Consider the following 114,497-nt stretch of genomic DNA (forward strand, 5'->3'; position numbering starts at 1 on the left):
TGGCAAACCTGATGCAGTGAGAACTCTCTCTTCAGGTGGAAATCCCAATATTTGTAGTACTCAAGGTGGGATATGATAAATGCTTGGATTAGGATAGTAGCAATTTGGATGGAGAGGAAAAGGTGGAATTTAGTGATGTTGTGACGGTAGAGCCAACAGGACTTGGCGACAGGTTGAATATGTGGGTTGAATGAATAAAAAAAATCAATCAATCATTTGTTGAGAGCTTTCTATGTGCCAGAGCACTGTACTAAGCGCTTGGGAGAGTACAGCACAACAGAATTAGCAGACACGTTCTCAGCCATTAATGAGCTTTCAGTCTAGTGGGGGAGATAGGCATTACTATGAATAAATAAGTAATTTATAATAGGATTATGCCAAGGTTATAGGCTTGTGAGAAAGGGAAGATAGTGGTGTTTTCTATGTGATGAGAAAGACAGGGAGGACAGGGTTTAACTGGGAAGATGGATTATTTTCTGGATGTGTTTAGTTTGCGGATCTAATTTAGTTGTCTTGCGTCCAGTTGTTGAACTCCACTCATAAGGAACAGCCAACAGAAGCTAATCTTTTGTCCAGTAGGACACCATTATCCCTGGTACTTGCAGTGGCCCTGACTATTGGACTTGGGTAATTATTCCCATTATTTTATTTTATATAGCATAATTGAGTTAGGGTTTTTTGAACAAACCAGGTAACTATATGTCAAGTAATGTATGCGGAATAATGAGGAAAATATAGAAATATAAAAAGAATCTGGTAGAACAATCAGTCTAGAACAATGAGACTAAAGTTTTTTATGGTATTTAAGCATGTCTGAGGTGTCACACTGTTCTAAAGGCTGGGGTACATACAAATTAAATAATAATAATAATGGTATTTGTTAAGTGCTTAATATGTGCAAAGCACTGTTTTATGCGCTGGGGTGGTTATAAGGTGATCAGGTTGTTCCACTGGGGGCTCAGAGTCTTCATCCCCATTTTATAGATGAGGTAACTGAGGCCCAGAGAAGTTAAGTGACTTGCCCAAAGTCACACAGCAGACAATTGGTGGAGCCGGGATTTGAACCCATGACCTCTGACTCCAAAGCCCGGGCTCTTTCCACTGAGCCACGCTGCTTCTCTAATCCAAGACTCCCTGTCCCAGATGGGGCTCATAGTCTAAGTAGGAAGGAAAACAGATACTGAATCTCCAGTTGAGGAAACTGGGGCTCAGAGAAGTTACATGATTGACCTAAGGTTGCACAGCAGAAAAGTGGAGGAGCTGGGATTAGAATTTAGCTCCTCTCACTCCAGACGTGTGCTTTATCCAGTAGGCCACACTGCTTCCCTACAGAAGTCCTACAGGTAGCTTTGGGGACTTGATAATTTGTACTCCATTTGAGTTTTCTTGGTAATGAATCAAATTTATTGAGCACTTACTGGTTGCAGAGCACTGTGCTAAGTGCTGTGGAGAGTAGACTATAACAGAGTTAGTAGACACGTTCCCGGCCGACAGTGTGACTTGATGGATAGAGCACGGGCCTGGGAATCAGAAGGTCATGGATTCTAATCCCAGCTCCACCACTTGCCTGCTGTGTGACCTTGGGCAAGTCACTTCATTTCTTTGTGCCTCAGTTCCCTCATCTGTAAAACGGAGATTAAGACTGGGAGCCCCGTGTGGGGCATGGACTCTGTCCAACCTGATTACCATGTTTGTACCCCAGTGCTAGTATAATTCCAGGCACTTAGTAAGCGCTTAACAAATGCCATTTAAAAAAAAAGTAGTAGAGGTCAACACTTCCAAGTGTGTGTCTGCTTGGAGAGTGTTGTGAGATGGTGTGGTACAGGAAGATGCTCTGGAGGAAGATCTGTTTAAACCAGATTGGGTAAAGCTGTGGTGTGGGGGGAATCTTCCGCTGTCAGTAGAGGATGGACTAGGATGTCCTAATGGGTCTTTTTGTGTCAGATTTCAGTGATGAATAGGGAAGAATCCATAAAGCAAAACCCACTCGCTGTCGCTTTGATTCTCACTGAGGACCAGGAGAGCAGCTAACCTTCTTGAAGGTTATTTGAAAAATCTCTGAAGTATAGGAGAAGGAGGTGGTCTGGAGCTGGTCCTCTCCTCCCTCTCAATCACCCGCGCATAGAAGCTATCAGGATGACTTTGCTTGGTTAGGGGAAAGAAGAAAGACAACTTGGTCTCTGGTTAGAAAGCTGTTCTCTTGCCCAGCCTCTACCAACTTCCCATTCTGATCCGCAGAGCCCAGACATCGGGTCTGCAGTTAGAGATCACTGTACGTGCTGGTAAATAATGCCTGGTGGTTTGAACTCTCATTTCCATGCCAAGTTTAAAGTGGGCAGATGGCTTTACACGGCAAGGGTGGTTTTAACTTCAAGCTAGTGGAGGGTGGAAGACCCCAAGAAAATGATGCTGTCCTGAGAAGTGCCTAATTATAGCAGTGCCTCCTGGGGAAACAGCAAGGACAATGTCCGCTTCAGAGAGGGACAGCAGGAGGAAAAGAGGTGGGAGAGAGGAGAGGAGGATGGAAAGCCACCTCGGAGCTGGACTTAGGTGGCAAGACATCATTTTTTGGTTTGTTTGATTTTTGTGGTATTTGTTAAACACTTACACTGTTTTAAGCACTGGGGTAGTTACAAGGTTATCAGGTTGGGCAGGGTCCCTGTCCCACATGGGGTTCACAGTCTTTAGTCCCCATCTTACAATGAGGTAACTGAGGCACAGAGAAGTGAAGTGACTTGCCCACAGTCATGCAGCAGACAAGAGGCAGTGCAGGGATTAGAACCCAGGTCCTTCTGAATCCCAGGCCCACGCTCTATCCACTAGGCCACGCTGCTTCTGTTTACGAAGTCATTCAAATTTCCACCGTCTCTGAAAATCAGTCTGAATGAAACTGATGTTTTAAAGTAAGGGGTATGTCTGGGTCAAGGTAGCCAATTGGCAACTCTAGCTCTGGGCAACAGCAAACAGCCAATTTGTCTTCTCTGGCCACATGCCATGTTCTTGCTCAGGGAGCCCCTCATGTTGCTGGCTGGTGTGGATGACAGCTGCCATCCCTGTGACCATTCCTACATCCTCAGGCACAGCTCCCCTGAACAAATGTTTGGCTTTTTTGATGCGAGGAAACAGCAGAAGCATTTCAGGGCAGAGTGTGGGGATGACCATCATTTTCTTCCTCCAAGCTGTTCTCTTCTACTTTTTCATAAAGGATCCACCCCTTGAGGCAGTTAGCTGGGACCAGATAGATTGCAAGCTCACTGAGGGAAGGGCCGTGTTCTTATCTTCTGGTGTTATTTCCCAAGTGCTTAGCAGTCAGCCAATCAGTCGTATTTATTGAGCACTTACTGTGTGCAGAACACTGTATTAAGCATTTGGGAGAGTACAATATAACAATATGACAGAGTTGGCAGACATATTTCCTGCCCACAACGAGCTTACAGTCTAAAGGGAACAGTGTTCTGCTGTCAGTAAGCACTCATTAAATATCACCGTGGATTAAATTGACTCCATTTCTTTAATTTTTATTTTTTGGTATAATGTTGTGTTACGTACCTCTTGCTCCAAAGCCTGGGTTGGGTCAGAAATTAAAAGTAGTCCAGTCATGATAGAAGTGAAGGCACTAGATTGGTACAGGGCGTGAAGGGCGCTCCATATAGTTTTGGGGGATCAGGCTTTTTTTGCAGGAGAGGAACCGGGACCTGAGGAGTGAAGGATGTAGATCTGGCCAACTTTGAGAAGGGGGACAACAAGAGAAGCACTATCGGTAAAACTCTTGGTGGACGGGATCGACACAAGATTGTGAAATATCTTGCCCATACACCTCTATAAATCATCATCATTGGTTTTTTTTGAGCACTTTCCATTTGCCCTAAGCACTTGGAAGAGGACAGTGCAACAGATTTTTAGGCGCATTCCCTACCCAGAATGAGCTGACAAGTCTAGATGCTACTACTGGGACGAATTACCCTATGAACCCGTTGTTGGGTAGGGACCATCTCTATATGTTGCCAACTTGTACTTCCCAAGCGCTTAGTACAGTGCTCTGCACACAGTAAGTGCTCAGTAAATACGATTGAATTAATTACCCTGGACTAAAGACAAGATAATGCAAAGAGTGAGGATCGGCCTTCCCATCCCACTGGCAGTGAGGTAGTAAGTGATCAGAGTTGGCTCTTGATAGATTATCATCCCTGCCTCCGTGTATTGACATCTAACCTTACTCCCTGGGTCTTCCCTGAAGAATCGTCACTGTAATTTTCCAGGCCTTGACTATCTAGGCACCGGAGTTCCTCAGGAACATATTGAATCGGCTTTTCTGGAGGAAATCTTGTCTTGACTCTCAAGCTAGTAGGGTTGGATGTTGGGATGTGCTTAGTCAAAACCCCGGCTCGTTCAGATTGAGATCCTCACGTAGAGGCCCTCTGAGAAGTCGGGAGCCACTTTTTAGACTTCAGGGGTGTGTGTGGAGACAGCTCTCCAATGCTGACTTCAGGGGGTGTGGACACAGCTCCCCAGTGCTGACAACCTACACACACACACATACAAACACACCAACACACCTACAGCCACCGGTTTGTATGAGGTGCCATCAGCTTGCCAAGAATCCCTGGAACTCTAAGTCTTCTAGACTGTGAGCCCGTTGTTGGGTAGGGACCACCTCTGTATGTTGCCGATTTGTACTTCCCAAGCACTTAGTACAGCGCTCTGCACACAGTAAGCGCTCAATAAATACGATTGAATGAATGAATCACGGCGTTTGACCTCCCTTCCCTGCTTGCCAGCGCCCGGAGAGAGGGCGAAGTGTGTGACTTGGGCCTGCCGTGGCTGTCAGCCTCCTTAATAAGGAAAAGTGAACCGCCTCACCCCACCTAATACTGCTCCAGTCTGTTTTGTCTGAATCTGATGCAGCTCTTGGGACCTGTGGTCGTCATGACAACATAGACACATCTCTGGAAGCAGCCTTGCTCAGAGCAGACCAAACACACCTTTGCAAGCCTTGGAGACCCAAATAAAATAACACTTGAAAACGCTGGCATGGTCATCAGGATTACTTGATCCAAAAAGCTGGGGTAGCGTCCATTTTCCTTCCGTTTTGGTCGCAGGCACCCGAAGGAGAGCGGCCTGAGAGGGCGACTGCTTTGTCTCCTGCAAATTCAGCAAGGGGTTAATGAAGCTTTGGAGCTGGCGGTGGAATTAACTGGATTAAATCTCTGCCTGTCCATTAAGCCAATATATTTGAGTATAATGCTATTTAATTCTGCTGCAGGAACAGTGCAATAAATCAAAGTTTACGAATGTCTTCAGCAAACCCTTGATGGATGAAACAGTGTAATTTCAGAGGTGCATGGAAAAATCTCAAATAAGATCATCTCCCCTGTGATTAATATAGCTGTCTGTATTGGCATTTACTCCAGAAGGTACCAATTCAAATATGTTTAACATCACATACCTTTCATGGCATCTTTCGACACCTGAACTAGGCAGAAGGTATTCCGGCCTTCCTGCCAAGCTCTACGATGGGTCTGTGTCCTTACCTACAGAATTACACATTAATGCTCTAGTCAGTCATAACCTTGTGCCATACGATATGTATAGAGCTGTCCTTCAGCCTCAAAGATGTTGCTAAGGGCATCGTCCTGATGTGGCTGATAAGATCAACATGTGATTACCTCTACTGCCAACCTACCCCTGATAACTTGATCTCATCTATCTCACCACCGACCCCTCAACCACATCCTGCCTCTGACCTGGAATTCCTTTCCTCTTCCTATCAGACAGACGACCACTCTTCCCACCTTCAAAGCCTTATTAAAATCACACCTCCTCCAAGAGGCCTTCTCTGGCTAAGCCCTCATTTCTTTCTAGACTGCGAGCCTGTTGTTGGGTAGGAACCGTCTCTATATGTCGCCAACTTGTAATTCCCAAGCGCTTAGTACTGCTCTGCACACAGTAAGCGCTCAATAAATACGATTGAATGAATGAATGAATTTCCTCTTCTCCCACTCCGTTCTATGTCACCCTTGCACTTGGATTTTTGTACCCTTTATTCACCCCTTCCTCAATCCCACAGCACTTATGTGCGTATGTATAATTTACTTATATCAATGTCTTAAATGTCTGTCTCCCGCTCTAGACTGTAAACTCGTTAGGGGCAGGGAATGTGTCTACCAACTCTGTTTTGTTGCACTCTCCCAAGCACTAAGTAGAGTGCTTTGTGCACTGTAAATGCTCAATAAATGCTTTTGGTTTGTTTATGGTATTAAGCACTTACTACGTGCCAGGCACTGTTTCTAAGTGCTGGGGTGGATGCAAAATAATCAGGTTGGACCCAGTCCGTGTCTAACTTGGGGCTCACAGTCTTAATCCTCATTTTACAGAAGAGGTAACTGAGGCTCAGAGAGTGAAGTGACTTGCCTAAGGTCACACAGCAGACAAGTGGTAGAACTGGGCTTAGAGCCCAGGTCTTTCTGACTCCTTCCTCTTCCTCTCCTTCCTTCCTGACTTCCCCTACTTCCTCTCTCCCTCCTCCCCATCCCCCCTCCTTACCTCCTTCCCCTCCCCACAGCACCTGTATATATGTATATATGTTTGTACGTATTTATTACTCTATTTGTACATATTTATTCTATTTTATTTTGTTAGTATGTTTTGTTTTGTTCTCTGTCTCCCCCTTCTAGACTGTGAGCCCACTGTTGGGTAGGGACCGTCTCTATATGTTGCCAACTTGGACTTCCCAAGTGCTTAGTACAGTGCTCTGCACACAGTAAGCGCTCAATAAATATGATTGAATGAATGAATGAATGACACCCAGGCTCTAGCCAGTAGGCCACGCTGCTTCTCTTGATTTAGCATCCCTTCCACATCATGTATATGTATATGTTGCCAACTTGTACTTCCCAAGCGCCTAGTACAGTGCTCTGCACACAGTAAGCACTCAATAAATACGATTGATTGATTGATCATGTGGCGATTGCCTCTTGCTGCCCCATTGTGGGTTTAACCCACAGTGCCTGGCACAGTTTCCATTTCCCACTTGGTATCAAGATCTTTTTTCAGAGCCTCTTCACTAATTCTCATTCCCATTCTCTAAAACCCACTACCGATTGTTGATGCGGTGCTAATCTGTCTCCCGGTATTTCCCAGCACCATCACCGTACAATTTGGTACCTTGAAAAAGGCCGAATTCTGACAGTTAATTGGAAATACTAGAATCACTAAATTCAAGATTCTTTATTCCTTTCGGTCAATCACTTTATTAAGCACTTACTGGCTGCAGAGCACTAGACTAAGTGCTTATTCCCAGCCTGCTGTACTTGTTTACAGAACTTGGATGGCAGGATTCCTACAACCTTCTTAATTTATTGTTGCCTCAGTTTCTTCACTTAACACGTACAACGTTATTTATTCTCCCTCACCCACGTTGAGGAAGATCATTAAAAACTAAGACTAAATATTTTAATGTTTACTGTGTGTACAGCACTGTACTAAGCACTTGGGAGAGTACAATACATTAGAATTGGTAGACATGATCCCTGCCCACAAGGAGTTTACAGACTAAGGGGAACACAGAGAGTAAAATAAATTACAAATAGGGGAAATAGGAGAAAATAAGGATTTGGACATAAGTGCTGTGGTGCTGGGAGTGGGGTGAATACCAAGTGCATGACAGATCTGGGGCTTTTACATTAATCACAATTTGGCCATGAACACACAGTAGGAATCTGGACGAATCATTCACTTGAATGAGCCTCAGTTTTCCCAGCTGCATAATGGAGCTGGGACTGCATACCTGAGCTGGGGAGAATTGGAAAAAATGCTTACCAATCTTAAAAGACAAAAAGACACACCCTATCAACCCTCATTAGTGTCAGCAAGGAAAAGGTACGGAGTCAAAGATTTTGGTGTCAAGCCCATCTTAAAAAAAAAATTGACTTTGTACTTAGCCTGAAGATTCACGAGGTGAGATTGGTAAATAACACTTTAGAATGATAGCATGACCATCCCAGTTGCTTGCCTCAAAAGACGGTAACAATCTCTAATGCCTCCCCTTTCCATTTCTGTTAAAGAAGATGAAAGTAGGGCTGCTAGCATGAGTGGGTGTCAGCTTTCTCTTTTTTATCTACCTGAATGCCTTGAAATTATGGCAATCAGCACTTTAAAAATAGCAAAGCAGATTATCTGCACGAGTAGGTGAGTGAAGGATTTAACCTTCCTTGTTATTTGTGCTCCTTATACTTTGAGATAGCTAGATGTGTGTGTGTGCTTGTGTGTTTCAATTTCACATTTTGGGTGATTCTCCTTTGGATTGTTTCACTCCCCCACCTTCAAAGTCTTCCTAAAGGCACATCTCCTCTGAGAGGCCTTCCCTGACTAAGCCCTCATTTCCTCTTCTCCGACTCCCTTCTGCAACATCCTCGCACTTGGATTTGCTCCCTTTTTTTACCCTTCCCTCTGCCCCACAACGCTTATGTACATATCTTTGCACATAGTAAGCGCTTAATAAATGCCATTATAAAAAAAAATCCATAATTTGTTTATTTATATTAATATTAGAGAAGCAGCGTGGCTTAGTGGAAAGAGCATGAGCTTGGGAGTCAGAGGTCATGGGTTCTAATTCTGACTCTGCCACTTGTCTGCTGTGTGACCTTGGGCAAGTCACTTAACTTCTCTGGGCCTCAATTAGCTCATCTGTAAAATGGAGATTAAGACTGTGAGCCCCACCTGGGACAATCTGATCACCTTGTATCTAGAACAGCACTTGGCACTTAGTAAATTCTTAACAGATGCTATTATTATCATTATTAATATCTGTCTCCCCCTCTAGGCTGAAGGCTGATGGTGGGCAGGGAATGTTTCTACCATTTTTGTAATATTGTACTCTCCCAATAATAATAATGGCATTTATTGAACACTTACTATGTGCAAAGCACTGTTCTAAGTGCTGGGGGGGTTACAAGGTGATCAGGTTGTCCCACCGGGGGCTCACAGTCTTCATCCTCATTTTTCAGATGAGGTAACTGAGGCACAGAGAAGCAAAGTGACTTGCCCAAAGTCACACAGCTGACAATTGGCAGAGCCGGGATTTGAACCCCTGACCTCTGACTCCAGAGCCCGTGCTCTTTCCACTGAGCCCCGCTGCTTCCCCAAGTGCTTAGTATGGTGCTCTGCACACAGTAAAACCTCAATAAATACCGATTGATTGATTTAACTACCTAGTGGTCTCATCCAAGTTCCCCGGGAAGTTTCAAGGTGGCATTCTGTTTAGTGTTGCTGTCTGCTCGTTTCTATTTTTGCCTGAATAGTCCGGCCAAACTTCCTCGGGACTGGTGTTCACCAGAAGCAGGATCAGGAAAACAGCATTTTCTAGGAAAATAGGGAGAGAAGGGGAGGTCTTGGGAGGAAAATGGAGCTGTCCTAACCCAAAAGGAAGGGGCTAAGATAATTTAGATGAGGATTACAATAATTGGTGATGCATTGTGTGAATATATATTCCACATACACATACATGCGTGTTCATAAGTCCTCATTCAAGTTTAAATTTTAATGATATTTGACTTACATAGGATAAAAAAGAAATTTTAAATGGCACCTAAAAGCATAATTCAATATAGATTTATTCCCCCTCTGCTGTTATTGACTTCCGTTCAGCTAACCATATCACGCAATTAACCTTCTCGGCTCCCATCACTTTATTCTTGTCAGGGATCTGCAAAGAATTATGGCATTTAAAAATATATGTCTTCTAAGTGATTCAACTAAGGCTGCAAAAGCTTTATTAATTCTATGCTCCTAAATAGCGTTTAAAGGTATCAAAAATGATTAAAGTTTCCAGCTAACATTGCTGATGCTTTAGCCTAATTCTTTCCCCTGCATGGGTGAGAGAGAAATTGCCTCTTGTGAAATAGTTCCCTTTCCCCTTTTCCACACCTACTCAATATCCCACAGACATCAGTTCAGCTGCTTTCTGCCCGCTGTCTCGGACTCTGTTCAGGTATATTCCCTGCCTGGACCTTAACAACACAAAATGGGAGAGAGTTGAAAGCCATCACTTGTCTGCATAAAATGGCCTATTCAGGCTAATCAATGAATAGTATATACTGAACACCCACTGTGGACAGCATGGTATACTAAGTGCTTGAAAGCACAGTAGTACAGGTAATAGCAGTTAAGTGCTTACCGTGTGGAGAATGTAATAAAATTAGAAGAACCCCCTGGCCCCAAGAGGTTTACAGTCTAAACCTCTTGTTTAGAGAGCCATGAACAGAGGTGTTAGTGAGATTATAGCTTGTTGTACAGCAAAGGGTTGTGCAGCCCCTGAAACACTCAATCAATCTAATCAGTAGTATTTATTGAGCACTTATTATGTGTAGAGCATTGTACTAAGCCCTGGGGAGAATAATAATAATAATAATAATAGTATTTGTTAAGTGCTTACAATGTGCCAAGCACTATTCTAAGTGCCAGAGGAGATACAAGGTAATCAGGTTGTCCCACATGGGGCTCACAGTATTAATCCACATTTTATAAATGAGGTCACGGAGGCCCAGAGTATAATAATAATAATAATAATGATAATAATAATGTTGGCATTTTTTAAGCGCTTACTATGTGCCAAGCACTGTTCTAAGCACCGGAGGAGATACAAGGTCATCAGGTTGCCCCACGTGGGGCTCACAGTCTTAATCCCCATTTTACAGATGAGGTCATTGAGGCCCAGAGAAGTGAAGTGACTTGTCCAAAGTCACACAGCAGACAAGTGGCGGAGCCAGGATTAGAACCCACAACCTCTGACTCCCAAGCCCATGCTCTTTCCACTGAGCCACGCTGCTTTTTCATTCATTCATTCATTCATTCAATCGTATTTATTGAGCACTTACTGTGTGCAGAGCAATGTACTAAGGGCTTGGGAAGTACAAGTTGGCAACATATAGAGACGGTTCCTACCCAACAGTGGGCTCACAGTCTAGAAGGGGTAGAGGAGAACAAAACAAAACCTATTAACAAAATAAAATAAATAGAGTAAACATGCTTTTCAGTACAACAAAGTACAACAGAGTTGGGAGACATGTTTCCTGCCCACAGTGACTTTCTGCAGGGCTTTTCTAGCAGTCATTGGTCCTCCGCTGAACTGTACATCATCATCAATCGTATATCAGTGAAGTAACAGCTTCCCCAGGGTAACACACACAACAGCTCTGGGTGCCGTGGTCGGCTCTCACGGCTTTCTTTATTCATTCATTCATTAATTCATTCAATCGTATTTATTGAGCGCTTACTGTGTGCACAGCACTGTACTAAGCGCTTGGGAAGTCCAAGTTGGCAACATATAGAGACGGTCCCTACCCAACAGCGGGCTCACAGTCTAGAAGGGGGAGACAGACAACAAAACAAAACGTATCAACAAAATAAAATAAATAGAATAAATATGTACAAGTAAAATAAATAAATAAATAGAGTAATTAATATGTACAAACATATATATATATATTTATACAGGTGCTGTGGGGAGGGGAAGGAGGTAAGGTGGGGGAGATGGGGAGGGGGATGAGGGGGAGAGGAAGGAGGGGGCTCAGTCTGGGAAGGTCTCCTGGAGGAGCTGAGCTCTCAGTAGGGCTGAGACAACTTAGACGTACAACTTCCACGTGAATCCAATCTGCAGCCTTTCAAGGGTGTGGCTGAAATTGAATCCCTCCCATCCCTCTTTAGGCAGGAGGAATTGGTTTATTTTCCCTCATCTGACAGCATGCAACAGCCTTGCAGATTGCTTTCCCAAATCAATGGGACTGCAGAAATCCTACTTAGGTTGTGACTTCTGGGTCAACTCTGCCCAGGTTGATCCACGCCTGTCTCCGTCTTGGCCGTCTGCATTTCCATCTATTATCCCTAGGTACAGAAGCACAAGTGTCTGGCTTTCAATCTGGCGGATTATAGGACTCTGGCATTTGAGTTTACGCCATTCGACTCCCAAAGCCATGGCCAGCTAAGCCCTTTCTTTATGTTGTGTTGTGTTGCGTGTGTGTGTGTTTGTGTGACAGATTACACAAGACAGGGACTTGAGAGCTGTCCTGATGGCAGATCTAAAGAGCGATCCTGGGGAAAACCAGTTTATTCATCCTTTTGAAATGGACCACATCGCTTTGAAGGGACATAGAATCCGCCTGGCAACAGGAGTATCTAGGGCCACCCTGCCTGGAGTTCTAAGCTCCACTGATACTGTAGCACTTACAGTGAATTTGCAGCAGTTTGGCAGAAGAAGAAACAAGGGGTTTATTTAAAAGGAAAAGTCCGGTGATTAGTTGTCGTGCCACAGAGAGCTAAATCCAGTAGCTATAAATCTAGCTTTCAGAAGTACTCAGGAGCTCCAGTTAATGAATAACAATTACCACACGTATACTGATTTACCATTTTTTATTAGTTAATCTTGGCAGAAAGGCCTGAGAGAGGAGACCGTTTCATCACATTACAAACAAAGAAGTGGATGCAGAACCAATCAATCAATTAATGGTACTTATTGGGCACTTACTGTGTGCAGAGCACTGGACTAAACCCTTGGGTGAGCACAATATAACAGAGTTGGTAGAGGTGATACCTGCCCACAGGAGTTTACAGTCTACAAGAAACTGTATAGCACAAGAAACTATATAGCCCTCAGGTCATTGTTGACTGAGAATAGATCTTGAAATTCTGTTGTGCCTTCCAAAGCCCTTGATACAGTGCACTGCATTTAATAGGTGCTCAATAATAGTAATTATATAAACCATAATCCTAGGTTCCCCTTCTACCTAGTTCAGTGCACGTGATATGTTTGTGTCTCCTAGTCATTGGATCCAGTTTTCTTGCTCTGCATCTAAAGAAACAGCTGAGGAACAAGGGAAGAGAAGCAGAGTAAGCTAGTGGAATAAGCATGGACCTGAAATGACATAGGTTCTAATCCTGGCTCCGCCACTTGTCTGCTGTGTGACCTTAGGAATGTCACAACTTCTCTGTGCCTCAGTGTCCTCATCCATTAAATGGGATTAAGGCTGCGAGCCCTATGGTGGGACAGGAACCGTGTCCAACCTGATTATCCTTGTATCTAACCCAGTGCTTAATAGAGTGGCAGGCACAAAATAAGTGCTTAACCATTTTTTTAAAAAAAGGGGAGGGGCAATGGAGAATGTACATTGTTTTTCACCAGAATATCCCATCTGTCATGCAGTGGTATGTATTGTGTGCCTTCTGAATACTAAGTAGGGTACAGCAGAAGTAAGATATGAGTTGCCTGCCCTTACGTAGCTTACATTCTAATGGGGGAGAAACACAGACAAGAAAAGTGTTTATAGAAATGGGAGCACAAGGAAGAACAATAAAACAGGTAGTAGCATAAATGTCAAGATGGAGTAGCTGAATAAAGAATGTACTAAAAATAAACATAGGAAACTATCCACTGGGCTTGCCTTGTCATAGACCTTTTATAAGGTGGGGCATATGGTTCAAACCTTTTGAATCATCCTCCTCTAGACTGTAAACTGAATGTGGGCAGGGAATGTGTCTAACACAGCCATTGTAATATGCTCTGTACACAATAAGTACTCAGGGAATACCATCATTGATCAGCCATCACTGAGCATCTATTATGCAGCACACTAGGTATTCAGATGAACACAGTAAGAGTAGTTCTGATCCCTGCCCTGATGGTACTTACAATCTAGGAAACCCTCTTCAATAAGGTTCCAAGAGTAAAATGATTTTTTTGACTTTTTCTTCCCATCCTATGCCTATTAAAACTCAGCCTTCTACCTCCAAGAAGCCTGCCTCTATTTAGTTCAAGTAAAATATCCTTTTACACAGAACCCCTGCCCCTGCAATTTTTTCTCTTTAAGCCCATGTAGTCGTAGTAGTTCAAAAAATCATTCAGTGGTATTTGCTGAATGCTTACTCTGTCCAGATTATTGGACTAAGCTCTTGGGAGAGTACAATAGGGTAAATAGACACTTCCTTCAAGGAGCTTACAGTCTAGTGGGGGAGACATTCATTCATTCAATCATATTTATTGAGCACTTACTGTGTGCAGAGCACTGTACTAAGTGCCTGGGAAGTACAAGTCGGGAACTAATAGAGACGGTCCCTACTCAACAACGGGCTCACAGTCTAGAAGGGGGAAATTTGCCTCATATAATCGATCTCTGATGACCTTGAAGACCAGCGGGAGGGAAATAAAAGCTGGAGGTTATTTGCGTGAAGCAAGTTGCTCCTTTTTCACCTCAAATATTCTCTTTTCTGGCCTTGGTGTCAATCAATCGATCATATTTATTGAGCATGTACTGTGTGTGGAGCACTGTACCAAGCTCTTGAGAGAGTATAATATGACAGAGTTGGTAGACACATTAATGTTGGTAGACATTAGATCTTAGCACAGTGCTCTGCAGAAAGTAAGTGCTCGGTAAGTACGATTGATTAAATTACAGGTAAGAGGAAGCAATCAAGGATGTAGATTTGGACAAAATTACATTAGTGGGTAGAGTGAATACCTAGTGCTTAGGGGGTGTAGACTTAAGTGCGTAGGCAATGCAGTAGGGAGGGGATACAGGGTGGCGAGAGGAGAGATTAATCAGGGAAGCCTTCCTGGAAGAGACATGATTTTAGTAGGGTTTTGAATCTGGAGAAGGAACTGGACTTCCAGATGTGAAGGGTGAGAGAGTTCCAAGACCGGGAGCAGGGGAAGAGAAAGGTTTTAAGAGAGGGGAAAGGGGTTGATGGCGAGAAAGATGAGGCACGTGAAAACCAAAGCAAAACAAGCACTTGGACTGAACTAAACCTCAACAATAGCTAAGGACGAAATTGGAGATGGAGGTCCATCTCCTTGCCGAGGACCATTATAGGCCTATAGGGCAGGCCGAAGCCCGTCACGTGGTCGGCGGGTCCTTTAGCTCACTGGGGCTATTTGGTAGACATCAATCAATCCATCATCAAAAGCCTAGGTAACCCCACTGGGCCGGCTTCTTCAACGGTCTGAATTTTAATCACACCTTTTTATTCAACTTCAGGGGCCCATGAGAAATATCTCTGCACAATTTATGACTCTTCAGAGTTTGATGATTCTGGTACCAGATTTTTTATGTTCTTTGCTCATCTTCCTTTAGGAGATAGATTCTCACCACAGGAGCTTGGTGAGCCCTAGAATGCATTTATCAGACCCCTCTGTGTGACACATGTTCTAATATCTGCACCAAATCAGTTGTTCTATTTGCACAAACTAAATATAAACTGCAGTGTCTGGGGGAAGTAGGAGGGCTTGGAAAGAGTTGTTCTTTTTCCAGCATGGCTTATTTATCTTCTTTCCCCCGCCCCTTCCTCATCTTCTTCTGGAGGGAAGATTTCTAATAGGACTAATAAATAAAGACTGTAAATACTGCAGCTACTGAAATCTGGTTATGCCAAGACTGCAATATGGTATCTGGTTGGTAGATGAACCAATTATCAGAGTGCCATCTTTTCATATCTGCCCGGGGTGGCTGCCAGAGGGGACATGAGTCAGAGTTGTGTGTTTCAGAGGGTGGCTTAGCCTTACAAAAGGAAAAACTGGAGCAGAAATGGATCTTGATCATCTCCGGAGGCCAAGGTGCAGGGCCCTGCAGTCTGTCTGTAGTCCTTTTCCCTTTTTTCCCTTCCAAATTTTAATGTGTGAAGGTTTTAAAGCTGCCAAAGAATGAATGGGTCAATCTAGTTTTCTCTCTCTGAACTGATCAGTCAGCAGAAGGCAAGCAAGGGCTCAAGAGAAACAGATGAGTCTCTTTCTCTGATTCATTAAAATACAATCAGCCACAGCAGGTGGTACCCCCAAACCATGTGATTTGTTGGATCCTTTAAGGTACCAGGCTTGGGTTTGGTTAGAAAATGTAAATGGAGCAGGAAGGAGAGTGAATGGGTGGGTGAGCTTATACCTGTGCTGTTTACTAGACGGAATCTTAGAGTGTTTGCTGAATCAATCATTCATTTATTCAGTAGTTATTGAGTGCTTACCGTGTGCAGAGCATTGTACTAAGTGCTTGGGAGAATAGACAATAAACACATTCCCTGCCCATAAGGAGCTTTTAATCAATTATATTTATTGAGTGTTTACTATGTGTAGAGCAGTGTACTAAGTAAGCCCTTGGGAGAGAGTCTATCAACTCTGTTACATTGTCCTCTCCCAAGCACTTAGTACAGTGTTCTGCACACGGTAAGTGCTCAAAAACACCACTGATTGATTGTTTGTGAGAAAGGGGATGCCAGACTGGTTTGGGGGAAACTCCATGTGGAGAGGAGCATTGTGGTCTACTAGAAAGAGCCCAGGCCTGGGACTCAAAGGAGCTGAGTTCTAATCCCAGTTCTGCTGCTTGTGTTCTGCATGACCTTGGGCAAATCACTTCACTTCTCTATGCCCGTTTCCTCATCTGTAAAATGGGGGTTCAGTATCTGTTCTCTCTCTTATTTAGACGGTGGGACAGGGACTGTGTACAGTGCTTGACAATAATAAGCACTGTATTGTCATTATTACTGTCATTACTAGAACAGTGCACAGTGCTTTGCACATAAGCGCTTAATAAATGCCATTATTATTATTATTATTACCATCTTATTGCTCTGCATATTATTACCAGTACAGTTCTCGGCACACAATAAGCGGTCAATAAATGCCATTGACTGACTAATTATTATTATTATTATCATTATTATGCCAGTTGGCCCAGGCTGGCATTGGGTTTTACTCCGCTCCCAGCTGCTTGCATTGAGAGGAGCTTCAGAGAGGAGGGCAAACGAGAGATGATTAGGAGCAGTTGCCTTTCCAAGGACAATTCTCCAGGGGCGTGGAGACACAACAGCTGACCGATGGCAGCAGTACATTGATTGGGCTGTTGCTTTTTAAAGATGATTTGTTCTCTTTAGCGCCCATTGTGTTTTATTGAGATAATATTGATTGCCGTGAGTGGTTTCTCTCCCCCCCGCCCCCCCAGCTTTCATTTAATGCACGCCTCCCTCCTGTGACTAATAACCCAATCGTTACAGAAGGACTCTTCATTCAGCCTCAAATAGTCTGGAGCCCCCAACTAGGGAAATTAGCTGATAAAATCTTTGTCCCTAGACGGAGGCTCGAAGATGGCCCCGGTTTTCTCCCGAATTTGAAGTTTCCCCCTCCTCTCCTCTGCGTTTGGGAAGCAATATGATCTAGATATCCTCTCAGTAAGTCTCAGAGGGAAAGAGGAAGGGCATCGGTGTTATTCCTCCCCACCGGGGAAATAGAAGATTGAGAGAAGAGGCGATTCCAAGATCCAGGTCAAGCTTTGAGTCAGCGGTGTACCCAAGGCCCAGGACAACAATGCTTATCATCATCATCAATCGTATTTATTGAGCACTTACTGTGTGCAGAGCACTGTACTAAGCGCTTGGGAAGAACAAGTTGGCAACATATAGAGACAGTCCCTACCCAACAGTGGGCTCACAGTCTAAAAGGGGGAGACAGAACAAAACCAAACATATTAACAAAAGAAAATAGAATAGAATAGATATGTACAAGTAAAATAAATAAGTAAATAAATAGAGTAACAAATATGTACAAACATATATACATAAATACAGGTGCTGTGGGGAAGGGAAGGAGGTAAGATGGGGGGATGGAGAGGGGGACGAGGGGGAGAGGAAGGAAGGGGCTTATCTCAGTGCGAGGTTCCCACCAGCTCCAACTTCTATCTGGCTCCTCGGAAGGCAATGAAATTAGCTTTGGTTGCAGTTGGAAGGTACCCACAAGATGTCATTCATTTATTCAATCGTATTTATTGAGCGCTTACTGTGTGCAGAACACTATATTAAGCTCTTGGGAAGTACAAATCGGCAACATATAGAGACGGTCCCTACTCAACAATGGACTCACAGTCTAGAAGGGGGAGACAGACAACAAAACAAAACAGGTAGACAGGTGTCAATACCATCAGAATAGGAAGGCAATGAAATTAGCTTTGGTTGCAGTTGGAAGGTACCCACAAGATGTCATTCATTCATTCAATCGTATTTATTGAGCGCTTACTGTATGCAGAACACTGTACTAAGCGCTTGGGAAGTACAAATCGGCAGCATATAGAGACGGTCCCTACCCAACAGTGGACTCACAGTCTAGAAGGGGGAGACAGACAACAAAACAAAACAAGTAGACAGGTGTCAATACCACCAGAATAGAGTTATAGTTATATACACATCATTAATAAAATAAATATAGTAAATATGTACAAATAGAGTAATAAATATGTACGGGAAGAGCTTTCCTCCTGGGAGTTGATCCACTGGTGTGGGACTTTCAAGGAATGTGGTATTGTCTTCACCTTTTGAGAATCTGGAAGGACAAGACGGATAATAATAATAATTATAATAATGGTATTTGTTAAGCGCTTACTATGTGCCAAGCACTGTGCTAAGCGCTAGGGTAGATACAAGGTAATGAGGTTGTCCCACATGGGGCTCACAGTCTTCACTCCCCCATTTTCCAGATGAGGTCACTGAGGCCCAGAGAAGTTACGTGACTTGCCCAAGGTCACGTAGCAGACAGGTGGCGGAGTCGGGATTAGAACCCATGACCCTCTGACCCCCAGACCCGGGCTGTATCTACTAGGCCACTCTGCATCCTCATGTGTGTCATGGGGTAGCTCGCCTGAGCTGGCCTCCACTGCCTCTTAATATAGCATTTATTAAGCACTTATGTCTTCTCCTTTTCATATTATTTCCTTTCTATTACATTTCGCGCTTTACTAGTTTATGTACCATTTATCTCCACTATTTGTCGCCATTTCCTTTAGTGAAACTATTTTGAAATGCTTGATTGGCCTATTGACAAGGACCCAGGTGTCCTTGAATTCTTCTTTAACTCCTTTACTTTTTGGCATTTGACATAATATTAATAATGGTATTTAAGTGCTCACTATGTGCAAAGCACCGTTCTAAGCAGTGGGGAGGTTACAAGGTGATCAGGGTGTCCCCCGGAGGGCTCACAGTCTTCATCCCCATAATAATAATAATAATGACATTTATTAAGCGCTTACTATGTGCAAAGCACTGTTCTAAGCCTGGGGAAGTTACAAGGTGATCAGGTTGTCCCACGGGGGCTCCCAGTCTTCATCCCCATTTTACAGATGAGGTCACTGAGGCCCAGAGAAGTGAAGTGACTTGCCCGAAGTCACACAGCTGGCAGGTGGTGGAGCCGGGATTTGAACCCATGACCTCTGACTCCAAAGCCCGGGCTCTTTCCACTAGCCACGCTGCTTATCTTGGTGGCATAGGCTGGCTCTGCCACAGCAGCACGTCCTGCTGCCCGCCTTTTGCCCCATGGCTGAAGTGCACATCGAAACGATCCGAGCAAGGATCGAGCTGAGCAGCTCGGGTGGCTGCTGGTGATCCGTCCATCCCCGGCACTAATAAGGCGTCCACAAGCCCGGCTAAACCTCCTCGGGCTGGCTGAGCGATGGGGCCGTCACAAAGCTGGGAGAGGAAAATAACAACCCCAGATAATGTCCCTCAGGAGCCAGGCACCGAACCCCGCCTGAGGTGGTGTGAGGGAACTGATCAGCCAATGTGGCTACAGCACAAAAATAATAATAATAATAATGGCATTTGTTAAGCGCTTACTATGTGCGAAGCACTGTTCTGAGCACTGGTGGGGGGGGATACAAGGTGATCAGGTTGTCCCACGTAGGGCTCACAGCTTGAATCCCCATTTTACAGATGAGGTAACTGAGGCCCAGAGAAGTTAAGTGACTTGCCCAAAGTCACACAGCTGACAAGTAACCGTACCTCGTTCTCGCCTGTCCCGCCATCGACCCCGGCCCACGTCATCCCCCGGGCCTGGAATGCCCTCCCTCTGCCCATCCGCCAAGCTAGCTCTCTTCCTCCCTTCAAGGCCCTACTGAGAGCTCACCTCCTCCAGGAGGCCTTCCCACACTGAGCCCCTTCCTTCCTCTCCCCCTCGTCCCCCTCTCCATGCCCCCATCTTACCTCCTTCCCTTCCCCACAGCACCTGTATATATGTATATACTTTTGTACATATTTATTACTCTATTTTACTTGTACATATCTATTCTATTTATTTTATTTTGTTAAGTATGTTTGGTTTTGTTCTCTGTCTCCCCCTTTTAGACTGTGAGCCCACTGTTGGGTAGGGACTGTCTCTATATGTTGCCAATTTGTACTTCCCAAGCGCTTAGTACAGTGCTCTGCACACAGTAAGCGCTCAATAAATACGATTGATGATGATGATGACAAGTGATGGAGTAGGGATTAGAACCCATGACCTCTGGCTCCCAAGCCCGTGCTCTCTTTCCACTGAGCCACGCTGCTTCTCTTTGTACTTTAGTGCCCATCTCTCCGACTTGATCGTTAGCTCCTTGAGGGCAGGGATCCTCTCAACTGATTCTTTGGTAGTCTGGTAGTTTGGTTAAGAGAAGCAGCATGGCTCAGGGGAAAGAGCCCGGGCTTTGGAGTCAGAGGTCATGGGTTCAAATCCCGGCTCCACCAATTGTCAGCTGTGTGACTCTGGGCAAGTCACTTCACTTCTCTGTGCCTCAGTTACCTCATCTGTAAAATGGGGATGAAGACTGTGAGCCCACCGTGGGACAACCTGATCACCTTGTAACCTCCCCAGTGCTTAGAACAGTGCTTTGCACATTGTAAGCGCTTAATAAATGCCATTATTATTATTCTTTGGTAGTCTGCAATAGAGGGAGATGAATAAATACCATTAACTGATTGATTGATGGCAGGTGGAGGTTATGTGGCAAAGTCAGAGAATCAAGAGCAGTCTCCAGGCAGGGGCTTGGCAGTCAGAAGGACCTGGGTTCTAATTCGGGCTCTGCCACGTCTGATGTGTGACCTCGGGCAAGTCATTTCAAGAGAAGCAGTGTGGCTCAATGATAAGAGCCCGGGCTTTGGAGTCAGAGGTCATGGGTTCGAATCCCAGCTCTGCCAGCTGTCAGCTGTGTGACTTTGGGCAAGTCACTTCACTTCTCTGGGCCTCAGTTCCCTCATCTGTAAAATGGGGGTTAAGACTGTGAGCCCCCTGTGGGACAACCTGATCACCTTGTAACCTCCCCAGCGCATAGAACAGTGCTTTGCTCATAGTAAGCTCTTAATAAATGCTATTATTATTATTATTATTATTATTATTATTATTATTATTATTATTTCTCTGGGCCTCAGTTACCTCAACCTGTGTTGAACGGGGCTGGTTGGTTCACCGCCTCACCGAGTCGGATCCTTTTTCAGGGGTCTCTCTAGGGAAGAAAATGGATTTTCAAAACCGAAGACAGCTCCAAAATATACTACATTGGGAGGAGGAGGGAATCAAAAACAAATTAAAAAAAAATAATCTTACATTGCTGGTACAGTGGGAGCCTGGTGCCCCCTCGTGGCCAACCAGTGAATGGCATCGCCCTAGCTGACTTCATCCACCCGAATTGCACTTTCCGAGCGCTCAGTACAGTGCTCTGCACACAGTAAGCGCTCAATAAATACGACTGAATGAATGAATGACCCCACCCCCAGCATTAGAATTTATCGGAGACTCCCAGGGACCAAAGCAGGGCCAGGCTTCAAGTTTAAAGGAATTTTCCCCAGATATTCCTCGTGCATCTCTCCGCTCATAAACATGGAGTTTCCAAACCCCCTCTAGTCATTAATCAATCAATCCATCAATCAGTCGTATTTATTGAGGGCTTACTGCATGCAGAGCACTGTACTAAGCGCGTGGGAAGTCCAAGTTGGCAACATCTAGAGACAGTCCCTACCCAACAGTGGGCTCACAGTCTCAAAGGGGGAGACAGACAACAAAACCAAACATACTAACAAAAAATAGAATAGGTATGTACAAGTAAAATAAATAAATAAATAAATAGAGTAATAAATATGCACAAACATATATACATATATACAGGTGTATAACAATTAGATGCATTGTTGCCTGGAAACTCCTGCTTGAGAAGCAGTGTGGCTTAGTGGAGAGAGCACAGGGCTGGGAGCCAGAGGACTGGATTATAATCCCTGCTGCTCCACTTGTGTCTGCTGGGTGACCTTGGGGAAGTCACTGAACATCTCGGGCCCTCACTTACCTCATCTGTAAAATGGGGATTGAAGCTGTGAGTCTCATGTGGACATCATCATCATCATCATCATCAATCGTATTTATTGAGTGCTTACTATGTGCAGGGCACTGTACTAAGCGCTTGGGAAGTACAAATTGGCAACATATAGAGACAGTCCCTACCCAACAGTGGGCTCACAGTCTAAAAGGGGGAGACAGAGAACAAAACCAAACATACTAACAAAATAAAATAAATAGGATAGATATGTACAAGTAAAATAAATAAATAAATAAATAAATAGAGTAATAAATGTGTACAACCATATATACATATATACAGGTGCTGTGGGGAAGGGAAGGAGGTAAAATGGGGGGGATGGAGAGGGGGACGAGGGGGAGAGGAAGGAAGGGGCTCAGTCTGGGAAGGCCTCCTGGAGGAGGTGAGCTCTCAGCAGGGCCTTGAAGGGAGGAAGAGAGCTAGCTTGGCGGATGGGCAGAGGGAGGGCATTCCAGGCCCGGGGGATGACGTGGGCCGGGGGTCGATGGCGGGACAGGCGAGAACGAGGTACGGTGAGGAGATCAGCGGCGGAGGAGCGGAGGGTGCTGGCTGGGCTGGAGAAGGACAGAAGGGAGGTGAGGTAGGAGGGGGCGAGGTGATGGACAGCCTTGAAGCCCAGGGTGAGGAGTTTCTGCCTGATGCGCAGATTGATTGGTAGCCATTGGAGGTTTTTGAGGAGGGGAGTAATATGCCCAGAGCGTTTCTGGACAAAGATAATCCGGGTAGCAGCATGAAGTATGGACATGCACACTGTGTCTAACCTGATTATTTTGTCTCTTCCCCAGCACTTAATACAGTCTCTGGCACATAGTAAGCGCTTAATACATTAAAAAATACCTGCTTTATTAGTTGATACAGCTCCTCCTCACTGCCTAGTTGATACTTTCAGGGCCCCTCTGATCCGTGAGTTGGAATCAGGCCTACTCTCACATGCAAAGAGGCCAACAAGACAGGTTCGGTCATTCATTCAATCGTATTAATTGAGCGCTCACTGTGTGAAGAGCACTGTACTATGCGCTTGGAAAGTACAATTGACAATAGAGACAGTCCCTGCCGACACACAGTAAGCGCTCAATAAATATGATTGAATGAATGAATGAACCCCCTCCCCGGGTTCTGACAGGTTTCCTGGATGGACTCAGAGGTGGGCTAGTGGTATGTGGCATCAGAAATCCAATCTTGCACAAGTCCTGCAAATATTAGATAAGGGTTTAGCCTCGTCCCAGGTGAATTCAGTCCCCAAATGGACATTTTTTCTGAAAAATTATCTTCAAGTAATATACTTGACCCTTGCAGGCATGCCCTTAACTTTCCAGCATCCTTTATATTCTGCCTCCTTTTCACATCTTTCATGTTTCTGAAATACTTTTTCAACCATACTCCAGACTTTGGACACATCACTTCCCTTTAAGTTTCTTCTGGCTCCATGGAGAGCCCAGAGATGTCCTTAAGTATTTACTATTTACCATTTACTTTTTAAGTATTCCCTCTAGACTATAAGCTCACTGCGGGGAGGGAACATGTCCATCATCTCGGTTATATTATACTCTCCCAAGTACTTAGTACAGTGCTCTGCACATAGTAAGTGCTCAAGAAATACAATTGATTTACTTACATCCTGAGCAACTTCTAGCTGGATGAATTTACAACCACCAGTCACCTTTGGGAGGGATGATGATGATGGAGTCTCCCACACAGGTTTGGGATGGAGAAACTGCAGAGGAGTTGATGTTAGTGCTAGTGGCTTGCCTGGCACCTCCCACACTTCTTATCCCTGAGAGTCATGGTCCAGCTGATGTGTGAAATGCATAGAGAGAATAAGTTAAGCAGGGGAGCAGTATAATGCAAAGTGCCTGTGCAGCCTTGCCCCATGATTTGGGGGTTTTTTTAATGGTATTTATTAAACACTTACTTTGTGCCAGGCACTCTGCTAAGTGCTGGCTTAGATACAAGGTAATAGCGTTGGACACTGCCCCTGTGCCACATAGGGCTCACAGTCTTAATCCCCATTTTATAGATGAGGTAACTGAGGCACAGAGGATTTAAATGACTTGCCCAAGGTCACATAGCACACAAGGGGCAGAGCTGGGATTAGTACCCATGCCCTCTGATTCCCAGGCCCGAGCTGTTAGCTTGCTGCAGGGAGAACAAGTTGAGGAAGAGAAGTTGCCTTTTTCTTTTATGGTATATGTTAAGTGCTTACTATTGGCCAGACACTGTACTGAGCACTGTGGTAGATACAAGATAATCACATTGGACACAGTCCTGTCCCACATGGAGCTCACACACAGTCTTAATCCTCATTTTTCGGATGAGGTGGTTGAGGTACAGAGAAGTGAAGTGACTTGCCCAAAGTGACATAGCAGACAAGCAGCAGAGCCTGGACTAGAGCCTTGGTCCTCTGATTCCCAGGCCTGGGTTCTTTCCACTGGGCCACGCAGCTTCTTCTGATCCCCAGAGCAGTTCTTTCCCCTGGACCAACCACAGGGCTCCTTGGGGAATGGTGGATTTAATAATGATAATAATAATAATAATAATAATAATAATAATAATAGCATTTATTAATCAATCAATCATATTTATTGAGCGCTTACTATGTGCAGAGCACTGTACTAAGCGCTTGGGAAGTACAAATTGGCAACATATAGAGACAGTTCCTACCCAACAGTGGGCTCACAGTCTAGAAGCGCTTACTAAGCGCTTACTAAGCGCTTACTTATTAAGCGCTATGTGCAAAGCACTGTTCTAAGTGCTGGGGAGGTTACAAGGTGATCAGGCTGTCTCACGGGGGGCTCACAGTCTTAATCCCCATTTTACAGATGAGGGAACTGAGGCCCAGAGAAGTGAGGTGACTTGCCTAAAGTCACACAGCTGACACGTGGCGGAGCGAGGATTTGAACCCATGACCTCTGACTCCAAAGCCCTTGGTCTTTCCACTGAGCCACGCTGCTTCTCTGGATTTAAGACAGCTCCGCCCCCACCCCCATTCCCCACCAGTGGAAGTATGGCACAGTAGGGCCACTTTGGGGTTCCCGAAAGCTCACCCCCAAAAGCTGCCACTCCAGGCCACGTCCTCGTCATCATTACTGTAAGTCTTTCTTTGCGTTTTTGGTTTTGAGGCCAGAAGCTTGGTTCAGGCTGTTTTCCACCGAAAGGATCGCCGTGGGGCTGATATTTATTGACTGGAGTATTAATTAGCCGACATTACCTGGGCTCCGGCAGCCCCCGCTCGGCTACACGTCTGTTTCAAGGTAACTTCTTACACCAGCACGTCCACCGCTCTCGCCTAGAGCGCGGAGAGCTGTGGCGGAATACAAAATCAGCCGGAAAGTCGTGAGGGGCCGGGAGAGGTGAGGCAGAAAGCATCCCTGCTGAATGCTAATTCCACACAGGGGGCTTTCACCTCTGGAACTGAAAGCAGAGGAGGTGGTGAGATGAAATGCAAGTAGGCAGTACGGGAGTGATTGGGTTCTAACCTAACCAGAAGCTGGCTGGAGGGCTCTGGGCCGCTCTGCTACCCTCCCCGACAAGGCATCTTCCATCGGTGACAGAAACAGAAGATTGCATCGTCCCTGGGGACATCTCTCCCTGGTCCGGCTTTTCTCCCTACCACGCCTCAGTTACCCCACCTACCCTTTCCCCATCTCAGGTGCCCTCTCCTTGTCTCGAGAAGCCTCAAGAGCCCCCAAACTCTGCTCTTCTAGCCACTGTACCCTATGCCTTTAGTTTAGTTTTTGTATTTATCTGTTTTGGTTTTGTGTTCTTTTAGTTTTTCCTCGTGCACCTGCTGCCAGTCCCTTTTCCCCTTTTATTATTACTACCACTAATAAGAACAATAATAGTAATATAAAAATGGTATTTGTTAAGCGCTTACTATGTGTCAAGCAGTGTTCTAAGTGCTGGGGTAGATACGAAGCAATCAGGTTGGACACAGTCCCTGTCCCACATGGGGTTTACCCCTTTTACAGATAATAATAATAATAATGGCATTTATGAAGCGCTTACTATGTGCAAAGCACTGTTCTAAGCGCTGGGGAGGTTACAAGGTGATCAGGTTGTCCCACATGGGGCTCACAGTCTTCATCCCCATTTTACAGATGAGGTAACTGAGGCACAGAGAAGTGTAGTGACTTGCCCGAGATGGGAAAAGCTTGACGGCCAGGGAGCTGTCTAATTCTTATTCAGGGCTTAGTGTAGTACTCTGCGCTATCATCATCATCAATCGTATTTATTGAGTGCTTACTGTGTGCAGAGCACTGTACTAAGCACTTGGGAAGTACAAGTTGGCAACATATAGAGACAGTCCCTACCCAACAGTGGGCTCACAGTCTAAAAGGGGGAGACAGAGAACAAAACCAAACATACTAACAAAATAAAATAAATAGAATAGATATGTATAAGTAAAATAGAGTAATAAATATGTACAAACATATATACAGGTGCTGTGGGGAAGGGAAGGAGGTAAGACGGGGGGATGGAGAGGGGGAAGAGTTGGATGCAGTCCCTGTCCCACATGGGGTTTACCCATTTTACAGATGAGGTAACTGAGGCACAGAGAAGTGTAGTGACTTGCCCGAGATGGGAAAAGCTTGACGGCCAGGGAGCTGTCTAATTCTTATTCAGGGCTTAGTGTAGTACTCTGCGCTATTAGAATTACTAGTACTTCTAATTACTAGGTGGACAAGATCTGACCGGACAAATACATTTCCACTCACTACCCCATCGGGCTGCTTCTTGGAGGTTCATCAACTTCTTCCCATTTCTGAAGTGCCATTATTTAATGACATTGTTAATTACCCAGTACACTGAAGTGAAATGCGCCTCCGGAGAGGAGTTTCTCTGCCTTAACGGGGTCTGACTTAAGTCTGGGAGCTGGGAGCCACAGGGAAAGGATCATTATGAACCCTGGGTAGCTAGTGTCTTTGTGTGTTCTGTTTCTTCTGTAGCCTCAGGCATGCAAGGAGACCCTTAGGGAAGCCTCATAGCCAGGCCGGAGGCCAAAGCTCTGCCCGTGGGCCAGCCCAGAGCACAGAAGGAGTCGCCTAGTTTGTAGCCAGTGTGCCCCGGCCCCTGGCTTAGGAAAAATCCCCACTGGACCTGGAAGTATTGGGGAAATCTTGTAAGACATGGCTGTTCCATGATGCGAACAGTCTCATCCCCAGCCTCCCTCGGCTTCATACGGAGAGAATCCAGAGAACTCTAACCTCATAATAATTATGGTAGTTTAGTAAGTGCTTCAGCGTGACCTAGTAGAAAGAACAAGACCCTTGGGCCTCAACTTTCTCGTCTGTATAATGGGGATGCAATCCTTGTTCTCCCTCCCCACCTTAGATTGGGCATTTCACGTGGGACAGAGACTGTGTCCGATGTAATTATTTTGTATCTGCCCCAGTACTTAGTAGAGTACTTGGCACATAGTAAGCACTGAACTTCAGAAGCTGTATGGCCTAAAACTTGGCTTAGTGGACAGAGCAAGGGCTAGAGAGTCAGAGGTTGTAGGTTCTAATCCCAGCTCCGCCTCTTGTCAGCTGTGTGACTTTGGGCAAGTCACTTAACTTCTCTGGGCCTCAGTTACCTCATCTGTAAAATGGGGATTAATCAATCAATCGTATTTATTGAGCACTTACTGCGTGCAGAGCACTGTACTAAGCTCTTGGGAAGTACGAGTTGGCAACATATAAAGACAGTCCCTACCCAACAGCGGGCTCACAGTCTAGAAGGGGGAGACAGACAACAAAACCAAACATCTTAACAAAATGAAATGAATAGAATAGATAAGTACAAGTAAAATAAATAAATAAATAAATAGAGGAATAAATACGTACAAACATATATACATCCTCAATAGCTTCTCGATTTTCACCACACAACTCCAGTAAGCGCTCAATAAATCCAACCAAATGAATGCGGGGTCCTGCCGTGGCCCGGTGGCCTTCCGGGATTAAGACTGTGAGCCCTGTGTGGGACAACCTGATTACTTTGTATCTACCCCAGCGCTTAGAACAGTGCTCGGCACGTAGTAAGCATTTAACAGGTATTATTATTATTATGACCTGGGTTCCAATCCTGAATCCTCCACCTGCCTGCTTGTGTGGTATTTGTTCCAGGCACTGTGCTGAGAACTGGGGTGGATACAAGCTAATCAGGTTGGACCCAATCCCTTTCCCACATGGGGCTCACAGTCTTAATCCTCATTTTACAGATGAGGTAACTGAGGCCCAGAGAAATTAAGTGACTTGCCCAAGATCACCCTGCAGACAGGTGGCAGAGGAGGGATTAAAACCCAAACCCTTCTGACTCCCGGGCTTTTATCTATCAACAAGGGCATGCTGCTTCTCTTGGATTCATGAATGAGAGGTTGATGATCAATGGTATGTTTGAGCACTTACTGTGCGCAGAGCCTTGTACTAAACACTTGATGATGAGTTATTTCAATCAATCAATCAATCAATCGTATTTATTGAGCGCATACTATGTGCAGAGCACTGTACTAAGCGCTTGGGAAGTACAAATTGGCAACACATAGAGACAGTCCCTACCCAACAGTGGGCTCACAGTCTGAAAGGGGGAGACAGAGAACAGAACCAAACATACCAACAAAATAAAATAAATTAAATAAAATAAATAAATAATAAATTATTTGAGGAGACCCCTCACATTGCTCCTCAGTGGGTGTCACTGTTCATAATCATGGTATTCATGGAGTGCTTAGTATGTGTCAAACACACACTGAGGCACAGAGAAGTTGCTGTGACTTGCCCACGGTCACAGAGCAGGAAGAAGAATCTAGCACCCCACGCTCTTTCATTACACCACGCTGCTTCCCACTACTGTTAATACTACTGTTGTCATTCAGTAGTACAACTGGTGCTCTTGGCAACGTGCAACAACCAGTTGTGTAGGGGACCCTAGGCAGCCAGGAGAGGGCAGACAACAACCGTGTGTTCTAGCCACAATCCAACACAACATAGGGAAGCTAACAACCCTGTGCCCTCTACCTCCCCTCTGTTCACTCCCTGCCCTCCCTTCTCCTTTAATTCTGTACGGCTCGTTACCCATCCCATTTTCTCTTCCTGCAGCCGTTCACAGTCAGTGAAGGAGTAAACCATAATCACAAGACCTGTTCAGGCGAGAGTCTTCCATTCTCTCTTGGAGGGGATTAACATATAATAATAATGTTGGCATTTAAGCGCTTACTCTGTGCCAAGCACTGTTCTAAGCGCTGGACGAGGGGGGACAAGGTAATCAGGTTGTCCCATATGGGGGTCACAGCGTGGCTCAGTGGAAAGAGCACGGGATTTGGAGTCAGAGGTCATGGGTTCAAATTCCAGCTCTGCCAACTGTCAGCTTTGGGCAAGTCACTTAACTTCTCTGGGCCTCAGTTACCTCATCTGTAAAATGGGGATTAAAACTGTGAGCCCCCCTTGGGACAACCTTATCACCTTGTAACCTCCCCAGCGCTTAGAACAGTGCTTTGCACATAGTAAGCACTTAATAAATGCCATTATTATATTATTATTACCATAACATTGTTCCTACAAGAAAAATGGTTCTGATTGACAGTATTTCAATTTGATACAGTTTTCAGAAACAAAGTGCATCTTAAGTCCAAGGATTTCCTAGATAAAAGAGCATTGTACATCACCGATCAAGAAGATGAGGGGCTTAACAAATACCATCATTATTGTTATTATTATTATTAATCCTCATTTTCCAGATGAGGGAACTGAGGCACAGAGAAGTTAAGTGACTTGACCAAAGTCACACAGTTGACAAGTGATGGAGCCAGGATTAGAACCCATGACCTGACTCCAAGCCCGTGCTCTTTCCACTGAGCCATGTTGCTTCTCATTAGCAAAGCATCCAAGCCCCCGCAGATGGCCGGTAGTGCTGGAACCCTTGGTACCTTCACCCTCCCAGCTATGAATGCAATAATTTCTGATTTCCCAGAGTCCTTCGGCCTGACAAACAGCAACTCTGGTGGATAGGATGTGCAGGAGGTACTTTTCCACTTATACTGGCCATCACGGTCATTTGTCTTTTAAGTATCCATGGCAACTCACCTCTGAGGCAGATAAATGCAAAGGGGCTTGAAAGCCCAGTACCCCGAGGACTCGTGTTAGATAATGATCTGAGTCTGATTTTTTAAGTGGTCAAGCAATATTCAATTTGAAAAACAAACTTCTGAAGTGGATCCCAATAGACAAGTGGTCTGATTTTTCTCTTTTTTTTAAATGATATTCATTAAGTGCTTACTATATGCCTTCCCCTCCCCACAGCACCTGTATATATGTTTGTACATATTTATTACTCTATTTTATTTGTACATATTAATTCTATTTATCTTGTTAATATGTTGTGTTTTGTTGTCTGTCTGCCCCTTCTAGACTGTGAGCCCGCTGTTGGGTAGGGACCGTCTCTATATGTTGCCAACTTATACTTCCCAAGTGCTTAGTACAGTGCTCTGCACACAGTAAGCGCTCAATAAATACGATTGAATGAATGATTTGACTACCGTTCCTGAAGATAACCAAAGTGCTGGTTCATGTTGCCAGCTTGTACTTCCTAAGTGCTTAGTACAGTGCTCTGCACACAGTAAGCGCTCAATAAATACGATTGAACGAATGAATATGCCAGGCACTGTTCTAGGGGCTGGGATAGAGTCAAGTTAAATAGGTGGAACACAGTCAACCTCCATTTCAGAGATGATGTACACGAGGCACAGAGAAGCAGGATGATTTGTCCAAGCTCACACAGAAGGCAAGTGGTGGAAATGGGATTAGAACCCAGATCTTCTGACTCCAAGGCCTGTGTTCTTTCTCCTAGGCTGTGCTACGGATTCTGTGGTTCTCAGCACTATCTGCTGCTCCTGCCCTTTAGCAAGGATTTGCAGACATCAAGGCTTCCTGAAGCACTTCCTGCCTTCAGCCTCAAATGCAAGCGCCTCACTCAAGGCTGAAAACTCGAGTAAACTCCCCTCCCATCAACTTCCCCCGGAGGGTAAACACTTCATCAGAGAAAGGTACTGTTTCCTGTTTCTTTAGAAACAAACAGCCATTCAGGACTGAGGCTTTAGAACTGTTTTTTTTTCTCCTGGGAATTGAAGGGGGAGGCTGCCGTCACTTTTTCAAACTCACAGGCCCATTCTAAATTAGCAGAATAAGCTGTTTCATTTGCATAAATTACAAACAGGTCTATTTGTAAAGTGTCTAGATGAGTAAGGGTTAGGATTCCTGCCTTGCAGTTAACAGCTCCATCATGCTACAACTTCCTAACTGGAAAATGAAGGAGCCCAAGAATTAACATTATAAGCATGTTATTTCTTAGACCTACCCATGATCCTATTTAAAAAAGAATCCAGACTCTATTATATAATCCCATAATTTATCTGTCTGCATTCTAATCCCAAAATCCATCCTCTCTGAACAGTGGGTGATCACCTAATTTCTAAGAGCCATAATAATAATAATTCAGTAATTCCTCATTACTACAGCGGAAGCCAGACACATACAACTTAGGCTCAAAATTGCCAAGTATTGTTGGGGGGGGCGGGGGGGAGATGACTTCTGATTGATTGGCTCTTGCCACACCTGCAAAACCTACTTTTAACTTGCAAAACTTAATTTCAATCAATCGTATTTATTGAGTGCTGGGTGCAGAGCACTGTGCTAAGTGCTTGGGAGAGTACAACTCATTCATTCAATCGTATTTATTGAGCACTTACTGTGTGCAGTGCACTGTACTAAGTGGTAGGGAGAGTACAATTCATTCATTCAATCATTTATTGAGTGCTTACTGTGTGCAGAGCATTGTACTAAGTGCTTGGGAGAGTACAATTCATTCAATCATATTTATTGAGCGCTTACTGTGTGCAGAGCACTGTACTAAGCACTTGGAAAGTACAATTCGGCAACAGATAGAGACAACCCCTACCCAACAACGGGTTGGTAGACACAGTCCCTACTGTGAGCCCGCTGTTGGGTAGAGACCGTCCCTATATGTTGCCAACTTGTACTTCCCAAGCGCTTAGTACAGTGCTCTGCACACAGTAAGCGCTCAATAAATACGATTGAATGAATGATTTGACTACCGTTCCTGAAGATAACCAAAGTGCTGGTTGAAAGGCTGTGGGAGCGGCGGGGGATGGAGGGTTCATAGGAGAAAGGCCAGAAGGAAGAAGAGGAGACTTCTTGGAGTGGTTTGGTTAATTAGCAGCATGGCCTAAAGAAAGAGCACGGGCCTGGGAGTAAGAAAGACCTGGGTTCTAATTCTGACTCCACCCCTTGTCTGTTGTGTGACCTTGGGCAAGTCACTTCATGTCTCTGTGCTCAGTTTCTTCATCTGTAAAAGGGGGATTAAGATTGTGAGCCCTTCGCAGGACAGGGACTGTGTCCAACCTGATATCTTGTATCTACTCCAATGCTTCGAACAGTGCCTAGCACCTAATGTTTAAGAAATTCCATAATTATGTTGTTATAATATTGCTGTATAACATTGTTGTATAACAAGGGTTATTACCATTGTTGAGGTCCCAGTTGAAACCACAAGTAACGCCAGCAAAGCCACATGAATAGTTTTTATTGGAAGCACAAACTTTAACTCTACAAACTGAGGCGGGATTGGAAAGCGTTAACGAAGAGGCAGAAATTGAAGCTTTAAAAAGGACAAACCCCCCCCCTCCCCCAAAACAACCAAAAACCAAACCAATAACAGGGAGGCTTAATTCTAGCTCATCAGCACTCCCTCTTCCTCCTGTAGCAGACCCCTCTTGGGTGGAAGGCACAGCAAGGAGTTGGCAATTAATCTAGGGCTGGCCCGGCAACTGCAGGGCTCCAAGGTTCTGGGACCGTTGGTCTTCCTCAAATTTGGCAGTGAAGACTACGTCTATCATCATTATCATCCCATGTAGACAGGAACACCAAGAACTGCCCCTGGAGCCTGGCCCCCAGCTTCAGTATTCAGCGTGGAAAGGATAATCTTTGAGAGAAGCAGCACTGTGAAAAGAGAGAGAGAGGGATAGTTTCATCTTGGAAAAAAAATGGAACACTTCACATTTAAAAATTTCACACTCTAGAGGTGTTCTAGATGAAGGCTCGAAGGCTTCTGGAGGTGAACGACCATAAGCCGGGTGGCTGCAGCCCTTACTGCAGTTTGGCTTGGTCAAAAGAGCACTGAGTCAGAGGACCTGGGTTCTACTTCTGGCTCTGCCACATACCTGCTCTATGACCTTGGACAAGTCACGCAACTTCTCTGTGCCTCAGTTCCCTCATCTGTAAAATGGGGATTCAATACATGTTCGCCCTCCTGCATAGATTATGGCGCTCCATGTGGGACCTGATGATCTTGTATCTACCCCAGCACTTAGTACAGTGCTTGGCACATAGTAAGTGCTTAAAAAATACTATTATCATCATCATCAGTAGTAGTATTTTTAGAGTTTGACAGGCTTTTAGACTGTGAGCCCACTGTTGGGTAGGGACTGTCTCTGTATGTTGTCAACTTGTACTTCCCAAGCACTTAGTACAGTGCTCTGCACACTAAGCGCTCAATAAATACGATTGATTGATAGTATTACTGGCAGAGCAGCTGGTGAGGTCCCTGAACAGCCTTATGATAACTGCTCAAGTTATCCTAGCAGTCCACCGGTATTTACCAAATACCCTCAGTTAAACAAGCAATAGTATTTACTAAGCGCAGCACTATACTAAATGCTTGGGAGAGTAAAATATAACAGAGTTGGTAGACACATTCCCTGTCCACAAGGAGCCTCCGTCTAGAGGGGGGAGAATACCATAATGCCAGAGCTACAAGTTAAATAGATGCACAAACTCCAAGGACCTTAAAAAAAATAAGGGAGACTGAGGCAAATAATCACATCATCACAGAGGTTTGTACGGGTGATTTGAATGCCCTTCAAAAATATTGTAAGTGCTCTGAGCACACTAAGGAGTTGACACAAGAAGCTAGAACAAGTATTTCTATTCCTAGGAAGCTAGCAGGTGGCAGGCTGGTTATTCCCAACCTTGACCCTCCCTCCTCCTCCTCTTCCTGTGCTCTGATGGTGGTTCTGTCAGTCAGCATCTCTTCCGTGTTCTGAAGCCCAAAGAATCAGGCCCTAACTCTTCCATCTCTTCCCCACTGCCTTCTCTTTTTCCTTTCCATTCTTTTGCCCCTGCTCTAATGGCACAGTAAGTAGTGGAAAGTGCACAGGCCAGGGATTCGGTAGACTTGGGTTCTCATGCCAGCTCCCTGACCTTGGGCAAATCACTTCACTTCTCTGTGCCTCAGTTTCCTCATTTGCAAAATGCAGATTCAAAACCTGTTCTCCCTCCTACTTGGACTGTGAGCCCCATGTGACCCCAGAGAAGCAGCGTGGCTCAGTGGAAAGAGCCCGGGCTTTGGAGTCAGAGGTCATGGGTTCAAATCCCCAGCTGTGTGACTTTGGGCAAGTCACTTCACTTTTCTGGGCCTCAGTTACCTCATCTGTCAAATGGGGATTAAGCCTGTGAGCCCCACGTGGGACAACCTGATCACCCTGTAAACTCCCCAGTGCTTAGAACAATGCTTTGCACATAGTAAGCACTTAATAAATGCCATCATTATTATTATTATGTAGGAGCTGGTTAACTTGTCCAGTACTTAGCCTATAATAAGCATTTAACAAATGCCACAATTATTATTATCTCCTGAGGCCACCACAGCATTTAGTGTTACTTACACTCCCCCAACCCATGTGTTTCCACTATATTATTTTGGATAGAGTGCAATGAAGGGGGAACATTCTAACAATACACATCTGAAAGGAATTGTATGCTAGAAGAAATGGTTTTTCAAGGGGTACACATTATAGCACAGGTTTTTAGCATCACACTTGTCCTGTAGACTGTAAGCAATTTTTGGCCATGAATCACATCTACCAACTCTTTATATTGTACTTTCTCAAGCACACAGTACAGTGCTCTGCACACAGTACTGTGCTCTGCCCATAGTGAGTGCTCAATAAATACTACTGATTGTCAAGATAATAATAATAATGGCATTTGTTAAGCGCTTACTATGTGCAGAGCACTGTTCTAAGCGCTGGGGGTGGATACAAGGTGATCAAGTTGTCCCACATTGGGCTCATAGTCTTAATCCCCATTTTACAGATGAGGTAACTGAAGCTCAGAGAAGTTAAGTGACTTGCCCAAGGTCACACAGCAGACATGTGGCGGAGCCGGGATGTTGCCCTCCCCTCTTACACCCTGTGATAGACAACTTGACTGTATATAAAGCTTTCCCCCCTTCACTTTGCTCTGGGAATACACTTAATGCAGTATTAAGCTTTGACCAAAAGGACACGACTAAGATGGAAGGTCAAAGGTCAATCAATCAATCGTATTTATTGAGCGCTTACTATGTGCAGAGCACTGTACTAAGCGCTTGGGAAGTACAAATTGGCATCACATAGAGACAGTCCCTGCCCAACAGTGGGCTCACAGTCTAAAAGGGGGAGACAGAGAACAGAACCAAACATACCAACAAAATAAAATAAGTAGGATAGAAATGTACAAGTAAAATAAATAAATAAATAGAGTAATAAATATGTACAACCATATATACATATATACAGGTGCTGTGGGGAAGGGAAGGAGGTAAGATGGGGGGATGGAGAGGGGGACGAAGGGGAGAGGAAAGAAGGGGCTCAGTCTGGGAAGGCCTCCTGGAGGAGGTGAGCTCTCAGCAGGGCCTTGAAGGGAGGAAGAGAGCTAGCTTGGCGGATGGGCAGAGGGAGGGCATTCCAGGTCCGGGGGATGACGTGGGCCGGGGGTCAATGGCGGGACAGGCGAGAGCGAGGTACAGTGAGGAGATTAGTGGTGGAGGAGCGGAGGGTGCGGGCTGGGCAGTAGAAGGAGAGAAGGGAGGTGAGGTAGGAGGGGGCGAGGTGATGGAGAGCCTTGAAGCCCAGGGTGAGGAGTTTCTGCCTGATGCGCAGATTGATCGGTAGCCATTGGAGGTTTTTGAGGAGGGGAGTAATATGTCCAGAGCGTTTCTGGACAAAGATAATCCGGGCAGCAGCATGAAGTATGGATTGAAGTGGAGAGAGACACGAGGATGGGAGATCAGAGAGAAGGCTAGTGCAGTAGTCCAGACGGGATAGGATGAGAGCTTGAATTAGCAGGGTAGCGGTTTGGATGGAGAGGAAAGGGCGGATCTTGGCAAAGGTAAACTTCAAGGGGCAGCCGAAGGTCTTCCACTAGGAGAAAGGGATAAAATGGGTGAAGGAAGAGGGAGGGAAGAGAGGAGGATGTGAAAGGAACACCCAGAACAGACAGTTCTCAGAGAGGAAGTAGGCTGGAGCCAATTTTAGAAGACCCAAACCATATCCCATTTAAATAAGGGTGAAAGAGGAAGGAGGGGAGGGTAGTTAAGACTTGTTTTCGGAACCAGCTGCCATTAGGTGCTAAAGGGATCTCGAAGTTTAAGAGCTGGGTTAAAACCAACGTGTGGCTTCAGCCTCGTGGAACAGTAGTTCCACAGCCAGACTGGAGCCCAGATGACACACTGAGACCCTGCTTTCCCCTGGAACCTCAGGGCCCACATCAGATTTGCACTCTGACATGACAGAGCCTTCACCGCCAAGCAACGGCAAAGGAGGCAATAAGTTTAGTGTGAGAGACACCTACCTTTCCAGGCGACAGAACCTCCAGTTTCTATTGAAGCTCAGGATCATTCCCATCTCTTCCTTACTCAATTCAAAGTCAAAGACCTGGAAAGAAGAAAACAAGGAGCTTAGTAATCAGAATGGGAGACATTTCTAAGGCAAGCCACGGCCCTCTCAGTAACGGCTTCACACACTGAAAGGCAGTAATAATAATATGTTAAGCGCTTACTACGTCCCAGGCACTGTACTAAGCGCTGGGGTGGATCCAAGCAAATTGGGTTGGACATAGTCCCTATCCCACACGGGCTCACAGTCTCAATCCCCATTTTACAAATGAGGTAACTGAGGCCCAGAGACGTGAAGTGACTTGCCCAAGGTCACACAGCAGACATGTGGCGGAGCTGGGATTAGAACCCACGACCTTCTGACTCCCAAGCCCACGCTCTATCCATTATGCCATGCTGCTGCTCTACGTCCACTGGGCTCTTTCATCATCAATCATCAATCGTATTTATTGAGCGCTTACTATGTGCAGAGCACTGTACTAAGCGCTTGGGAAGTACAAATTGGCAACACAATGTAATGCAATTTCGATGTTCACCTTGGGAAGATTGTGGCACAACCCTCAGTCGGGTTCACGTGAACTGGGATCTGTGAGATTAAGGATAAACACGGTCCCTGCCATCAAGAAAGTCATGATCTAAATGACTCTTGGAAAAGGCCAGTCTTTCAAAAGTAGTTTCCCCACGATGGGGCTTACTGAAAGCTAAACTAGTTTACTCTACGACAAGTCAGATGACAATCTACAAGGTAAGTGTGGGTAATCTGTTTCAGCCTTTCAGTCAGTCAATTGTATTTATTTTAGAGAAGCAGAGTGGCTCAGTGGAAAGAGCACAGGCTTTGGAGTCAGAGGTCGTGGGTTCAAATTCCGGCTCCACCACATATCTGCTGTGTGACCTTGGGCTTAGCTTAACTTCTCGGAGCCAGTTACCTCATCTGTAAAATGGGGATGATGACTGTGAGCCCCACGCGGGACAAGCTGATCACCTTGTATCCCCCCAGCATTTAGAATGGTGCTTTGCATATAGTAAGCACTTAACAAATGCCATTATTATTATTATTTATTGAGCACTTATGGAATGCACAGCACTGTTCTAAGCACTTGGGAGAGTACAATATAACAACAGATGCATTCCCTGCCCATAATCAGCTTACAGTCTAGAGGGGGAGACAGACGTTAGAACAGTGCTTTGCACATAGAAAGCGCTTAACAAATGCCATCATTATTATTATTAATATGAATAAAACTATGGATATGTACCTAAGTGCTGTGAGGCTGGAAGTGGGGAATGAATAAAAGGTAGCAAGTCATGGCAATACAGAAGGGAGTGGAAGAAAAGGGAAAGAGGGTTTAGTCAGGAAAGGCCTCTTGGAGGAGATGTGCCTTCAGTAAGGCTCTGAAGGTGGGGAGGGTGATCATCTGTTGGATATGAAAAGGGAGGGTGTCCAGGCCAGAGGCAGAATGTGGGGGAGCGGGCAGCGGCCTCAGAGACAAAATCAAAGTACTGTGAGAGTCTGGCATTAGAGGAGTGAAAGTATGGGCTGGATTGAGGTAGGAGTGTAGCAAGGTGAGGTAGAAAAGGGGCAAGGCTAAAGAGTCTTTTGTCTTTGGCAATGCAGAACACAGATCTAACACCCCACCTGGAAAGATTTAAGATCTTATTAAGTAGCACCTGTGGAGAACCTCAAAGGTACAATTATACTGTGAAGTGTGAGGCTTCTACACTGCTGTCATGTGAACAAAGATCCCTTTCACAACTACAGTTTGCTCCCTTTGACTCTGGTTAAAAAGAGCTGGAGTATCAGAAACAGCAGGGGCTGAGGGTCAGCAGCCTTGGGTTCTAATCCTGGATCAGACGCTTGCTACATGACTGCTGGCAAGTCACTTCACTTTTCTGGGTCTGTTTCCTCATCTATCAATCACTCTGTGGTATTTATTGAGGACAGCACTGTTCTAGGTACTTGGAAGGGTACAACAGAATTAGCAGATAGGTCCACCGCCCACAACAAGCTTACAGTCACCTCTAAAACGGGGATAAAGTACCTGTTTTTCCTCCTACTTAGACTCTGGGTCCCATTCTGGACAGGGATTTTGCCCAACCTGATTATCTTGAGCCTGCCTCAGGGCTTAGTACAGAGCATGGCACACGGGGAGCACTTTACAAAAGCTGCAGACGTTATTATTAGACACGAAGAATGCCACAGAATAATAATAAAAAACTAGAAGGCTCAACTTACACTGTACAGCGGTCTTAGGGCCCCTTCCTCTCCCGTCAGCTGACCAGAGCCCAGAGAACCAGTGTGTTAGAGAGGAGAACATCCCACCCTGCAGAAAGGGAGACTCTCCTGATCCCAGCCTCCTACCTGAAAGTTCTCCACAATGCGCTGAGGGCTGGATGACTTGGGGATCACAATCACGTTCCTCTGGATCTGAAACCGGATCAAGATCTGTGGGAGGAGATTAGGAGGAGACATGGGGTCTCCAGCAAGGACCCCAGACCCCGACACAGGGCAGAGTCCTTACCCCCACCGTGGGTAAAAGCACAAGCTGAAGCTCCTAGACAGAATGGTTTTATTTCTTCCCTAGATGCCAAGGCACTTGTAGCTTGCTGAGAGAAACCCCTCATGCTACCTCTTCCTCACCTCTGGAGATTGAATGAGGACTCCAGAGGTTATAAGAAAAAGCTTCTTGTGTGAGTCTGACCCTTCTTTCACCCACACTAGAGCGAGGGGTGGGAAGTTCTATGGGAGAGACAGAGGAAGAGAGGGAGGCAGGAAGGTAGTGGAACCGCAAACCTGCGCTGGGGTTTTCTTGTGCTTCTCTGCAATCGCCTTAATCCTGGGATCCTCCAAGAGAGAAGGGTCCTCAGGCTTGGCCCTGGAAAGGAAACAGTTATAATGATAAGATGACCAGAGAGCAAAGCTATTCTCTTTCCTCTGCCCTGCTAGCTTATGGTATGGAGGTGGGGGATGAGAAGAGTGACAGCTATTTCTGTAATACTAGGGTCAGAGCTCCCTGGGAAGACCTCAACCCCTCTACTGATTCCTCTTAAATTCATTCAATCGTATTTGTTGAATGCTTACTGTGCGCTGAGCACAGTACTAAGCGCTTGGGAAGTACAAGTCGGCAACATATAGAGACCCCTCACCCAGGTGAGTGTAGGGACAGTTGTTGCCATCCCCTCCATTCTGCAGGTGAGGAAGTAGCCACAGCAAGTCAGGGATCAAGCTGGGACCAGAATCCTCAGTTCCTTCTGATGGAGACTGGTCTACGGCTGGACCAAAGACTTGCCATTAATTTCTTGTACGAGATGCTTTAGAAAGGGCCGCAGACTCAGAGAACTCGAGGTGGAGGCCTACAATTTACTGATTTTTCTCTGCAGAAGCCAAATTCCCACTCCCTTCACCTCCAAAATGAACAATTAAGTTTTATATATCACTTAAGAACAGACCAGTGAAAGTCTTACCATGGTCTATCTGGAGAGCCAAGGGGGCTATAAGCAGTCACTGAAATCCCCTTGGACTGGCAATAGTTTATCAGTTTTTCCTGGGTGAGGTATGGGTGGCACTCCACCTATGGGCACAAATGGTCATCAGTGATGCAGCAGGAAGCCAGGCCGCCCAAGTCCCTTCAGTGACTGGCGCCATTCATCAAAATCTGCCTAAAGAGACACAATTTCCCTCTGAAATACGGCCCTGACCTTTCCCAACTCCGCTGGGAAGTGGGTGGGATGTCCTGGTGGGCACTTCTCAGGATCCAGAACCATTTCCATAACTGAGAAGACCTGGGATTTGATTAGGCTGTCACCACCTGTTAAATCTCCCAGGGAAGGTCAAGCCCTAGGGCCAAATCAGCCAGCTCCATTAACCCATTCCTCCTGTAGTTTTTGCAATCCCAGATAGCATTCCTGCCTCTCTGAATCCTAAGGGGAAGGGGTGTGCCCCGAACCCCCCGACATGGTGTTTACCTGGTTAGTGGCTGGCTTGTATTTCAACCCTGGTTTGTTCAAAACCCTCTCAATCTGGTCGTGGTTAAAGTTGGAAACACCAATGGCTTTCGCCAGCCCTGCGTCCACCAGCTCTTCCATGGCCTGAGGAGAAACGGGAGTCTTGCAGTGACTCAAACAAGGAAACAAAAGGCCCCCAGTAACCACAGTAGCTATCCCTGATATCCCTTCTATTTCACTGTACAAGAGCTTAGACTGCAAGCTTGTTGTGGGCAGGGAATGTCACTGCTTATTGTACTGTACTTTCCCAAGCATTTAGTACAGTGCTCTGCACACAGTAGGCGCTCAATGAATACGACTGAATTATAAGTTTCTTCCATTCCAATCCATTAGTACAGTGCTCTGCACATAGTAAGCGCTCAATAAATACGATTGATGATGATTAGACCGTGAGTTCCTCAGGGGCAGGAAATGCTGATGTTGCTTCTTGTATATTTGGTTCATTCATTCAACTGAATTTATTGAACGCTTACTGTGTGGGAAGCAGTGTACTAGGCACTTGAGACATACTGGTTAAGCATTTAGTACAGTGGTTTGCACTCACATGCCTAATGACATCAATTGGTTGATTTATAGGGGCAGTCTAGTCCCACATTTCATTTTTGGGGTGGGGGTAGAGGGGCGTGCCAAGGAGAATGGGGTTTTAGCATCATCACACCAGATTAGTTTCCAGGTTATAAACAGCGAGACAGATCTGTTCAATCTCACGGACTAAAGGGTCAAAAGACACGCTGAACCAGCAGTCACCCAACTGTTTCTAAGTCTCTAGAGAAAACCGCTCATGGATAAGACACTTTAACCAGGCTTCTTTTTTTTGGGTGGATTGGGGAAGACCACAAAGCAGTTGGACTTACCTCCCATGTGTCCAGGATGTCCGTGTTGCTGGAAATATATCTGCCCTGCTCATCTACAGGGAAATCTTCTTTTCCAGTCTGTTAGTGCCAAGGAAAAAAAAACAAAACAAAAGAAAAAAAACCCTTAAAAGTACACTAATGCTAAAAACAGCTTTCTCCCCCAAAACCAAAGCTCCAGGAAACTTGCAGATGACTTCTCAGTGTGGAAGTGGTAGCAATAAGCTTACAGAGGGCTGGGAACAAGCAAAGGTTTACATTCCACCAGGCATATTTGTTACCACTCAAGGGCTGAGTCTCCCAGTACAAAAGGGCCTTAATAGCCCAAATAAGGGTCCAGTCCAAGAGGATCAGCTCCTCTCACGCTTTGTGGCTGGAGACAAACATCCCGGATGAATTGAGTGGGGTCTGAACTTGCCTCCAAATAGAAGTGATGTCACATGACATCCCTTGGTCCAGAGCTGTTCACTATTATTTTTCTTTCTTGAATTTCCACTCAAGTAGTACTCTGCCCTTGGAGCCAGCCAGTCTGAGCTGAACCCAAAGAAGTCAGGCAGCCTTATTCCGGCCCTACTGCACAACTAAGGGAAAGGCGGGGATGATATCAGTCCTCTAGACTGTAAGCAGCGTGGGAGCAGCAGCGTTAGAAAAGCAGTGTGGCTTAATGGTAGGAGCCCAGGCTTGGGAGTCAAAGGTCATGGGTTCTAATTCCAGCTCCCTCACGTGTCAGCTGTGTGACTCTGGGCAAGTCACTTAACTTCTCTGTGCCTCAGTTCCTTCATCTGTAAACTGGGGATTAAGACTGTCAGCCCCTCGTGGGACAACCTGATTACCTTGTATGTACCCTAGCACTTAGAACAGTGCTTGGCACATAGTAAGTGCTTAACAAATACCCATATTATTATTATTGTTAAGCTTGTTGTGGGCAGGGACCGTATTGACCAACTCTGCTGTACTGTGATCACCCAAGCACTTAGTATAGTACTATGCACAAAGAAAGCACTCAGTTAATACCACTGACTGAAGTGTAGATTTAAATACATATCCTTTACCTGAGAGAACTAAAACGAAGAGCAGTTAAATCTTGTGGAAAACAAGATGGTGCTCTATGCATACCTAGCAAAAAGAGGGGAGAAAAAAAAAAACAAAAAACAAAAAACCCACCCCTATCACCACAAAAAAAGATAAAGATTGGGACTGGGTGGGACCTCAATTTTTTCCAGTATCTCTTAGGCTCAAGTCAGGAAGACCTGGCTTGGAAGTCTGGCTGGAAAACTTTAAAAAGGTCTGGATTCAAAATGGAGAGCTTATTCAATGACACGTGAAGGCTGTGAGTTCAGTACACTATCCTCTTCCGCCCAGAGTAAAGAAAATGTTCTTATTTTGCAATCTAAGAAATCTTCGGCTGAGGACCACCGTGCTATGAAGTTCCTCACTACCACTAGTACCGTTTAGCCATATAAACCTGATGTTTTAATGGGGTTTGTTAAGTGCTTACCATGTGCCAGGCACGATACTAAGCACTGGGTTAGATAGAAACTAATCGGATTGAACACAGTCCCTACCCGACAAGGGGCTCTCAGATTTAACCTCCATTTAACAGACGAGGTGAACGAGACACAGAGAATCAATCAATCAATCAATCAATCGTATTTATTGAGCGCTTACTGTGTGCAGAGCACTGTACTAAGCACTTGGGAAGTACAAGTTGGCAACATATAGAGACGGTCCCTACCCAACAGTGGGCTCACAGTCTAGAAGTGAAGTGACTTGTCCAAGGTCAAACAGACAAGTGGCTGAGCTGGGTTTAAAACCCAAGTCCTTCTAACTCCCAGGCCCAAGCTCTATGCTGCTTACTGTGTGCACAGCAATGTACTAAGTACTTGAGAGAGTACCCCAGGTTTGGTAGACACATTCCCTGCCCCAAATGAGCTTACAGTCTAGAGGGGGAGACAGACATGAATATAAAATAGCATAAAAATAATTTATAACCTATTGTGGTCTCAAAAGCACTCAGTACAATGCCTGGACTAACGACAGCAAGCACTCAATAAATACCCTTGATTGATGAAAACAATAGGCCCATCAAGTCACAGAAAGGCCCAGCAGCAATTCCAATGCACTTTCAATAGTTGCAAAACCCTTCAGCCCCAGTTCAACGGACATCAAATGTTTTACTAAACCTTCAATCCAATAGGCCAGTGGACGAGGTACATGTCCAGATAATCCATCTTGAGGTTGCTGAGTGTCTTCTGCAGGGCCCCCTTCACCAAACTCTTCTCATGGAATGTGCACCAGAGCTGTGAAGGAGGGCAGAAAGCACTATTTTGTTTTTTGGGGGGGTATATGAGGGGTGGATGGAGAGAGGGGTGTGTTGGGGTATCACCCTGCACACTCTGAACTGACTTCCTGGAGCCCTAAACTGGGTTTGGTCCAAGAAGTGCAGATTGGGGCTCATGGAGACAAGGTACAGAAGAACTTAGGGGAAAAGGAGGGGGAAACCTGACAGGAGTGGGGCTGGGACCAAGAGATCAAAAGCAGCTGAGAAAGTTGGGTGTTAGAGGGTTGGTGGAAAATTGACAAAATTATCTTGCATTATTAACCTCAGCACTTAGTACAGTTCCTGGCATGCAGTTAATGCAAATACCATGATTATCATCATCATTATTATTATTATTACAAGGAGAACAAAGGACAGGTCACTTTATTTATTTTTAGTATTTGTTAAGCACTTACTATGAGTACTGTACTATGAGTCCCACATGGGGCTCCCAGTCTTATTTTACATTTTATAGATGAGGTAACTGAGCCACAGAGATGTGAAGTGCCTTGCCCAAGATCACACAGCAGACAAGTGAGAAACAGCATGGCTCAGTGGAAAGAACACAGGCTTTGGAGTCAGAGGTCATCAGCTCAAATCCCAGCTCCGCCAATTGTCAACTGTGTGACTTTGGGCAAGTCACTTAACTTCTCTGTGCCTCAGTTCCCTCATCTGTAAAATGGGGATTAAGACTGTGAGCCCCCCCAGTGGGACAACCTGATCACCTTGTAATCTCCCCAGTGCTTAGAACAGTGCTTGCACATAGTAAGCGCTTAATAAATGCCATCCAAAAAAAAAAAGTGGCAGAGCAGGAGTTAGAACCCAGGTCCTTCTGTCTCCCAGGGCAATGCTCTATTCACTAGGTCATGCTGCTTCTCGCTTTTTTAGTTGGGGGTGTTCAGTGTTTTAGTCTAGATTTTTCCCTTAACTGAACAGCTACGAAATGATGGGGTTGAGCTGAGAGAGCAATGTGTTTTACTTTTTTTTTCATATATTTATTACGCATTTCAAAACAAGTCTCCTCACATGATTTAACTGTGCAGTTCAGTCCTGTCACCTCAAGTGACCTGGGGCCTCTTAACTGAGCAAATTTCCAGACACATGCACAATGAGTTTGCTGACTCACCAGGCTAGACATATTTGATAAGCTTCAAAAGGAAGGCACTGAGATGGAATGAACTCAGATAATGAAGTCCTCAAGGATGGGTGGACACAGTGTCCCCAAAGCCATGGTTGCCAGGGGGCAGGGGGAGATCTGTACCTTACTGACAATAAAGAGGTCCTCTCGCTTCACCGCTCCCTCCTTGATCTTCTGCTGGATGGCGTCCCCCACTTCATTCTCGTTGCGATAGACGTAAGCGCAGTCAAAGTGGCGGTAGCCGGCTTCAAGTGCCACCTTCATTGCCTCCCCGACTTGGCCAGGGGATGACTGAAAGGAAAATCCCCGAAAAGGCAGGTCAACGACTTGGAATTTCCAGGTGCGGCATCCTCAAGAAGGGAGCGGCTCTCTGAGCAAAAGCTTCATAATGGAAAGCCAGTCAGTTATTGAATTTACTGAGCGCACAGCACTGTCTTAATTGTTTGGGAGAGTACAATATAAGAATGAACAGACATTACCTGCCCACAACGAGCTTACAGTCTAAAGAGGGGAGACAGACATTAATATAAGTAAATTACAGATATGTATGTAAGGGCTGTGGGGTGAATAAAGGGAGCAAGTCAGGGAGACGCAGAAGGAAGAGGGAGAAGACAAGGAGGCCAAAGAGAAGTCAGCGCTAGCGGCTACAAACATAAAGTCCAACAACACAAGGGATAAGCTTTTGGTTACCAAATGTGGCTTTTTAAAAAATGGGATTTGTTAAGCACTTAATCTGTGCCAAGCACTGTTCTAAGCACTGGGGTAGATACAGGCCAATCAGGTTGGACACAGTCCATGTCCCACATGGGGCTCACAGTTTTAATCCCCATTTTACAGATGAAGAAACACACAGAGAAGTTGTTACTTGCCCAAGGTCACACGGCAGACAAGTGGCAGACCAGGATTAGAACCCAAGTCCTCTGCCTCCCAGGCTCCACTAGGCCCCTCTTCTCTCTTTTCAAGAGAGATCTTTTTTATTCCATGAGCTTGTTCCGCCAAAACTCAAACCAGGGTGATTCATTTATCTATCTAGCATGTCCAAGTGCAACAGTCCTTGGGAGTACTGACATTTGGGATTAAATGCCCACATGGCTAGATTTTAAATCATCAGGGCACAGAGAAGTTAAGTAACTTGCCCACGGCCACACAGCAGACAAGTGGTGGAGCCAGGACTAGCTTTTGGGGGAATGAATATCAATTGATATTAGCAAAAGCAGCTCCTTGAGGGCACCAATCATGTTTACTTGGAGAAGCGGCGTGGCTCAGAGGAAAGAGCCCGGGCTTTGGAGTCAGAGGTCATGGGTTCAAATCCCAGCTCCGCCAACTGTTAGCTGTGTGACTTTGGGCAAGTCCCTTAACTTCTCTGTGCCTCAGTTACCTCATCTGTAAAATGGGGATGAAAACTGTGAGCCCCCCGTGGGACAACCTAATCACCTTGTAACCTCCCCAGCGCTTAGAACAGTGCTTTGCACATAAGCGCTTAAATACCATCATTATTATTATTATTACTTTCTTATTCTCTCCCAAGCCCCAAGCATTTGGTACAGTGCTCTGCATACAGGAAACAAACAATGAATATCACTTACTCTTCTGAAAAGCTCAGAGCCCTTTCAGGCTTATGAGTCCTTGGTTTTTAAAGTTTTTTTTAAAAAAATTACGCAAATTTTAGAGTTACTATGTTCCGGGCACTATACTAAGCAGCGGATTAGATACAAGCTACTCTGGCTGTACACAGTCCATGTCCCACCTAAGGCTCACAATCTTAATCACCATTTTAAACATGATGTAACTGACACAGAGAAGTGACCCACACCGCGGAGCCAAAATTAGTACCAGGTCCTTCTGATTCCCCTCCCACTAAGCCGTGCTGCTTCTCTAAACACTGTAATAATGTGGGGCCTTTGTTTTAGCCTTGACCTTTTCGATATTTTTTGTTAACCAGCCTCAGCTTCCCAAAAAGTTGCATGCATGGGGTTTTAAGCATGCAACCCACTCCTGGACGTCCAGTTATTGTTCCCCCCATGGCCGATGCTTGTTTGCTCTTGGGTACCTACGTGGAGGTACACTCTTAGTACAATGCTCTGCACAAAGTAAGCGCTCAATAAGTACGACTGAATGAAGTAGGGAAACAGCGTGGCTTAAAGGATAGAGCATTCATTCATTCATATTTATTGAGCGCTTACTGTGTGCAGAGCACTATAATAAGCAATTGGGATAGTACACTATAACCATCAACAGCTCCCTGCCCACAATGAGCTTACGGTCTGGGCCTAGGAGCCAGGTAGTCTTGGGTTCTAATCCCGGGTCTGCCACCTGTTCATTCACTCAATTGTATTTATTGAGCACTTACTTTGTACAGAGCACTGTACTAAGCGCTTGGAAAGTACAATACTATTACTCTATTTTGCTTGTACATATTTATTCTATTTATTTTATTTTGTTAATATGTTTTGTTTTGTTCTCCGTCTCCCCCTTCTAGACTGTGAGCCCACTGTTGGGTAGGGACTGTCTCTATATGTTGCCAACTTGTATTTCCCAAGCGCTTAGTACAGTGCTCTGCACACAGTAAGCGCTCAATAAATACGATTGAATGAATGAATGAATGAATACAGCAATGTAACAGGCTCACAGTCTAGATGGGGGGGACTTGTCTGCTGTGTGACCTTGGTTAAATCACTTGACTTCTCTGTGCCTCAGTTCCCTCATCTGTAAAATGGGGATTAAGACTCTGAGCCTTATGTGGGACAGGGACTGCGTCCAACCTGATTAGCTTGTATCTGCCCCAGTGCTTAGTACAATGCCTGGCACATAGTAAGTGCTTAACCACCATTAATAAATAAAATTAAGCTTTAGGCGGTGGAGGGGTCAGGGGGAGGTCACGGCTCCCTGCCCATCGCAGGCCACGATTCCCTCCCGGATCCGATGAGCCGAGGCGGCAAATACTAATAATAATTATAATAATCATTATGGTATTTGTTAAGCGCTTACTATGTGTTGGAAGTTTAACACATTTGCTGTGGATGGCGAGAAGACTGAAATAGTTGACAATTTTTCCCTCCTGGGATGGATAATAAATAATAAATAGCAGCGAAGAAATATGCCGAAGATTAATGTTAGGAAGACTTGCTTTGAAGGACCTGGAAAAAGTCATTAAATGAGCCGACATAACAACTGCCACAGAAACACAAATTGTCAACCTACGCTGTTTCCAGTGGCAATATACGGATACGAAAGCTGGACAGTGAAAAAACACGATAGAAAGAACGATTCCTTTTAATTATGGAGTTGGAGAGGGCTTTTGCAAATAGCATGGACTGCCTGAAAAACTAACAAACAAGTGGATTTAAGAGCAAATTAAACCAAAGGGGTCTTCTGAAGGCCAAATGACTCCAATTCGATGAGCACTAATCGGAGGACTAATTCTCGGGAGAAGACACTCATGCTAGGAAAAGTTCAGGGAAAATGTGGAAGAGGCAGGCCAGCAGCTAGATGGATTAGAGACCACAATAACAATAACGGAAGAACTATTAGGTTACGGATCATGGCAGAGGACAGGGAGTTCTGGAAAAATGTATCCACGGAGTCGCTATGAATCGGAAACGACTTGATGGCCCTTAATATTAATGATGTGTATATCTATATCTACATTTATAATTCTATTTATTTATATTGATGCTACTGATGCCTGTTGACTTGTTTTTATGTCTGTCTCCCCCCTTCTAGATTGTGAGCCCGTTGTGGGCAGGGATTGTCTTTGTTGCTGAACTGTACTTTCCAAGAATGATAATAATAATAATAATATTTGTTAAGCATTTATTATGTGCCAAGCACTGTTCTAAGCACTGGGGTAGATACAAGGTAATCAGGTTGTCCCACGTGGGGCTCACGGTCCTAATCCCCGTTTTACAGATGAGGCAACTGAGGCCCGGAGAAGTGAAGTGACTTGCCTAAAGTCACTCAGCTGGCACAGGGCAGAGGCGGGATTAGAACCCACAACCTCTGACTTCCAAATACAGTGCCTAGTACAGTTCCAAGCGCCTAGTACAGTGCTCTGCACACAGTAAACGCTCCATAAATACGAACTGTACTTTCCAAGCGCTTAGTAGAGGGCTCTGCACACAGTAAGCGCTCAACAAATACGACTGAATGAATGACTAATAATACTATGTGCATTCATTCATTCAATCGTATTGGGCACTTACTGTGTGCAGAGCACTGTACTAAGCGCTTGGGAAGTCTAAGTTGGCAACATATAGAGACGGTCCCTACCCAACAACGGGCTCACAGTCTAGAAGGGGGAGACAGACAACAAAACAAAACATATTAACAAAATAAAATAGAATATGTACAAGTAAAATAGAGTAATAAATATTCATTCAATCGTATTTATTGAGCGCTTACTGTGTGCAGAGCACTGTACTAAGCGCTTGGGAAGTCCTAGTTGGCAATATATAGAGACGGTCCCTACCCAACAACGGGCTCACAGTCTAGAAGGGGGAGACAGACAACAAAACAAAATATATTAACAAAATAAAACAAATAGAATAGTAAATATACAAGATAAATAGAGTAATAAATCTGTACAAACATATATACAGGTGCTTTGGGGAGAAGGAGGTAAGTCGGGGGGGATGGGGAGAGGAAGGAGGGGGCTCAGTCATTCAATCATATTTATTGAGCGCTTACTGTGTGCAGAGCCCTGTACTAAACGCTTGGGAACCAGCGCTTAGCACATAGTAAGCGCTTAACAAATATTAAAATTGTTATTATCATTACAAGTCGGCACCATTTAGAGAAGCAGAGTGGCTCAATGGAAAGAGCCCTGGGCTTGGGAGTCAGAGGTCACGGGTTCAAATCCCAGCTCCGCCAATTGTCAGCTGTGTGACTTGAGGCAAGTCACTTGACTTCTCTGTGCCTCAGTTACTCATCTGTAAAATGGGGATTAAGACTGTGAGCCCCATGTGGGACAACCTGTTCACCTTGTATCCTCCCCTGCGCTTAGAACAGTGCTTTGCACATAGTAAGCGCTTAACAAATACCAACATTATTATAATATAGAGACGGTCCCTGCCAGGCACTGTACTAAGCGCTGGGTGAGATGAGCCCGTTGTTGGGTGGGGACCGTCCCTCCATGTTGTCGATTTGTAATAACAATTTTAATATTTGTTAAGCGCTTACTGTGTGCAGAGCCCTGTACTAAACGCTTGGGAACCAGTGCTTGGCACATAGTAAGCGCTTATAACAAATATTAAAATTGTTGTTATTATTACAAGTCGGCACCGAATAGAGACAGTCCCTGCCTGGCACTGTACTAAGCGCTCAATAAATACGACTGAATGAATGAATGTCTAATAATGCTACGTGCCAGGCACTGTAGTAAGCGCCAGGGGGGATTCCCGGGCGCTCCAGCCTGCAGTTGCAGATTCCCAGGCCTCCCGGGCGTTATAGGAGGGGCATCCGTTAGAATAATAATGATGATGACATTTATTAAGCGCTTCTTAGGTGCAAAGCACTGTTCTAAGCGCTGGGAAGAGGGGACCCAAAAGGAGGTCGGGGCAACTTCCAGGCCCAGCCCCCAATTGCAGGCCTTTCAGGAGGAAAGAGGGAAGGAAGGAGAGAGAGAAGGAGGATAGGAAAAAGGGCAGAGGGGGTTGCATTTACCTTCCAGGTGCCCAGCCCCACGATGGGCATTTTGGCCAGGGTGTTGAGCACCACGAACGATGCCATGATGGAGCGGCGCAGCGCGCAAAAACCAGCAGAACCGCGTACAAACCAGCAAAAGCGCGCAGTAAGGCGAGGCCTGCCACTCCTTAAAAGGGGGTGGCGCAGCCCCAGACGGCCCCCGCCGATTGGCTGCAAGCGAAAGGCGGCTGCTGATTGGTCGGCGCCTCCCGCGGCCCTGCCTTTCCGCCATCCCCGGCTCCTCCGACCCGCCCAGGGCGGGATGAGAAATTATGGTGTTTTTCACCCTCTCCTTCCCACCCAAATTGCGAGGACTCCTGGCCCTGATTCTTGCTGTAGCTTTATAAATCTCTCCTTTCCACCCAAAGTGCAACTACTCCTCGCACTGATTCATGCTGTAGCTTTATAATTCTCTCCTTTCCACCCAAAGTGCAAATACTCCTCGCACTGATTCCTGCTGTAGCTTTATAATTCTCTCCTTTCCACCCAAAGTGCAAGTACTCCTGGCACTGATTCCTGCTGTGGATTTATAATTCTCTCCTTTCTACACCCAAAGTGCAAGTACTCCTGGCACTGATTCCTGCTGTAGATTTATAATTCTCTCCTTTCCACCCAAAGTGCATGTACTCCTCACACTGATTTTTGCTGTAGCTTTATAATTCTCTCCTTTCCACCCAAAGTGCAAGTACTCCTGGCACTGATTCTTGCTGCAGGTTTATAATTCTCTCCTTTCTACACCCAAAGTGCAAGTTCTCCTGGCACTGATTCTTGCTACAGGTTTATAATTCTCTCCTTTCTACACCCAAAGTGCCAGTTCTCCTGGCACTGATTCTTGCTGTAGCTTTACAATTCTCTCCTTTCCACCCAAAGTGCTAGTACTCCTGGCACTGATTCTTGCTGTAGGTTTATAATTCTCTCCTTTCCACCCAAAGTCCAAGTACTCCTGGCACTGATTTTTGCTGTAGGTTTATAAATCTCTCCTTTCCACCCAAAGTGCAAGTACTCCTCGCACTGATTCTTGCTGTAGCTTTACAATTCTCTCCTTTCCACCCAAAGTGCAAGTACTCCTGGCCCTGATTCTTGCTGTAGCTTTATAATTCTCTCCTTTCCACCCAAAGTGCAAGTACTCCACACACTGATTCTTGCTGTAGCTTTATAATTCTCTCCTTTCCACCCAAAGTGCGAGTACTCCTGGCACTGATTTTTGCTGTACGTTTATAATTCTCTCCACCCAAAGTGCGAGTACTCCTGGCACTGATTTTTGCTGTAGGTTTATAATTCTCTCCACCCAAAGTGCAAGTACTCCTGACACTGATTTTTGCTGCAGGTTTATAATTCTCTCCTTTCCACCCAAAGTGTGAGTACTCCTGGCACTGATTTTTGCTGTAGGTTTATAATTCTCTCCTTTCCACCCAAAGTGCTAGTACTCCTGGCACTGATTTTTGCTGTAGGTTTATAATTCTCTCCTTTCCACCCGAAGTGTGAGTACTCCTGACACTGATTTTTGCTGTAGGTTTATAATTCTCTCCTTTCCACCCAAAGTGCAAGTACTCCTGGCGCTGATTTTTGCTGTAGCTTTAAAATTCTCTCCTTTCCACCCAAAGTGTGAGTACTCCTGGTGCTGATTTTTGCTGTAGGATTATAGTTCTCTCCTTTCCACCCAAAGTGCAAGTACTCCTGGCACTGTTTTTTTCTGTAGGTTTATAATTCTTTCCTTTCCACCCAAAGTACAAGTACTCCTGGCACTGATTTTTGCTGTAGGTTTATAATTCTCTCCTTTCCACCCAAAGTGCACGTACTCGTGGCACTGATTTTTGCTGTAGGATTATAGTTCTCTCCTTTCCACCCAAAGTGTATCTGCACCAGAGTGGTGATGTTTGATTTGGGAGCTCTCTCTGCTTCCCACCCAAAGTGCAAGTTCTCTCCTTCCCATCCAAAGTGCATGTGCTCCGGAGCAGTGATCTATGCTCTGAGGTTTTAATTATTAAAGATAATAATAATAATGGTATTTGTTAAGCACTTACAATGTGCTGGGCACTGTACTCTGCTTCCCATCCAAAGTGCATGTGCCCTGGAGCAGTGATCTATGCTCTGAGGTTTTAATTATTAAAGATAATAATAATAATGGTATTTGTTAAGCACTTACAATGTGCTGGGCACTGTACTCTGCTTCCCATCCAAAGTGCATGTGCTCTGGAGCAGTGATCTATGCTCAGAGGTTTTAGTTATTAAAAATAATAATAATAATGGTATTTGTTAAATGCTTACAATGTGCTGGGCTCTGTACTCTGCTTCCCATCCAAAGTGTATAATAATAATAATAATGATGGTATTTGTTAAGCACTTACAATGTGCTGGGCACTGTACTCTGCTTCCCATCCAAAGTGTATAATAATAATAATAATGGTATTTGTTACGCACTTACTATGTGCAAAACACTGTTCTAAGCACTTCGGAGATACAAGGTAATCGAGTTGTCCCATGTGGGGCTCGCAGTTTTAATCCTCATTTTAAAGATGAGGGAACTGAGGCCCAGAGAAGTTAAGTGGCTTGCCCAAGGTCACACAGCTAAGTGGTGGAGTTGGGATTCGAACCCATGACCTCTGACTCCCAAGCCCAGGCTCTTTCCACTGAGCTACGCTGCTTCTCTGTATGTGTGTGTGCTCTGGAGCAGTGATCTACGCTCTAAGGTTTTAGTTATTAAAAATAATAATAATAATGGGATTTGTAAAGCGATTACAATGTGCTGGGCTCTGTACGCTGCTTCCCATCCAAAGTGCATGTGCCCTGGAGCAGTGATCTATGCTCTGAGGTTTTAATTATTAAAGATAATAATAATAATGGTATTTGTTAAGCACTTACAATGTGCTGGGCACTGTACTCTGCTTCCCATTCAAAGTGCAGTGATCTATGCTCTGAGGTTTTAGTTATTAAAGATAATAATAATAATGGTATTTGTTAAGCGCTTACAATGTGCTGGGCACTGTACTCTGCTTCCCATCCAAAGTGCATGTGCCCTGGAGCAGTGATCTATGCTCTGAGGTTTTCGTTATTAAAGATAATAATAATAATGGTATCTGTTAAGCGTTTACAATGTGCTGGGCACTGTACTCTGCTTCCCATCCAAAGTGCATGTGCTCTGGAGCAGTGATCTATGCTCAGAGGTTTTAGTTATTAAAAAAAATAATAATAATCGTATTTGTTTAGTGCTTACAATGTGCTGGGCTCTGTACTCTGCTTCCCATCCAAAGTGTATAATAATAATAATAATAATAATAATGATGGTATTTGTTAAGCACTTACAATGTGCTGGGCTCTGTACTCTGCTTCCCATCCAAAGTGTATAATAATAATAATAATAATAATGATGGTATTTGTTAAGCACTTACAATGTGCTGGGCACTGTACTCTGTTTCCCATCCAAAGTGTACAATAATAATAATAATGGTATTTGTTAAGCATTTACTATGTGCAAAGCACTGTTCTAAGCACTTTGGAGATACAAGATAATCAAGTTGTCCCATTTGGGGCTCACAGTTTTAATCCCCATTTTAAAGATGAGGGAACTGAGGCCCAGAGAAGTTAAGTGGCTTGCCCAAGGTCACACAGCTAAGTGGTGGAGTTGGGATTCGAACCTATGACCTCTGACTCCCAAGCCCAGGCTCTTTCCACTGAGCCACGCTGCTTCTCTGTATGTGTGTGTGCTCTGGAGCAGTGATCTATGCTCTGAGGTTTTAGTTATTAAAAATAATAATAATAATAATAATGGGATTTGTAAAGCGATTACAATGTGCTGGGCTCTGCACGCTGCTTCCCATCCAAAGTGCATGTGCTCTGGAGCAGTGATCTATGCTGAGGTTTTAGTTAATAAAAATAGTAATGGTATTTGTTAAGCGCTTACAGTGTGCTGGGCTCTGTACTCTGCTCCCCATCCAAAGTGCATGTGCTCTGGAGCAGTGATGTTTGCTCTGAGTTTTTAGTTATTATTATTAAGAATAAAAATAATAATGGTATTTGTTAAGTGCTTACAATGTGCTGGGCACTGTACTCTGCTTCCCATCCAAAGTACATGTGCTCTGGAGCAGTGATGTGTGCTCTGGGTTTTTAGTTATTAATAATAATAATAATTCTTCAGTACTTAGAACTGTGCTTGGCACATGGTAAGCACTTAACAAATACCATCATTATTATTAGTTAAGCATTTACTGTGTACTGGGCACTGTACTCTGCTTTCCATCCAAAGTGCATGTGCTCCAGAGCAGTGATGTATGTTCTGGGTTTTTAGTTAATAATAGTAGTAATGGTATTTGTTAAGCGCTTTCTATGTGCTGAGCATTGAACTCTGCTCCCCATCCATTTATATTGATGCTATTGATGCCTGTTTACTTGTTTTGATGTCTTGTCTCCCCCCTTCTAGACTGTGAGCCCATTGTGGGCAGGGATTGTCTCTCTTTGTTGCTGAATTGTACTTTCCAGGCGCTTAGTACAGTGCTCTGCACACAGTAAGTGCTCAATGAATACAACTGAATGAATGAATGAGTGAATGGAGCAGTGATTTACATGGGAGCCCCATGAAGGACGTAGACTGTGTCCAACCTGATCAGCTTGTATCTACCCTAGTCCTTGGCCTGGCACATAATAAGTGCGTAAACAGATATCATAAGAAAACATTAGTTGGTTTGATGGTCACCCATAGTTTCGCTCCATCATTCATCACTACTCTGATAGAATTTTCTTCCTTGAGTCTAACCTAAATCTCTCCCGCTGCAGCTCTGGTTCTGCTAATAGTGAGGCCCTTGGGCTTCTCATCAAGAATCCAATGTCCTCTAACTGTACATGTTACTTTGCCTTGGTCAGGCTGGGCTGTAGTGAGGATTTATGACCTGATTGTTCCCTGCGGAATGATTACACTTTTGTCATTCAAGGTAACGTAAATGATTAAGTCTCCAAGACCTTTGGCTTCGGCCCTGAGCTCTGCAGGTTCCTAGAAGGGCTGGCAAGCTTTGTGATTCTACTGAGAGTCAGGGTCCCTCATCATCATCATCATCAATCGTATTTATTGAGCGCTTACTATGTGCAGATCACTGTACTAAGCGCTTGGGAAGTACAAATTGGCAACATCTAGAGACAGTCCCTACCCAACAGTGGGCTCACAGTCTAAAAGGGGGAGACAGAGAACAAAACCAAACATACTAACAAAATAAAATAAATAGAATAGATATGTACAAATAAAATAAATAAATAAATAAATAGAGTAAAAAATATGTACAAACATATATACATATATACATATATCCTGCCCCTACCAGCTGGAATGGAGACCCTGGACAAACCATTCAGCCACTTTATTCATTCATTCATTCCTTCAATCATATTTATTGAGTGCTTACTGTGTGCACAGCACTGTACTAAGCGATTGGGAAGTACAACTCGGCAACCTATAGAGACGGCCCCTACCCAATAATGGGCTCACAGTCTAGAAGGGGGAGACAGACAACAAAACAAGTAGACAGGTGTCAATACCAACTGAATAAACAGAATTATAGCTATATACACATTAATAAAATAGAGAAATAAATATGTACAAATATACATAAGTGCTGTGGGGAGGGGAAGGGCAGAGGGAGAGAGGGAGTGATGGGGAGGGGAGGAGGAGAGGAAAAAGGGGGGCTCAGTCTGGGAAGGCCTCCTGGAGGAGGCGAGCTCTCAGTAGGGCTTTGAAGGGAAGAGGAGAGCTAGCTTGGCGGATGTGTGCAGGGAGGGCATTCTAGGCCAGAGGTAGGACTTGGGCTGGGGGTCGACAGCGGGACGGGTCAGGTTGCCCTACATGGGGCTCACGGTCTTAATCCCCATTTTACAGATGAGGTAACTGAGGCCCAGAGAAGTTAAGTGACTTGCCCAAGTAGCGGAGGCAGAATTAGAACCCAAGACTTCTGACTCCCAAGCCCGCGCTTTTTTGAGGCGTAGGGAAGTTAAGAGATTTTCCCAAGGTCACACAGCAGACAGGTGGTGGAGCTGGGCTTGGAAGCCAGGTACTTCTGACTCCCGGGCATGGGTTCTATCCTTAGTTCAGTCTGCTTCTCAATTGATCATCCCCATTTTACAGATGAGGAAACTGAGGAGATGTTGAGTTGACTTGCCCAAGGTCGCACTGAGGTCTGGGGACAGAGCTTCCAGTCCCATTCTTACAGTTCAAGCCACACCTCCTCCAAGAAGCCTTCCCAGATTAGCTCCACCCACCCAATTTAAAAAGGTTTTATGACTCACTTCCTCTCCCCAACTCACCGTAAGCTCGTTGTGGGCAGGGACTGTGTCTGTATATTGTTATATCGTACTGTCCCAAGTGCTTCATACAGTGGTTTCCGTTGTTGGTTAGGGACCGTCTCTAGACAAGCAGCGTGGCTCAGTGGAAAGAGCACAGGCTTTGGAGTCAGAGGTCATGGGTTCAAATCCCAGCTCCGCCACTTGTCAGCTGTGTGACTTTGGGCAAGTCACTTAACTTCTCTGGGCCTCAGTTACCTCATCTATAAAATGGGGATTAAAACTGTGAGCCCCCCATGGGACAACCTGATCACCTTGTAACCTCCCCAGCGCTTAGAACAGTGATTGGCACATAGTAAGCGCTTAACAAATACTAACATTATTATTATTATTATTATATGTTCCCGACTTGTACTTCCCAAGTGCTTAGTACAGTGCTCTGCACACAGTAAGCACTCAGTAAATACGATTGAATGAATGGTTTGCGCACAATAAGCACTCAATAAATACGGTTGAATGAAGGAATTCTTGAATAACCATATCTGTTGGTTCTTATCTGTGATGGTCGTATTTTTGCCCGCCTTGTCTTCCTTCTTATACTGTGAGTTCCTGATAGGCAATGAGTCGCAGGCCTCAGAATGGCAGGGCTGCTTAGATTGACACTTCACCCCTCCCCTTCCTCTGCTGTTTTGGGCCACCCTGGGGCCGGGGCATTGAGGGAAAGCACTGTCCCATGGCTGTCTATAAATCGGGGCATCATACATGTTTGGAAGTTCCTGTGAGTTTACTACAAATTCAAGTCCCAGAAGACCCACAGAATAAACGTGCACTCGGGAGGGATTATGCGAGCACGATCTTGCCCCATCACCTATGGATCTGAGTTCAGTCCAGAGTTAGGCGAGGCTGGATCAGGCTGGGCAGAACTCCACCTTGTCTGTTTTTTAACAGGCATCCAAGTACATAGTGTTGGCCGGGCACCCTGGACTTGCTCAGTGAATACTTGGTGAGCTGATAGCAATAAGCAGGATATTTACACTTATTCTGTCTTTAGTGGGAGCGAAGAGTTACAAGTTACCCTTTCCCTAAGGAAACCCATTGATAGGCTGAAGTGAATCATCCCTATAATAATAATAATAGTGCTTGTTAAGCACTTACTATGTGCCAAGCCCTGGGTAGATACAAGTTAATCAGGTCGGACACAGTCCCTGCGCCATTTGGGGCTCACACTCTTAATCCCCTTTTTACAGATGAGGTAACAGAGCCAGAGAAGTTAAGTGACTTGCCCAAAGTCACACAGCAGACTTGTGGCAAAGTAGGGATAAGAACCAGTGACCGTCTGACTCCAAGGCCCACGCTCTATCCGCTAAGCCACACTACTTCTCAGCCAAAATTGGATTCTTTCCTCGGGAATATGTGATCCTGGTTTCTTAAGGGAGGCATTTTTTCAGCCTCAGTTTCTCAGGCCCTAGGAATTCTACCTTCCTATCTCAGGGCCTTCTTACTCCAGTGTGATTTTTTGATGCCCTGATTTTCGACTGTTCCGGCTTCAAGATGGATCCCCCACAGAACACCAACTACAAACCGTTTATACCACTCCTGGTTCATTTCATTCATTCATTCATTCATTCAATCGTATTTATTGAGTGCTTACTTTGTGCAGAGCACTGTACTAAGCGCTTGGGAAGTGCGAGTCGGCAACATATAGAGACGGTCCCTACCCAACAACGGGCTCACAGTCTAGAAGGGGGAGACAGACAACAAAACTAAACACGTGGACAGGTGTCAAGTTGTCAGAATAAATAGAATTAAAGCTAAGTGCACATCTAACAAAATAAATAGAATAGTAAATATGTACAAGTAAAATAAATAGAGTAATAAATCTGTCCAAACATATATACAGGTGCTGTGGGGAGAGGAAGGAGGTAGGGCGGAGGGGATGGGGAGGGGGAGAGGAAAAAGGGGGCTCAGTGTGGGAAGGCCTCCTGGAGGAGGTGAGCTCTCAGTAGGGCTTTGAAGGGAGGAAGAGAGCTAGCTTGGCGGTTCTACATAAAATCACCATGCACCCTCTCCCGCACCCTTAGAATCAAAGCTGGGCTCTGGGGACACAGATCTCTGGATTCATCATCCTTAAATCAACAGGTAGTCTTTATTTTGGGAAATAATTGACAGCCCCCTGAGGTGCAGAGTCCTCCAGGGCAGGAAGCATGCCTGCTAATTCTCTTAAAGTCTCCCTAGAGCTTTCTACAGTGCTCTGCACTTAGTAGGCAGGTAATAAAAACTACTGGTTGATTTATTGTGACCCGAGGCATTTTTACTCGAAATAGGCCGAGTCGTTTTGCAGAAGGTATAACTTGCACTACTGAATTTTCCCGGGCAAAGAGTGCAAGAGATTCTACCAATCAATCAATCAATCAATCAATCGTATTTATTGAGAACTTACTGTGTGCAGAGCACTGTACTAAGCGCTTGGGAAGTACCAGTCTCCTGGCTTTCAGAACCTTAATAAAATCATATCTCTAAGGGGCCTCCCCCGACTAAGTCTTCATTTCCCTGACTCCTCTCCCTTCTGCATCGCCCATCTGCCTGGATCTGTACCTGCTAAGCACTTCAAATTCACCCCACTCCCAGTCCCATGGCACTTATGTATATAATTGATTTGTAAATGATTTAGGGATACATAATGTATTTCAATAAATCCTAATTTATTTTCAGTCCATCTCCCCCTCAAGACTGTAAGCTCCATGTGGGCAGCCATCACATGTCTATCACCATTTGTGCGGTACTCTCCTAATCCCTTTGGACAGTGTTCTGCGCATGATTAAGCGCTCAATAAGTACCATGAATGTTGATTGACTTATATACTCCATTCATTCAATTATATTTACTGAGCGCTTACTGAGTGCAAAGCACTGTACTAAGCGCTAGAAACAGCATGGACTCAGGGGCCTGGGAGTCCATCCTTGTCCCTCCTCCACCCTCTCCCTTGGCCTTCCTTTGACTGCCAACAACTGTAATTGTGCCTCCACCCATTTTAGTCTGCCCAGAAGTCTTGACATTTTCTTAGTGGCTAGCAGGCCACCCTCTTTCCCCAGAGGCAAAGGAGGCCGTAAACCATAGGGGAAGGGAAGATGCATCTTTCTGATTGTGAATGTTTTGCAATTTCAGCCCCTCTTGCAATCTCCACACATAGCTGTACAATGAAACATTGTTTATTTTGAGGAGCAGCATGGCTTAGTGAATAGAGCCCGGGCCTGAGAGTCAAAAGGACATGGGTTCTAATCCCTCCTCTGCCATTTGTCCGATGTGTGACCTTGGGCAACTCACTTCACCTCTCTCGGCCTCATCTGTAAAATGGGGATTGAGACTGTGATCCTCACATGGGACAGGGACTGTGTCCAACTCCTGCCTGTATCCATCCCAGCGCTTAGAACAGTGCCTGGCACACAGTAAGCGCTTAAGAAATAATTATAGTTATTATCTGGGCTCCACGAATCTGCAATCTGCTCATAGGAGCCCTGTATTTGTGCCAGCCTTCTCCCCTTACTGTTGCTAAGGAAAGGGAGGTTTTGATTGCAGCGGAAAGCTTTTAATCTGCTCTCTGGGTTTATAGAGTTTCAGTTAACCATAGGCAGGAAACTAAAACAGGGGTGAGGATTAGAGAAAGAGAAGAATCCACTTAAAGAGTAGGAACAGCAGCTACCAGGAAGCTACACAAAAGGCGTGCGTACTCTGAAAAAAATTGCATTTATTCAGTCATTCGATCGTATTTATTGAAAGCTTACTGTGTGCAGAGCACTGTACACAGAGCACTGAGAAGCAGCGTGGCTCAGTGGAAAGAGCGCGGGCTTTGGAGTCAGAGGGCATGGGTTCAAATCCCTGCTCTGCCAATTGTCAGCTGTGTGACTTTGGGCAAGTCACTTAACTTCTCTGTGCCTCAGTTACCTCATCTGTAAAATGGGGATAAGACTGTGAGCCCCCCGTGGGACAACCTGATCACCTTATAACCTTCCCAGCACTTAGAACAGTGCTTTGCACATACTAAGCGCTTAACAAATACCATTATTATTATTATTATTATTAATTCACAACCATCCTGTTGGTCGTCATGGGTTCCCTGAAGTTCCCCATTGCTCACTCCCACGTTGCTGTAACTCAATGAAAAGATAATGGGAATGAAATCGGGGCTGCTTGTCACTCATTCATTAATTCATTCAATCGTATTTATTGAGCACTTACTGTGTGCAGAGCACTGTACTAAGCGCTTGGGAAGTACCACTTGGCAACATATAGAGATGGTCCCTAACCAACAGTGGGCTTACGGTCTAGAAGGGGGAGACAGAGCAAAACAAAACATACTAACAAAATAAATAGAATAAATATGTACAAATAAAATAAGTAGAGTAATAAATACGTGCAAACATTTATACATATACACACTCGTCCCTCCCTTGGGAGGCAAACAGGCAGGTAGTCAACTTTCCTCCTTTACTACTCTATCTGAACTCCTATCTCCGAGTCATTTTTCCTATCTGCGCTTGGGAAGTGCAAGTTGGCAATATCTAGAGACGGTCCCTACCCAACAGCGGGCTCACAGTCTAGAAGGGGGAGACAGAGAACAAAACAAAACATATTAACAAAATAAAATGAACAGAATAAATATGTACAAATAAAATAGAGTAATAAATACGTACAAACAATATACATATACACACTCGTCCCTCCCTTGGGAGGCAAACAGGCAGGTAGTCAACTTTCCTCCTTTACTACTCTATCTGAACTCCTATCTCCGAGTCATTTTTCCTATCTGCGCTTGGGAAGTCCAAGTTGGCAACATCTAGAGACGGTCCCTCCCCAACAGTGGACTCACAGTCTAGAAGGGGGACAGAGAACAAAACAAAACATATTAACAAAATAAAATAAATAGAATAAGTATGTACAAATAAAATAAGTAGAGTAATAAACACGTGCAAACATTTATACATATATACACTCGTCCCTCCCTTGGGAGGCAAACAGGCAGGTAGTCAACTTTCCTCCTTTACTACTCTATCTGAACTCCTATCTCCGAGTCATTTTTCCTATCTGCGCTTGGGAAGTGCAAGTTGGCAACATCTAGAGACGGTCCCTACCCAACAGCGGGCTCACAGTCTAGAAGGGGGAAACAGAGAACAAAACAAAACATATTAACAAAATAAAATAAATAGAATAAGTATGTACAAATAAAATAAGTAGAGTAATAAATACGTGCAACCATTTATACATATATACACTCGTCCCTCCCTTGGGAGGCAAACAGGCAGGTAGTCAACTTTCCTCCTTTACTACTCTATCTGAACTCCTATCTCCGAGTCATTTTTCCTATCTACGCTTGGGAAGTGCAAGTTGGCAACATCTAGAGACGGTCCCTACCCAACAGCGGGCTCACAGTCTAGAAGGGGGAGACAGAGAACAAAACATATTCAAAAAAATAAAATAAACAGAATAAATATGTACAAATAAAATAGAGTAATAAATACGTGCAATCATATATACATATACACACTCCTCCCTCCCTTGGGGAGTCAACTTTCCTCCTTTACTACTCTATGTGAACTCATATCTTTTCCTATCTGCGTCACCACCTCGGCTTCTCGAGCCCCGCGGCCGATTTACAACGGTTAACCTATTTTGCACCCGATTTTTCGATAACAGTCGCTATTCCTAAGGGTTTACACCCCTCCAACTCCTCAGCTAATCAGATTGGACTTTCCCCTCCTTCGTCTCCGTCCACCTGAGTGCTTTGGGAGATGCTGGGTGGGTGGAAATGGCCTCCCCTGGTTAGAGGGAGAGGAGAGAAAGGAATTGTAGTTTCACTGCGTTGATGGAAACGACCCACGGCCTCGTTAAAGGGAGAGGACGGGGAGTAGTCGAGGTTTCACTGCGTTGATGGAAAGGAGCCAAGGCCTCGTTAAAGGGACAGGACGTTGAGATGTTGCCGTTTCAGGGCCCGCCGCGTCGCGTCCAATCAGAAGCCTGTTGCCCCCGCAGGGAGCCAATCAGCTGCCCGTCTGCTCCCTCCTCCCTCCTCCCCTCCCCCCTCCCCTCCGGATTAGGATACAGCTCTCCCTCTTCGCCTCTCTTCATTTCCACCAGGCCTTGGATGAGACACAACTGACCATGGACGCTTTCGTAGAGCTCAACACCAAGGCAAAGATGCCCATTTTGGGGCTGGGCACCTGGAAGGTAAATGCAGAGGCAGGTGGAAGCCTGCTTCTGGTTTATTATAACCAAATGTCGTCGAGTCACCTCTATTTTATCATAGCAACTTTTCGGGTGGATTCTCCCCAGGACGTCCCGTCTTCTGCTGTAATCTGTGACTGTTCTTCTGCTGTAATCTGTATCCTTGCTGACATTTCTTCCCTTGATCTATCTAGCTGCGGGTCTGCCTCTTCCACGTTTTCCCTGGACTCTTCCTAGCATGGGTGGCTTCTCCAGAGAATGGGTCCTTCTAATGATGTGTCCAGAAACAGGCTCATCTAAGATGAGGCTTTTGGCCTTCCAAAGACCGGTTTGGCTTAATTTGCCCCAAAATCTATTTATTTGTTTTTTGGGCAGTCCAAGGTATTTGCAAAAGTAATAATGATAATGGTATTTATCCAGCGCTTAGAACAGTGCTTTGCACATATTAAGTGCTCAATAAATGCCATTATTATTATTATTATTATTAAGTGCTTACTATGTGCAAAGCACTGTTCTGCTTTGCACATAGTAAGCGCTTAATAAATGCCATTATTATTATTATTATTATTAAGTGGTTACTATGTGCAAAGCACTGTTCTGCTTTGCACATAGTAAGCGCTTAATAAATGTCATTATTATTATTATTAAGCACTTGCTATGTGCAAAGCACTGTTCTAAGTCCTGGGGAGGTTACAAGGTGATCAGGTTGTCCCACGGGGGGCTCACAGTCTTAATCCCCATTTTAATAATAATAATAATGATGACATTTATTAAGCACTTACTATGTGCAAAGCACTGTTCTAAGTGCTGGGGAGGTTACAAGGCGATCAGGTTGTACCACGGGGGGCTCCACCAATTGTCAGCTGTGTGACTTTGGGCAAGTCACTTTACTTCTCTGTGCCTCAGTTCCCTCATCTGTAAAATGGGGATTAAGACTGTGAGCCCCCCGTGGGACAACCGGATCACCTAGTAAACTCCTCAGCGCTTAGAACAGTGCTTTGCACATAATAAGCGCTTAATAAATGCCATCATTATTATTATTATTATTTCTGACACCCAAGCCCGTGCTCTTATCTACTATACCAAGTTGCATCCCCTGTCTTTTTTTTTTTCTGATGGCATTTGTTAAGCACTTACTATGTGCAGAGCACTGTTCTAAGCGCTGGGGAGGATACAAGGTGATCAGGTTGTCCCACATGGGGCTCACAGTCTTAATCCCCATTTTACAGATGAGGTAACTGAGGCCCAGAGAAGTTAAGTGACTTGCCCAAAGTCACACAGCTGACAGTTGGCGGAGCCGGGATTTGAACCCATGACCTCTGACTCCAAAGCCCGTGCTCTCTCCAATGAGCCACGCTCATTGGAAAATGTGGTTTTCCAACACCACGTTTCAAAAGAATCGATGCTGGTGGTTTAGTGGGTTTTATTCTCCCTGCTCCTCATCAGCCAGGGTGGAGTTGCGACTGAGAGAGTTTAGGGCCCTCGGTGGCATCTGCCCTGGCATTAGATGGGCACCCGCCCCACTGCTGGCTTTACGTGACCCGATTCTAGCCAGAGGATGTGTGGGGGTCTCATGCCAGGGATTCCGCAGGTTTTCTTCGCCGACCGTTCAGCGGAGCTTCATTGGAAATGCAGTGGACGGGACCGGGAGTTCTCAAGGTTAGCCCAACGTGAACCTAATAATTGCTGATCCCCGAGGAATTTGAAGAAGGGCCAAAACATTCCTAACCTTTTCTTCGGCCTTGGCTGACCGAAAACACAACCACCACATCGAACTCCCAATAGATTTAGTTTCGAGCCTGAATCGGGTTCAGTGATTCCGTGACTAGGAAATGGAAGGATGGCTTTAAAAAATAGGCTTTTTGCTTGATCGTCTTGATTTCGTAAATGTTAATGTGGTTCTTAATAATAATAATAATAATGGCATTTATTAAGCGCTTACTATGTGCAAAGCACTGTTCTAAGCGCTGGGGAGGTTACAAGGTGATCAGGTTGTCCCACGGGGGGCTCACAGTTTTAATCCCCATTTTACAGATGAGGCAACTGAGGCACAGAGAAGTTAAGTGACGTGCCCAAAGTCACACAGCTGACAAGTGGTGGAGCTGGGATTTGAACCCATGACCTCTGACTCCAAAGCCCGGGCTCTTTCCACTGAGCCACCCTGCTTCTTATGTTATTGTTATTATTATTACGTATGAGGAAACTGAGGCATGGAGAAATTAAGTGACTTACCCAAGGTCACACAGCAGGCGAGTGGTGGAACTGGGATTAGAATGTCTCTATATGTTGCCAACTTGTACTTCCCAAGCGCTTAGTACAGTGCTCTGCACACAGTAAGCGCTCAATAAATGCGATTGATTGATTAGAACCCAGATCCTCCGACTCTCCGGACTGTGCCCTGGGAACTAGATCACACTGCCGCAGATGGGAAGGGAAAGTTTCTACAAACTCTGTTGAACTCTCCAAGTGCTTAGTGCAGTGCTCATAGGCTTAGCAAACATTGTGAGTCATAGTCCGGCCTCTGGCAGCCCATATTTTATAATCATTTCTTTGTGACTCATCTATTTTTTGCTCTGTTTCGCTCCCTCTGACCTGGCCTCCCTCAACCTTTCAGGAGAGCAAAGATCTATAGGGAAGCAATAAGGTCTAGAGAGAAGAACACAAGTCTGGGAGTCAGAGGACCTGGGTTCTAATTCCAGTTCTGACCCCTGAGATGTGACCTTGGGCTAATCTCATAACGTACACGTGCCTCAGTTTCCTCATCTGTAAAAAGGGAATTTCTGTTCTCCGTCTTATTTAGACTGTGAGTTCCACGTGGAAATGGACTTTGCCCGACGTGGTTATCTTATGTGTATCCCATTTCTTATTGATCCGTAGTGAGCGCTTAATTACCCCAGTTATGATTATTATTATTATCAGTAGCAGCTTGGGGTTGCGTAACATGGGACCCTCATACCGTCCGGGATCTCAATCTCCTAATCACTTTATCTTCCTCCAAATCCAATATAAACCAGAATTTGCAAATGTACCCCAACCTCATTGGGCTCAAAATGCACATGCGTGTGCACACACACAACACACTTTTTCACACGAAGACTTCAGTGTCCATTCTGGCCTCATATTTAGAGTGTTCTTTATGGGTTCCAGTGTCCACAGAAATAACTCTCTCCAGTCCCACAGCCTTCACGAGGCCCTCTCTATTGAGAGGTCAACAGAGTGAATGGAGCAAACTCCTCCCCTTATTTTTAGCTGTCTTTGAGCAGAATCCTGCCAGCCGAGCCCAGCAAATGAGAGCTGAACTGGTTTCTGTCCACTTGATAAATCTGGCCTTCGAGAAGCAGCCTGGAGGTTGAAATTCACAACCGTCCTTTCCTCAAATGGGAATCAGGGGACCTGGGTTCTCATTCTGGCTTCACCTATTGCTTGCCCAGTGAAGTAAGACAAGTCACTGAACTTGTTTGTGCCTGTTTCCTCATCTGAAAAACAGGAATTCAGTACCTGCTTTCCTGCCCACTTCAACTGCAAGCCCCATATGGGATAGGACTTGGGTCTGACCAGACTTGGGTCTGACCGGATTATCTTGAAACTTATCCCAGTACTTAGTACAGTGCTTGGCACACAGTAAGCGCTTAACAAACGCCACTATTAGTAGTCTTATTCTCTGTGCCTCAGTTTCCTCGTCTGTCAAACAAGCCGTTCTTCCTCCATCACAGACCTTGAGCCTTATATGGAACTGGGAACTATATCTACCCCAGTGCTTAGCACGGTGCTTTACATATAGTAAGTCCTTCTAGACTGTGAGCCCACTGTTGGGTAGGGACTGTCTCTATATGTTGCCAACTTGTACTTCCCAAGCGCTTAGTACAGTGCTCTGCACACAGTAGGCACTCAATAAATACGATTGAATGAATGAATGAACAAATACCCCACAGTTACTATTAGCCAAGGGATTCCACCAAGACCTCTGGCTGATACTGGCAAGGGAAGAGCCGCCATGTATAGTTTTAGGCAGATAGGTCTCGAAAGACTTTACCTTTCTTTTTTTCTTTATTCTCCTTTCAGTCGTCCCCTGGCCAAGTGACAGAGGCAGTGAAGGTGGCAATTGATACCGGCTATCGTCACTTCGACTGCGCTTACGTCTACCAGAACGAGAATGAAGTGGGGGACGCCATCCAGCAGAAGATCAAGGAGGGAGTGGTGAAGCGAGAGGACCTCTTTATTGTCAGTAAGGTACAGATCCCACCTGGAGATGGGGCCACAAGAGTTCTCTTTCAGTCAATCAATCCATTGATCTTATGTAGTGAGCACTTACCTTGTGCAGAGCGGGAGAGTACAGCAGAGTTGGTGGACACGTTCCCTGCTCACAGGAAGCTTACAGTCTAGAGAGACTCTAGACAGAAGTGTTCAGATTGTCCGTAAACTGCTTTAACTAATCACTTTTCTCCTCCAAACACCCAATTTCTGCCTCAAAAATGACCCAGCAGATTCTCCCCTTTTATGTCCTGGAGTGTGCTGCGAGATATTTTTCCAGCTGTAGAGGAGAAAAGAGGAGAGCGTCCCCTCTCACTTCCATTTTCTCCTCTAGAGCAGAAAGCTACAGCAAAAGAGATTGGTCCTTCCTCTTCAGATTTATCATAAAAAAAAAAAAATCCTTGTGGAGCTGAGCCAGCAGGCTCTCTGCAGGAGACCGAAATAACCTTCACCTGTTGGCCTGACCAGGATATGCCAAAGTATTCTGCCTTTTGGGGCTGGTTTTCTGAAGCTTTGCGGAGGCTGAATGACGGCAGTATCTCTTCTTGGGCTCTGAAGATGCACTTAATGATAATTGTGGTATTTGTCAAGTGCTTTATTACGTGCCAAGGACTGTGAGCCCGTTGTTGGGTAGGGATCGTCTCTGTATGTTGCAGATTTGTAATAATAATAATGGCAGTATTTGTTAAACGCTTACTAGGTGCAAACCACTGTTCTAAGCGCTGGGGGGGGGGGGTACAAAGTGATCAGGTTGTCCCACTTGGGGCTCACAGTCTTAATCCCCATTTTACAGATGAGGTAACTGAGGCACAGAGAAGTTAAGTGACTTGCCCAAGGTCACGCAGCTGACAAGTGGCGGAGCCGGGATTCGAACCCATGAGCTCTGACTCCCAAGCCCTCGCTCTTTCCACTGAGCCACGCTGCTTTGTACTTCCCAAGCGCTTAGTACAGTGCTCTGCACACAGTTAGCGCTCAATAAATACAATGAATGCACAATATAATAATGATGGCATTTATTGAGCGCTTACTATGTTCAAAGCACTGTTCTAAGCGCTGAATAGTAAGGAAGCTAAGACTGCGGCCTGGGAGTCAGGAAACCTGGATTCTAATCCTAGCTCTGCCTAATTCTGTTGCGTTGTGCTCTTCCAAGCGCTTAGTACAGTGCTCTGCACTTAGTGAGCGCTCCATAAATGCCATTGATTGAGGCAGTGGATGCCCTCTGGTGGTCACTGGCCTAGTAATCATTTTTCTCCAAAGAGATTGTGGGGTTTCAATGCCATGATTTTTTTTTTTAAATGGTGTTTGTTAAGCGCTTACTCTATGCCAGGCACTGTACTAAGAACTAGGGTAGCTACAAACTAGTGTGGTGGGACACAGTCCTTGTGTCACATGGGGCTCGCAGTCTTCATCCCCATTCTGCAGATGAGGTAACTGAGGCCCCGTGAAGGGATTAGGAGCAAACTGCCCTCCTCCCCCACCCAACGCCCCCATAGTAATAATAATGGCATTTATTAAGCGCTTACTATGTGCAAAGCACTGTTCTAAGCGCTGGGGAGGTTACAAGGTGATCAGGTTGTCCCACGGGGGGCTCACAGTCTTCATCCCCATTTTACAGATGAGGGAACTGAGGCCCAGAGAAGTGAAGTGACTTGCCCAAAGTCACACAGCTGACGAGTGGCAGAGCCGGGATTTGAACCCATGGCCTCTGACTCCAAAGCCCGGGCTCTTTCCACTGAGCCACGCTGCTTTTCTAGTACAGACGTACAGGGTCCATTCCACTTTAATGCCTTCGGTGGTATTTGGCAAATAATTTCTTGGCCCAGATTTGGCACGATTGCTACATGTTGGATAGGAAAATTGACTTTTAAATTGATTATAAAATGTATAGGGCATTAATAATAATAATAATGATGGTATTTGTTAAGCACTTGCTATGTTCAAAGCACTGTTCTAAGCGCTGGGGAGGTTACAAGGTCATCAGGTTGTCCTACGTGGGGCTTCCAGTCTTCATCCCCATTTTACAGATGAGGGAACTGAGGCACAGAGAAGTTAAGTGACTTGCCCAAAGACACACAGCTGACAAGTGTTGGAGCCGAGATTTGAACCCACGACCTCTGACTCCAAAGTCCCTGCTCCTTCCACTGAGCCACGCTCGAAGCACTTGGGTTAATACAGGATCATCAGTTAAGAACCAGTCCCTGCCCCTTAAAGGAATCACAATCAGTGCCTTAGAGGGAGACTTCTTCAACTGTTTTAGGTTCTGTTTAAGCGCTTCTGTTTATGCCCTTTAAACACTTTTGATAGTCACTCCACCCTCAGCCTCACAGCCAGCTATGTGCATAGCAATAATTTATTTATTTGTAGTAATGTCTGTCTTCCCCTCGAGACTGTAAGCTCCTTGTGGGCAGGGAACATGTCTATCAACTCTGTTGATCTGAACTCTCCCAAGCGCTTAGTATAGTACTCTGTACACAGCAAGCACTCAATAAATACCACTGATTGATTAAATTTTTTCTTCAAAAGAAGGAAAGTTTTCAATCTTCTTTGAGTATTTGAACTATAAAAAATTCCACACATCCTTAGTTCTTTGAGTAAAACCCTGACCTGTGTCTGTCTAGCTAGGAAATAATCTAAGAATAATAATCATCATCATCTATCTAGAGAAGCAGCGTGGCATAGTGGAAAAAGCAGAGCAGTCTGTTCCTGACTCCGCCACTTGCCTTCTGCGTGACCTTGGGCACGTCACTTAACTCTGGGCCTCAGTTTCCTCATCCATAAATAGGGATTTAATGCCTGTTCTCCCTCCTTTTTAGATTGTGAGCTCCATGTAAGAGAGGGGCCATGTCCAACCTAATTGTCTTGTAGCTAACCCAGCGCTCAGTACCGTGTTTGGCACAGAGAAAGTGCTTAACAAATGCTGTTCATAATAATATAAAATTATTATTATTATTACTCTCATTATGGCCCATCATGACCCTTCTCAGATCACCACGTTTCACTGTAATCTTCCTTTCCAGCTCTGGTCCACGTTCCACGAGAAGCACTTGGTGAAGGAGGCCTTCCTGAAGTCTCTCGGCAAGCTCAAACTGGATTACCTCGACATGTACCTCATTCACTGGCCTATAGGATTTAAGGTTTCTTGGCTTTCTCTCTCCCCATCCCCGATTCCCCAAGCAAAGTCAGCTGGCTCCTCGGAGGGCCAGGGGAAGACCTCTCAGCCCAGCTGGGCTGTGGGCACTTAAGGGAGGATGACCGTCTGCACTCTTTCGAAGGGAAACCCCATCTATCTGGGAAAAGCAATTTGAGAAAACGGGCAGGGGTATTTGGAAGAGGATCGGAGGCCTTCGAGGGCTTAATCAAAAACCACGAGTGGCCCAGTCTTCTCCAAAACATGATTAAATGGAATTTCCAGTCCCAGATCCTGGTTTTGAAAACAGTTCAGCAGGGTGGGGGCAAGAACACGTTTTTAATTTGTTCTCCAGAGTCAGGAAAGTTGTTTTTGAGTCCATGTGAAGATTTTTTTTCCCCCTGGGGCAGTGAGAGAGAGAACGCAGCGGCAGTCAGCTTTCTGCTTCACAATTTCAGGCTGGGGAGGTATTCATGCCTTTGGATGAGAAAGGTGAAATCATTGTCAGCAACACCAACCTCTTGGACACGTGGGAGGTAGGTTCCAGCTCTGTCGGTTCTGTGGGGGGCCTGGTGGGTGGAGAGGGTTCCCAGGGCCATCCCGGGGACCGTCCTGGGGTCCATATCGGGAACCACCCCAGGGACCTTGCCTGGTCCGTGCTCCCCCTTCTCTGTGTGAAGTTGAAATCCGCTCACACCCACTGCGGGAACCTCGATCTGAACCCGTCTCCCTTCTCTAAGGCCCACTGTAGGCCCAAGTCAGGTTTGACTTGGATTGCCGGGAACATCTCCTTGGGTCCCAGAGGATTCATTCTCAGCCCACGAGTGAGAGAAGAAAATCAGAATGCTCAGTCAGTTCACTCCAACGCATTACTGCTCTACCCCAGTTAGCGCTCTTACTCGGTTCCATGAAAATGAGAATGTTAAGTTAGGGGGCACTGAAACAAAGTAGAGTTTCCCACAGGAAATAGTGTGAAATGCATTAATCAGCCAGTCAATCGTTGGTGTTTATCGAGGGCTCGCTGTGTGCAGAGCACTGTACTAAGCCCTTGGTAGAGGACAATAGAATGTAACCTGTGACCCCAGAGATCTTGCAATCGAGTTGGGGAAGCAGGCAGAGAAATAAATTTCAGGTAGGGCTAAAGGCACCCAACTCAGAGGATGTGGACAGAAGTGCTTAGGGGATAATAGTATAAAAATATGTTTTAAGAGATCATAAACAGAATAAATATACGTTAACGTTATTAGTGTACCTGATAACAGTGATATTTGTTAAGTGCTTACTACGTGCCAAGTACTGGGGTAGATACAAGGTAATCAGATTGGCACAGCCCTTATCCTACGCGGAACTCACATTCTAACAGGAAGGGAGACCAATATTTTATCTTCCTCATTTAATAGGTGATGAAACTAAGAAACAAACATGCTCAAGGGCATCCGGTGTGGCTTATGCCGTATATCTGTTCCTTTGGGGCGTTTGGCATTCACTCCACCCTCAGCCCCACAGCACTTATCTACGTATCTGTTATTTACCTCTATTGATGTCTTTCTCCCCCCTTAGGCTATAAACTCACTGTGGGCAGGGGACATGTGTACCTACTCTTTGTACTCTTCCAAGCGCTAAGTACAATGTTCAACACACAGTAAGCGCCGAATACAGACCTCTGATTGATCCAGCAGGCAATGGCAGAGCAGGGACCAGAACCCGGGTCCCCCAACTCCCAGTCCCATGCTCTTTCTGCCAGACCGCACTGCCTCTCATGATGATCAGATACCCACATAAATAAGTACCAATAATGAAAGGCTATGAATTCAAGCAATTAAATGTAAAATGTTAACATATGTGAACAGTATGGAAAGACCATGGGCTTGGGAGTCAGAGGACCTGGGTTCTAATCCCAGCTCCGCCACTTGTCTGCTCTGTGACCTATGGCAAGGCACTTCACTTCTCTGGGCCTCAGTTACCTCATCTGTAAAATGGGGATGAAGACTGTGACCCCCCCCCAACGTGGGACAAACTGATTACCTTGTATCTACCTCGTGCTTAGAGTAGTGCTTGGCACCTAGCGCTTAACAAACACCATCATCATTATTATTGTTATTATGATAATTGCTTCACAAGAAGCGTCACATACATTGCAGGTTTACTTCAGCACATTTAATTTAACTACAGAATTTAAGCTCTTATGCTATTTGCTGCAAGCAGCATCTGGCTGCGCTTAAAGAACCACCTGATATTTCTCCAGACATTAAACTAGTAAATTACGGATATTTTCATAAGTGCTGTGGGGCTGAGGGTGGGGTGAATATCAAGTGCTTAAAGGGTCCAGATCCAAATGCCTAGATGAAACAGAAGGGAGAGGGAGAGGGGGAAAAGGTGGCTTATTTGGGGAAGGCCTGTTGGAGGAGATGTGATTTTAATAACTGAAATTACTGTTCCCCTCTCCTGTTCTTTCCCTCCATGAACAGTGGGTCGACTTAGGCAAATGAGTAAACCAGGGACCAGGAAACAAGGAACGGATGGCGGAGTCTGAGAACCAATTCCCTGAATTAAAGAATTTTATGTCCCTGTCCCAGTATCGATCGCGTACGAAACTACGAACCATGAACCGAGACCTGAGCTGGTAACCTTTCTAGTCACAGGTGTACCATCTCTGACTCAATTTGAAATCACACTTCCTTATTTGTCTGAAATCCCAGTGAGATTCCCCAGTAGATCATTGCCCTGGCCCAGCTTGGGGGGGGCTGGATTCTCCCCCTCCCCACGAATCCAGGAGTCCTGATATCCGAGAACAACCCCAGCATTCCTTTGTGCCTCCTATGGGCATCGTGCCTTTAGGAGGGGCCCCATGACTCTTTATTTCAGCAGTCATGAAGCGGCTCTTTTCTCTCCAGGCCATGGAGGAGCTGGTGGACGCCGGGCTGGTGAAAGCAATCGGAGTCTCCAACTTCAACCACGAGCAGATCGAGAAGATCTTGAACAAACCAGGACTGAAGTACCCGCCAGCCACTAACCAGGTAAATGATCTGTGGAAGAATTGATCCTGGCAGGAGATATCTGGGGACCTTCTGACTGTGTAAGTCTAAAGGAACCCCGGGGCAGAGGCAGGGTAAAGAGGCAGGTCTGGGTCTGTGCTCAAGATTGAGCAAATCAGTAATGCTTCCTGGAAGGGAACTACAGGAAAAATTTGCGGAGGGGGTAGTGGAAGTGGCCCTAAGGGTTTAGTGGTCAGCCAGAAATCGGAGTCACGTTCTTCCACCTGGGAGACGTAAGAAACGATGACAACTGAGTAAAATCCTGGACCACCTCACAGTTATGGAAATAGTTCTGTTTCTTGGGGAGGAAGGGGCCGTCAGGGAAGAGTTTCCCAGCAGGAATATGTCCTTCCAGGAAGAATGGTAGGCGATGAATGGTGTCAGTCTCGGAAGGATTTAGCTGGGTGTGTGCTGACCTGCATGCACCCTGGCTTCCTGCCGTTTGTTGATCATTCACTTCTTCAGGTGGAGTGCCACCCGTACCTCACCCAGGTCAAGCTGATAAATTACTGCCAGTCCAAGGGGATTTCGGTAACAGCCTACAGCCCCTTCGGCTCCCCGGATAGGCCATGGTAAGACTTTCTCCCATCCGTCACGGTGGGGTGTGTCAAATGATCACTTGTGATGGGGACAGGACCCAGGAAATAACAGTCATGGTATTGTTACACGCTTACCGTGTGTCAGGCACTGTTCTAGGCGCTGGGGAAGATTCAAGATAATCAGGTCAGACACAGTCCCTGTCCCACACAGGGCTCACAATGTAAGTAGGAAGCAGAGCAGGTATTGAATCCTCATTTTCCAGATGAGGAAGCAAAGGCACAGAGAAGTGACTTGCCCAGGGTGACACAACAGGCACGTGGTGGAGCTGGGATTCGAACCTAGGTCTTCTGGCTTCCAGGCCTGAGCTCTTTCCACTAGGCCATGCTGCCCTTCAGCGCATCTGGTCCTCCAAAAGTTTCCTTTTGCTCTGTGGGTCAGTTCAGTGCATTTCCTCCATGAAGAGCTTTGTGGCTCAGTAGTCGAGCCGTAGATGGGGGCCTAAGGGTATGAGCCTCAGTTTTTCCCCTGACTCCCTGAGAAATTTGTCCTCTCTGGGTTACTGGATCGAGAAGTAGCATGGCGTAGTGGCTACAGCAAGGGCCTGCGAGTCAGAAGGCCATGGGTTCTAATCCCGGCTCTGCCACTTGTCTGCTGTTTGACCTTGGGCAAGTCACTTTACTTCCCTGGGCCTCAGTTACCTCATCTGTAAAATGAGGATTGAGACTCTGAGTTCCACCTGGGACGGGGACTATGTCCAACCCGATTTGATTGCAATAATAATAATAATAATAATGATGGCATTTATTGAGCGCTTACTATGTTCAAAGCACTGGGGGGTGATCAGGTTGTTCCACGAGGGGCCCACAGTCTTCAACCCCATTTTACAGATGAGGGAACTGAGGCCCAGAGAAGTGAAGTGACTGGCCCAAAGCCACACAGCTGACAATTGGCGGAGTCGGGATTTGAACCCACGGCCTCTGACTCCAAAGCCCGTGCTCTCTCTTGTATTCACCCCAGCACCTGGTACAGTCCCTGACACATAGTAAGCACTTAACAAATACCATTATTATTATTGTTATTACTCTGGGGCTAGCATTCTGTTAGAACAGTACAACTCTCCCTCTTGCTCCCTGGTTCTGCCGAGTTCCTGCCCCATCTCATTCCATGTGCCTGTGTGGTCAGCTGATACGGGAGTATGTGTAGCCGGAAACAAAAGCCTCTCTGTCCTTGTGCCTCAGCGAAGGAGAACTCACATCTCACACCTCCCATCTGTGAAAACCCCATTTTGACTGTTCAATCCCAAGCCAGCCTTCCTCTTTGTGGGAGAAAAGTGGGGAGAGGAAAAGGGGACAGAGTAGTGAAGGGGAGAACAGACCCCATTTATGAATAAATAATATTCTTGGGTTTCCTAGGGCCAAGCCAGAAGACCCTTCTCTCCTGAATGATTCCAAGATTAAGGAGATTGCAGTGAAGCACAAGAAAACCTCCGCGCAGGTAGTGTTTACTACTGACAAGCTTCTCTGAGGGAGCCTCTATCTCCTTTTAGCCACGGGGAATCAATCAATCTATCAGTAGTATTTATTGAGCAGCTATGATGGGCCGAGCAAGGAACTCAACACTGGGAGAAGATTTGGTCCCTGCCCTCAAAGAGTTTACATTCTAGCCAGGGAAATAGACACTAAAATGATTTTCAGATGGAAAGAAAGAAAGCAATGAGATGTTTGTGTTAGGATAATAATAATCATTGGGGAATTTGTCAAGCGCTAACTATGTACCAAGCACTATACTAAGCGCTGAAATAGAAGGTAATCACCAACCCCATCCTATATAGGGCTCCCAATCAGTGGGAGGGAGAACAGAGATTTAATCGCCATTTTACAGGTTCATTCATATTTGAGTGCTTACTGTGTGCAAAGCACTGTACTAAGCGCTTGGAAGAGTACACTATAACAACAAACAGACACATTCCCCACCCTCAACGAGCTCACAGTCTAGAAGATGATCAAACAGATGATCAAACTGGGTTACACCCCTCGGGACTCTCCTTAGATTAATTCAAAGGGACTGGACCAGCCTCTTAACCTTCTATTGCCTGGAGTGAATTTGCCCCTTGGGGGCTCAGGAATGCCAGTTCTGAGGATTACATCCCCTCCCGATCATTCCCCACAGGTCCTGATCCGGTTTCACATCCAGCGGAACACGATTGTAATCCCCAAGTCAGTCACCCCTCAGCGGATTGTGGAGAACTTTCAGGTAGGATCCTCACTGGTCTCTGAAGCCCAGGAACCCCACTTCTTGAGGGAGGGGACATCTCCTCTCAAACCCGCCCTCTCCTCTGAGTCAGTTAATCAAATATATTTACCAAGTGCTTGCTTTGTGCCAAACACTCTACTAAACACTTGGGCGAGTACAGTATAATAGAGTTGGAAGACACTTTCTCTGCCCTCAAGGAACTTACCGACTAGCTGGGGAGACAGAAGTAGTCAGTCAGTCATATTTATTGAGCACTTACCGTGTGCAGAGCACTGTATTAAGGGTTTGGGAGAGTACAATATAATAGACACATTCCCTGCCCACAGTGACCTTATGGTCTAGGGGGGAGACAGATATTAATAAATATAAATAAAATTATGGATATGTACATAGGTGCTTTGGGGCTGGGGGGAGGAATGAATAAAGGGAGCAAGTTACGGCAACGCAGAAGGGAGTGGGACAAGAGGAAAGAAGGGCTTAGTCAGGGAAGGCCTCTTGGAAGAGATGTGCCCTCAATAAGACTTTGAAGGAGGGAAGAGACAGGGGAAACAGAAGATTATAAAGATCTGGACATAAGTGTTGTGGAGTTGGGGTTGGGCTGAATATCAGAGTGTGTAAGGGGCCACACCCAAGTGTATAGGTGATGCAGAAGGGAGGGTGAATAGGGGAAATGAGAAGGTAGGAAAGGCTTCTCAGAAGATGCATAATTTTAGTAAGGTCATGATCAACAGGTGTGGTGAGGAGTGGGTTTTCAAGGACCCCCATGAGGGTTTGCATTCAGCCTCCCAGAAGATGCATTTGTTTGTGTTCCACTAGCACCTTTATCTAGAGCAGAAAGAGAACAAATGTAGGCCAGAAAAATGATTGGCTAAGGCCTTATTCACAGCCAAAGAATGATCTTCATTCTTCAATTCCCCCCACGCCCCAAACAAAACTTAGGTTGAATGTCTTTTTAGTCTATTGCATCTCCTTATTCAGTAGTTTCCAGTTCTCGTTGGGTTTTCAGTGAATGCTAATCAGATACCGCCCGCTTCTTTCCAACGTCAGAAGAGCTCAGCTCCTTCGGGAGTGGGTGAAGAAGTTTTACAGGGGTCTTGTCATCCTTGGAACTGGGTTCGGGGGAAGCGTCACCTGTTCTTCACCTGCCACTGAGCTCCTTGTCTCTTCTTCCCAGGTCTTCGACTTTGAGTTGAGTAAGGAGGAGATGGAAACAATCCTGAGCTTCAACAGAAACTGGAGGGCCTGTGGCATCCCAGCGTAAGTGTTTCATTATGTAAAACTGGTGCGGATGGTTGGCGATAATCTGAATCGAGACAGCCCCGGGGGATTTGGGACAACTCTGTCCAGACTCCTTGTTTTAGGGCAAATTTTAAATGTGTCCCAAAGTCTTAGGGAGAGAATCCTGCAGAGGAACAAGTTCTAGGGAGGTCCAAACATAAAAAGCTTCACCCAGCAGATTTCCATCTGAGCTAGAGCCCAGAAGCTTAGACCAAAAGAATCGGTTCTGCGACCTTCTTCAAATGGCTCCCTGTGAAACGGATTTCTTCTCAGTAGCCCCTTGCGATAGATTTTGTCTTAAATTACACTAATATTTTCAAAATGCTTTTGATCAACTGTTCATCTGGGTGAGGACAGTGTCAGAGCTCTGCTTAGGTTGCTCCTTTTGTTCCTTTATCATCCACATCACACATCTCCTACCCCTGAACGTGGTGATAGACCTGAAGGCAAATGGCTTGACTTCCAGCTTCTCTTTGAGTCCCCTTGTTTTAGGAACAGAAAACAAAATTTTGCCTTCACCTGAGTGTGAACCGGACCCTGAGGGAGATGAAACAACTCTCCCAGCTATTTGTTCCCAATTTGAACCCTACTCCCAAGGACTTAGGAGGAAGATGATGGGAGTTAGGATGCTGTGGTGGTCTGATCCCCACCCCAGAAACTTGGAAGAAGGGAATTCTGCCAGTTTTAATGCAGTGCTCATGGGCACCACGGCACTTCAACCACACTGGAGTGATGACAGTGGACCCTCAGCGATAGAAGAAATAATTCAAAGAGTATATGAAAGACTCTTAAATGCAGCACCATTTCTGCAAGAGGATAGTTTATCATTGATACGGAAAGCAGCGTGGCCTAGTGGAAAGAGCCCAGGCCCGGGAGTCAGATAACCTGGGTTCTAATCCCGTCTCCACCACTTGTCTGATCTGTGACCTTGGGCAAGTCACTTGACTTCTCTGGGCCTCATTTTCCTCATCTGCAGAATGGGGACTCAGTACCTCCTTAGTCTGCAATCCCCATGTGGGAACTGATTGTCTTGTATCAATCAGTGCTTAGTATAGTGTTTGGCACATAGCGAGAGTTTAACACATACCACAATTATCAGTGTTGTCATTATCGTTGTTGTTACTGCTGTCACAGCCCAAGGCAGGGAGAATGCACAGTCTCTGCAGTCCTCAAAGCTGTACCAACTCCTTGCTCGGGGCCACTGTAGAGTGGCTCTGGAGTGCTTCATGCAGTTCTTCTTCAGGTGGCAACCGATCAGTAGTATTTGTTGAGCATGCTGGAGCCCTCAGAATGAGGAGCAGGGAGTGTTTTGCACCCTAAAATTGTGCATAGTGATAGGGTGGCAGAGAGTGCCAGAACCTTCTGTGGACACCAACCAATCAATCAATCAATCAATCAATCATATTTATTGAGCGCTTACTATGTGCAGAGCACTGTACTAAGCGCTTGGGAAGTACAAATTGGCAACATATAGAGACAGTCCCTACCCAACATTGGGCTCACGGTCTAAAAGGGGGAGACAGAGGAAAAAAAAAAACCAAACATACTAACAAACTAAAATAAATAGTGTTATTTAAAGCGCTTACTATATGCTAAACACTGTTCTAAGCGCTGGGGGAGATATAAGGTAATTAGGTTGTCCCGCAGGGGGCCTCACAGTTTGAATCCCCATTTTACAGATGAGGTAACTGAGGCACAGAGAAGTGAAGAACCAGGGAAGGTTACTAAAACCGCCACGCCAGGATCCCATCAGAAATGTTGGCCCCAAAGTAAACAGTTATCTCTTTCTCCACAGAAATGAAAATCACAAGGACTATCCCTTCAAAGCCGAATATTGAAGCTGGGGTCCTCACTGCCCTCTAGATGAGCCTCTCGCAGATTTCGTTGATTCAGTCGCAGATAATTGTGTCTTGTATTTGTACTTGTGCTACTGGGTTTGGGGCGTGCTTGCAGTGCATCAGCAGATCAAATGGGTAAGCCGCAAACCAATGTGGGGCCTAGGGTGTGGCTTTGTAGTAGTCTTGGCATAGCTTTAAATTTAAAATAAGGCCAGGTCCTGGACTCCCCCACTGAGTCCTTCTGAACGGCTTAGTGAGAGAGAATTCTGCAGATCAAACCAGTTAGCCATTATGTCATCGGAAGGGCAGTTTTCTTTCCTTTTGTAACTGCTGGATTTCTGTTGCTCACAGTTAAATTTTTTCTCAATGGCTTCACAGTTTTCTAATTTCTAATAAAATCCATTCACATTAGTGCTGTCTAGTCACCGTTGTTTCGATGTTGAGGAACACATCCGAGGCTGCTTCAACAGTGGCTTCTAGACTTCTACCAATCCACAATCTGTTGGGGGTTTACAATCTGCTTGGAAAACAGGTCCTCGTAAGCGCAACAGCTCTACGTCTCTCTGCATCTCTTAGAGAAGTAGTGTGGCTCAGTGGAAAGAGCCCGGGCTTTGGAGTCAGAGGTCGTGGGTTCAAATCTGGCTTCGCCAATTGTCAGCTGTGTGACTTTGGGCAAGTCACTTAACTTCTCTGTGCCTGTTACCTCATCTGTAAAATGGGGATGAAGACTGTGAGCCCCATGTGGGACAATCTGATCACCTTGTATCCCCCCCAGCGCTTAGAACAGTGATTTGCACATAGTAAGCACTTAATAAATGCCATTATTATTATTAGTAGTATTATTATTAGTATTATCATTATCTTTCGTATTCAGACCAGTACTTTGCCCACACTGTGTCTTTTGCGGACTCTCAGCCAGTTTCTCATTCATTCACTCGTTCAGTCATATTTATTGAGCACATACTGTGTGTAGAGCACTGTACTACACACTTGGGAGAGCACAGTACAAAAATAAACATATTCTCTGCCCACAAGGAGCTTAAAGTCTAGAGGATGTTACAGGCTAGAGGCCTTTCATCCAAATAGTCTCTGAACACCATTAATGGTGTTTATCCAACACCTATTGTCTGCAGAGCCCTGAACTAAGGGTTGGGAAAGTATGAAAGAACTGATAGAAGACATCAAGGAAACACTCAAGTGTTAAGGGCTCTGTAAAGTGCAATGAGTTAAATTTCAGGCCTTTAGCTGGTAGAGGTTAAACCCTTTGATATCTCTTTATTATCCTCTGAACCAATGGATAGTCTCTCTCTCTCTGTCTCACACACACACACAAACACATACTGCTTCACACATCCATAGCCTGAGCATCCTCCCTTTCCCCACTTTTCTTTAAAAAAACAACAACAAAACAAACCATGCACAGTCATACCAAATTGCAAATACAATCAACCTTTGTACATATTTCCTCATGTATGAAACAGGGATTCAATCAGTCAATCAGTGCTATTTATTGAGGCCTTACGGCATGCAGAGGACTCTACTTAGGAGAATGCAGTACAACAGAGTTGGCAGACATGTTCCCTGCCCACAAGGAGTTTATAGTCCACAGGTAAGCAAAGAAAGCAAAGGGTGGAAAGAATGAGATCTTTGTAATGGAAGCATGCCTCCTCCTCTGAAGGCAACCATGTGCCCAGTGGTTTTGGAGAAATCTCCTCCAAATTGTGGGCCCAGAGACCAAGTTTGGAAAAATAAAAATTTGAACAGAGGTGATATATTTCCTAATTTGGCAAATGGCAGCAGCCTCATTTTCAAGTTAACCTAAGGCAGTTTGGTAATTTAGATGTTTGGGGTCTGACTCAAGCTGAGCTGGTGTGGACAGGATTTGTATTGGATCTGAAAGCCGCATTAGTCACCCCTGAAGCAGCAGGGTTCTCTGCTCCCCTCCATGCCATCTGTACCCTGCCTCACCCTGGGGCCTGGAAAAAAATCCTAACTGTGCCCTCCCCAGGCTTGGAGGAGGGAAGGGATGCGAAAGTCTTTGGCCAGGAGGTCTGGCAAAGTGGTTCTAATTAAGAATCATAAAAGAATTTTTAAAAATCACTTTTCTAGAAGGGTGTGGATGGGACAAATACAATTGTTCCTCACTCAATCTCCGTCCGGGATTGGTGGCACCCATTGATGCTTTAAGGTAGATTCAATACCTGTTCACCATCCTATTTAGACAGTGAGCCCCATAATAATAATTGATTAATCATGCTATTTAATGCTTACTATGTGCCAAGAACTGTTACTAAGCACTGGGATAAATACGAGATAATCAGGTCCCACGTGCATCCACAGTCAAAGTAGGAGGGAGAATAGGTATTGAATCCGTTTTGTAGATGAGGGAACTGAGGCACAGAGAAGTGAAGTGACTTGGCCAAGGTCACACAGCAGACTAATAATAATAATGTTGGTATTTGTTAAGTGCTTACTACGTGCCAAGCACTGTTCTAAGCTCTGGGGTAGATACAAGGTAATCAGGTTGTCCCACGTGGGGTTCACAGTCTTAATCCTCATTTTACAGATGAGGGAACTGAGACCCAGAGAATAATAACAATAATAATGATAGCATTTATTAAGCGCTTACTATGTGCAAAGCACTGTTCTAAGCGCTGGGGACGTTACAAGGTGATCAGGTTGTCCCACGGGGGGCGCTCATAGTCTTAATCCCCATTTTACAGATGAGGTAGCTGAGGCACAGAGAAGTGACTTGCCCAAAGTCACACAGCCGACAAGTGGCGGAGCTGGGATTAGAACTCCTGACCTCTGACTCCCAAGGCCGGGTTCTTTCCGCTGAGCCACGCTGCTTCTCTGCGTGACTAATCAATCAATCAATCGTATTTATTGAGCGCTTACTGTGTGCAGAGCACTGTGCTAAGCGCTTGGGAAGTACAAGTTGGCAACATATAGAGACAGTCCCTACCCAACAGTGGGCCAGAACCTAGGTCCTCCGACTCCCAGACGGCGGCTACACGGCTTCACCAACTGAAAGCCAATCAAACTTTCATAGAGCGGGGCTCAGTGCGAACTCCAGCTCTCGGCTCTCTTTCTGGAGCTGGAGACTTGGGCAGGAAATCATCAATCGTATTTATTGAGCGCTTACTATGTGCAGAGCACTGTACTATGCGCTTGGGAAGTACAAATTGGAAACGTATAGAGACAGTCCCTACCCAACAGTGGGCTCACAGTCTGAAGCAGGAAAGCGGGAAATCTGCTTTCTCCGAACTCTGACCACAAGAGAGCAGAATCACATTTCTCAAATGCCGGTGAATAAGTCCAGCCTATCGCTTCAGTCCATGCGACATTGGATGGCACCCATCGTGGACCCTGGAGAGGCCAGGAGAAGAGAAGAGGAATGGATTCTTGGAGGTGCCGTCTCCACGCTACCGTGGGACTCCAGAACAAAAAGGTCTCTTTCATCTTGCAGAAGACAAAAACCCCTGCGTTCCTCCTTCCTCGACTCTCTTGCTTGGCTTTAGTTATAGTACCTTTTCCACTTAAGAAGTAAAATGGCATTGACTGCTCATATTCGATTAAAATATCATGAGCGAACTAATACTTTAGTTTTTAATCTCTAAACTCCCATGAATAATGTAATGTAAATATCTGCGAATCTCCCCCTCGTCCCCCTCTCCATCCCCCCATCTTACCTCCTTCCCTTCCCCACAGCACCTGTATATATATTTGTACGTATTTATTACTCTATTTATTTTACTTGTACATATCTATTCTATTTATTTTATTTTGTTAGTATGTTTGGTTTTGTTCTCTGTCTCCCCCTTTTAGACTGTGAGCCCACTGTTGGGTAGGGACTGTCTCTATATGTTGCCAACTTGTATTCATTCATTCAATCTCTCCCCCTCGTCCCCCTCTCCATCCCCCCATCTTACCTCCATCCCTTCCCCACAGCACCTGTAAATATGTATATATGGTTGTACATATTTATTACTCTATTTATTTATTTATTTTACTTGTACATTTCTATCCTATTTATTTTATTTTGTTGGTATGTTTGATTCTGTTCTCTGTCTCCCCCTTTTAGACTGTGAGCCCACTGTTGGGTAGGGACTGTCTCTATGTGTTGCCAATTTGTACTTCCCAAGCGCTTAGTACAGTGCTCTGCACATAGTAAGCGCTCAATAAATACAATTGATTGATTGATTGATTGATTCAATCGTATTTATTGAGCGCTTACTGTGTGCAGAGCACTGTACTAAGCGCTTGGGAAGTACAAGTCAGCAACATATAGAGATGGTCCCTACCCAACAGTGGGCTCACAGTCTAGACTTCCCAAGCGCTTCGCACATGCTCTGCACACAGTAAGCGCTCAATAAATACGATTGATGATGATGATGCGAATGAAGGGAATCTGGGTCAGGGCTTTAGCCTTCCACCTCTGAAAGGAGAGTTCAAGTTTGTCATCATCATCTAGAGTAGAGGCTGTTAATTTTTTCTTCTGTTGTTTGCTCATTAATAATAATAACAATAATAATTATTATAGTTAAGCGCTTAATATATGCCAAGCACTGTTCTAAGCGCTGGGGTAGATACGAGGTAATCAGGTTGTCTCACGTGGGGCTCGCAGTCTTAATCCTCATTTTACAGATGGGGTAACTGAGGCCCAGAGAAGTTAAGTGGCTTGCCCAAGGTCACACAGCTTGCCATCTGGAGGCAAAATCCAGTTGCTTAGTTAAGGAATTGTCTTTTTGTTATGGAGCCCTCTGAAGGGCTGTATATATGTATATATGTTTGTACATATTTATTACTCTATTTTACTTGTACATTTCTATTTATTTTATTTTGTTAGTATATTTGGTTTTGTTCTCTGTCTCCCCCTTTTAGACTGTGAGCCCACTGTTGGGTAGGGACCGTCTCAATATGTTGCCAACTTGTACTTCCCAAGCGCTTAGTACAGTGCTCTGCACACAGTAAGCGCTCAATAAATACGATTGATTGATTGATTGATTGAAGTTGAAACCAGGGGCATCCAGAGGGTTTACTTGCATTCATTCATTCATTCAATCATATTTATTGAGCGCTTACTGTGTGACGAGCACTGTACTAAGCGCTTGGGAAGTACAAGTTGGCAACCTATAGAGACGGTCCCTACCCAACAGTGGGCTCACAGTCTAGAAGGGACTAATGCCCCTGAAACCTAGGTACAAATCTCAGGAGATGTGTGTTTTATGTGGACTCGAAACTGAGGAGACTTCCTGCCTGATGGGGATGCACAGCCAGGGCTGGATGTAAGCTAACGGAAGAAACCACTTCCCAAGATTTCTTTCTTACTTGGAAAAGCAACCATTACAAGCAAAAACCCCATGTTTATTCATTCATTCATTCAATCATATTTATTGAGCGCTTACTGTGTGCAGAGCACTGTACTAAGCGCTTGGGAAGTACAAGTTGGCAACAAACAAATAGTAAGGTTTATGTTTAAACCTTACTATTTGACCCAGGCCACTTACCCCCTTTACTGAGAGGAAACAGGAAGGAAGCATATGTCTGGGGCACTTTCTCCTAGGATGTGTGGAAATCGGCATCTTTGTAGACAGGCCTTCTAAAGGAGGGAAAATAAAGTTTTGGCGCTTGCACTGTGAGAAAAACGGTGGTTCAGATCCTGGAACCTCTGATGAAAGGTCTCTGGTGCTGTAGTATTCTAAGGGCAGTGGTGGGTGTTTAAGAGGATCGAGCTGAGTAGATGGACTATCACCAAAAATAAAGCAGGCAGGCAAAAATTTGCTGGACGTAAACACAGGAAATCTGTTCCGAGTGGGGAAGGGGGAGTAGATGTTCCTAGGGGAAACCGCAAAGGTCTAAACCCTATTTAAAATGCCCAGCAGAGATCCGGGATGATGGAGGAGATGGGAATAAGAATGGGCTGAGAAGTCAGATTCCTGCTTAGTACTGGCATGAGCTCAAAAATAGGATTATTTGTCCTTTAGACTGCTTTCCCTAAACAAGGGAAAAATACCAGTGAAGACTCTGAAATCAACCAATGGTATTTCAATCAAAGGTTTTTACTGAGTGTTTATAATGTGCCGTAGACCGTACTTAGCGCTTGGAAGAGCAAAATGTAACAGAATTAGCAGACTTGTTCCCTGCCCGTAAATGGGCTTATGGTCTAGAGAACACTGAAGTCAGTGAACTAAGAGTTCTGCTAATGGCCTGAACCAGTTTCCACCATACCAACTAACCAACCAGGGGTAGATTGGTTTCTGACAAAGTCTTCAAAGGAGCCAAATGGGTGTATCTTCATCCAATGACAAGGGACAGGGAACCACAGTGAATTGTACTCTGATGAGCCCTATGCGCATCAGGATATATAAAGCCATTTTGTAGCTTCTGCTTTTAACAGTGACAGGGACCAAAGGAACAGAACAGAGGTGATAGTGGAAATGGGAGATGGAGAAACAGCATGGCCTAGTGGATAGAACATGGGCCTGGGGGGTCAGAAGGACCTGGGTTCTAATCCTGCTCCTCTATTTGTCTGCTGTGTGATCTTGGACAAGCCATGTAACTTCTGTGTGCCCCAGTTACCTCATCTGTAGAATGGGGATGAGGACTGTGAGCCCCATGTGGGACATGGACTGTGCCCAACCTGATTAGCTTGGATCTATCCAGCCCTTAATACAGTGCCTGGTACACAGTAAGTATCTAATAATAATAATAATAATGATGGCATTTATTAAGCGCTTACTATGTGCAAAGCACTGTTCTAAGCGCTGGGGAGGTTACAAGGTGATGATAAAATACCATTAAAACGCCCCCACTTTCTACAGTTCCCTTCTTTTATCTCCGGCTCAGATGCCCCTTATCTACAGGTGATGATTCTGCAAACCAGTTATCAAGGCAGGGCTCAAACTGGGAGCTGAGACAGCAGCCTGGCCATGTGGATTTAGCTCTCTGTTATCTTTAATCACCAGCTGGACTTCTTTTTTTTTGGCCAAAGAACTTGTGTTTCTGTGTGCTGCCTTTGTCTGAACCACCACAACCAGTGCCTTGGCTATCAAACCTAATCTCTTAACCTCTCTATTAAACTTTTGATTGAAAATGTCACTCATCTGCTGGAGGAAAGCAGTACAATGAGTTTAGGCTCCAATGGTGGGATAGCATTGAAGGGTTTCTTCCTTCCTCCTACTTTGTGTTTGTTATCTCAAGGCCACAATTTCCCCCTGTTTGTGTTTCATTAGAACCAGTAGTCTACTTTGGGTTTTATTAGGACAGTCGATAGGAACATCAAGGTACCTGATTAGCTAGTTGACTAAGCCGTCAGGTCTCTCTCAGATGCAAAAGCTGAGCACACAATGCCAACTACCAAATGCAATCTAGATAAAGAAGGTGGTTTGATGTCTGAATTGCCCTTTGGAGTTGTCCAAAACCGGGGCCCAACAGAGCTAAAGCATTTTGACTCAGTGAATAATAATAATTGTAATATTTGTTCAATAATAATGATGGTATTTGTTAAGCGCTTACTCTGTGCAAAGCACTGTTCTAAGCGCTGGGGGGATACAAGGTGATCAGGTGGTCCCACGTGGGGCTCACAATCTTAATCGTCAGCTGTGTGACCTTGGGCAAGTCACTTCACTTCTCTGGGCCTCAGTTCTCTCACCTGTAAAATGGGGATGAAGACTGGGAGCCCCACGTGGGACAACCTGATTACCTTGAGTCTACCCCAGTGCTTAGAACAGTGCTTGGCACATATTATTATTATTATTATTATTATTATTATTATTATTATTATTATCATTATTATTATTAATCCCCATTTTACAGATGATGTAACTGAAGCACAGAGTAATTAAGTGAATTGCCCAAAGTCACACAGCCAACAAGTGGCGGAGCCGGGATTAGAACCCATGACCTCTGACTCCCAAGCCCGGGCTCTTATGTGCTGAACACTGGGATAGATGCAAGATAATGAGGTCAGACACAGTCCCTCTCCCACATGGGTATCACAGAGACCAGGGATCTTGGCCTCATTTTACAGACGAGGAAACTGAGGCACAGAGAAGTTGCCCAAAGTCACGCAGCAGGCAAGTAGGAGAGCCGGGGGTTTGACTCCCGGGCCCGTGCTTTACCCACTTGGTTACGTTGCTTCTCGAATGTGAACTGGACTCCTTTGGAATAAGGTACCCCCTAGTCATGCCAATCCATTTTAGACTGCATTCCTGAAACTCAAGAAATGAGATAGGTCCTCTTCCTCCCGTTCTTAATACCTGACGGCTTCCCCCTCGTTGGGTTGGTGTGGGTTAAGAGGACAGCGTGAAAATGGCCCAGTTTGGGTAAGACCAGGGCTATCATTGCTGATACCACTGAGCATTTCTGAAATCCTTAGATTAGGCTTCAGCGGAGCTCTGCTTAGTGTTGGTCCTTCATTCCAATCAATCAATAGTGTTTTTTGAGTGCTAACTGTGTGCAGAACACGGTACTAAGTGCTTGTACAAAGACTGCACCTTGATCAGTGGAATTGATGGAATTTCTAGGTTGGATAATTCAAGGGAATATGAAGTCCACCCAACACAACAGCAAACTCCCCCTCCCACCTTGAACTTCAAAGACTACAACAACTATAAAACTTTTCTCAATCAATCAGGAAGACTGTTAGTATTGACCCTGCATTGATTCCAGACTTTCTGTGTGCAGAGCACTGTTCCAAGTGCTTGGGAGAGTACAATAGAGTGGAAGACACAAACCGTGCCCTCAGTGAGCTTACGATCTACTGGTTCTTAGAGATTCCAATTCTACCCTTCCCTTGATTTTCAGTTCCACCTCTAGACTCCACACCCTGCAATGTATTCTTTTCCTTCCCAAGCCAATCCATGATGCTTGAAAACTTCTAGGGGCTGGAAAGGACAGAAACAACAGGGAGGAAATCTTTCTGCTTCCACCCACTGCTTGCCTCTCTTCCCCTGTTCACCTCCACAAAGACTTCGGCAAGAACGGAAACCGTAAATTCTTACTATATTCTGCTCTCCTGAAGAACTTTTTTTTTTCCTTCAGGAAGTCAAAATATGCTTCAGATCCACTTAGCACCCGGTGAGTGTGAGAGGGAGGTGCTTATTTGCTGGAGATATTTTAACTCTTCCCGGGGGCTGACAAGCCAGAAGGTCCAGCTTGTAGCAGGGCCAGTTTCAGACATTTGGTCACCTTGAGGCAGAATTTCAGGCTTTGCTCCATATTACATTTGTGTTCAGGGACCATTATTAAACCTGTTATACTCTCCTAAACCTTTAGTACAGGACTCTCCACAGAGGAAGTGCTCAGTAAATGCTATTGAAAGCAGTGTAGCCTAGTGGATAAAGCACTGGCTTGGGAGTTAGAAGGACCTGAGTTCCAATCTCTGCTCCGCCGCTTGTCTGTTGTGTGGGAAAGTCACTTAACTTCTTTGTACCTCATGTCCCTCATCTGCAAAAATGGGGATTCAATACCTGTGCTCCCTCCTACTTAGGATGTGAGCCCATGTGGGACGTAGTTATCTTGTATCTTCCCCAACGCTTAATACGGTGCTTGGCACATAGTAAGTGCTTAACAAGTACCACAATTACTATTATTATTCTTATGGCTTTACCCTGCATGTCTACCTTCTGGACATTGCCCTCAAGTCCAAACCAGTGATCCCCCTCAGGGCTCTGTCATTCCTTCCATCTTTCCCTTTCATCCTTCCCCCACTTTGATTCCTTCTTCTTCCAGGTCTGGGAAATATAAAAACACTGTTCCTAGTCAGAAGGCCTAAATGATACCAAAACAGTAAATTCTTCCTAGATGATAGTTCAGAAGAAATAAAATTACACCAAATGAGGCAAGAACCCTTTCTTGGTGCTAGAGGCCTCTGAAATCCCTTTCCCAGTAAAAGCTTTTGGGATGAAAATCACCTCTGGACTGTAAGCTCATGTCTAGACTGCAAGCTTGTCTTTAGATTGTAAGCTCTTTGTGGGCAGAATCTACCAACTCTGTCTGCACACAGCAAGCACTCAATAAATATCCAAGCAAGTTTCATTCCTGTCAGTGGTTAATCTTACAATTTGTTTTTTGACTGGAATTTTTATTGATCTCTTCCTTTTTACAGTATTTTCTCCAACCGTTTTTGGGTTGCTGCCAAAGACATGATCCTCCAAATTTTTGGAAAATTCTCAATTGTTTCTCTCCAGACTGTATGAATTAAATCAATCCCTAGATCATTTTGAAAGAAGCCACTGACACATTTCGTCATCAAGAAATCTGAAGAGTTAACACCCCATAATTTAAGAGCCACTAATAAAAACTGCCAGCTCTTCACTTGGGGGAGGTAGTCCTTGTACTTTTCCTGTTTCTCTCTCAATTCTTTTGTTTGTCTGTCTCATCCTCCTCTCTGACCTTGTTCTTCTCTCTTACTTTCCCTTTCTTTGCGCCTTTCCGCATGACTCCCTCTCAATCTCTTTTCTATTGCCCACTTGAGTATCTGCTGACTTTTCCCCTTCCTGTTACCCTTGATCCCTCTCTGGGACTTTCCACTTCTGTCTCCATGTGGACCACGGACTGTGTCTGACCTGACCGACGTTTAGCTATCCCGGCTCTTAGAACGGTGTTTGACACATAGTAAGTGCTGAGCAAATATGATAGAACTAATAATAATCATAATTTTAAAAAATGTCCCCTGGGAATGATGTAGTGTTTCCCTGATCCTAACAGAGACTGTTGGCTGCTCAGACAGGTAAAATACCTCTACCAAAAAAGCACCTTCCTCTACACTCATGGGGGATTAAGTGGTTCTGAAGCGTATTTAGACTTCCTGAAGGAAAAAAAAAAGTTCTTCAGGAGACAGGTAAGTGTGGCAGGATGGTGCTCAGGGAAAACAAGATTCCCCTTTGTCTTAGAGGAGAATAAAGGAATAGGTTTTACCTCACTCAGTTATCAGAAAGATCCAGAAATTCAGTACAAGGCTCCCAGTAGAATCTACTGATACCTGAAATGGCTGCCAAGCTTAGAGAGCTGGCCAGAGTGTAGCCCAAGGCCTTGTCACCGAGCACACCCAGCTCCAGTCAATCAGTAAATAGTATTTATCGAGCACTTACTCTGTGCAGAACACTGTACAGCACAGTTAGTGGACACAATCCCTGCCCCTCAAGGAGTTGACGGCCTAGAGAGGGAGGCAGACACTAAAAAAATTACAAGCGGGGAAGCAGTTGAGTTTAAAGTTATGAACATAAGTGGGGTGGGGAGGTGAGTGAATAGCTAAGTTCTTGGGAGGAGAGACTCAAGTGCACAAGGTGACACAGCAGGGAGAGAAAACAGCGTGGGGAGATGAGAGATTAGTCAGGGATGGCTTTGGTGAAGCCACATGGCAGTTCTGATTGCCGGTGGTTATCGATGTTTCACACAAGCAGTTGGAAGAGGCTGGGGTCTTGCCTGCAGTGGAGAACAACAAGTTTCCGCAGTAGTTTTTGCTTCTCCCCTTTCTTCTTCAAGATAGTGATAATGGGGCCATCTTGGAAATCCTGGGGCTGGAAGTCACCGTTCCAACAATTTGAGGAAAAGCTGATGCCGGGTGACCGAGCAGGAGACAGGAAACATCTCCCTAAGTGCATCTGAGTTTTGACTCCTGTACCACAGCCAAGTAATATCATTCAGAAGATCTAAGGATCAGAGAGTAGTCATTTGGGCCATAAATTAATTCCATTCATGATTTAACACAGGATGTATCACTTCATTGTATCATAGATGATTCTTGTTATTTTTTTTTCTAGTGTTCTTGTGGCGAGAAAATTTCTCAACACTTTAAATCCACCTCCTGGGGGCAAAAGAACATTTTATGTCAAGACAAATGATTTCAGTGTTGTAGCTGATAGATGCGTGATAGAAGACACAGTGCTTCAGTCAATGCAGTATCTTCATTCGTTCTTCAATCATATTTATTGAGTGCCTACTGTGTGCAGCATCTTTTCCTTGCTAACTTTCTATGTCTTTTATAATAATAATAATAAGTGTGTTGCCAACTTGTACTTCCCAAGCGCTTAGTGCAGTACTCTGCACACAGTAAGCACTCAATAAATACGATTGAATGAATGAATGAAAGTATTTAAGTGCTTACTATGTGTCAAGCACTGTTCTGAGAGCTGGAGTACATAAAAGGTTGTCAGGTTGGACACAGTCCCTTGTCCCACGTGGGGCTCAAAGTCTAAGTTGGAGGGAGAGGGATTTCATCTCCATCTTATAATCAATTAGTCAATCAATCAATTGTATTTATTGAGCATTTACTGTGTGCAGAACACTCTATTGAGCGCTTGGAAGAGTACAGTATTATAGAGTTGGTAAATGTGTTCCCTAATCATAACGAGCTCACAGTCTAGAGGGAGAGCCAGACATCAATATAAATAAATTACAGATATTTATTCATTCAATCATTTATCGAGTGCTTACTGGGTGCAGAACACTGTACTAAGCTCTTGGAAAGTACAATTCAGCAACAAATAGAGACAATCCCTGCCTGATAAGTTCTGTGGAGTTGAGGGAGGGGTGAATAAAGGATGCAAATCCAAGTCCAAGGGTGATGCAGAATAGAGTGGGAGAAGAGAAAATGAGGACCTAGTCAGAGAAGGCCTCTTGGAGGAGATGTGCCTTCGATAAGGTTGTGAAGGTGGGGCGATTGATTGATTGTCTGTCGGTTTTGAAGAGGGAAGCGTTCCAGCGAGAGGCAGGACTTGGGTGAGAGTTTGGTGGCGAGATAGAAGAGATAGAGGTACAGTGAGTAGGTTAGAGGAGGAGTTAGAGGAGCAAAGTGTGCAAGCTGGGATGTAATAGGAAAGCAGCGAGGAAAGGTAGTAGGAGGCAAGGGTGACTGAGTGCTTAAAAGCCGATGATAAGGAGCTTCTGTTTGATTTAGTAACTGAGGCACAGAGAAGTTAAATGACTTGTCCAAGGTCACACAACAGACAAGGGGCAGAGGCAGGATTAGAACCCAAGTCCTCTGATTCCCAGGCCCGGGGTCTTCCCACTAGACCGCTTTGCTTCTCAATGGTTTCTTCAATGCCTCCTGCATATGGTCTCGCTGAAACTGTAGAAATTCATTCATTCATTCAATCGTATTTATTGAGCGCTTACTGTGTGCAGAGCACTGTACAAAGCGCTTGGGAAGTCCAAGTTGGCAACATCCAGAGACGGTCCCTACCCAACAGTGGGCTCACAGTCTAGAAGGGGGAGACAGATAACAAAACAGAGCATATTAACAAAATAAAATAAATAGAATAGTAAATATGTGCAAGTAAAATAAATAGAGTAATAAATCTGTACAAACATTCATTCATTCAATCGTATTGAGCGCTTACTGTGTGCACAGCACTGTACTAAGCGCTTGGGAAGAACAAGTTGGCAACATATAGAGACGGTCCCTACCCAACAGCTGGCTCACAGTCTAGAAGGGGGGAGACAGACAACAAAACAAAACAAAATAAAATAGAATAGTAAATATGTGCAAGTAAAATAAATAGAGTAATAAATCTGTACAAACATTCATTCATTCAATCGTATTGAGCGTTTACTGTGTGCACAGCACTGTACTAAGCGCTTGGGAAGAACAAGTTGGCAACATATAGAGACGGTCCCTACCCAACAGCTGGCTCACAGTCTAGAAGGGGGGAGACAGACAACAAAACAAAACATATTAACAAAATAAAATAAATAGAATAAATATGTGCAAGTAAAATAAATAGAGTAATAAATCTGTACAAACATATATACGGGTACTGTGGGGAGGGGAAGGAGGTAGGGCAGGGGGGATGGGGAGGAGGAGGAGGGGGAGAGGAAGGAGGGGGCTCAGTCTGGGAAGGCCTCATTGAGATTATATGAGAGGCCAAGCAAGGGTGCGGGTTTAGGCAATGTTTTCAAATGCTTCCTCTGCTTGACTTTGGCAGTGACTAGCCAAACTGGTAGCCAGACATAGGCAGGCATGCACCGTTCGGCTGGCATCTTTTTCCCAGTTGAAGGGAAGCTCTGGAGCTCCCAGCGTGAGCAGTGGACTCCAGAGAGAGCCAGGGCCTGGAGGCACGGGGCCAATTCAAGGTTCTGGAGGGGACTGAGTCACATTACATGGAAAAATAATAATAATAATAATGACATTTATTAAGCGCTTACTATGTGCAAAGCACTGTTCTAAGCGCTGGGGAGGTTACAAGGTGATCAGGTTGTCCCATGGGGGGCTTACAGTCTTCATCCCCATTTTACAGATGAGGTAACTGAGGCACAGAGAAGTGAAGTGACTTGACCAAAGTCACACAGCTGACAGTTGGCGGAGCCGGGATTTGAACCCAGACCCCGGGCCTGGAATGCCCTCCCTCTGCCCATCCGCCAAGCTAGCTCTCTTCCTACCTTCAAGGCCCTACTGAGAGCTCACCTCCTCCAAGAGGCCTTCCCAGACTGAGCCCCTTCCTTCCTCTTCCCCTCGTCCCCCTCTCCATCCCCCCATCTTACCTCCTTCCTTTCCCCACAGCACCTGTATATATGTATATATGTTTGTACATATTTATTACTCTATTTATTTATTTATTTTACTTGTACATATCTATTCTATTTATTTTATTTTGTTAGTATGTTTGGTTTTGTTCTCTGTCTCCCCCTTTTAGACTGTGAGCCCACTATTGGGTAGGGACTGTCTCTATATGTTGCCAACTTGTACTTCCCAAGCGCTTAGTACAGCGCTCTGCACACAGTATGTGCTCAATAAATACGATTGATAATGATGATGATGATGACCTTTGACTCCAAAGCCCGTGCTCTTTCCACTGAGCCACGCTGTTCTCTCCCAAGTGTTGTGTACAGTGCTTGGCACATAGTAAGTACTCAATAAATCCCTTTGATTGATATGGGAAAGTGAGAAATGGGAGGAAAAGGAGCAAGAGTCATGAGTTAGGAGTCATGAGTCATGAGTTAGGAGGCGTATGGTACTAGTGACTGTCTGTATCACACGGATGAAAAGCTAATAGGATTAACACCTATTTAATATTTCCCAGTGAAACCCAGAATTTGAGATCTCGAAGTGTTTGGTAGGACTTTCTAGTGCCTCCTCCATTGGATTTACAAACTCCTAGAGGGCAGAGAACTTACACTGCAATAATAATAATAATGAGAAGCAGGGTGGCTCAGTGGAAAGAGCACGGACTTTGGAGTCAGTGGTCATGGGTTCAAATTCCGGCTCCGCCAATGTCAGTTGTGCGACTTTGGGCAGGTCACTTAACTTCTCTGGGCCTCAGTTCCTTCATCTGTAAAATGGGGATGAAGACTGTGAGCCCCATGTGGGACAACCTGATCACCTTGTAACCTCCCCAGCACTTAGAACAGTGCTCTGCACATAGTAAGCGCTTAATAAGTGCCATCATCGTTATTATTATTATTATAATAACTGCGGTATTTGTTAGGTGTTTGCTATGAACCAAGCACTGAAGTAGATGCAAGATAATCAGGTCAGGCACAATCCCTGTCCCACATAGGGCTCAGTCTAAGTAGGAGGGAGAAGAGGTAGCTCATCCCCATTTTAAAGATGAGGAAACAAGCCCAAAGAGATTAAGTGACTTGCCTAAGGTCACACAGCAAGCAGAATGAACAGCTCAGGATGGAGGCAGGCTCCTCCCTAGCAACGCCATTTATTGAGCACCTCCTGGTGCACGGCACTGTACTAGACAGTTGGTGAATGAACAATAGGAGTAATAATAATAATAATGATGGCGTTTATTAAGTGTTTACTATGTGCAAAGCACTGTTCTAAGCACTGGGGAGGTCACAAGGTGATCAGGTTGTCCCTCGGGGGGCCTCTCAGTCTTAACCTCCATTTTACAGAAGAGGTAACTGAGGCCCAGAGGAGTAAAGTGACTTGCCCAAAGTCACACAGCTGACAATTGGTGGAGCCGGGACTTGAACCCATGACCTCTGACTCCAAAGCCCGGGCTTTTCCCATTGAGCCACACTGCTTCTCTTGGTGCAGTTGGTGCAGTCCCTGCCCGCCAGGAATTTACAAGCTAATGACATGTCTAAACCACGTCAGCTGGAGATTCGAGCCGCCTTTGGTGACATTCCAAGTTCAGTGGTTTCCTTACTCCGCTGATGATGATTGTGATGTGCTTTCTCTAGTAAATAGGTGGTAGTTCTCGGAGGGTAGATGGAGCTAGGACAGGTTGGGAGCATCTCATGGTAGGGGTCGAAGTCGAGGGTGGGGAGGAGGTATAAAATAGGGATTTAATATCTGTTCTCCCTCCGCCTTAGAATGTGACATCCATGTGGAGCAGGAACTATGTCCAACCTTTTTGTCTTGTACCTACCCAGCGCTTAATACAGTGCTTGGTACATGGGAAATGCTAAGCAAATACCACAGTTATTATCATTATTATCCTGCCATGGGCTTGGCTCCCTGCTGGCACTTTTGTGGGTGGAGGAAGTGGGTGATCTGCAAGAATGTCTCTTGTACTCTCCCAAGCACTTAGTACAGTGCTTTGCACACAGTAAGTGCTCATTAAATACTTCTTATTGATTGACTCCTTGTTTTGGTTCAACAGTTTCCTATTGTTCAACAGGATTCATCTTCTACTGAGCTCGCTTTAGGAGGATTCTTGCAAGTTTTAGGCAGAGTTAAAATTCCCGGAAACAAAAACATTTACAAATAATAATAATAATAATAATGGCATTTATTAAGCACTTACTATGTGCAAAGCACTGTTCTAAGTGCTGGGGGGGTACAAGGCGATTAGGTTGTCCCACGTGGGGCTCACAGACTTAATCCCCATTTTACAGATGAGGTAACTGAGGCATAGAGAAGTTAAGTGACTTGCCCAAGTCACACAGCTGACAATTGGTGGAGGCAGGATTTGAAACCATGACCTCTGACTCCAAAGCCCGTGCTCTTTCCACTATGCCACACTGCTCCTCTTGCAGGTCCATTCTGAAAGGGGTTCATTCAGTTCATTCAATCGTATTTACTGAACGCTTATTGTGTGCGGAGTAATCTACTAAACACTTGGGAGAGGACAGCAAAAAACAGACACATTCCCTGTCCACAGTGAGTTTACAGGGGGGTCTGAAGCAGCACAATTAATTAATTAATTAATCAGTTCAATTCCTTATTGAAGGCTGGATCCTTTTCCTAGAAAAAGGAACATCTCCCTGCTGGAAAGTGTTTTGAGAAAATTATATTTGGGCACAGAGTACGCAAGTTCAGTAACCTGAGATGGGAACCAGCAAGTACATAAGGTTGGCTAATGATGATGATCACTAATGATAAAGATTATGTATTAGACACCTCCCCCAACCAGCACCTATTATCTGCCCAAAAGTTTGAGATTGGTAACGTTAAACTTTGATTTGTTCTTTCAGATGGGTAAAATCAGAAGCTGGCGACAAGAACCCAGAATAATCCATTGCTGTACTCCGTCTATCGCCTGGATTTAACCATCACCTTTCTTTCTAATAACTCAAAGGTATTCAAATCTCTGATCTCATTTACTTTGATGATGGCATTTATTAAGCACTTACTATGTGCAAAGCACTGTTCTAAGCGCTTGGGGGGATACAAAGTGATCAGGTTGTCCCACGTGGGGCTCACAGTCTCAAGCCCCATTTTACAGATGAGGTAACTGAGGCTCAGAGAAGTGACTTGCCCAAGGTCACACAGCAGACATGTGGCAGAGATGGGATTCGAACCCATGACCTCTGACTCCAAAGCCCGTGCTCTTTCCACTGAGCCACGCTGCTTAATGCCATCATCATTTACTTTTCTCCAGATCTCTTATTCACCCCATTTCACAGTTGGGAAAACTAAAGCCTAGAAAGGGTAAGCTTCTTGTGGGCAGGGAACATGTCTAGCAACTCTGTTGTATTGTACTACCCCAAGTGCTTAGTACAGTCCTCTGTACATATTCGGAGCTCAATAAATAGAGAAGAAGCGTGGCTCAGTGGAAAGAGCATGGGCTTGGGAGTCAGAGGTCATGGGTTCTAATCTCTGTGCCTCAGTTACCTCATCTGTAAAATGGGGATTAAAACTGTGAGCCCCACGTGGGACAACCTGATCACCTTTTATCCACCCCAGCACTTAGAACGGTGCTTTGCACATAGTAAGCGCTTAACAAATACCATCATTATAAAATAAATATGATTGATTGAGAGGGGAAGCAACTCGCCCAACGTTACCCAAGTAGTTAGGCCACTGTGGATGCAAACTCTTTCGCCCCAGACCCCCTTAATTCACATTCCTTACTTCCCCAATCCACCTCAGTTTTTCTCATCTCTTCCAACTTTCCTTTCATTTCGCTTCAGGCCATTAGTCTTCTTTCATCCTGGAATAAGAAGGTTGTAACCTCGCTGCTAATAGTCTTAAGATATCTTGTTAAAATGCATGAAAGAGATCATCAAGAGGACCGATATAATTTGTTCAGCCTACACAAACAGCCACTAAAAATAAAGTGCAAGAAATCTGCATAAAAGAGGAATAGAAAGGATGTTACTCCAGGAGGAAAAAATAAAAATACTAGGGAGAAAAAGCAAAGGAAAATGATTATTTAAGTGACTTTAAATTATTTAGGGAAGCAGCATGGCTGAGTGGAAAGAGAACAGGCATGGGAGTCTGAGGACCTGGGTTCTAATTCTGACTCCACCACTTACCTGCTGTGTGATCTTGGGTGAGTCACTTCACTTCTCTGTGCTCAGTTTCCTCATCTGTAAAATGGGGATTAAGACTGGGAGCTCCATGTGGGACATGGACTGTGTCCAACCTGGTTATCTTTTATCTACTCCAGTGTTTAGTACAGTGCCTGGCACATAGTAAGCACTTAACAAATACCATTAAAAATAAACGGCATGTGAAGCAAAGCAATAATGTGTGTCTCCTGCCCTTTCCCAAAATAATCTGAAAAAGAGAGAAATGTTAATGGCACGGGAGAAAGGAGCAGAAAAACAGAGCACAGCAAATGGCAAACCACAAAGAAAAGAAAATACTTGAAAAAAAATTAGTGGGGGAAAAAGTGGTCAGCCTTAGAAAATCAAAAAGGGACCAAAGAGAAGGAAAAGTCCACTAAAAGAAAGACAAGAAGAAAAGAAGGGAAAATGAACAGAGTTATAGGGTAGAAGGAAAATAGCATCGCTTGTATAACACCAGCAAAGAACAGGTATTTCTGCTTGTTATTACTATTAATTATGTTTTCTTGTGATTATATCAGTTGAATGGTACAATTCTTCCTTTGTGTCCTAGGTTTCTGCAGTGACGGTAATTAAACTTCTTGAAAGGTAATTTTTATTTTGCTATGTGTTGTCACTCATTTCCAGGAAGGCTTTATCCAAGTTTTGATTCTAACCCTAGAACTGCTGAATAAAAACATAACATGCTAACTTTGATTATGGGTCCATAAAATAAAAAATATCTGAATGATTAAACACTGTAACTGGTTAATAAACCTCAATTCTTTGATAGGATTAGACTCAAAACTGGTTATTAATATGGCTGCTATCCTAAAATTCAATGAAAAAATGGAATAGTTTTCTTTGGCTACAAGCTGTGGATTTAAGGGAAACATTTGTTTAGAAGTGAACTTCCAAAGAGATCTACCTGCATATCAATTTCAGGTAATATTTAGTTTAATTCATTTATGTCTCCCTCTCTAGACTATGAGCTTATTGTGGGCAGGGACTTTGTCTACAACACCATTATATTATTATATTGTATTCACCCAAGCACTTAGTACAGTGTCCTGCATATAGTAAGTGTTCAATAACTATGATTGATTGATCATAGAAAGGAAAGCCTGACCTGATTAATACCTAACATCCAAATATGTGACAGCCCAGTGACCCCTTCTAACATTATTATTATAATAGTAATTATAATATAATGTATTCCATCCCCAGCACTCCTGTATATATGAACTCTCCCTTAAAAAGTCAGGGTTTTTTTAGCTGTTTCATCAGGACATTCCTAGCTACTGCCTGTTCTATCTCCTGCTTCCTCAATTTATAAATAATTTATTTGGCTTGTCTCCTCCGTTAGATTGTAAACCCCATTGAGGGCAGGGACACTTTCAAATCCTTTAGTGCATTGCTTTGTATGCAGTAAGCTGCTTGGCCTAGTGGAAAGTGCATGGGCCTGGGAATCAGAAGACCTGGGTTCTAATACCAGCTCTACCCTTTTGTTTGCTGTGTGACCTTGGGTAAGTCACTTAACTTCCCTGAACTTCATTTTCCTCATCTATAAAATGGGGATTAGGACTGTGAGCCCTATGATGATTATGACTATGTCCAACCCAATTATCTTGAATCTACCCCAGTGCTAGTACACTGCCTGGCACATAGTAAGTGCTTAACAAATACTATTATTATTATTATTTACTCAAAACATGCAATTGATTGATTGGCTTCTGGTGGCTTTTTTAATGAAAATTATATAAATGTCACCACCTCTGCTGCTTAGTCATTGTGATGGGAATGGGCTGATGTGGCTTCAACTGTAAAGGAAATCAAACAACCTCCTCCTGTATTTCTTTAAAGGTACAACAGTTGTAGAGGAGGAGGAGGAGAAAAAGGGGGAGGAAGAGGAGGAGGACCAAGAGAAGAGGGAAAAGAAGAAGCAATTCTGGGCAGTGGCAAGGCCAAAGACCAACTGGAAGTCCTTTACAGGCCACAGTTTGAGAATGACCATATTCTATAGACCCTGTCCATTATATTTGAAAAATGGTTAGAGCACTTACCAGTTGGAAGCCTGGCTACATTCCCTATTACAGACTTCAGGACCAGAAGCAAATTATTGTCTTATTGGCAAATCCCCATTTAAAAAAGCCATCTATAGGGAGCTGAGTGGCAGGGATTAAAGAGACAATTTACTGCTTGAATCATCGAAGTCTGCCAGATCCTGAGAGGTGAGTCAGCTTTTAAGTAGTGCATATATTCTTTCAGACCACAGCATTTCCCTTTAGGACACTGGTATTGACATTTGATGAATGGGACCACAGTCAAAATTCTTCTCAAAAGGCTTCCTATGGGTCTGAGAGTCAGAAGACCTGGGTTCTAATTCCGGCTCTACCCCTTTGTCCGCTGTGTGACCTTGGCCAAGTCACTTAAATTCTCCAGGCCTCATTTTCCTCATCGGTAAAATGAGGATTAAGACTATGAGCCCTACAATGATGATGACTATATCCAACCCAATTATCTTGTATGTACCCTAGTACTTAGTACACTGCCTGGAACATAGTAAGTGCTTAACAAATACTCTTATTATTATTTACCAAGAAATCTCTATGGATACGCTACCATAACAATTGCAGATGGAGGTGGGGCTTTCTGGGAGAGATGTGTCCGTGACGCCGCTATGGGTCGGAGATGACTCAACAGCATGAGACAAGACAAGATAAGGTAATAAGGGCTTGTATTAGGGTTGTGGCTGAAGGAGTGGAAGGAGAGGGTAGTGTCATTATTATTAGTAGTAGTAGTAGTACTGTAGTATTTATCATCCAGACATAAGGCCTTTTATTAGGGTTGTGGCTATAGGAATAGAGAGAGAGAGTAGTAAGATTTATTAAGTCCTTACTATGTGCAAAGTACCAAGACTGTGAGCCCCAAGTGGGAAAGGGACTGTGTCCAACCTGAATATCTTGAATCCACCCCAGCATTTAGAACAGTGCTTGACACATAGTAAGCGTTGAACGAAAAGCATCATCAGCACTTAGAACAGTGCTTTGCACATAGTAAGTGCTTAATAAATGCCATTATTATTATTATTATCAGTGCTCTGCACACAGTAAGTGCTCAATAAATATGATTGAATGAATGAATCATTATTATTATTACTGTGTTAAGCACTGGGAAAATGTACACTAGACAAGGTCCCTGGCTGTCCAAGGGGCTCACTGTCTAAGAATAACTGAGCAGGAGTCAGGGCATGGTGACCAGACGACAAGGAAGGTGAAATAAACACAGAAAACAACCTGAAGAGACAAAGATAAGAATAAATACCAAAGAATTGGGGTTTCCTGCTCCTCACCACCCGGACAGGGCCATTCAGAGTCCGACAGCCACTGCCCCAAGGGCCCAGCCCAAACCTTCTACAAATGACAGGAGGCGGCTGCTACTTCGTCCTCATCCAGCCATAGTGGAGAGAGTGGCTTAGGACCTGTTGTGGAGGGGAATGGCACCTAAAGGGGTGTTCTGGGAGGCCTAGCTACGCCGCCTGCAAGGAGGTTACGTGTCAGTCAGTCAATCATATTTATTGAGCATGTACTGTGTGTGGAGCACTGTACTAAGAGCTTGGGAGAGTACCAGATAACAATAAACAGACACATTCCTTGCCCACAACGTCATAGAGGGCAGGAGTCAACCTGACTTACTCACCCAGCAACAGGTTGGATGAATGAAATTCCTCTGGGGAAAAAAATGGGGGACTTGGGGACTGACTGAATATGGAGAAGCAGCGAGGCCTCGTGGAAAGAACATGGGCCTGGGAATCAGAGGTCGTGGCTCTGCCACTTGCTTGCTGTGTGACCTTGGGCAAGTCACTTACCTTCTCTTTGCCTCAGTTTCCTCAACTGTAAAATGGGGGTTCAATATCTGGTCTTCCTCTTAGATCGGGAGCACCCATGGGTCGGGAACTGGGTCCAACCTGATTAACTTGTAATTCCCCTAGCACTTGACATATAGCAAGCGCTTAACCAATACCACAAAAAAAATGAGAAGCAAATAAAAGGGAACCAAAAATGAGTTCCAAGTTACGAGTGAGGGTGACAGGGAGGATGCAGCTTGGCTCAGTGGAAAGAGCGCAGACTTGGGAGCCAGAGGTCATGGGTTCTAATCCCAGCTTCACCACTTGTCAGTTGTGTGACTTTGGGTAAATCACTTAACTTCTCTGTGCATCAGTTACCTCATCTGGAAAATGGGGATTAAGACTGTGAGCCCCATGTGGGACAACCTGATTACCTTGTATCTCCCCCAGTGCTTAGAACAGTGCTTGACACATAGTAAGGACTTAACAAATACCAAAATTATTAGAGAAGCAGCATGGCTAAGGGGAAAGGGCACGGGCTTTGGAGTCAGAGGTCATGGGTGCAAATCCCGGCTCCGCCAATTGTCAGCTGTGTGACTTTGGGCAAGTCACTTTTCTGTGCCTCAGTTACCTCATCTGTAAAATGGGGATTAAGATTTTAAACCCCCTGTGGGACAATCTGATCACCTTGTAACCACCCCAGCACTTAGAACAGTGCTTTGCACATAGTAAGCTCTTAATAAATGCCATTATTATTATTATTGTTATTATCTTGGGGCTACTGCCAGTTGATGGGAAATTGAAGAACTCATTTTGGGGCAAACTAAGTTTGAAGTGGTGACAGGAGAGCCAGATGGTGAGGCCTTGGAAACAGGAGGATATACAAGACTAGGGAATGGCAAATGGTCCCATGGGAGTGATTCCCACAAATGTGGTAGTTAAAACTCTGTGAGTGGGTGAGGCCTCCAAGAAAGAACTCTAAAGTGAGAAGCGCAAAGGTCAAAAACTGAATACGGAGGGATGCACCTAGATAAAGAATGCTGAGAGGAAAAGAGGCCAGCATAGGGGAAGAAAAGGCATGGTCAGAGTAGTAAGGAGAACGAAGAAAGATCTGTGTTCTTTGTAAAAAAATAAGTTTGATAACTGTGGTACGAATGGCACTGTAAGAGGATAGGGTGGTTGATTTTATCACTGGCATCAGAGATACCAAAAAGGATTAGCATGAAGAAGAGACCATTAGATTTATCAGGAGATCTTGGGAGACTAGAACAATTTTAGCAGCATGTATAGGGAGAATTCAAAATTATAAAGAGCAAAGGAGAGCAATAATAAATATGGTATTCGTTAAGTGCTTATTAGGTGCCAAGCATTACACTAAGCCCTAGGGTAAATACAAGTCAATCAAGTTGGACACAGTCCCTGTCCCATATGGGGCTAACAGACTGCTTTGCACATAGTAAGCACTTAATAAATGCCATTATTATTATTATTAGAAAGGAGAAATGGTATTAAATTCCTCATTTTACGGATGAGGAAATTGAGGCCCAGGTCACACAACAGTACTAGAGAGGACATTAAATACCAACATCATTTTCAAAGAGTCTAGAGAGGGCAAAGGACCTTGGGAGATGAGGCACAGGAGAAGTCGGGCCAAAAAAGGATTTTTTTTCCAAAAATAAAAGACTTAGGTTAATTTAAAGGCAGGTTGGGAGCCACATGAGAGGAATGATGATACTAGTGAGAGAAGAAAGGAGGTTGGAAACAAGGTTTTTCTGTAATTGAGGGAGCAGAGAAGAGGGCTCTTAAAGTGCTAAGGGAAGAATCTGGGGCAGGATAGAATGTTAGGTGAGAGGAGAGTTGTTTTTCACCCCAGTAAAATGTTTTTCTTCCAAACTTGCTATTTTTTCTTCTGTTTTCTTGGTCTCCCTGTGTCCAGTTCTACGTAATCCCAGCCCAGTAGCATCTCTACTGCGTATCTCTGATGACTAAGTTATCAGCACACCCTTTTCCGCAGAAGGGAACCCCAAAGAGGCTTATCATCCTCTCCCAGCCTTTTACTTTGCTCCATAAGGGCCTCTCAGCCCATCAGCACTGACTGATTCTCCCAAGAAGGAAACAGAGAAGACATTTAGCAAAGGTGCCTTTGTTTTTCTCCTGTCCAAAGACGTAAGGAAATATCCTGGATCCATAATTAGGACTTAAGTATCTCCTGGGTCCTGGAGTTTTCTCTTGTTTTTCTAACATTTATGTTGCCTCAACAAAACCCTGTCACTTGAGAAAACAGAGAATCAGATGCAATCCTCACCCAGGCATAAGTAGAACAGTTTCAGAACACGCCAGATTTATAGCCACGGCTCTTTTAGTTCCGCAGAACTCACAGGCCCTTAATGGTAAATTAAAAAGGAGGTTGAAGAAAGGGATAGGGGATAGTGAGGTGGTATCTCCCAGTCAATTCTTGTTTCAAAAAACAAAAACGCTTAATATAGTGCTCTACACATTAAGCACTCAATCAATGCAATTGAACGAAAAACAGACCAGGTTGCTGAACTCTGAGGAACTTAACTTCAAGGGACCATTTTAGTGAAGCCCAATATTCGGGTTTATGCAGGCTTCCTAAGAACAGCTTTGTAAAATGAGTTTGAATATCTTGTCTCTGTTCTGAGGACTGGGTAAGGCTACTTCTGAAATGGGGGGAAAAAATCTGACAAGTTTTGTGGTGAATTATCTGGGCTTCTGAACAATCTGTTGATAGGGACGGGGGGCATTGGGGTGTCTGTAGTCAGAAAGTAATTTTCAGGGAATTAGGGAAGCAGAGTGAATCTGAAGAATATGAGTTATGGATGCTTTGTCCTGGGGTCTGATTAATTTCCCCACACCTTGAGCTGTTCAACCCCATCAGTCAATCCTGGCCCTTATGAACTAATTTATACATAATCTCAGCACTGTTGTATCTCTGTTTATTCACTCAAACATTCATTTATTTATTTCAACTTCCTTAGTTGCATTTTTATGTCTGTCTCCTCCTTTAGTGTTTTAACTCCTTCTGATCAGGCAATAGATTTTGGGAAGGAGCATGGCCTAATGGAAATAGCAGAGGCCTAGGAATCCAAAGACTTGAGCCTTCATCCTGGATCTGCCACTTGCCTGCTCTACGACCTTGGAAAAGTCACTTAACTTCTCTGTGCCTCAGCTTCCTCATCTGTAAAGTGAGAATGAAATACCTGTTCTCCCTCTTCCTTAAACTGGGAGCCTCATGTAGGACAGAGACTGTGTCACTCATTATTCATTCAATCGTATTTATTGAGAGCTTACTGTGTGCAGAGCACTGTACGAAGCGCTTGATCATCTTGTATTTACTTCAGTGCTTGGCACATAGTAAAAGCTTAAAAAACAATAATTATTATTATTACTATTATTGTTAATTCCCAATCACCTAATGCAGTGCACTGCACTGCATCAAGTAGGCACCCAATAAATAGCAGTTGAAGTCGTAGTAGTATTTATAATTATTACTTCTACATCAACAGGAAGTCATCAGTAACATCAAGTTTCCCAGGCAGCAATGGAAACAAAAGAAAACCTTGGAGAATGGTAATAATAGTATTTATTAATACTAATACTACTTCTAAATCAACAGGAAATTATCAACAACATCGAGTTTCACAAACAGGCGGAAGCCTTGGAGACTGGCCAATTTTCTTCCCCACTAGCAGAGCTACTCTGCAATCCTACAGAAAGGAAAACAAGCATCCCTCTTGGCGGCCCCATCTCTCTTCTCTGAGAAAGACTGTCTGGCTCTGGCTTGCTGGCCCACCCGGGGACCACCCCGGATACTCGGCCTTTTATTAAAGAAGAGGTGGAGAAGGTTTAAGTCAACCAAAAATGCCCTAGAAGGATTGGAGACCTTTTCTTCAGAGGTGTGAGGGACCTGTGGGCACCGCTGATAGAGGCAATCAGGCTCTGGAAAAAGTTGGTGATTAAATTATGTGGTTTTTGTGGCGGCAGCACGACCGAGAGAAAAGGGTGCACTGTTCCAGGATCTCATGACAGGCCGGCTGCTGACTCGGGGGCTGTGCCTAAGAGGGACATGGCATAGTTTTTGAGAGGGGGTTTTAAATGGAAAATTCCTCCTGGGATCTGAATCTGCAAATCTCGCCACTGGCACTGATCCCAAATTGCACAGGCAGAGAGGAGGGAAAGTTTGGTCCCAACCTCAGGGTCTGCATCAGGACCCTGAAGCAGCGTAGCTCAGTAGAAAGAGCACGGGCTTGGGAGTCACAGGACATGGGTTCAAATCCCGGCTCTGCCAATTGTCAGCTGTGTGACTTTGGGCAAGTCGCTTCACTTCTCTGTGCCTCAGTTACCTCATCTGTAAAATGGGGATTAAGACTGTGAGCCCCACGTGGGACAACCTATTACCTTGTATCCACCCAGTGCTTAGAACATTGCTTGGCACATAGTAAGCACTTAATAAATGCCATTATTATTATTATTATTATTATTATGAACCCATCTGCTTGATTGACAGGGAGAGCATGCTGGGCTTTTCCAGCACTGATGCTGTTCTCACACAGCAGGGCCTCATGGATGTTTCTACAGACCAGGTAGGGCAAGTCACTTCACTTCTCTTGGCCTCAGTTACATCTTCTGTAAAATGGGGATTTAGAGTGTGAGCCCCAGGAGGGACAGGGACTGTGTCCAATCGGATTAACTTGTATCTATCCCAGCACTTAGAAGAGTGCTTGGCACACAGTAAGTGCTTTAACAAGTATAATAATAATAATAAGTGCCAAGCACTGTGCAAAACGCTAGGGCAGATACAAGATAATCAGGTCCCACCAGCTTCATATCCCTCATGGGGCAACCACATAACTAAAAATTCCTGTGCTTCCTGGCTGAAAGCAAGAGCCTAGTCCTGGAATTTTATAATTTATTTATATTAATGTCTGTCTCCCTCTCTAGACTGTAAGCTCATTGTGGGCAGTTATACTCTCCCAAATACTTAGTGCAATAAGCAATCAATAAATGCCACTGATTGATTGATTGATATTATGACAAACTTTAGTGTCTGACATTGCCCCTTTCATTTCGGTGACCGGGGAGCAGAACACATGAGCTTCATTAAGAAAATATCTGTGTGTCTTTGAAATGCAAACTGTCCCCCCAGAACATCACAAAAAGACCATCCCTGAGTCCGCAGGGAGACTTTTGGGGGGCCCCTCAAGCCAACCCTAACATTTAGCTGAGCTGGGGTCTGTCCCAGGTCAGGGCCGCTGTTACCAATGCTGGGAAATGACTGGGAATCCCTACTAAATAATCCTGGACAGTATTCTTGACTCATTTAATTTTATCTTCATCAGGTATCCTAGGCCCCAAGCTGAGGGAAAACACTTTCCCAGAGTCACCTGGCAAGTCCGTACAAGGACAAAACTCCAGACTTCTGGTTTATTGTCTGATCTGATTATCTTGCATCTATCCCAGGGCTTAGCATAGAACTTGGCACTTAGTAAGCCACTTAATAAATATTGTTATTATCATTATTATTATAATCTAATGTCTCATCTACTGGAATAAGCTGTCTCTTTACCTATTTTAGCACCAGCAAGTGCTTGTTGATCTGAGACCAAGTCCCATTTTAAAAATAGGACTAATTTGAAAGTTCGACCGCTGACTACTATCATCATTTTAATAGAGGAAGGATAAGTATACTACCCTATAGTAGTATTATACTTGACAGATAGGGAAAGTGAGGCCCATGGTGATTAAATGTCTTACCCAACACTTATCTCAAAACGGTGAAGTCAGGATCAGACTCCACGACTTGAGGCCCAGCCCCAAGTTCTTTTCCATGGTTGTGATGGTATTTATTGAGCGCTTGCTTTGTTCAAAACAGACCAATGGGTTTGCAACGAGTTTCTTGACCTCACCCTGGCCCGCTGTCTCTCCCCAAGTCTTATGTCATCGTCCTTACTGCAGGCTGAACACAGCTCAACCGTGTCAGAAGGAGGAAGGCAGAATTATAAAGGGCAGGCTAATGGGGAGTTTCAGGATCAGGGAGAGAGGTAGTCTGTCGGTCAATCATATTTACTGGGCACTTGCTGTTTGCAGGGGACTATATAGAGCTTGGGAAAGGCACAGATTAACAGTCATGTCTCTGTCCACAGTGAGCTTACAGTCTACACAATCCTTCCTGTTGTAAACTCGTTGTGGGCACGGAACATGCCTAACAACTCTTTTTTGTACTGTACATCCCTGAGCGCTTAGTACAGTGAGCACTCGATAAATACCATTGATCGATTGATTGATTGCCTCATCACTCAATCTCTCGGATAGCTTTGACACCCCAGTAACAGGGGCTATAGGGTTGGGGAGGCTTGGGCCGGAAAGACATTCGAAGCCCTTTTGAGGATCAGTTTAATAACCTTAAGGCAAATCGGACCTTTTCTGTTTCAATTTCCCTTTGCCATTTGCATGCATTTAAGAAGATTTTTTTAACAATTTGGAGGAAGAAAGAGTTTTTTGGTAAAGCTCAACTCCACGTCCACTAAGCCTAAAGTGGGGTTCCACAGGATCAACCGGTTTGGCCTCTCCTAAGGCTGTTATTGCCTCCAGTTGGAGTAACTTAGGTTTAAACAATACTGCATACAATACTGCTAAGCTCCATTTGTCTGGGTGAGGTGTAGAGTTCCTGGTTACCGGACCCTCCCCTCTAGACTGAAGTTTCATTGAGGGCAGGAAATGTGTCCATGATTTTATTTTATTGTATTCTTCCAAGCGCTTAGTTCAGTGCTCTGCACACGGAAAGCACTTAATAAATATGATTGACTGACCGACTGTTTGACGGTCAGCGGTGTGACGCTACCTTCTCCCTGGTCGCCAGAATTCTTGACTGGCAGGGACTGGGGGCAAGAAGGAAGTGGGGATTTGAGAAATGGAAATTGCCCTTCTAGGGAGACCGAGTGTGGGGGCAGTGCAACATTCGGTTGCAGAATTTACAGTTTTTCCTCAGTTGTGCGGGTGCATGGCTGCATGTCCACATACTGCAGAGTTGCCAGGCCTCCAGCAAAGCTCTCGCGGTGCTGAACCCCATTAAGCTTTGGCACAAATTAAGCCCTGCTAAGCCTCAAGCCCAGCAATGACATGGAGACTTTGCATTCCCCATCATCCAGAAGTTTACAAGCTTTGACACAAGGCAGAAGAACATAAAATATTCTCCATATGCACCTTGTGTCTCTTCCAATTTTCCAAGGAATAAGAATGTGCCAGCCACGTGATTTTCTCACTATGGGATTCATTCACATATTATTCAGCTTTTCCAAAGAGCTCCCAATACATTTTACCCAATAAACTGACCCCTGTTCCCAAAGCATAGCCTGGATCATTATTAGGTTTCCAAAGTAAAAAAGCCATAGGTGGGACACATTTTAGTTCTTGCGTTAGTTAGGCGAGATGATGCAACAGCACTGTTCTGGGTCAATAAACACAAGTGTTGTTTAAAGTCAAAGGACCAAACTGAATTACACTGAGTTGGCTTGGCAGCTCCTTAGGCTAGTGGTGTTTTCTTTGCAATTAAAGCCACACGGGGAGGTTAATCTTTAAACAAGCCACTCTGCCTTTTCTTTTTCTGGACTGTTAAAGTATTTCTTCAAGAGCTGCTTCGCCCCTGTTGTTGCCACTCTGGAGTTGAGAGCTGACCCATATTTACCGTAAAATTCATAATATAGATCTGAACAAAGTTTCTGTCTTAGCATTTTGTCTTAGCTACCTTTGGAATAGGGATTGGTTGCAAGGTAGGATGAGGATCTGCTACCATCAGGATTGCGATGCAATAAACATTCGTTGATCGATAAAACTAGGCTGGATTATGGAGAGCCGTAAATCACTGCTGGTCACATTATGCACCCTGTAGCATTTAGTCACCTTGAGTTTTTTGCTTCTTGCACAGTAAAATCCAGCTCATCCATTTTCACAGGTGCATTGGCATCATTACCTTGGCAGTAAAGGGTAGTGAGGTGTCTACATGCTATAGGGCAAGGCAGGGCAATTGGAGCTATTGTAGTTTTACAATTGCCTTGAAAAGCAGCAGGCATTTAAGGTGGGGGTGTGTGTGTGGGGGGGGTTGCTGAGGGCTGGTTACCAGGGAGGAGTCCACACTGTCCTCCCAACACCCACTAAGGTATTGCAGGAGGTTTGAAGAGGGGCCACTGAGGTGCAATTACAGCTCCCCAGGTCACCCCTTCTCCAATCTTTTCATGATAGAGCACCTGTGTCCGCACATCTGTCCTCCTAATAGCACTCTAAAATGAAAGAATTTAAGTCAGGACTCTGGCAGGTGTGCCTTTCCCCTTTGGCAGGTGAGTGTGGAAAAGAGGGATTGCTGACTACCTTGCATCCTCCCTTTGATGGCTCAGAAATGTTGTAATTTTATTTACTGAGCACCCGTGAGCCATGAACTGTACTAATCACTAGAGAGAGTACAATAAAATAGATTTGGTAGACACATTCATCCAACCATTCAGTCATATTGGGAAGCAGCGTGGCTCGGTGGAAAGAGCCCGGGCTTTGGAGTCAGAAGTCATGCCGGCTCTGCCACTTGTCAGCTGTGTGACCTTGGGCAAGTCACTTCACTTCTCTGGGCCTCAGTTACCTCATCTGTAAAATGGGGATTAAGACTGTGAGCCCCACATGGGACAACCTGATCACCTTGTAAACTCCCCAATGCTTAGAACAGTGCTTTGCACATGGTAAGTGCTTAATAAATGCCATTATTATTATTATTATTATTATTATTATATTTATTGAGGGCTTACTGTGTGCCGAGCACTGTATTCAAGGCTTGGGAGATTACAACACAACAACAGACACATTACCTGCCCACAGTGAGCTTACAGTCTTGAGCGGGAGACAGACATTAATGTATGGAAGGGGAAGGGTGAATAAAGGGTGTGAATCCAAGTGCAAGGGGGACACAGAAGGGATTGAGAGTGAGGAAATGAGAGCTTAGTTGGGGAAGATCTCGTAGAGGAGACGTGCTTTCAATAAGGCTTTAAAGTGGGGGAGAGTGATGACTGTCGGATATGAAGGGGGAGAGGCAGGACATGGGCGAGGAGTAGATAAGATCGAGGTACAGTGCTCTCAGAAATCCTCTCATTTTAAGCGCTTAGTACAGTGCTCTGCACATAGTAAGCGCTCAATAAATACGATTGATGATGATTTTGTCCATCGATCCCACTTGAGTCCCCATTATGGATTATTATCAGTTGTTCTCCAAGAATAGAATCCAATTCTCTGTCCATCTGCTGCTCCCTGGCCTGGTTAACTCTGAGATACCAAAGCTTCTGAGCAATCTCCTGGCAGGAGGCTATGCAACCATTTTTTTTGGCAGGTGTGCCTTGTCTCCCTGGAGATTTGTTTCTACAGCCTCATGCATTTTAAAAGCCCAAGCAGTAATTCAAAGAGTGTGTTGCTTCCAAGCATATGCTGACAACACAAACACAAGCCTGGGAGTCAGGGACACCTGGGTTCTAGTTCCTCCTCCGCTGGGTGATCTTGGTCAACTTATTTAAATTATCTGTGCCTCAGTTTCCTCATCGGTAAAAAATGGAGATTCAATACCTGGTCTTCCTTCCCCTTGGACTGTGACAGACAGGGTTTACTCTGTCTGGTTTACTCAGGGTTTATTTATTTATTTTACCTGTACATATCTATTCTATTTATTTTATTTTGTTAATATGTTTGGTTTTGTTCTCTGTCTCCCCCTTCTAGACTGTGAGCCCACTGTTGGGTAGGGACCGTCTCTATACATTGCCAACTTGTACTTCCCAAGCGCTTAGTACAGTGCTCTGCAAACAGTAAGAGCTCAATAATATGACTGATTGATTGATTGATTGATCTGACTATGATGTATCCAGCCCAGCGCTTAATACAGTGTTTGTCACACAGTCACAGGTCCTAGAGAAGCATCAGACCCTAGTGGCTAGAGCATGAGCCTGGGAGTCTGAAGGACCTGAGTTCTAATCCTGCTCTGCCACATGTCTGCTATGCGACCTTGGGCAAATCACTTCACTGCAGCTTGGCTCAGTGGAAAGAGCATGGGCTTTGGAGTCAGAGGTCAGGGGTTCAAATCCTGGCTCTGCCACTTGTCAGCTGTGTGACCTTGGGCAAGTCACTTCACTTCTCTGGGCCTCAGTTACCTCATCTGTAAAATGGGGATTAAGACTGTGAGCCCCCAGTGGGACAAGCTGATCACTTTGTAACCTCCCCAGTGCTTAGAACAGTGCTTTGCACATAGTAAGCACTTAATACATGCCATTATTATTATTATTATTGTTCTCTGTGCCACAGTTACCTCATCTGCAAAATGGGGATGGGACATGGACTGTGTCCACCCTGATTAGGTTGTGTCTACCTCAGAGCTTAGTACAGTGCCTGGCACATAGTAAGTGCTTAACAAATACCAAATAAAATAGTATATATTATTCTGATCTTCTCTCATTCCCACTCAGCCCCATGTTTCCCAGTCCCCTGTATGTGCCTTTATCCACTTATCCACTCTTTCTCCCTTCAAAGCCCTACTGAAGGCACACCTCCTCCAAGAGGCCTTCCCAGACTAGGCCCCACTTTTCCTCAGCTCCCACTGCCTTCCACGTCACCCTGACTCGCTCCCTTTGCTCTTCCCCCTCCCTGCCCCACAGCACTTGCGTATATATGTATATATACTACTACTAATAATGATGGCATTTATTAAGCGCTTGCTATGTGCCAAGCACTGAGCGCCGGGGAGGTTACAAAGTGATCAGGTTGTCCCACTGGGGGCTCACAGTCTTAATCCCCATTTTACAGATGAGGGAACTGAGGCCCAGAGAAATGAAGTGACTTGCCCAAGGTCACACAGCTGACAAGTGGTGGAGCTGGGATTCGAACTCATGACCTCTGACTACCGAGCCCGGGCTCTTTCCACTGAGCCACACTGCTTCTCTTGTACTTCCCAAGCGCTTAGTACAGTGCTTTGCACATGCTCAGTAAATACGATTGAATGAGTGGATGAATGAATGAGTGAATGAATGAATAAGTGAGTGAGTGAGTCTTGTACAGATTTATTACTCTATTTATTTTACTTGTACATATTTACTATTCTATTTATTTTATTTTGTTAATATGTTTTGTTTTGTTGTCCGTCTCCCCCCTTCTAGACTGTGAGCCCGTTGTTAAGTAGGGACCGTCTCTACATGTTGCCAACTTGTACTTCCCAAGCGCTTAGTACAGTGCTCTGCATACAGTAAGCGCTCAATAAATATGATTGGATGAATGGAGTGAATGAGTGAGTGAGTGAATGAATCAGCGAACGAATGAATGAATGAATGGATGGATGCATGAATGAACAAATGAACGAACGAATGAATAAATGAATAATGAACGAACGAATGAATGAATAATGAACGAACGAATGAATGAGTGAATGAAAGGATGGATGGACGGATGAATGAACGAACGAACGAATGGATGAATGAATAAACGAACGAATGAATGAATCAACGAATGAATGAATGAATACATGAATGAATAATGAACGAACGAATGAATGAATAGTGAACGAACGAATGAATGAATGAGTGAATGAAAGGATGGATGGATGAATGAACGAATGAACGAATGGATGGATGAATAAATGAACGAATGAATGAATCAACGAATGAATGAATGAATACATGAATGAATAATGAACGAACGAACGAATGGATGAATGAATAAACGAACGAATGAATGAATCAACGAATGAATGAATGGATACATGAATGAATAATGAACGAACGAATGGATAAATGAATAAACGAACGAATGAATGAATCAATGAATGAATGAATGAATACATGAATGAATAATGAACGAACGAATGAATGAATAGTGAACGAACGAATGAATGAATGAGTGAATGAAAGGATGGATGGATGAATGACCGAATGAACGAATGGATGGATGAATAAATGAACGAATGAATGAATCAACGAATGAATGAACACATGAATGAATAATGAACGAATGAATGAATCAACGAATGAATGAACACATGAATGAATAATGAACGAACGAATGAATGAATAGTGAACGAACGAATGAATGAATGAGTGACTGAAAGGATGGATGGATGAATGACCGAATGACCGAATGGATGGATGAATAAATGAACGAATGAATGAATCAACGAATGAATGAACACATGAATGAATAATGAACGAACGAATGAATGAATAGTGAACGAACGAATGAATGAATGAGTGACTGAAAGGATGGATGGATGAATGACCGAATGACCGAATGGATGGATGAATAAATGAACGAAT

The 114,497-nt window shown here is 44.7% G+C and overlaps 2 protein-coding genes across 2 annotated transcripts; one reads left to right on the forward strand and one right to left on the reverse strand.

The window, feature by feature from the left end:
- Nucleotides 1-32,694: 32,694 nt before the first annotated feature.
- On the reverse strand, nt 32,695-50,960 carry LOC119933084 (aldo-keto reductase family 1 member B1-like). The gene is made up of 10 exons (XM_038752365.1): nt 50,815-50,960; nt 45,277-45,444; nt 43,879-43,995; nt 41,699-41,776; nt 40,806-40,928; nt 40,305-40,411; nt 39,634-39,715; nt 39,202-39,285; nt 36,800-36,882; nt 32,695-33,127 (listed from the first exon to the last, which is right to left on the reverse strand). The coding sequence occupies exons 1-10, from the start codon at nt 50,878-50,880 to the stop codon at nt 33,085-33,087; spliced, it is 951 nt and encodes a 316-aa protein (XP_038608293.1). The 5' UTR covers nt 50,881-50,960; the 3' UTR covers nt 32,695-33,084.
- A 12,247-nt stretch (nt 50,961-63,207) lies between these two features.
- AKR1B10 (aldo-keto reductase family 1 member B10) lies at nt 63,208-80,048 on the forward strand. The gene is made up of 10 exons (XM_038752618.1): nt 63,208-63,318; nt 67,378-67,545; nt 70,584-70,700; nt 71,152-71,229; nt 73,588-73,710; nt 74,194-74,300; nt 75,681-75,762; nt 76,438-76,521; nt 77,696-77,778; nt 79,595-80,048. Exons 1-10 carry the CDS (start codon nt 63,253-63,255, stop codon nt 79,635-79,637), a joined length of 951 nt encoding a protein of 316 aa, XP_038608546.1. The 5' UTR covers nt 63,208-63,252; the 3' UTR covers nt 79,638-80,048.
- The last annotated feature ends 34,449 nt before the right edge of the window (nt 80,049-114,497 follow it).

Source organism: Tachyglossus aculeatus, chromosome 10, assembly GCF_015852505.1.
Source record: "Tachyglossus aculeatus isolate mTacAcu1 chromosome 10, mTacAcu1.pri, whole genome shotgun sequence".
Taxonomy (NCBI): Eukaryota; Metazoa; Chordata; class Mammalia; order Monotremata; family Tachyglossidae; genus Tachyglossus; species Tachyglossus aculeatus.

What these genes read in the sequence shown, in the direction of transcription:
- LOC119933084 (XM_038752365.1), bottom strand. Translation starts at nt 50,880, where the DNA reads ATGGCATCGTTCGTGGTGCTCAACACCCTGGCCAAAATGCCCATCGTG. An exon ending in GGCTCTCCAGATAGACCATG is followed by an intron (nt 39,716 to 40,304) that starts GTAAGACTTTCA and finishes TTTCCTTTCCAG; the next exon opens with GGCCAAGCCTGAGGACCCTT. An exon ending in GCATTGTGGAGAACTTTCAG is followed by an intron (nt 36,883 to 39,201) that starts GTAGGAGGCTGG and finishes TCTTCTTTCCAG; the next exon opens with GTCTTTGACTTTGAATTGAG.
- AKR1B10 (XM_038752618.1), top strand. Translation starts at nt 63,253, where the DNA reads ATGGACGCTTTCGTAGAGCTCAACACCAAGGCAAAGATGCCCATTTTG. An exon ending in ACCTCTTTATTGTCAGTAAG is followed by an intron (nt 67,546 to 70,583) that starts GTACAGATCCCA and finishes CTTCCTTTCCAG; the next exon opens with CTCTGGTCCACGTTCCACGA. An exon ending in ACCCGCCAGCCACTAACCAG is followed by an intron (nt 73,711 to 74,193) that starts GTAAATGATCTG and finishes TCACTTCTTCAG; the next exon opens with GTGGAGTGCCACCCGTACCT.